General features: G+C 45.4%; 1 protein-coding gene across 1 annotated transcript; it reads right to left on the bottom strand.

Moving 5' to 3' along the window:
- Window positions 1-23,089: 23,089 nt before the first annotated feature.
- On the bottom strand, window positions 23,090-92,973 carry CBX6 (chromobox 6). Its single transcript, XM_069652956.1, has 5 exons — window positions 92,823-92,973; window positions 78,709-78,752; window positions 27,191-27,256; window positions 26,167-26,233; window positions 23,090-24,740 (listed from the first exon to the last, which is right to left on the bottom strand). The coding sequence occupies exons 1-5, from the start codon at window positions 92,889-92,891 to the stop codon at window positions 23,808-23,810; spliced, it is 1,179 nt and encodes a 392-aa protein (XP_069509057.1). The 5' UTR covers window positions 92,892-92,973; the 3' UTR covers window positions 23,090-23,807.
- Between the last annotated feature and the right edge of the window lie 51,206 nt (window positions 92,974-144,179).

The raw sequence follows: 144,179 nt of genomic DNA, 5'->3' as shown, positions 1-144,179 counted from the left end.
AGAATTGCTGCAAAGGTGAACCCAAATGCCAAGCAGTGGCATTACCTTCAGATAGCCGTGCAATCTTCAGGAATTTGAGGAAGTACTGGTGTTCTACTGGTCCCTGAATAACTGGGGCTCTGATGGCATTACTTCAATGCTATGAACAGGTCAATTGCCTGGCGTTCAGAATTCTGTAAGACGGGCTCTGGCGCTCTACTGTGGACACCACACTCATGCAGGCATCAGTGGAGGCCTCCGTGTCTTCATGCGCCGAGCCATGAAGTTATGCACACAGCGAGGAGGCTGACGGAGGTTCAGCAAAAGTCTTTTAACAGACAGGGGGCATAAAGACCTCCACAGGCTGATTCAGGGGGCCATGCACAGAAACTATCGATGCGGGGTGAACCGTACGTTATTGCATCCAACCTAATTCTCATTATTTTCTGGTGGTTTTGCTTCTAGAACGAGAATCTAGTTGACTTCAGGTTTGGAAGCGGATTCTGGGACAGCCATGGAAGCAAAGTGCAGAGTATTTCCACAGGCAGGAGCAAGAATAGAAACAGTGTCTGGAAAATAGAGTAGAGAAGGTGAGGGGCACCCCTCGCCCTCACAGCTTTTAAGTGTTGCCTCCATTTCGCATTCCCTTAGTTCTACTAGTCTACAAATAAAGCACCTCTTGATCACTGCAGGGCATGAAATGGACACCTATTGCACAGAGAAACACACATTGATGTGTTAATGGGGGGGCCATCAATACAATACATATTGACTGCCATAGGTCTGGTTCTCACGAAGTCAATACCTGAACAGTGTGGGCAACAGAGCATGTCGAGTTTTTCTCAAGGAAAAGTGACAAATAATAGGAGTTCTCTAAGCCTGCATGCTTTTCGCAGCACATTCACCTTTAGGTGAGCACCAAACCTTGAAAGGTCATGTGCTGTGCTCTGTTTCCAATCCCAGCAGCTCGTGCTGATGGTGCTGTGTTCACAGTAGTGCTGGGGGATGGGGAGAGACAAAGGGCACTTGTTATCTCTGGTGCAGATAAAGGGCGACAATGTTCCCCCTAGCGAATCCAGCAAAATCCATACCACCGCAGGCAGTGTGAGGGACACATTACAGCTCCTTGAACATGTCTGTTTTAAAAACATGGCTTCTATTTAATACTAATACGAATTTTCTACAATCTTCAGCTTTGGTAATTCAGACAGTAGAAGTATCACCCAAAACTGTGGCCCAAAGCGGCCTCACTATGGCAGGGGTGTTCTACATATGCCCAACATAAATTCAGATAATAAAACTATATAAAGGTGGTAGGAGAAGCAGAACAGAAAACCCTGCACTAAGGCAGGACATTGCAAATGACAAAGCCTCAAACGCAGAAGCGCTTGAAAGTGCATTTAACCCGGAAAGATTCGAAGGGTGCCCTGTTATTCTGCGGCACACCTACGCCATTGCCCACCAGTACGGTTCATTGCCACCCTAGATGCAAGAGTCAAAATGTAGCCAAATTGGGAGACAAAAAAAGGCAACTTGGTACACTCTTGGGCAATAATAGCACCATACATTTATGGAATATGATTTCTTTGTCTGGGTTTGGAGCAAGCATTAAAGAGGAGTGATCTTGGTAGGGAGAAAAGGTGACAAACCTCAGCGGTAAAGGGAGTTGGAATGTTCCCCATTTTTTCTCTCGCTTTCTTAAGCCCATATAAAATATAAAAAAGGCAAAATAACTGTAAAAACGTAGAGAAAAAGATTAGAGAGATTCTTGCAGGTGAAGTTGTTCTTACCAGACTGTCTTTCTCTTGCAGACAAAAAATCTCCTTGAGGCTGTCTGTACTCTAGGAATTGCCTGGAAGAATCCTGTGGAATAACTGTACATTAAAGTAATGACTGTGCTGCATACCAGGGGTATGGCCCAGTATGGCCCAGAGTAAACACTGTGATTAATTGTGGAGTATGTCCTTTTAAAGGCTCATTTTTCGGACCGGAATAGGATCTTCAGGGTGGAAATTGGTTTATCCAAACGGGGTTGGGTCTCCCAACTATTGATCCACCTTGACAGTTACTGGGTACTTGTCATCAAATTCTTCCAAAGTACATAATTTACACAGATAATGCGGGAAATTGGGTTTCTCCATGTGTTTTAATTATTTGATCAGTAAGTACTCGATAGCCTCATAATGAGAAAAGGCCACAGTTGGAGGATCTTTGAAATGTTTAAAGAATTTCTCAGTAGCCATGGAATGGGTAAGACATTCTAGGCTATGACGCATGTGGTCAAGGATAGCTTTCAGGCCTTAGGTGTATTTTCACAAACATATTGCAGATGAATCATCACCATTGCCACCCTGTATTTGGTCTTTCTCAGGTAATTCAGACACTGAAAACTCGATTTTGGCATCCAGTTTTGTGTGGGGGGGTGGAGGGCTGGGGTTCTGAGCCTCAGACACTTTCACCAACGTCCACCACCTGGTTTTCAGACATATATTTAGAAATGGAACGGTGTCTATGACTGTGGTATTTGTTCCTTCTTTTAGATGAAGAAGAAGAGGAACCCCACTAGGATCCGGGTGCATGTTTTCATGTCTCAGCACACGCCCTTCCCCCATGTTTGGCAGCAGCTGCTAGAACAGAAACATTAGAAGCTCATTCTTACTGTCTTTTAATGCAGTCCCCGCCAATCATGCATTCTGTTGCGTATGCTGGCCCCATTGCCTGTATTTGAGTAGCGTGTAAAGCTCCATTTCTGGGATTTTGCCACCATGTATACATTTCACTAGAAGGGGAAGGGTAGGTGAGAACGTTCTGCAGCCACTGAGCTGTCTCTGTAGAACTACACCAGACCTTAACACATGATTTATTACAGTCCACAAAACAACTATGGTTTATGTTTGTGTGTGTGTGTGCGTATATGTAAGAAGCAGCAGGACTGTAACAACACTACGTGCACTCTTACGGAACTCCCACAGTATTCCATGCCCCTATCCCTGAAACAGATCACTGTGGCGTGGGGGTGGGGCATACTCATGCCCCTGGTCTGAATTCTCAAAGGCATCAAACAGATGGGCCACGAAGGCCCACTCCAGCAGAAGACCTGCGTCAGCGCTGCACTGGTTTCCCACAGAAAAAAAATAAAACAGGAAGAGCTCTGTAAAAGGGGTTGGCAGAGATTTTATAGGGAAGTAAGAGACCAGAAAACATTATGTGCTTTAAACATAATGTACATATATTACTGTACTAGTAAACTCTGCCTCTACGGTGGCTGGAAGCCCTTTATATGGTTAGGAGTCATCCCAGACACTTCGGAACTACCTTCAACTCCTGCTCTCCAAGTCACAATTTTGACCCCTGCAGAATGATTATCAACCAGTGTTTAGTTGGTGTGGCCTATAGTAATCAAGAGGGCTTCTCCCGCTATAAGTGTTGAGATGCATGCCCAGATCACAGACCCTCCTAGACAAAATAGATTGCGAAAAATATACTGAAATATGGAGGAAATCTACCAGACACTGAAGGGGTGCTTCATGGATGGGAATACTTGGTGGGAGTGGGAAATCACATAGGGAGGAACTAATTAGTAGCTTCACAATAGAATTGCATACATTACATAAATTACATTATATTATAATAGTTATAACAGGAAGTAGTGCTGTGTTTAAGAGTAGGACTGAACCCTCGCAAGCCGTGTTGGAAGACACAGAACAACGAGGCCTCATCCCTCGCTTGATCATCACATTCCGATACCCAGGCGCGTCAAGGAACACACACATACACTTACAGCAGTTAGGCCTTTGAACAAATCCGGCAGGAATGTCTGCAGCTGAATAAGCCAAGGGCGGCGGCCCAGTGCCAAGGTCATATTCCTGGGAGTTGAGGCAGAGGTCTTGGGTTGCCAAAACACGAACCGAATTGAAGGCAGTAGCGGCCCCCAGAATGACAGTCATTCTATTTGAACTACCAGATGTGCAGGGAAATGGGTTCTAAATCCTTTGCGAACTGGATTGATTAGTGGGACATTAGGTTTATGTTTGGGGACGAGAATTGATAAAGGGGAAAGCGGAGAACAACATGATCTAAGATTTGTGCCAGGGAGAGCTAAGAATGATGCCCATACAGTGGGGAGGGCATGATGGAGGTGCCGACATGTCTGGGATGAGAAAAGGGATGCTTTGTTTGCAAGGAAAATTGACCTTGAAGTTGTCTGCTAAGGTCATGCTGATAACTAGGTGCATATCACGTGGTTAGGATCGAAGGTAGGGGGGCGCCAGTTGAATTTTACAAATTGCTTTGCAGCATTCCAATATGAACGAGGGTGTTACCCACGTGTGGTGAAGATGAAAGAGAAGAAAGTGGTACCAACTGAAGAATAGGCTATATTTAATCCTTAGCATGTACATAGGAGGTAGCCAATGAAGATGGGGGGATTAACACTGTACATTGAGTGCATCATGAGTGGCGATGTTTGTGTTTATAGCCTGAATCTTGTATGAAGGACGAGAGAGAGCGAGCTCCATGGCAGTATATTCCTAATACCATGTCACCTTTCCTTTTTGTATGCAAAACAAAAGCTCTTGTCTTTCTCGTAAAAGGGGCAACCTAGCCTTTTTCCCTAGTGGGTTGTATTTTCTTGGTCTGACCGCCTGGGAGTTGCCCTACATTTATGGTGATCCCGACGTGATACCAGTGAACCCCTGCGAAGATGGAGGATTCCTGGCCGCAAACCAGGAGGGGCCGCCCCCACCTGCAGCGACCAGTCCCCTTTGTGCACAACCTTTGAAAGGTTTACAGAAGCCGTGATACCAGAATTCCCGTCTGTTCTTTGGAGCAAGGTGCGGTCCCCGGATTGTGCAGGCCATTGACGGGACCCTGTGACGGAGGACTTTGGATGAACACGCAGATGTAAGTGCACCCTCTTCAGAGAAACATAAATGAGGTATGAGGGAAAGAGTATGAGTGTTGGGAGGTGTGAAGGAGAGTGGCGATATATGTGTGCTGAGAAGAGATTAGATTGACGAGTTAAAAGACCGCATGGTATTGTATATATTTTTTATGTATTTTATTTTACGGATTGTGGACTAACAGGACCCTTTCCTGAGGTAATAGGGAAGAAGAAAGCGCGGTGTAATGGAAGAAAAAAGATATGAATAGATGCTCTGTATATTTGGTGAGTCTGGGATCTCTCCACCCAGTATAAAGGGGGGCGTGAGAACGATAAACTAGAATTTATTGTGATTTTATTGTTGGTGATTTGTTGTGGTGGTTGGTGGTGGCCAAAGTAAGGCCAGTTGTGTTGTGACGCAGGAAGTGTGTGAGACAGGGGTGTTGATAATATCGTAGGACACCGTCGGGGAGGGGATGCTACAAGGGAGCTGACAACCCCATTGGATTATATGTGTAAAGCTCTTCCGTTGTACTGAGACAAAATTAATTTCTTAAATATCACAAGGAATGATGTACGGAAACAAGTGGGGATGTTTAAGCCCTGGCCAGAGCAGGGGACAAATAATAGAGAGATCCTAAATCATATGTATACGTCCTTGACAGCTAAATATAGAAGAAGAAAACTAAAGCATAGAAAGGAAGTATTAGAACTAAGGAAAATGGTGAAAGATTTGGACGATGGGTCAACAGATTCTCTCAAGGTGATATGTGAAGTGGTTACTCCATGTAGTACAATTACTACTATGGCTACTGTCCCAAGTGCCACAGTGGCTCCCACTGAAATAGACTGGTGCCCTCTGTTAGGGTGTTACCCTACGTGTGCCACATCGGGATACACTAATCCTATGTATGCCCTTTTGCCTGTCACGGCTCCCCTGCCACCCATGTCGGCTCATTATCAGAATCTCCCCAACCCCGTAGCGTCAGTCTCTGTGAGTGGTAAGGGATCAGATGGAGATAATACGAAACCACAAAAAGAGTTGGGAGATGCACTGAGGAAGGTGGAGGGTGAGTTGTCGCGATTAAAAATATAAAGGAGGGATGCACAGTGGACATCTGTAGGGGTGGATGAATGGATATAGAGAAAGAAAGAAGACAGGAGGAGGCAAGAGGGGAATATGGATTATGGCGCGGCAAGGTCAGAAGAAGAAATTCAGTCTATTATTATTCACTACTGTACACAGTTGAAAGAAAAGGAGAAGGAAACTGTGCAGCGAGCGCAAGCAGAGGAAGCAGAACTGGTTCAAAAAAAGTTAGTAAAGGTCGCATTGGAAGGGGCTGTAGCGACAGAGCAGACAGACGGGTCATCTGACTTTAAGGAAATTCAGGCTGACGTGCGTGCAGCACCTGCATGGGGAGGACAAAGCAATTGGGTAGGTGGGCTTCAGCCTCAATTACAAGGAGGGTTTCCAGGGGGGTTTCAACAGGGAAGAGGGGGATTTTCAGGTGTTCAGAGAGGGCAAGGAGGTTTCGGAGAGATGGGACCACAGGGAGAGGAGGAGAAGAAGCTATTTTTTGAGAGAATGTAGGAGTAGACAAAGATATGCTTACCCCCAACAACAGATGTATCCCTACAATCAGGGAGGTCCGGTCTCATACCCTCAGCCATATGGACAATTATCCCCGGCAGCCCCTTATGGTGCGCCAATGCCCACGGCCCCACCTGCTCCCCCACCGGCTTCGCCACAGTTAGCAGCCCCTGGTTCCAGTAATGTGCCGCTGTATGTTGTACACCAAGGACAACAGGGCCCCCACATTCCAAACAATAATACTGTTCAGGGTGGTACTGTGACATAGTATCAGGGGGCCACTGTGGTCAGAGGGAACCCAATCGTTTTGAATGGTATGACCACATATCCAGACTGGGACAGCCCACAGAGAGCCTTAGAGTGTCCAGTCCTATCAGTCAACGCCAACCCAGAAGAACCCTTGGTGGGCATGGAGATAGGAAATAAACCATTCATTTCCATGGTAGATACAGGTGGGACTAAATCATGTGTTATTAGTGAGGGAGGATTTTCCTTATCAGGCGAGGTTATAGAAACACAGGACTTCTATGGGGCAGTTCAATCGGTTCCTTTTACAAATAATTGACCCATTAAGATAGGAGGCAGAGAGGTGTGGGCCCCCTTGTTGTATTCTACCGCAACTCCAATTAATCTGCTGGGACGGGACATCGTGAATAAGTTCAACATGACCATCTAATTCACAGAAAGAGGTGTTGTTTGTTCAACACCTGGCATGTGTGCCGTCAGGGTAATGTTGGTTTTACATGCATTAGGCATTGAATCTGTAGCAAGAGGAATACCAGTGGCCTCTGATTTGTTTCTATATGGCATCACAATATTGGCGAATACCCTCCGAGTTTTTGTTCAGGCCTGCCCAACCTCAGGAGATAGTTTCAGGTGCCATCATTGAACTTGATATAGAAATAGTTCTAGTGGCAGAAGACAGGATTGTGTTGCTAGCAGTTGATTCAAACAAGTGAGACGGGGTGGCGCACAGTTTTGTGTATTGACCACACAATATCAATGAAATATGTCTTGGATGAGGATTTGTTTAAGAATAGAGAAAAGGAGGGAGAAATAATACTGGAAGTGCGTGTCCCTTGTGAGATTATGATACAGTATAGACATGTCACTTGTCCTATGTTACTAGTAGGGAATGCTCCCTCTTTCGCTTCTGCAGATTTGTCTCAGATACCTGATAAGTTGTGGGCGAGTAATCAGCATGATGTAAGACTTATACGCAGTGTTGCGCTGATACGTATTAATTTGAAACCTAGCACTGTGTTGCCTCGAGTGAAGCAGTATCCCTTATCAAAGGCAGCAGAGGAGGGGATTTATGACACTATAATGTCCCTTTTGCATCAGGTCATCATGGTACCATCGAATTCGCCCTGTAACACAGCTATTTATCCAGTGAAGAAATCAAAAGGAGCTAGTTGGAGGATGATTCGGGTTTTACACCTCTCAATGATATTGTACAGGAAGAATTTCCAGTAGTTCAGAATCCTGCTACTATATTGTGCAATATACCTGTTGATGCCACCCATTTTACTGTAATGGATTTAAGAATTCCTTTTTCTCAGCACCCTTGCATCCTGATTCACAGTGTCTCACAGCGTTCATGTTAGCCGGGAGCCAATTTCAACACACTAGACTTCCTCAAGGGTACTGTGAGTCCCTGAGCATCTTAAATAGAGTGTTACATGAGCATTTGGGTAACATTGTTGTTCCTAGTATTATAATTCAATATGTGGATGATGTTTTGGTATGCAGCAACACAGAATACCAGTGCAGGGAGGACTCTATAGTTTTGCTGCAATTGTTGGTTGACAAAGGGTATAAGGTGGATATAACAACATTGCAATACAGTCAGCAAGAGGTGTTGTATTTGGGACAGTTGATTCCAGTGAATGGTAAAAGAGTAACTCCAAAGCGTGCGGCGACAGTGCGTGCTACCCCGAGCCAGTGACGGTCAAGGATATGCAGACATTTCTTGAATTATGTAATTATTGTAGAGCATGGATTTTTGATTACATGTCATACACTAAACCATTGCTCTAGGTGCTTAAAAAAGCGCAACGGACCAAAAGCACTATGGACTGGTGAAATGGTTACTAAATTTCAAGGGGATTTAAAATGTGATTTCTACTGCTCCTGGGTTGGCTACTCCTGCTTACACATAAGAGTTTTATATTTTCTCACATTCTGATGGTCAGATGACTGCTGTGTTGACACAGAAAAGCACAATGGGTCATAAACCTTTGGCCTATTACAGTGGTAGGTTAGACTCATTCATGCAAGGGCAGTTTATGTGCAAACAAGCGTTGGCTGCTGATGTCTTGGCCATTGAGAAGTCTGCGACAATGGTCATGGGGTGCTTGTTAACATTGTATGTGGACATGCTGTTTTTGCGATATTAGAGAGATCTAAATATACCTTGCTTCACAAAGGGCTTCCACATATGAAGAGATACTCTCAAGCCCAACTATCCACATTGTTCATTGTAAAACAGTGAATCTAACTACCTTTTTGACTGAACCCATTACTGACGATGACGAGGTGCATGATTGTGTCACATATGAAGGGCCTGAGGACGACATTACTAAGGCACGTGACTATGCTTTGGATGACAGAGAAGTATATTTTGTTAATTCTTCCTCAACTATCGATCAACAGACAGGTCAGTGACTTACTGGGGCAGCAGTGATCCGTCTAGTTGATGGGGAATACAAGGTTGTTCTACAGCGGAGATTACCAGGACATTATTCAGCACCAGCAGCGGAATTGATTGAAGTGCTTGAGGCAGCACAGGGGTGCCGAGTAACAATATATTCTGACTCAGCGTATGTTACGACAACTGTCCATTCAGGGTTGTCGAGATGAAGGAGACAGGGATTCCGTAGAGCAGATGGGTCCCCGGTGCAGCATGCAGCTTTGTTGAATCGACTGATTCATGCTCTTTCACAGACCACGCGTGTTGCAATAGTGAGGTGCGCCATTCACACAATGGGTGTGGACTTTGTTTCCCTAAAAAATAAGCAGCAGACATTGCGGCGAAACAGACCGCTTATTTGCTCGTGCCAGATATTCCTGTGCATCCAGCATCTGTAAACATGGAGTTACAGTTGCAGGTTCCACATACAGCACTTCCGGTTACAGAAATTATGAAAATACAAGGTCAGGTGCCACAAAGTGAGAAGTTGGTGTGTCAGAAAAGAGGGTGTTCACAAATCTCCAACTGATCTAGTGTGGAGACAGACAAGTACAGGGTAGTTTGTGATGCTTTAGTGGCGTTCAACCAACTTCATTACCCCATCCAAATGTCCAAACAGCACATTGCTGCAGATATTCAGGAGGATTGGTATGTGCCTAGCATCCAGGAATTGATGTCCGTGTTTATGTCCAACTGTGTAGTGTGCCAGACATATAGTACTGGACAGACATTACAAACATTGAAAGGCACTCTGCCATGTCCAATTGACCCGTTTCGTGATTTACATATAGATTTTGCAGATACGGGGGAGAGGTGCAATTCTTTCCGCTATTTAATAGTCGTAGTTTGCCCTTTTTCCTGTTGGATTGAGGATGGTCGGTGTGCACATCCCGATGCTAAATCAGCTGCCAGGTTTTTGCTGAGAGAAGTGTTTCCCCAGTGGGGAGTGTGCAATGCTCTAAAAAGTGACAATGGCAACCACTTCTTCAATTAGTTGTTTAAAGAGATTGCAGCTCTTTTGGGAACAAAGCACAAGCTGTGTTCCATTTATGACCCTCAGGGCAAAGCTGTTGTGGAGAGGATGAATGGGTTGCTTAAAACTAAATTGTCCAAACTTTGTGCTGCATTGAAAAAGAACTGGGTGCATGGTCTACCCTTGGCCTTGTTTAGTGTGAGGACCCAACGCTCTAAGGACCATCACCTCTCCTCTCATGAGATTGTGACGGGGAAACATATGCACACGCCACTAACTCCTGTGCGGAGTGCTTCAGATGCAATTGTGGGGCATCAATTTCACTCATATTTGACTCAGTTAACAAAGTGTATTAAATACCTTTCTCAACAGATTGCTCCACAGCGTTCAGAAGAAGTTGACAACAGTGCTGCACGGAATCTGCGAGCTCACCACCATTGCAATTCTTTCTAAATAATAAGGTATAAGTGAAAAATGTTGTTCGTAGGTGGAGTGAACCTAGATATAATGGTCCTTATACAGTGGTGTATGCTACTCCCCTTGCTGTTGAAGTAAAAGAACTGTGATATTGGGTGCATTTTTATCTGATGTTAAAAAAGCGCCACAAACTTTGCCTCAAACTTTCAGTATTTTGACTATGGGCCTCATTACGTGTCCTGCGGTAACCGTGCTGGTACTACCGGCGGGTTGACGCCAGACCCGTAAATATTTAATGGCACCTGACTTGGCGGTAACACCAGGGGATTACAATCCCGGCGGTCCGGAATGTCAGGCACCAGTAAATTGTAATTCCCATAGAGTCTGATAGGACTCTATGAGAATGGGGAACACGGAAGCACCAGCACCGTTGTTAACAGTGCCAGTGCTTCTGTGACAATCTGCATACCATTGCTGTTGTGTCCAGCAGGGTCCGACTTGTCGGGCACAGCACCTCCTGCATGCAGACCTGTAATATGCCGGTCTGGAAACAACGGTGCTGGTAAGCTTGCCGGCACCGTTGTTTCCGGACCGTCAGTCTCAGAATGAGCCCCAGTGTTTCTAATTGATGATACCGTCTGGCGATTTTGTTTTTAGTGTTCACAGCAAGCACCGTATTTTATAGGCAATTCCATTTAAAAGATGTGTTTCTCTTTTTACATCCCTTTAGAGTGTTTTTTTAATTACAATTTTTATTTGGAAAGGTTTTATTATATTTACAAAGAACCATATTAACAAACAGTGTTAAATGTATGTGCTCTAAACATAGTTGCAGTACAATTCTGCTTCTGCTCATGTGTGGGTTTACTTTTGGTTTGTTTTTATATATGTCTAGTGAGATTATATGGGTAGGTCATATAAAGGGGGGGATGGGAATGTAGTACTTCAAAAAGGGGTGTACATATGTTCAACTTTTTGACACATTTCTTGAAGCCACAACACCAAGTAATGCATACCTAGCCACAGTGGTTAACATTAAGCTAATGAAAATACAGGATACTTTGATACGGAATTTAAAAATGCGAGTGAGAAGGGGTCAGGAGTATGATCAATATAAAAGTGTAGTGTTTGATATAATGGCTATGTGCAGCACTCAGAATTTAATAACATTTGGTATAGTCACATGAACTCTGTGGGGAAACAGGTATAACGGGAGTTGTTATGTCTGCTCCCACATCCCCCACGCGTCAGGAGCACCCAAACTGTTAGTATCTCAGGAAATATTGCACTTGGAGGCCCTGTGTTTGGTACACTTAGCGCTGTGTCGGGTTTGTAGTCTATTCCAAGGGCACAAAGTACAAGTTGTACTAATGGAAAAAGACAGAGAGAAGCGTGCAAAGGACGACAGTACCCCCCATTGCAAGCCACGGCCTATGCTAAAATTGGACGGAGTGTTGTTCGTATCAAACAGATGGGAGAAGGCAGTGGTGAGCTGTGCAGCAGGGGGGTTTGGAGAAGATGTTATATGGAACATTAACAAGAACGGTTTTGTGATATGGACTGTATATATACCTAAACTAACATGGATTGAAGCATGTCAGATTCCAGTAAAAGTGCAAATAGGGGCTGAATGTCAGTCCAATTTTAGCATAGGCTGTGGCTTGCAATGGGGGGGGGGGGGGTACTGTCGTCCTTTGCACACTTCTCTGTCTTTTTCCATTAGTACAACTTGTACTTTGTGCCCTTGGAATAGACTACAAACCCAACACAGTGCTAAGTGTACCAAACACAGGGCCTCCAAGAGCAATATTTCCCGAGGTACTTACGGTTTGGGTGCGCCTGACACGTGGGGGATGAGGGAGCAGACCTACCAACTCCCGTTTTACCTCTGTGTACCCACTGAGTTCATGTGACTATACCACATGTTATTAAATTCTGAGTGCTGCACATAGCCATTATATCAAACACTACACTTTTATATTGATCATAGTCCTCACCCCTTCTCACTCGCATTTTTAAATTCCATATCAAAGTATCCTGTATTTTCATTCATTTAACGTTAACCACTGTGGCTAGGTATTCATTACTTGGTGTTGTGGCTTCAAAAAATGTGTCAAAAAGTTGAACATATGTACACCCCTTTGAAGTACTACATTCCCATCCCCCCCTTATATGACCTACCCATGCAATCTCAGTACACATATATATAAACAAACCAAAAGTAAACCCACACATGAGCAGAAGCAGAATTGTACTGCAACTATGTTTAGAGCACATACATTTAACACTGTTCGTTAATATGGTTCTTTGTAAATACATAATAAAACATTTCAAAATAAAAATTGTAATTAAAAAAACACTCTAAAGTGATGTAAAAAGAGAAACACATCTTTTAAATGGAATTGCCTATAAAATACGATGCTTGCTGTAAACACTAAAAACGAAATCACCAGACGGTAGCATCAATTAGAAACATCACCCCCACCAGATCCTGAAAACTACAATGAGCACTGCGTAGATTTAGCAGGTGACGGGAACTGTATATATCTTACGTGTACCCCAGAGAAATAAGCACGGGATGGGAGTAGTTTGCGTCACGTGTGCAGGGCATGGGTTTCTGAGAATGAAACGGATAGACAAAGGTAGAAGTTAGTTGATGACAAATTAACTAAAGGGGGGGAATGTTGTGATGCATGTACAGATCGTAGCCCCTCCTAGACTATTTAGAATATATTGAAATATGGAGAATAAGTACCGAACAGTGTAGGGGGGGGAGGGTGCTTCATAGATGTGAATAATTGGTGGGAGTGGAAAAATCACATATGGGGAACTAATTAGTAGCTTCACAATATAGTCATGTAGGATACATTATATAGATTACATAATATTATATTAGTTATAACATGAAGTAGTGCTGTTTTTAAGAGTAGACCTGAATCCAGTCAAAGGCCGTGTTTGAAGACACAGAACGAGGCCTCATCCCTTGCTTCCTCATCACATTCCAATTCCCAGGTGCTCCAAGAAACACGCACATACACCCACATCAGTTAGGCCTTTTAACAAACTAGGCAGGAATGAATGCAGCTCAATAGGCGAAGGGCTGCAGCCCAGTACCAAAGCCATACTCCTGGGAGTTTAGGCAGAGGCCTTGGGTAACCAAAATATGAACAAAGATTTAAGGCACTAACACCCCCCCCCCCAGAACTACCAGATGTGCAGGGAAATGTGTACTAAATCCTTCGCAAACTGGACTGATAGTTGGACATTAGGTTTATTCTTGGGGAGAACTGATAAAGAGGAAAGCGGAGAACAACATCATTTATGATTTGTGCCAGGGAGAGCTAAGAGCGATGCCCATACAGTGGGAAGGGCATCATAAGGGCGCCGACGAGTCTGGGATGAGAAACTGGCTGCTTTGTTTGCAAAGGACCAGACTGACCTCGAAGTTGTCTGCTGAGTTCATGTTCATAACCAGGTGCATACCATGTGGTTAGGATCGAACGTAGGGTGGTGCCAGTTGAATTTACCAATTGCTTTGCAGCATTCCAAGATGAACTAGGATGTTAACCATGTGTGGTGAAGATGGAAGAGAATACAGTGGAATCACCTGAAGAATGGGATATATGCAATCATTAGCATGTACATAGGCGGTAGCCAAGGAGGGTGGGTGATTAACACTGTATATTAAGTGCATCATGAGTGAAGATTTTTGTGTTTATAACTTGAATCTTGTACAAAGGACGGGAGAGGGATTCATAATACCCTGTTACCTTTCCTTTTTGTATACAAAATAAAAGCTCCTGGGCCTCATTACGACAATGGAGGTAACAATGCCGCTATTTGCAGCATGGCTACCCCCATACCGGGTCCGGGTTCCCTGAATGGGGAACTACCGGGCCATTCCGACCTTGGAGGGCCCAGTATTTCCCCATTCAGGGAAGACGGACCCAGTACATCCTCATTCCCATTGAGCCCCCATAGGGAATGGCGGGGTGCAAACAACCGGCCCGTTGTTTGGATCCTGGTCTGCTCGCAGGACCCGCTAAGGATGCCTGGTAAAAGGAGACCTCGTAATGAGGCGGTAGGGGGTTAACAGGGCTGGCTGCTCTACCGGCCCCGTTAACCTCCTACCGCCTTCCTCGTAATGAGGCCCCTTGTCTTTCTCGAAAAAGGATGTACCTAGCCTTTTTCCCTAGTGGGTTGTATTTTCTTGCTCGGACCACTGGGGAGTTGCCCTACAACAGGAAACTAGGTGCAAAGACTTCAGTATTCATTAATTCACATACAAGAAATCTTTGGAGAGGCGCAGCAATTCCTCTGTCAATGCGTCTCCCAGGTAGACCAGCAGTTTCTTCCAGCACACTGAGCAACTAACATTACAAGCCATGTTGGGGACAAGCAATACCATAGTACATTGTTTATACGTTTGTGCACATTTCTTTTAGTCGAAAGGAAAATGAAACAACGTTCTTCTAGACAATTACATTTAAAAGAAGTGTAGCAAAACATTTATTCAACCTTGCGGATTAATGCCAATGCCTTTCAGTAACTCTTAGCACATTGTTAGCAAAGGTTGACGCTAAGTGCAAATGATCTTATAACAGCGAAGGCCATTGGGCACAAAAGAATTTGGTTTCTGAGCTCTGACAAAAAAAAGGGGCCTTCAACCTATGACGCTGGTCCCCTTATGGAAACCCAGAAGATGCCGGAGGGTGGATGGAAGCCCCTTAAAAATAAAAAAGAGGATGGTGAATGTTTTCAATTGAAAATATAAGCAGGCATTATTCTTAACCAAATGGCGGCTAAGCATAAAAAGTTTGGAACCCCTGGCTAAATCAACCGAATTATGATTTTCACAAGTAACCACCCACAACAGCTTGTGGTTTCCACAAAATATAAGTAGCCAGTGAACAGACATGTCATGATTGTGGAATGTGAATTTTTATTTAAAATTCATTTTTACCTCCATCTCCACAGCTTGATTCTAGTCGGTGGGTACAACAGAGAGGAGCAGACCGGGAGATACAAGAGAATACAGCTCGAAAAACACACATACACACACAAAATTAAGTACTTAATACCACAGCCCATTCCCAAAAAACCCTCCCCACACAAATCTGAATACAACAGTGCGCTTTGCCCACTCTATCGCTTTGAGCCTTTCTTAAATTAAGCAAAGTACATTTTAGCCAGTCTGGGACTGGATTTCAACACACAATATAGCTTTCTTGTTTCCCCATTAAAGAACACATTTTAAAAAGGAACTAACACAAACACACACACATACAAAGATATTCAATCTGTGTGAATTTTTCATAAACTCTATTGAAGGAAGGGGAGAAGAGAGGAAAGTCAATCTCTATTTTTTATATATATGTATAATATAATGGCAAAAACACATACAAAAACAATTATAAAACAGAAATTCAATGTCTTCATTCTGCAAGGACGGGGCAGAAGGAGAGGAGAAAAGGGATAAAACTGGGACGTGGATTTCAGGACACTTTGGTGCCAACGTGACAGAAACCACAGCGATGTTGGTATGCATGGTTCCAGCGATGAAGGATGGAGGATGAGAGGAGTTGCAAATAAATTGAAAAGGGAGAGGACTTCCTTCACGGAAACAGGTTGCTGATAGGTTATACTAACACACAGCAAATTATTGAGTTTAGAGGGGGGGGGTTCTTTCTTCAAATTTCTTCCATTATTCTTATATAGGTTCTTTCCATCTATAACACATATAGGACATTCCCTCTATGCTCCTGTACACATATATTAAAAGTCTGCTTTGTGATATTACACAAACGCATATACACAATCTCCTCTGTGCTCCTTTACACTTATTACATAACCCCTCAATTCTCCTATAGGCATATATGAGGTAGCTGTGCTACTTTGTACATATATTAGAAGTCTTCACATTGCTCCTACAAAGAACATATATGAGGCCTCCTAAGTGCCTTTATACACACTCTTATTAAATCTCTGCCACAAATATGCAAGCAATTCAAATTTCTATATCCATAAATAAGATCCTCTAAATAACACGATTTGGCACTTTGTCCCAGCTTAGCATTTCAAATCACTTCGAAAAGAAATGCATCCCTGTAGGTTCTCTACAGGGCACCAACGTTATAGAACCACCAGGACAGAATCTCTCATTCCTAAAAGTTAATTACAGGAGAAGAGAAAAAGCCCCTAGCTTAAACAAGAACCAAAATTCCCGTCCTCTGCAGACAGCCTTTAAAATAACTCATCAACTCCTAAAGTGCACTTTATTCACCATGTAAAGCAAACATGTTACAAACAATAACACTCCACAGCATTTCCAAATTAGCCTCAGATGGGCCATGAATTCTTGCACATTGATTCCTGGAATCACACCCCCTCCACAGCATGTCCAAATTAGCCTCAGATGGGCCATGAATTCTTCCACAAAGATTCCTGGAATCACACCCCCTCCACAGCATGTCCAAATTAGCCTCAGATGGGCCATGAATTCTTCCACAAAGATTCCTGGAATCATATCTCCAAAACAGCATTCAGTGCATTTCGATTCAGAAGCGTCTAGCTGTGCCCAGAAAAAGGGTAATCTGTGGTCTCTTCAACCACACTTACCTTGTTGACTTTTAGTTTGGCTCCTGTTGGTTATGAGTTATGTGTATGAGGTGTGAGGAGGTGATGTGCAGGGGGGGTTATGTGGTTGTGGGGCGACCCCCATTTAAAGAAGAAAAGCAGAACCTGTACGACCAACACAAATCAAACTAAATGTCGATGAGGTAAATGTGGTTGATGAAACCACATAGAACCCCAAAATGTTTGACTCCTCCTTCCTTGACAAATATTAACCACTCCTAATTGTGGCCACGGAGGAGTCCCATCCCGAATGGTAGCCATTTTGGAATCCGGTTTCCTTCAGAATGGGAATTCAGCCTCTTTTTATCTTTTTCCTGGTCCATCGTGGGCTTGTGCAGTAAAAGCTGGAGGGTAAAACAAACCCAAAGTGGGGGGTGACTGTTTTCAACAGGATTATACCTCAATAAGGTCTTCCAAAATAGGCACCTTTTTAGTGAAGAAGTCCAATGCAAGCTGTCACCACCAGCCAAAAAAGAAAAAACAACAATCTAATTTGTCATCATTTTATTTTCCTGAGGTAGTGAGTTAACTGATCAGAGTCTCCTCCACCGCCTAACAATCGCCACGTTGAACATATATATTGGGGAAAACCTTTTCTACCACTTTGGTGGTGCAATCGTGAGTTTCATGGCACCTTATCTCTATCATGCTTTTCAAAATACTAATCTTCATTAAAATGTATTAATACTTTGTGCTTAAAAGGAGTTTCCCTTCCCTTTGTCCTAACCAAAATAGTCGCATTGCTTTTTCCCCTTAGAACTCCTCCACAAGTTGCCATACAAAAGTATTCACCTTGCCTGCCCCTCTAGCTACACAGGATTTCCCAACTCAGGCAAAGGCCTTGCTGCTTACTTTCCTCCTGCCTTGTGGACTTCATCCACAAGGCCAGGACTTGTGCATCAACAGAAACAAAAGGTCCCTCGTCACTACTCCTCTTGCAGGAGGCTTGGAGTGAGTGGGGGTGAGGAACAGTTGACAGCAAAATCCTACATAAGAATTCATTCTGGCCGAAATAAAAAGTGTACCTGTGATTGCAATTAACAAGTAATTAATAGCATTTTTATGTTTTTGATTAATCAGTTTGTTTTGGTGTTTTGTGTAGCGCTTTGAGACACTGCAGCTAGATTTGGCTTCCATTTGGTAAATCTGAATTAAAATGTCTGTCTCAGATGATAATGAAATGTTAGCCAAATTTAATATATTTGTAATTCTATGCAACCGTTACCTTTTAGCTCCACGGCAAGGTGGGCAACATCCTGAAACATTTCCACACAATGCCAACGTATTAAGGTCACTGAATTGTGAACCCGATACCGAGACAGGGGTGTGTGTGATGCTCAACAAGAGGCATGCAGTGAAATAAAACGATTTCACGAGTAATCTATGAAAGGGTGCAGTATTCCTGTTAAATTGATTTAAAAAAGGACCATCTGTTTGGCCGTTTTGCCCTCATATTCTAGCTATGGGGTTAGAATAATTACAGTAATACCAGAATATGTGTCAGCTAACAAATTATATACACAGAAAAATAACAAGTTATTGTTATTTTTTTTTTTAATGAAAAACAATAGGAATTTTGGCATAAGTTGAAATGTTTCATGAACATATTAGTGTTTATGTCAGTCTCTTTAAATCGATTTAAAGCATTTAAAAAATGTTATGTTATTCAAAAATAAAATTAGATCTGTTTCACCCAGGGGCCTGCACAGATTTCTCTGTCCAAGGATAAATATCTCCTGAATGCTGTCAGTCACTTGACAGCTGTTGCAATAACATTTAAGTGTCTTTCTATGTGTATTTGAAAGCACCCAGAAAAAGCAGGCTGTCGGTGTGGCAGAGTATCAATCTTACTGAGGAATAGGAAAACACATTAATATCCTACAGGTGGTGGTGGAAGAAAATATAGAACTGGCCCCTACTCCTATAAGGCAAGGTTACATTTGCTGCGGCCAGGTCTGTAGCACAATCACTGAACAAGAGGTGACACCATCATTCTGGCACTGCAGAATGTGCTCCAGATTATGTATTTTGAGGGGCTGGGTGCCCATACTACCCGGAAAGTTAGAGTGGGGGTAGTGGTAGGGTGGTAAGAGACCAAACAACTGCTGTTAACTAGCAAGTGCAGTCCCTCCTAAAAAATAGCCCTGTCATGGATGACAATCCAGTGTGAGCAACCCAGAGCCCATCTCCACTAACACTTTATTTTAATTTATTTTTGTAACATTGTGCTTTATGCCAGATCTCTCCGGCTTTTATGCTCAGTAATAATCACCCAAATGTATGGTACATAATTTATCAAATCAAGGGTCAAGAGTTGAATTGTCTATTCCCTGGCATTGTTACGTTTCTTCAACTTGTCAGCTCAGGCGTTAAGGGTCACACCCCGGAAAGAAAAGTAGGTTTTACACTTCATATAACCTGCTGAAGTATCCAATAGCACAATAAATAAAATGAATTGAGTGCAATAGTATGTGAGCAAAGTGACTGGTCTCTGCTCTTCAACTCGATAAAATACCTTCTCTCTCATTGTAAGAGCATGTGTCTCTCCCTCCCGAAACCTCTTTAAATAGAACACGTTTTTTTGACCAATTTCCATTAAAGTGTGTCTCCGCAGGGCCTGTGGTTTCAGAATATCCTCTAGATCATGAAAGCCACAATTTTCACAAAAGGAACTATATCTTATTGTGTATTAGTATTAATATTGTTAGGGTATTTATTCAGCCTTCAGAAGCAACAGAGCGCTTTACAAGTAAGCAGTAAAGGAAGCACAGATACATGGGAGCGGGGAGCTAGCAACGGGGGAAGAATGAGTGCGGGCAATTTGGCAGGAAGAGATCTACAAGCAACCAGGTGAGGAAATTGAGGGGGATCTGAACATGCAGCTAAGTGGCGAGTGGAGGCTGTGTGAATCTAGGTGTGTTATGTTAAAGTGTGCTAAGGGCAATCCTAAACCACAAGGGAAGAGGGTAGGGTGAGTTTGGTTATGGCTAGGCCCACTTCTGATACTGGAGATGTCCGGCTACATCTGATGGACGGATTTCATAGTGAGCTACAACATGAAGGACGGAAGGGTATGAGGGGCGCTGGGAAGGTAGTGAAAAGGGCAAGAGAGGAGCATATATAGAAGACACCAACCACAGAAGTAGAAGGGTACTTTCTTAGGAGAACAAAGTCTCAGTGGAGCATCAAATAAACAAAACAAATTTAGAGGTATAGTCAAAGGTGAAGACACTATGTTTGCTGCAATCCAATTTCTCCTACTGCAGGCGCGGTTAGGCATTGCAGGCAATACAAGGGCAAGTTGAGAGAATATTAACCATATATAATGTGCGTGTATATGGGTGTGTGTATGTGCATAAACGTACGCACGCACACAAATATACATACCCAGGTAGAAATAAAGAAATTTTTAGCAAGTTCTAGAAGTAGCTGTTGGTGGATCTGTGGGACTATTATATTCTCCCTTTCCAAGCAAGGAGTTCCCGCATCTGGTGCACCGAGAGGAACCAAAAAGATATCCACAAATTGCCATTTGTATATTTTCATCCGTGCACCACTGCCTCACTAAAGCACACATTACCTTGTTCCACATTCCTTCAAGTCTGCTTAAATCGCACTGCATACATTTTGTGAGTGGAAAAGAAATAGTACAAGTTACTCACCATAGTGACTTATATGCTTGTAACCCTTAGAGCACTTTGTTTTCTTCACTCAATGTCCCGGCTGCAGGGCAGTGCATCGAAACAGTTCTGGCATAGAATGATAGCTATTAAAAAGGGAGCCTGGTATGTATGAATATAGCATCTGATGTTGAGCAAACATCCAGGAAATATATTTTTACGAATCTCTCATTTTTAAATGGTTTCTTGTGGAGCATTTTGTAGGTGACTTTTCAGATGTCAATAGAATGATTCCTTAGAAACCAGGAAGCCAAGTCCTGTGAATGACTGCAGCCACTGTTGGTGGGATAGAAGAAGCACTCTTCCCCCCACCAGCAATTTCGCAAAGTTGGTCAAATGAGTAGGGAGCTCCTTGTCAGGCACAACATGTCTGAGAACCAAACGTACTTGCCTAAAAGCCGAAGCATTGTAAATTGTAGGTCACCAAGAGCTCCTCTGGATTTTTCATTATCTTGGGGAGAAGGTTGACAGATCAGGCCAGACGTGCCATGGGTAGGAATTACCTATGGCCAATCCAGCGGAAAAAATCAATGCTTGTCAATTCTGACTAGACACTACTGGAATCACGATGGAGTAGCCACATGTTTGGAAAAGAATTAAGACCAAACTATCGATGACCTGGGTTAGCCTGCTCAGAGGATCTTGCAGGGTGTGCTGAGCTCAGGCCAACAGGAACACAAGCCCATGTTCACTACCAGGAGTTGACAGTGGGTGCCTCCCAGTTTGTTCGTTGCAGTGGAGTTGTCTGGTTGGATGAGGACTCCTGCATTTTTGAATGCCCAATGCCATCAGACACAACCCCATGGAACCACCAAGTTTAAATGGGGATCTGCTGTGGACGCAGCTGTGGGGCTTCTTAAGAGCCTGAACACTTTTTGGAGGAGAGAAGGTGTTCCATATACTTGTATCCATACTTGCCCCAATAAAAAATAGTCACTGGATTGATAAAAAGGACTTTGGGGTGTTCACTGATAGGCCAAGGATGAGCAAATGTTGGAGGGTCTAAGTAAGTACATATGAGGAGGAGGATCTCAGGGTAGAGGAAACAGGAATGCTCGACCAGACACTGCGAGGGGCCATGAGTATCTCCGCACGAGTGCCTCCTTGTTCATCTCTAGGCTTGTAGATAACTGGGCCCTCAGTGAAGCGGCATGCTTCCTGATGAATGGAGGGATACTGGGCTTTGTTGCTTTTTATGGGCAGCAATAATGAAGGAAGGGATTCTTGAATCCTTTACTTGCTTCCTTCTGGAAACCAAAGGCCACTTTTTGGTGGGTTCTCCTCTTTATGAAACTACAAAAATGTTGTACGGTCTTTGAAAGTGTGCCCTGATAGGTCTTGAGAAGAGGTTTAGTTGTGATTAAACCTTGGTGGCTTTGCTGTCAGAGCCCTACAGAGACAATGCATTGGGTAATCAATAGCTAAGCAAGGAACATCCATCAGTAGATGAAAAGGAATAATTAGGGAGCCAGTAGGCACATAAGTGCCAGAACTTGCGACCATACATCTTGGGAGGCAGGAATGTTCCACGTGTGCTGTCCTGCAGCCATGACATCCAAGAGGTCTGCAGCAGACGGGCTAAGGGGCCCAGCAGTACAGATTATTATGATAGATATTGGAGAGGGGAGGTTGATAATAAGTACTACACTCACGAAGCTCAATTTACACCCCTAAACATCGCTATGCACTACTTCCAAGCACTCCCCAATTTACAAATTTACTTAGGAAGGTACAGGCAGAGAACGTGTTTAACGCAGGCACACATGGTATGTTAGAATGGGACCTAAACATAGGTTTTCTGGGTGCAAAGCCATAGACATTAGGCACTAGTACGAAGCCACACGCCCAACCATCATAGCTTCTACTGAGGCCTGTGCATATGCTGCGTACACATGGACCCTCAATGGAGGAGTGAATTGTGTTATTTCTAACGGGAGTAGACGATATCTCTTGCGCAGGAATTCTCCACCTCCTAGAACCAATGGCATGCAAAATCAGTGTCCCAATTCTTTCATTAAATATAAGCAGTTTGATATTTGCAATAATGAAATAACCGTAGGGGTTTGCAGCCTTTGCACAACAGCTCGTAGGCATAGGGTGAATAGACTACTTGTGGGACTTAGCATCTCCTACCAAATTATAGGATTTGGTGGTTTTGCACAAGTCTGGATTCCACCTGCTCTAGACACATTCAGGACTTTTAGCCAAAAACAACATAGACCAAAAGTCAAACTCCTAATGAAATTCTACAAATAATTTATAGTTCACATAATAGCATGCACCGCCCCACCCCCCACCAGCCCTGCAATGACGATGGTTATGGCAAAAGAGATACAGGAACCAATACAAGAAATGTGATATTAATACTCCCATGTTTAGCTATATCTAATGCAGGGCAAATAAAAAGTCAATAGGATTAATCACTATGCAACTATATGGAGTTCGGTGATGGTGTGATATATGGAATGAACAAGATGCAGACACACAGTGTGATGTCATCACATTGCACCCATGTACAGTGTTCTATGATGGCAAGAGACATCCAAATTGAAAGAGTAAAACACATTGTTATGTTATTTTTCGGTTATCATGAATAGATTCCTATCATGACAAGACATTTTTAAAACAATTCATGAAAACACATTGTGAGGCCAACCTGCAACTATACTGAGCATTCTCTGATGGCGGCAAGATTCTAGAAAACACTCGTGACAACACTGTGCAGTCGGATTGCGTTTCCTGTGATGGCGGCTGGCCAGTGCAGTTCGGTCAAGAAAAGTAAACCGCAAAAATAAAGCTTGACACCATTGAGAGGAATGAAGGAACCAGCTTTCCTGTTGTGGAAGGAGGGAGGAAACATGGTGGTTAATCATTGAAATGATTCGGAGAGTTTAGCACCAGTGAAAGCAAACATTCCACCCTCCACCCCACTTCTGTCCCAGTGGGAACAATGCCACCTATTTGGCCACCGTGGCAACTTTCTCAAAGTCTTCAGCAGTGCAGAACTCCTTGATGGTGACAGTCAGAAGGTTGCTGGTTACATCAGTGACAACAACATTGGAGCATGGTGACATATCTGGACGCCAGTCACCACCGGTGTCATCCTCCTCCTCCAGGTCTGAAGATGGCATCTGCCCAACTGGCGGCACTGCAGCCCGTTTCCTGGCAGCTGAGTCATTCGGGAGCGACAGATCCAGTGCTTCAGACTCCCGCCAAGCAGGCAGGGCAGCACTCTGTGCTTCAGGTTGCATCTGGGGGGGTGTAATGCGGGAGCGGGGAGGTACAGTAGAAAGACACTCTGAGGAGCTGGAGCTACTCTCGTCATCATCATCATATGCCAAATCACCAGGGGCACGAAGGCCAATGGAACCACCAGCAGAGCTTATCCCTGGACCACCACTGTCCTGTGCTTTGCTGCGCTCTAGATCCTGGGCAGCAGCTGGCGGCTTGCCATACATCGAGAAGGAGCCAAATTTAAGGTGTTGCAGTTGTGAGCGCAGCATGCTCTCGCTGTACTTTTTGCTCTTGCCAATGACTCGATTACGGGACGGTATTTTAGTGCGTGGGGCACCCATCGGACGCTTAACACCACCCTTATCGATCACTTTCAGATTCAAAATGATGCGGCTACGTTTGGGTTCCCGTGGTTTCACCTTTCGGTTGAGGATTCGGACTGTCTCTGAGAATGGGGAAGGAGGTGGCCGGGGCCCACCACTCGACAGCGGATCTGGGCGAGGCAAGGGCCGACGAGACATGCGGTGGCAGCGGCGGATGTCCTTCTTCAGACGATGGACGGCAGCACTGGAGTGGAGCTTGGGCGAGGTGCTGGGGCCTGGCTTGACGGAAAAGTGGACATCGCTGATGCGCAGGGCGTCTGCCTGGGCACGGGCCTGGGAATGACAGAAGCAAAAGATGCTGTTGTTAAAAAAGATTATGCATGGGAAGGAAGAACCAAAAGGAATTAGAGCGATTGACTGGGCTAGAGGTCGTTTTTCTAGCTCTTTGAAGCATGGAACTTGTCACCTAGCTAAGTGCAGTATATACTCATTTTGTGCAGCTGAGGAACATTTATTTAATTCAAAGTAACATACTATGGAAGCGAATTCCATTTGTGGTGGGACACTAATAAAAGGCCAAAATGACAGGCAGCACAGGCTGAAACGTGGATTTGGAGGTCTAAATCCACTACTGCCTGACAGGTGACTTGGGTTGAGTCAGTCGCATTGTAACAGCAAGGAACACTTTACATCAATATTTGTCATCATTCTTAGAAGTCTGTCAGGGTAAGTTTTCTTGAAAATATGATCAATCCAAAAAAAAGTAAATTGCACAGATTCTAAAAACTCGTCTAGAGCATGCAGGAGCTTGAGTTCACCCGCTTGCTCCCCCTTACAGACTCTCTTTTAAAATACATAAGCGTTATGAGTCGCTGGAGTGAGGAATGAGCACGATCTAAGCATGGCTCTGAGGGAAATCACTGTCTGCGTGGACTAGATGGGGTACCACATTCCAATCTCCATTCAGCTAAACTGTTGCTGTGTTTCACAAAGATGAACAACACAAAGGTTGCACACAACCAGGAAGAGGAGGAACGTCAGACTGCTGGCCACTCGGTTTCTCCTGCCGGGTTGGTAAAATAAAATGGGATAGATAGTGCAGTAGCTGTGCACAGAATCGTGTGAGGGGGCAGGAAGAGAGCCATGCCGACTACGGAAGACAATAAATGAAAAACAAAGGAAGCTCCAAGGAGGATACGGTCCTGATAACCAGCATTTATCTAAGAAGAAGACATATCTTCTCAAATTCTTCGTCTTTGTGCCAAAGGAATACAGAACAGTTAAAGTTACGCATACTCTCAGAAGAAAAGGCCAGCTCGTCCGGAACCATGTGGAGATGGCCAAAGTACACCTTCGGATGGAAAGGAGTACCGATCAAGTCCTTTAGTAATGTATCGAGTCTTCAGGGTGAGCAATTAGGATGAGATTGGAAAATTAACCACAGGCACATTTGGAGAAGGGGAACAAAGTAAAGTCACTTTGTGCATTTAATTTGTACTCTCGATTATTAATTAGTGGCAGCGCAAGGAGGCATAGATATTTGAGAGAAACAACCTACCCAAACATGTGTGCTCCCATTTTATGCATGCCTTAGAAATAACACATAGGATTCTGGGCACCTGCTGTGCATAGAAGAGGGTGACCTCTCTCATGTATTTTCTCTGTAAGGCGCAGAAAGCTGGTATAAGCAAAATAATGCTAAGCGGGAGGGTAGGACAGGCGGAATTCTAAAGCGGTCATTTCTCATTCTCCACGTTACCTTCAGGAGGAAGTTTTTGGGCTTTGGCCCCCGCTTCTTCGGCCCATACATCTCCTGCTCCCTCTCTCTGAAGTGAAAGAAAAATCCAAAACATCCAAGTCAGGTCCCTGCGCATGTTGACATGAAATCACCAAGAAACACATAACACAGAGACAAGCAGCTCAATTTACAAAAGGAGATTACGCAGGAAATTAGGAGCAATGGGCGGGGTCTATGGAAGGAATGCAGGGCCAAGTGGCTCAATCTACCAAAAGAGCTTACACTGGATTAGGTGTGAATGAGGGAGTCTATGCAAGGAATACGGGGCCAAGCTGCGCAATCTACCAAAAGAGCTTACACTGGATTAGGTGTGAATGAGGGAGTCTATGCAAGGAATACGGGGCCAAGCTGCGCAATCTACCAAAAGAGCTTACACTGGATTAGGTGTGAATGAGGGAGTCTATGCGAGGAATACAGGGCATAGCGGCTCAATCAACAAAAGGATTTTACATTGGTTTAGGTGTGAATGAGGGTGTCTACGCAGGGAATACAGGGCATAGCGGCTCAATCAACAAAAGGATTTTACATTGGATTAGGTGTAAATGAGGGGGTCTATGCAAGGAATACAGGGGCAAGTGGCTCAATCTACAAAAAGGATCTTACAAAGGTCATTAGGTGCGAGGGAGAGGGTCTATGCAAGAGATACAGGACCAAGAAACTCAATCCTCAAAAGGACCTTATATCGGACATTAGGTGCGAGGGAGTAGGACTATGCAGCGAGGGAGTGGGACTATGCATGAAATACAGGGGCAAGCACCTCAATCCCAAAATGAATTTATGCTGGACATTAGGTGCAGAGGAGGGAGTCTATGCAAGGGATACAGGGCCAAATGCCTCATGGACAGTGGCTGCAAGAGAGGATATTTAAAGGTAGCACAGGGACAGCGCCAGCAATCTATAGACCAGCCTGACCAGTTGGGGTGGGCAAACAGCTTGACATCAAACACTGATCACAGGCACCAGAAAGTGAATGAACAAAGCTCACTTTTGCTCAAAAGCCACAATGAGTCGAGAGTCCAGAATGTTCTCTTCTGGTTCCCAAGTGCTGTACCTAAAAATAGAAATATACAAATACATTGTTTTTGTAACTAAGGTATAAAAATAGTAATGATTTGACTTTTTTGACATTTCCGTTTCCATATACCGATTACCCGCTCCCGTCCCCAACTCCATTCCCAGAATACATATCGTATCGCTGTCGCTCTGACCAGGCCTCACTCCCCAAATTTCACTGCAACCTCAACAATCTACACCAAGGACAAAGCCCCTTACCCTAATCATAAACTTCACCAGCATACAATCCCTACAGACGACACTGCTGTGCAACGTTCACGAGTCAACACAGTCAATATTACACCTCACTCTACCCCCACCACACCACACAGCAACACCACAATTACCAGTCCCCGAAAAACTCTGCTTAACAATACAAAAGGACAAACAAAAAACTCTGTTAATGACACAATATGCCTTTCTTGTATACAATTTCTAACATCTTGGAGTGGGCTACTCCAAGAACAGCATCTCTAGAACAAATCCAGAGCTTCAATCTCCCAGACCACACACACTGCGACTCCATCAACCAGCCACCTGCAAAGATACCAGCCTGACTGCATGCAGCTTTAGTACCCCAGTGTAGATTGTCCTACGTTTCTCGGTCTGCATTAGCAACACTCTGTTCTGTAATGTGTGTGTTGTCTCCAGCTTTGCACTTCCTGGAAGCCAAGGGCAGAAGCTGGCACTTAACATGCTGCTGTCAGAGAAAGGAGGAGTTGCAGGGTTCCACCTGTGTCAAAAAGGACAGACAGGCCGGATGAAAGGATTAACTATTTTAATTAGGGTATTGTTACGAAATTGTGCACAGAATATTCCCAAACAAAACGAATGCCAGGGTGGTTCTCTCCTTAATGAGGTTGGGTCCCTGCCTCCTCAGGAGCTTACCATTGCCCAATGTCTCCCCCATTGAATGCTGATAACTAAGCCTTCCTAGTCTCAGAGGTAGGTTATCCCAGTTCATAAGGTGCATTAAGGGGATACCTTATCCCGCACCCTTCAGATGTTACAGACATTACAAGGCTCTTCCTCTTGGATTCCTTTTCTTTACCTCTGTAAACCTTTAGTTATCTCCTTGGCCACCGCTTGATTGATCCCACTATCTGGTCCTGTTCGAGGCCAAAAGGACCCTCCAGAACCTGCTTGCTCATACTAGCTAAAGGTTGCTCCTCTCTCTGTACCAACATCCCCTGACGCTCCTTTATCGACTTTCCTCCCTCTTCCTGGTGATATCCCTGCAGCCCTCTCTGCACCACCTTCTGTATCACGTCACCTCCTCCCTGTGCTGTTCTTTCTTCCGTCCCTTCCGTATTAGTCTCTACCATGATGTTACTTCCCCTCTATGTCATTTGATTTTTTGTATGGCGCCTACTGCCATTGTTCAGAGTTCAAAGCATTGTGGGGTGGAAGACTGTAGTCTGTGCAAAAATGGAAATAAAAAGCATTACATTAGGTGACTATTCAATTACCAGTACAGAGGACTAGTTTAAAACGGTTTATAGTCATAATGTCGAAAAAAAAATGTCGACAGACAAAAATGTCGAAAAAAAAATGTCGAAAATAATAATGTCGACATCCTATACTTATAATGTAAAAAGTCATTTTTTTTTTTTGACATTATGACTATAAACCCTTAAAACTATCAACACCTCACCCAACACCCCCCTGCCACCCCCCCCACACACCCCAACCACCCTTTCACCCCTCATACTCAACACATACCAATTATTTATTTATTTATTTATTTATTCAATAAATAAATAACCTAAAAAAGGATCATTTACTATGGGGGGGTCCCCCCCCCAACCCAACACCCCCCTGCCACCCCCCCACACCCCCCCAACCACCCTTTCACCCCTCATACTCAACACATACCAATTATTTATTTAATAATTAAATAAATAATTGTATTTACTATGGGGGGGTTCCCCCCCCAACCCCCCCTCACCCAACACCCCCCTGCCACCCCCCCCACACCCCCCCAACCACCCCTCATACTCAACACATCATATATATATTTATTTATTTATGCATACACTAAATTAAATTTCGAAAAAATATCGAAAAATGTCGACATTTTTGTTTGTCGACATTATTGTTTTTCGACATTAATTTGTCGACATTTTGACTGTCGACATTATTGATGTCGACATTATGACTGCACACCGTTTAAAACATTCGAAAGAATCATGCACAGCATTGTATTTAGGCACAGATATGACTGCTATGTCAGTGACTATGCAGGGATCAAGTCCTATCAAGTGGAAGGCCTCATCAACATATCAAGGTGAAATATGCACATTTCATTAAATTGGCTTTGCATAACCACCCAAATTGCACAGGACGACTCACATTTGCCTTTCATAAAATCAACTCCCACACAAAACCAAGAGGATATTTTCTTCTAATAGTGATTTTGAAAACGTTAAAAAGATGTGCATGTTTTAAACTCCAAGAACCAATACAAATGTTTTTCCTCGGACTTTCAGTACCGGAATGGGATATTTCACCTTTAGCTGTTTGTGATTTTTCATCAGGTTATATAGTGCAGTGGTGAAGTGTCTGGCTTACAAACCTGACCACTGCGGTTTGATCCCCAAGGTCTGCTTTAATTCATAAATTCAAAGATGACATCCAATGCTTCTCTTTTAGCTGTGGGACTGAGTCCACCCTCTGAATAAAGTGGGGGCACTTTGTCCCCCCACATGTACCCTCGACTTGAACCCTGCGACTATGTGACAGCTGGACCACGTTTTTCGTGGGGCTCAGCTGTATTCTGTGAATTGCAGTGCAATAGGGAGAATGGATTATAAATAGTCTATGGCAATCGCTAGGGCTACTGTCTACAGTTGAGGGCTCTCCTATACTTTACATGCAGGAAACGTGCACAGTGAATAACGTGCTGATATTGTCCACCATAAAGGGGGGTGGGCAGTATTGTTCTTGGTAGGAAGTTACAGTGGATAATCATCTGTTGCACAATTCAAATGCAGAATGAACATGTTATTAGATAAAATTAATATGTTACCGTGCGATCTTCAACTGCACATGAAGAAGGCTAAAAAAAAGCTTTTTTTAAATGATTGGGCAGAATGCATAGACCAACTTCACTTATACACTTTATTTACCGAGTATGCAAAATGTATCCATCCTCAAACTCCACGGTTGTCGTATTTGACTATGTCCATGTAAAGAGGTCCGTAGAACATATATGTTATTTAGACTTGATCTTATCTATACAAAAATGGGAACCAAGCACTGGGCAAAGAATCACGATACTCCTCCTGACGATATTTGCAGATTCTGCAGAGAGATACAAGAATCACTTAAACATTTGTTTCTTTATTGTATTCACTTTGAAAACACCCGTGTAAATATGTTGAAAGAATTTGCACTAGCAAACACACCTTTTGCTAGAAACTACATATGGTTGAACTGTATGAGGGGTTCTAACAACACAGTAATTCTTGCTACTGCACGATTAGTAAACTTTATAGCCACTCAGCTAGAAGTTATATCAGTGTAAAGTCTGAAATACTTACAAGTGATGGAACATGTTCTTTTTTTTTTAAAGTTATTGTATAGTTGATCACTAACATTTTTATATATTTGTTGGATGTTGGAACGGATGCGTATTATATTGTATAATTTACTGTTCTGTAATATTTGTTAATTTATTGAAAGGAATGTATTAATTTGTCTTAATTTGTAAAGGTGCTTTCGCACTAAAAACAAATTTTAATTAAAAAAAAAAAAGTGGATAATCTAAATTGGTGTTCGTGGAAGCCCATTATATGGTGCATGTAACCACCAGATTGCATGCCTGGTACCCACACTGTAAATCTTTAAATGTCAATGTTCCGTATTGTGAAAGGTAAGGTAGGTACATCTACAAGATTTTTCTAAGAGCTTTTTAAAAGCGTCTCTGAATCGTTTTAGCCTTGGGAATCCTTCCTATTTTTGTCCTCCTTGCAACACTCGTTCACCAGAATTGACACTTTCAGGAAAAGGTTTTGGCGAATTTGGACAAATTGGAAGCCAATGTCGTCTCCAGACATTCCAATTTGAGCAGGCATAAGTTGTCTTTACTTAAGTGTCTTGGACAAAATATGGACATCATCATCATCAGACAAGCAGATAAGTGTTGCGGTGTAGTCATCCTCGATCACACTGACTATATCAATGAATGTGAACGACTGTTATCTGATGGAGTTAGCTATCAGAAATTACCTGGAGATCCATCTGTCAAACTCACTAAAATCATTGAAGCTAAGGTTGAAGGCGCATTAGCCAACAGATGGATCAGCAAACAGGAAGCCGAATATTTGATAAGGAAGGGTACCCCTGTACCAATCTTCTATATCCTACCGAAGATTCATACAAATTTGCAACACCCTCCAGGTCTACCAATTGTGTCAGGAGTGTCTTCCATTTTGGAACCTTTGTCCAAATTTGCGGACAGATATTTATGTCCATTTGTGTCCAAAATATCCTCTTTTGTCCAAGATACCAGGAGTGTCATTAATCGAATTGAAGGCATAAGGTTTGATTCTACACAACAGCTCCTTATTTGTATGGATATAGAGTCATTGCATACACGCATTCCTTGAACAAGCCACTTTGGAAGTGATTAGTGAGGTTTTGTTAGGTCATGAGGATGACCATCCAGTTCCTAACACCTACAACATTTGGTGCTTGGAAATGGGGTTAACCAAGAAATTGTTCAAATTTCAGGACCAGTTCTATCTACAGGTTGAGTGGATTGCCATGGGTGCAGCCATGTCTCCTAATGCGGCCAATGTATGGGATAGATTACTCACCGTAATTGTATTTCTGATGCTTGTATCTGCTTAGATTCACATGCTGTGCATAGGCTGACATCTAGTGGAAGCTGCGGAGTATTACAGTTGGTTTTTCGAAACTTGAAAATGGGCGTCGACACAGGGCGTGCCAGTAATACTATCCCTAGTGTGACGTCCACTGTACCCAAGATCCCTCACGCGTCTAGGATCCTCAGATTGTATTTTTTCTGACATGAGGTAGCATGAGAAGTAGCGTGAGTACAGATAATCCAAGCAGATAGATAGAAAGGTAAGACTACAAGCAATCATGCGCTTTCTCTCAGAGGGGAGGAAGGGTGGGTCACATGTGAATCTAAGCAGATACAAGCATCAGAAATACTATTACGGTGAGTAATGTATCCCTTCTGAGGCTTGTGGAATCTGCTTAGATCACATGCTGTGTATAGATTAGCGAGCAGTACCTGAAGGAGGTGGGATGTGAGAAGGGTCATGAGCAAATAAGTGTCTTAGAACCGCTTGTCCCACTTGTGTATCTGCCTTGGAATGGGTGTCAATGCAGTAATGCTGAGTAAAAGTGTGAATAGAGCTCCAAGTAGCTGCTTTGCAAATGGTGTCAAGGGGTACATTTGCAATGAAAGCCAGAGTGGCCCCAATGCCTCTAGTAGAGTGGGCTCTTGGCATGAAAGGCAGAGTTCTTTCAGCGAGTGAGTAACACAGCTGGATACAGTTAATAATCCACTTCGAGATGGCACCTTTAGAGACGCGATCCCCCTCTCTGCCTGTAGCTATGGAGACAAACAGTTGATCTGTTTTTCTTAGCGGTCTGGTTTTATTTACATAGTAGAGGACCGCCCTACGCACATCTAGGGTGTGTAGTTTCACCTCAGCCGAGCTTTGCGGGTCCTGGAAGAAAGCCGGAAGCTCGATGGACTGGTTTACATGGAATTTTGATATAAACTTAGGTGAGAACCTAGGGTGTGTGCGTAAAACCAGTTTGTCTTTATGGACAGTAAAGAAGGGATCCTGCACTGACAGAGCCTGAATTTCCCTGACCCTTCTTATAAAAGTAATAGCTACTAAGAAGGCTGTTTTATAAGTCAGGTGTTTGAGACTGCTTTTATGCATGGGTTCGAAAGGGGGTCCCATGAGCTTGGCTAGCACCACATTAAGGTCCCACCCTGGTGGTGGGTTTGAAATAGGAGGGTGAAGTCTCTTTACTCCTTCCATGAAGGCTTTAACTACTGGTACTTTCCACCACAAGATCTTGCTATGGGAAGTGGTGTATGCCGACAGGGCTGCCAGGTGCACTTTCAGTGAGTTAAAAACCAGTCCTGCATCTAGCAGGTGGAGCATGTATGTAACAATAGTGGAAGGAGTGCAATCAACAGGGTTGATTTGTCTACTCTGGCACCAGATAACGAACCTCTTCCACTTGTCAAAGTAACAGTGCCTTGTGTTTGGTTTCCTAGATTCCTTTAGGATGTCCATACACCTCTGAGGCAAATTGAGATGTCCAAACTCTATGACCTCAGGAGCCATGCTGCCAGGTTCATTGAGTTGGGTTGCTGGTGCACTGTTTGACCTTGGTGCTGGGACAGTAGGTTGTACCAGGCTGGAAGTTTGATGGGCTCGTACACCGCCATCCTGCGTAGGTGTGGGAACCACGGTTGTCTTGCCCACATGGGAGCAACTAGGACGAGCGTCATCGACTCTCTGTTCATCTTGTTCACCACTTTCCTGATGAGAGGAGTTGGTGGAAAAGCATACGCAAACATCCATGACCAGTTCATCCACAGGGCGTTCCCCTGGGAGTCTGGTTGGGGGAATCTGGATGCAAATCCTGGGCATTGTCTGTTTTCGCTTGTGGCGAATAAGTCTATAGTGGGGAAACCCCACTGAGAGAAGATATCTTCTACGACCTCTCTGTGTAGAACCCATTCGTGTTCCTCTGGGAGGGAGTCTCTGCTCAGAGCATCCGCTAGGGAATTGAGCTCCCCTGGAACATGTTGTGATGACAGGAAGATGTTCCGTCTGAGTGCCCATATCCATATTTTCTGGGCAAGCTTGGACAGATTTGGCGAACGAGTCCCTCCTTGCTTGTTCAGGTAGAACATGGCTGTTGTGCTGTCCGTCCGGATTTGCACTGACAGGTTTAGTAGGTGGGGCTCGAACGCTTGAAGCGCTCTGAATACTGCCAGATGCTCTAGCAGATTGATGTGGTTCTTGGCCACTGAGGGAGACCAGAGACCCTGAGCTGTGTGGTGGAGATGGTGAGCTCCCCACCCCGTCAGACATGCATCGGTAGTGACTACTGCCTGTACTTCGGGATCGTAAAAGGGTTTCCCCTGTGCAAGATTCTCTCTTGTCCACCAGTGAAGGCTTTGTACTAGTGTTGGCGAAACGACCACTAGATCGACCCACTGACCACTTGCCTGAGACCACTGTTCGCCAACCATTCCTGCATGGGACGCATGCGCAGGCGCGCGTGGGGGACCAGGTAAATACATGACGCCATCATGCCCAGTAAACGCATTGCTTTGCGTACCGTTATTTGTTGACCGGACTGATAATGCGGAATTTGCAGTAGTATGTTCCGAATTCTTTCTTCTGAAGGAAAGGTCAACCCCTCTTGAGTATCTAGGATTGCTCCTAGGAACTGTTTGGAGGTGCTTGGCACTAGGCTCGACTTTTTCTCGTTGATTGAGAAGCCTAACTCGTGGAGGAGGTCGATAGTCCTTTGGATGTTTGTCCTGCAAATTCCTGGGGTTTCCCCCGTTATGAGCCAGTCGTCCAGATAAGGGTACACTGGGATTGCCTCCCTGCGTAGGTGTGCAGCCGCCACCGACAGTACCTTGGTGAATACCCTTGGTGCTGAAGCTATCCCGAAGGGCAGTACCTTGAATTGATAGTGTCGACTATCCACCTTGAAGCGCAAGTACTTTCTGTGCGCTGGGAACATGGAAATATGAAAATAAGCATCTTTCATATCCAAGGTTGCCATGTAATCCCCCTTTTTTAGGAGTGGGATTACCTCTTGTAGCGTAGTCATACAAAACCTTTGGGGCTTGACATATTTGTTGGCAGGCCGTAAATCCAATACTGGGCGCATTGTCAAATCTTTCTTTGGCACAAGGAAGTAAGTTGAATAAATACCCTTGTTTACCTGGTGTCCCGGGACGAGTTCTATCGCGTCCTTTTCTAGCAGAATGGCGATCTCCTCGAGGAGAATATTCTGATGTTCTAAAGAGTGTACTCTTTGTCGTGGAGGATGGTTCCGGGGACGCTGCAGTAGTTCTATACAATATCCTGTGGATACTGTTGACAGCACCCATCTGTCTGATGGGATCCCTTCCCAAGCCTGGGTGAAGTTGGAAATGCGTCCCCCTACTGGGGTTGCGTGAGAAGGGACCCTGAACTGAGCGTCACTGCTTTGGTGGAGGCGTGCCGCCTCCCTTGCTGGGGCTGCCTCTGCCTTTACCACGACCTCTCCTATTACCCCTGCCGTAACCCTGGGTAGACTGTTGGCTGTTGTTCCACTGTGTACCCTGCCCCTGGGAATAGTTGGATCCTCTCTGGGAATTTTGGCCGCGTGGGTGACGAAATTACTATTCCCTCTCTGGTTAGGGGGTTTATTGGTTAACTGGCCAAGGGACTTGAGTGTCTCGTATTCGTCCTTGGCATTCTTCAGTGCGTCTTCGACCGCCTTACCAAACAACAGATCGGCTTCCACCGGTTTGTCCAACAATGATGCCTGGGTTTCTGCCTTAAAACCAGACTGCCGTAACCACGCATGTCTCTTGATAACAGTGCCTTCTGCTATCAATCTGCCTGCGTTGTCTGCGGCGTCAAAGGTTGCTTTCAAAATGCAACCAGACACAGCTCTACCCTCTGCGGAAATCCGAGCTAACTGGCCCTTTAAAGGTTCAGGAGCAGAGGCTATGAGTGCCTGCGACTTCTTCCCACTGATGGCAGTTGTAGCTGACCAACAGGGTGGTGGAGTTTGCAATCCTTGCTTGATAGGCGGACGTTGAGGCTACTTTCCTGCCGAAACCATATAGTTTTTTGCTCTCCTTGTCGGGAGGAGCTTCGGACGATGACAAGGGTGTTCCAGCCCTCTTACGAGTGTTGGTGACAACTAGGGAGTCTGGCTTCAGATGTACTCTTATATAGAGAGGGTCAGACTGGGCTGCCCTGAAGTTTTTCAACCCTGGGATTGACTGCTCTGGTGAGGTTCGGGTTCACCAGGGACGGGTCTATTCTTCGCTGAATGGACTTAAGGATAGGGATGGTCTGGGCAACAGGCCTCCTTTCTCCCACTAACTCCTCTGCGAAGTCCCTCTCCTCCTGGATACCGTGGGTGTCAATATGGAAATGTTCTGCTGCACGTGCGAGAACCTCGTTTAGGAGGGGTTGGTTATCGACAGGGGAGTCGGTAGCCGGGGCTTCGTTTCCTACCGGGGAATCTACTCTGTATGTTTCCGGGTCTTCCTCTTGCTCTTCTTGGTCCTCATCATCCCCAAAGTAGCCCGTCCCGGTTTGCTCTTCTACCATGCCAAATTCTTGGTCCTCACCAAAGGAAGCCTCTCCTTGATACAGTGAGTATGGTCTTGAGTATGGTTGTACCTCGAAGGGGTCTGTAGACCTCATCGGTGTTTCAAACCGGGGCTTCTTACATGGGGGGATAGGATCATTAGAGCCTGAGGGTGTCGCCCCTTGTGGATCATACGAAAGGAAATGTTCTGGGTTTTTATCGTAAAAATCAGCCAAAGAAGACACCCTTGACATGACCCTATCTATGTCTTCACTCGACCATTTTTTGGAACTGGTAATGACTCTCTCAGCAAGTCTCTGGGATTTATCTTGAGTAGATTTGCTGGTTTTAGACATATCAGCAGACCTGGTTTTGTCTGTCTGTTTAGGGGGAGTGGTGTGTTTTACAGGTGTGGAAGAGTGCAAAGGCTGCTTCTTCTGCTGTTTTCCCCCCTCCCCGTGAGTGAAAAAATGTTTTCCCTGTCCTTTTGTGGCTCCGGAGGTTTTCGACGCCTGGCGTCGAGGATCGGGAGTAGGGTCCCTGTCCTTCGAGCGTGGGGCCTTGCTGATTTTGACTGCGGGCTCCGACTCCTGGAGTGCGGCCTGGGGGTGGAAGTCATCTTCGTCTTCCGACGATCGAACCTCTGTTAGCCTAGGGAGCGAGGCACTCTTGGCAAGAGTGGATGATTGCCTGGAGTCATGCGGCGATCTCGATCGAGAGCGCCCAGAGGACACCGAATCGGACCGTTCTGTTAGTGCCTCTTTCTGAGAACTCGACGTCGTCGAGTCTCGGTTGGACTTCGTGTGTTTAGTGTGTGTGGTGTGTGAAGCGCTTGTGTCGCCGGGGGTCTTCGCCATAGCCCCCCTGCCGGACAACCTTCCGAGGTCGGGGACTTGCGCTCGGCTGTCTTTCGACGCCGTAATGCCCTCGCCGTCCGAAAGTACGGCGTCGCTGAAGGCGCCCTCCGCTTCCATGGCCGCCTGCCTGGCGTGGTGGGCCCAACGCTTCGTCGAACGGTCCTTAAGTGTCTTAGGTTTAAACCTACTACACGCTCTGCAGTTCGCTTCGGGAAGGTCCCTCGGCAAGCAGAGATTGCACGTGGCGTGCCTGTCGACCCAAGGGTATTTGCGATTGCACTTGGGGCAGAATTGAAAAGGGGTACCCTCCATACGCACCTTGAGGCAGCGGGCTGTTAAGTGTAGGAAATGTATAAGGTGTACCTATATACCAAGAGTGTAGAGTATGTACAACCCCCCACTCTCCCTACTTGCAGGGCCGAGGCCAGAGGCCTTCCAAGGCCCGGGCCGAGGCCAGAGGCCTTCCGAGGCCCAAATCCGTCGTGCAGCAGCCGACGGTCGATTTCTTCTCCAGCCGGCGTCGAGTGTCGAAGTTCGAAGTTGGGATGGGGAAGGATGTAAATAAATTAATATTTTAGCAAAAGTATGGCTAAGGCCAGGGGACTCTGCAAAATGCTTCCGACCAGTATGGCGGAAAAAAACAATCTGAGGATCCTAGACGCGTGAGGGATCGTGGGTACAGTGGACGTCACACTAGGGATAGTATTACTGGCACGCCCTGGGTCGACGCCCATTTTCGAGTTTCGAAAAACAAACTGTAATACTCCGCAGCTTCCACTAGATGTCGGCCTATGCACAGCATGTGATCTAAGCAGATTCCACAAGCCTCAGAAATGTAGATTCATTTGAAAAGAACACCATCTATCACAACACAAATTGGTACCGTGAGAACGTAAGTAAATGGTTTTGTTACATAAACGACATTCGTATTATCTGGTCTCGTTCTCAGATTGATGCTCTAGAGTGTATCATCTGGCTTAACAATCAAAACAGATATTTGAAATGTAGTCACATTATTAGTTCTGTAGAAATGAATTTCTTGGATACAACCATTTACTCTGCAAATCCTGTGTTATGTGTCAGACCTTTCCACAAACCTACTGATAAGAATGCCCTACTTCAATTTCAGAGCCATCACGCCAAGCACATCAAGAACAATCTGCCATATGACCAATTCCTCCGTCTTTGCAGAAACAGCAGTGCAATAGCAAATTAGACTTCTTCAATAAGTAGTCCCTGCATTTTAGTGAGAAATTGCAAGATAGGGGTTATCCTATGAAATTATTGCGACAATCTGCTAAACGTGCGGCTAACACCAACCACGAGGTTTTATTGGATGAAAATACACACAAAAACTCTTCTTCCAATAAACTCGTATTTGTTAACATCTTTACCAACATTCCATACAAAACCAAATTTGTGATTACCAAAAATTGGCATAAATGTTTCGACAGGGCCTTACAAACTCCTTTGATTACATACAATAAGAGCACCAATATTAGAAATGTAATCATCCACTATGATATCCAACATGGTATTAACAAACCAAAAACTAGAACCGAACTGTGGGGCCTACCCTGGGTTATTATACACAGGAGATGTGGGTCATGCTCGGTATGTGAATTTACCTACGACACATTGAATGTTGATTTGGGTATCGCAAAATGATGGCAACTGAAGGATTTCACCAATTGTAATACCAACAAGTTTGTGTATATGATCAAATACCCGTGTGATTTCATGCACATTGGGAAGACCAATCGTAAATGCAAGACGCACATGTTTGAGCACCAGAGCGGTTTACGCGATCATATTGAGACAGCTCTGATGGTCAAGCATTTCATGGTGAAGGGACATTCCCATACACAGCTGAAATGGGTGATATTAATGAAGATTCGTGGCCCTTGTCAAAATTAGATTAATCATAAATTGCTGCAAACGGAACAGAAATTAATTTTTCTGACGCAGGGTCACATCAGGGGATTGAATTACTTTATTGATTGGAATGCTGCGCAGTAAATATGTTTTCCGGATTCAACACTTATTGTCAATTAGGATGGTGTCATCCACCACTTTGTATGTCATCTGGGTTGATGGACTCTAACTGGGTATTTCTTGAACACTGCCTAACATTCAAACATTTGTTGATATTTTGTGGTTGCTTTTGAAAGTTTGTTAATGTTCACACATTGTTTTACATTGTGACTGATGTTGTTCTGTATACCGGTTATAATTTCTTGGATAGCATTATTGTGTCTCTATTAAATGTGTCCATGGTATATGTTGTACTCACAGGCACATTTCAATGTGTGATTCATAACCTTGTTCCCCCTTGGAAACATGGCATCGGCTTTTGTACTTGGTTTCACTTTTCACGCTCAGTGGTCCGTTTGTTGATTTCCACTATTAACTTGCGTGCCCACGTGATCGTCTGGACGCTTGGTCTCCACTTATGATCATGCATTGGTTCCTTTTGCATTCAAGCATTCACTCATCCAGCCCTTGTGTGCAACTCTCCGATTGGCATAGCACTATCCTTTTAACTCTGTAATATTGGTGAGTGTGGAGGTCGATTCATCCACTTCTATGAATTACTCTTCTGGACGGAGTCATTTTGAGCAGTAAGTTGACTCTGTGACAACTATTTTTTCAGGTGATTCATTCCCCATACGTGGATTGGTGCCGTACTGACCCTTATTCTCCAGAATATTGGTGAGTGTTGTGGCCACTTATTAATTTTATGAATGCCTTTCCACATTATTCCTTTTTGGCTGCAAATTGACGCTTTGCCTGCTATACAATTTGTTCAGGTGATTCATTCCCCGCATGGGGTGGGGTATATATTGCGCTTGTTTTCAACTATTCAGCCGTTAATGAGGTTTAAGTGCTTTTTTGGGATTCATGAATGTCAATAATGCTGTGCTCACTGGGGTGTAGCAGCCTTTACAAGGTGATAGATGGTTGTGTATAACATACATTAGCACAGTGTAAGCTGATCACGGGTGAATACAGTGTATGTAGACCCTGTTTAGAGAGATTGACCACTTAGCAAGTAGTTGGTGTATGGTGTTCGTTTGAGGAGTTTCAGAAGCCAGTCCTGATAAGAACTTTTTGTTTTTGATGTGTTGCACATATTGGTTGCGCAATTGTTTTGAGAAGGTTTGGGATCTGTTTCAAATAGTCACATTCATGGTGTTACCCACGATTTATCGTGAATGAAGTGCTGCCTGATAGACAATTATGACAGGTAGGCATTGTGGACAAGAAGTATAATTTGTGTCATTTCTAGTGTTTTTGTGAGGATTTTGACACACTTGCCAGGGCTCACATGATTATGATTGAGTCTGTTTTTGTTTTTTGTTTTAGTTGGTTGAACTGAGAGAATTGTTTTGGTGCCCACTCAATAAATGAAGACGGTTGTGTCTTTTCTGAGGAGGATACACAACGCAAAGTGTCCATCATACGGATAATAATTGTCATTTTTGTACCCCTGAAGAATGTCGAGCAAATCAACAATACTGACAGAAACATGTTGAGTTTGATGTATAAACCATTTATACATTAGCATTAGGGTTGAACATACAACGTAGCATTTCCTATTGTTTGTTGTGTATGAATTACCCCCTTGGACACTTCTTGTGGCCATTGAATTGATGTGTTGTCTTATTTTGAGTAGTGTGGTTGAATTGTTGATTTGTAAAGAATGTTTGTAATCTCTGTATTCATAATTGAATACATTCTGCAGTTTGACCCCTGGTTGGTGAAATATTATAAACGTTCTTTTGTTTGTCAGAATACCGTATTGTAAAAATCAGCACGAGATCGGAGTTACAAAAGGTATACGGTAAAAAGAGGTATCATACCATTACATCACATACTATTTTGCCTAATTCGATTCTATCGCATTTTCTTTTGCATTTTTCACCACAATGTAGATGGGGGTAGGTTAGGGTATAAAATAAGGTGGTGGATGTGACGGGGCTGCAGATGGGGTCTCCCCTTCAATTAATTTGCAGTGGAAAATGCACCATTAATCGAATTCGGCAAAATAGATTTGATTTAATCACGTAGATTCCGATAAGGACACCTGCTCACACCTCCTAAACTGATGCTTTTAGCTTGCCTTGCATGTTTACGTAATCAAACATATCAGCAGGGTGCAGGTGAGGTACTGGTCTATGGTGTTGTTGCCAAATCCTTTTACTTTGGTTCCACCACCTCCTCCTGCACCCTGGCTCCAACCACCTCCACTCGACTTCCCCACTCTTCATGTTATACTCTTCTCTCACAACCATTCACCTGATGTTATTCACTCCTGTGCTTCTTGCTTTGTTCTCATCAACTCTTCTCCCTCTCTCTCTCTCTCTCTCTCTCTCTCCATTGTTACCATATCCTCTCTGCTTACCACCTCCGAGTATCCACGCGCTCCCCCTGGGCTCACCACCCCCTTCTGGGCGACTACCTCTTCCTGTCCACCCTGACCCACGGATGTTACCACAACCTCCTTCACATTCTTTGCGGTTGCTACCTCTTCTTTTGCTGTACTGCTTCCATCTCTCCCCTCTCATTTATCTCTCCAGTCTCTGCTTCATCCACCACTCTCCAATCTTTACCCTTCTCTGAACACAAGCCTCCTGCTCCTGCAGAGTATACTGCCTGACTGGAGCATGCTGCTTTTATAGGGTGATCCCTTCTTCCCTGGGTCTGCACCTGTGGCTGGGATTGGCTGCTCTCTCTGTGAAGACCTGGGGCTGTTTTGTGCTTAAGGGGCTGAGAAGTCTAAACCTTTCTGGTCGCCTTTGTGGCTTTTAATCCTTCTCCCCTGATCCACCAGAGTGCTCACTGTGCTGAAGTCGCCGATACCTCAAGGGTGTAAATTATTAACTGAGACTACTGAGGGTACGCTTGTGAAATACTTAATTACATTGAGTGTGAAGGGGAAAAGTAACATTATACCCTCGGTCGGAGAATCTCTTGCCGGGGAAGGAGGTCCTTGAAACTGTTCATCCCGTGTGGAACTCTCAGTGTTTGGGGAGGTATAGACTTGCAACACTGTATCTGCAGAACCACAACGTTCACAGTGTTTTTCAAACTCGTTGGGAAAGGTCCTGTGATGCTTATGTGGGAGCAGCTATAACAACCAAACACTCACAACCGTTGTAAAGTGCAGGGGAACCATTCACTTAAAGGGACACTGTGCTTTTACTGTACTGGGCTTTGGGTCTGCTTAGAGGGCAATTTAGGCTCGCTCAGTCAGGGAAAGGCTGCACCGATTGTACCCAGGTTGATTTAACAATGTGTTTGGTCAGTGCCATGTTTTTAGGTCTGGCTTGTATTGGGGAACTGGTGATGTGGAGGGGGGGCGGGAGCTTGACCCTCCCGCCCCCAGGACTGGACTGTTTTGCGACCATGTGACTGTCCACTGCCAGTGACAGGAACCAAAGTGGGATGACTCAGGAATCCTCCCACACCGCCACCGGGCCCAACATATACTGGCTCGGGGTGCCACCTGACCCACTGAGTCACCACCTTACCTTACCAGTCCCTAGAACCAGGGAGTGTACTATATCACAGAGGCAAAATTATGGCTGATCAACAGTCTGAACTGGAGAAGGAGCTGTAGCTGCCAAGTGCACGAGGGTTTGAAATATCTGTGAGATCAGACACATTTTAGGGAGTATGAACACTTGCAGCACCATCTTCCCTTGGGTTAATGCAGACAAAAAACATCTGGAAAAGGTTTCCCCATTTTTGATTATTAGGTGGCACTGTAAGCATTGACTATAAGTCAAAACTATTGACATGGGAAGTGAAGGTAGGAGAGAGATGATGTGTGCAAGAGCACACAGTCTGTGGGTGCGGTTTGGTTATTTATCCACCCATTGACAGCCCACGGTCATGCCAGTACCTATGGCCATCCCCACCCACTACATGCCCCTTCCCACCCACAACACATCCCCCAAAGACTTCAAAGCCTAGCTCTGTGTGTAGTCTCCTGAAAGGTAATAGCTTAATTGCAGCTATATACCAGCTAAACAAGCTTCTAGTGTAAGAAAATTGTTGTAACCAAATTTGCCTTCGGCCACTTGATCTATAATCAATATCTGTATCCTTACACTGAGTTCCTGTTTAAAACAAGCACTGCAAAGACAACAGTGTTTGCTCTTGGAAGGGCATTAGATAGACATTTGCCAGCTGGTACAATTATAACAGCACCTGGAAAATAGAGATCCCATGCCTACACAAAAGCCAAAACTGTTGACAATGCTCGTTTTTCCTGCAACAGCACATTCCTTACTTGCAAGGACATCAGCATTCAATGCTCCTGCAGCACCGGGTACATGCTAGAACACTGTGTGCAGATCTGCATACTGCAAATACTGGCCAATTCCGCTGTGTTCAGAAAACACCAGTTAAGCACAGGGCTTTTGTGAGCGCGTGGACATGGAGTGAGCAGGATGTCGGGGGTTTAGGGGGTGGGTGATGCACTGCATTCACGATATGCTCCCTGTGAACAGGTCTTTTCCATGGAGATTCACGTCCACAGGTCAGGAAATACTCTGGTAATAGGACAATGGCTGGTGCAGTCAAGCTAACCTGTCCCGCAGAGAAATAAGAGACTTATTACCAGATTATTTAAAATCACACAGGAAAAGAAGCCCAAAAATGTGTGCTTTTTTCACTTGTTTGATTTCACAAAATACGCAGATTATCTTATTCACAAAGGTGACCTGTGCCTCATATTGGGCTGTGCACAAGCACAAATGATCCACTGGCCAACCGCCTAGCATACATCAGTGTCTGGAGCACACAACACCAATGTATGACTGGGTAGGACAACATTTTGGCAGTGACACGTTCATTCATATAGGGCCTATCATTGTTAAAGATGGAAATATATTAGTATCCCTGTGTAGTGGAGACAAATGCAAGTGAGGCAGCAGTGGTTCATACCGTTGCTGTTCCACTTGACGGCAATGTCCTCCCCTGAGCCTATTCCAAACAGGCTCTGGGCATGGGCTCAACCACTGGGGGGCTTAAGGATGTCTTGAACCCCTCAAAATATGGAATATGACTTTTGGTTCCCCCGACTCCCAATATTCCACCCCCTTTCTCCCTCTCCAAGTCTGCAGATTTCCATGTATAAGCTGTAAAAAGATGTCAGCTGCTGAAGCAAGACAGCCCAAGCCTCACACACAAAGGGAAACTGCCCAAATGAGTATATATAGCTCATGGTTTGCAAACATTTTTAGTGTTAGCCTGAGTGCTGTTATGTTAAAGGATATTTATACTGCGCACTATAACCACCGCAGTGGTCCTCTGGCGGATCTGAGAAGGGAAGAGGGTGGGATGGGTTACTAAGGTTGAGAGGGAAAAAGAGCAACAGAGCTGTGATGTGCTGTTGGCGGCCTCAGTTCGGTTAACACAGTTCACTGAGCTTAGGTATGCTTTTCGCCTGGTAGCCGTCATGTGTTGTTGTGTGAGGCTAAATGTGTTATGTTTTGTTGTTGCGATGTAGTGAAGTGCGTGTGGTTTGTAGTGCTTTGGAGGTGTGGTTGTGTTTGTGTATAGTGTGAGAGTTGTATGCATAGGGGAGAGATTGTTTAGTGGGGTTTGTTAGTGGGATCGCTATTTAGAGGCAACGCATGCTACTCTTCACAATCCATCTAAATATGAAGCAAGCTGACATTCACAATTCTGTCTAGATGTAACACAAGCTAAACTTTACAATTCTATTTGGATGCGACGCAAGCTAGTATTACAAGTATGTCTAGATGTGACGCAATGCTAATCTTCACAGTTCTGTCTAGATGTGTCGCAAGCTAATCTTTACAATTCTATCTAGATGTGACGCAATGCTAATCTTCACAATTCTGTCTGGATGTGACGCGAGCTAGTATTACAATTCTGTGTAGATGTGAAGCAATGGCAGTCTTCACAAATTCTGTTTGGATGTTACTCAAGCTAATCTTTACAATACAATCTGTCTCGATATGATGCAATCTAGTATTACAATTCTGTCCAGATATAACGCAATGCTAATCTTCACAGTTCTGTCTAGATGTGACGTAATGCTGATCTTCACAATTCTGGATGGATGTGACACAATGCTGATCTTTACAATTCTTTCTAGATGTGACGTGAGTTAATCTTTTCAATTCTGTCTTGATGTGTTGCAATGCTAATCTTCACAGTTCTGTCTAAATGTGATGCAATGCTGATCTTCACAATTCTGTTAGATGTGGCGCAAGCTATTATTATAATTTTCTCTAGATACGACGCAAGCTAATCTTTACAATCCTGTCTACGTGTGGTGCAAGATGACATTCACAATTCTGTCTTAATGTAACGCAAGCTGACATTCATAATTCTGTCTAGGTATGATGCAAACTAGTATTACAGCTCTGTCTAGATATGACGCCAGCTAATCCTCACAATTCTGTCTGCATATGACGCAAACTAGTATTACAGTTCAATCTAGATCTGATTCTAGTTAATCTTCACAATTGGGTCTAGAAATTACGCAAGCTAGTATTACGGTTCTTTCTAGCTATGACGCAAGCTAATCTTCACAATTCAGTCTAGATATGACGCAAGCTAGTATTACAGTTCTGTCTAGGTATGACGTAATGCTAATCTTCACAATTCTGTCTAATTGTGACGCTGGCTCATATATGCAATTTTATGTGGACTAGCTAGCACAGAGTATAGTCTACCTAGTTGTGAGATATTTCTCACTAATAGTTATCTTGATGTGAGAGATCTGGCATAATCACTCTATCTGGCACAAAATGTCTAAATGCGAAATGTCGCTATCTGGCACAGTCAGTCTATCTGGCACAATCAGGCTAAATAGGCCAAATGCGTAATGCTACTATCAGGCACAATCCTGTTAAATGTGAAATACCATTATCTGGCACAACCAGGCTATCTGGCACAATCAGGCCAAATGCGAAATGCTGCTATCTGGCACAGTCAGGCTAGCTGGCACAATCTGGCTAAATCCGAAATTGTGCTATCATGCACAATCAGGCTGTCTGGCCGTTCACTAAGCATGGGTGCGGTTTCCAGATCCATGGGCTCCCATGTGCTGTTGTGTGATAATATGTGTGGTTTGTTTTGTTGTTGCAGTGCAGCGAAGTGCTTGCGGTTTGGGGTGCAGGAGAGTGGTTGTGTTTGTTTAGCATTTGAGAGGCGTGTGCCAAGAGTTGAGGTTTTAGCGGTTGGGTTAGTTAGGTTATCTCGTGCTTTCGGGCATCTGTCTTGTGTTTCTTTCTACAGTCATGCTGTCTTTTAGAGCATTCCCCTGCGGTTTATTCGCCCGGTTCTGCGTGAGGCGGCGGCCTATGTCTGAGGCTGTCTAGTGCTCTGTGCGAGGGACAGGAGGTGAGGGCCTCCCCGACCCAGGTTTGAGATTGCTACGGTTATCAGTTTTTTTTTTGGTCATAGGAGTGCTCTGTCTAGCATGGGCTCCTTTGTTCCTGGGGGGTGGTCCCCTCCCTATGAGTTCTAAGTGCTCCCTCTCCTGTCGCGTGTTAGTTAGTGTTTAATCCTTCTTTGTCCCTAGCAGTGGTCCTGGTCCCTTGGATTTAGCCTGGCGAGGGGGCTTGGCTTTGGAGGTACAGGATTCATTTTGGTTCTGGGGCAAAGAGCCAGGTTTTGAGTAGTTTCCAGAATTGTAGGTGGTCCTTTGCATTTTGAATGTCTTTTTCCGGAGGGTGTTCCAGGTTTTTGCTGCCAGGTGAGAGGAGGATCAACTAGCTTTTTCCTTGTTTAGGATGTCGTTGCATGATCTGAGTGTTCTGGTCGGTTGGTACATCGTTATTTTCTTTTGTTGGAATTATTCTCCATGGCAGTGGATTGCTCTGTGCGTTATGCACATTGTTCTGAACGTGATTTGCTGTTTGACTGGAAGCCAGTGTAACATTTTTAGCGCTGGGGTGATGTGGTCTCTTCGTGATAGTTGGAGGAGGAGTCTGGCCGCTGTGTTTTGGATACGCTGCAGTTTCTTCAGTAAGTGTTCTGGCATTCCAAGGTAGAGGCTGTTGGCATAGTCAATGCTCGACATGATGAGGGCGATGATTGTCAGTGTTTTATGGGTGAATGACAAGAATGGTAGGATTCTTTTTACCAAGTGTAGGAGGAAAAAAATGTCTTGATTATTGCATTTACTTGTGGTTCTAATGTTAGCGCGTTGTCCATTAGGATTCCCAGGGTTTTTTTTACTATTTTTGATTGTATGGGTGTTGTTCCTAGTTCTGTGGGCCATGGGACATAAGTGTTATTTTTGAAGTTTTTGGATACGATCATGATTTCTGTCTTGCCTGAGTTGAAATTTAAGCTGTTTTGTGTTCATCCAGTTGTAGAGTTCTTTGAGACATTCTCCCAGCCTTGTGTTCTCTTCTTGTGTATCTTTGATTTTATAGATGATGCGTGTGTCGTCTGCCTAGTTTTAGCACGTAAGGTTGCGTTTTTTGATGATCTTGATTAGCGGAGCCACGTAGATGTTGAAGAACAGTGGGGGTAGGGATGATCATTTTGGTACTCCACAGTCGGTGTCCCGAGGATTTTATCCAGACAGTTTTCATTCCATTTGTTTGGAATTATTTTATCCGGAGTAGGGCCAAGTCTGATATTCCTATTTCTTCTATTCTCTTGATGAGGATGTCATGGTTAACTGTGATGAAAGCTGAGGAGAGGTTGAGTAGAATCAGGGCAGAGTTTGTGTCAGAGTCTATGTTGGTCTATAGGTCATCCCAGATGGATAGGAGTGCTGTTTCTGTTCCGCTCGAATGTCTAAAGCCGAATTGTGCCCGGTCCAGCAGCTGGTGTTTTTATACATGTTCTTGTGTTCGTTTGTAGAAGTAGGTTTCTAGTAGTTTTGCTGGGTAGGGAATGTTTGAAATCGGTCTGTATTTGGAGAGGTCTTCCGGGTCTCCTGCTGTGTCCTTGAGTAGTGGTTTGATGTGCGCCGATTTGATTGATAGCGGTACTTTCCCTGTTGTGAGTGACAGGTTAAAAGGTTTCTGTAGTGTTCCAGTGGTACCCCCTGTGTGAGGATGGATTTGTATATGTCTGGGGGGCAGGGTGCATGGGTGATCCTGCTTTATTGCTATGTTTTACCAGCTTGATGAATGCCTATACTAGTATTTGTGGGAAGCTTTAGAGTTTATTATACTGTGCTTCCTTGTTTGGCGGGATTGGTTGTGCGTTTGGGTTGACCGGTCTGCTTTGGATCATTTGATGGATTTTTCTGATTTGAAGTGGTCTGCTAGGTTGTTGCATAGTTACTGGGAAGGTACCGGTGTGTTGCTTCATCCCGGTGGGTTTCTCATTTCATTTATGATGTTGAACAGTTCTTTTTGGGTGTTGGCGGCTTTGGTGATTCTGTTGTCATAGTGTTCCTTTTGGCTTTTTGAATTTCTTTTTTGTAAGATCGGATCGTCGTTGGAATTGTGCTCTCTTTGTTTGGTCGTATTCTTTTCTCCATTCCAGTTCAAGTTTCTTGTTGTTCTTTTTCATGGTGCTGAGCATTGGGGTAAACCATTTTGCCATTGCTCTCTTTCGTGACCTGGTGAAAGGTTTTTCAGGGGAGATACTGCCAATTGTTTCAACGATCGATTTATGAAGTAGCTCTGTTTTTCCGTCAAGCTCAGCTTCGTCCAGGTTAGTGGTAGTTGGTTTTGTGAGTTCAAGTTGTTCTATTAAGTTGTTTGCTTTGACAGCTTTCCAGTTTCTTTTTGTGATAGTTGTGAGTTTATCGGGCTGCTTGAGTTGGTAGCATGATCACAAACGGGATGAGGAGGTGGTCGCTCCAGAGTATCTGTATTGGCGATGCAGTGGCGAGAAGAGTTTTGTAGGCGAAGATTGCGTCAAGTGTGTGTTCCGCTGTGTGTGTGACCAATTGTCGTAGTTTCATGGCTTTTAGTTATTTGATTAGCGAGTTTGCGTTTTCTTCTTCCAACCAGATGATGAAGTCCCTGAGGATTATCAGATGTGGTTGAATAGCTATGCTGGTAATGGCTTCTACGAAGTTGTCGACAAATGTTGCGTCGTATGTGTCATGACCCACAGAATGCGCCCCTTTTGGACTTCATGGTCTTCATCACAACGGGGCTTGCACTCCTTGATACTTCCAACATGGCCGTCTAACGTGGAACGCCTTCCTCTGTTTTACATCAGACGTAGCGTATTTTACAAATAGGCTGCGCCCCCACGGCCCTGTGCGTCTCAGTGCTATTGCAAGCAGCGACTAGAGGTGTGCTCCGTAGTTCGCTACTCTGTTATCCTTGTTCCTGGAACTCCTAATTCCATTCCCATACTCCTCCTCCTTCTTCCTTGTTTCCTGGACTCGTGCGCGCACCTTCATCGTTCCTGGATCCCGGACAAGACCAGGTCCGTACGAAAGAAGACACCGCCCAAGAAATCCTGCAAGGATCACTCCCAGGTGAGAAAGGGGGAATTCCATGACAGTTTGAGACGCCAAACGACCAAACTCAAAGTCGACATGGAAGCGGCTGTTCAGGATCTCATGCGGGGCATGCAAGAACTAACAACCGAGGTACAAAATTTAAAAGCGGAAAACGCTGCTCTCAAACAATTAGTTCTATCCCGTGATTCTGACACAAAGGAAAGTGTATTGCTGGGCGGCATTGTTGACAAATACGATGGCTCGGCAAAAACCCTTCGTGGATTCCTTGATTCTTGTTTGGTTCACTTTACTTTTAAGCCCCACTACTTTTCAACTCCCAGGGCTAAGGTGGGCTTCATAATTTCACACCTTTCCGGAAATGCTCTAACCTGGGCTACGCCCTTAGTCAATTCCGGTGATGTACTCCTGGATGATTACGACGGGTTCATACAAGTCCTTAAAACCATGTTTGACCGTCCAGAGCAGGTCTATAGTGCCCAGGACGGCCTCCTAGACTTTCAACAGGGATCCCAGGATGTGCTTACGTATGTAACCCGATTCAAGCAATTGGCCAAGGAAGCTGACTGGTCTCCTGAAGCAAGTATTACTTTGTTCAGAAGGGGACTGAATGAGGAGATCAAAGATGAGTGGGCTAGAGTGGCTCGCCCAAGCTCATTCCAGGCTCTTATGGACCTTGCCATGCAAATAGATTTTCATATCCAGGAAAGAAAGGCAGAGAAGAAGAAATACAAAGTAACCCCCCCGAAGGTATCCTTCGAGACTACCTCCAAAACGGACAATAATCCAGGGTCAGCTACTAAACCAGAACCTATGCAGATAGGAGCCTTCCGTGGACCCATATCCACGCAAGAGAGGATGAGAAGGATTCATACAGGGTTATGCATGTACTGTGCCTCGGATAAACACACAGTTAGCGAATGTCCTCTTGCCCCTCCTCGGCGTTCGGGAAACGCCAGCTCCCGATCCTAGATGGAGCAAGGCTTCGGGAGAGAGATGTTTGCTCCACGTCTATTCCATCCTTGAACTCTCCTGGACAAAACAGCCTATTGATTTTACAGGCCCTCATATCGCCATCCAAGAATCAGACCTACTCCATTTTGGCCTTGGTTGACTGCGGAGCTATGGGAGTATTCATTGATCAAGATTGGGTTTTTAGTCACCACATCCCATACGAGACTCGAAGTACCATGCAACCAGTGAAAGTGATCGATGGAAGACCCCTCACTTTAGGACCCATAAGCTTGGAGACTAAAGAGATCCAGCTTTCAATAAACCATCACCAAGAGCTGATCAGATTTGACATCATTAAGTCTGCTCATTACCCCATGGTCCTGGGTATGCCCTGGTTACAGAAACATAATCCTTATATGAACTGGGCAGCAGGATCCTTATTTCTCGGATCTGAGTTTTGTATGTCTCACTGTCTATTCCTGGAATCCTCCTTGACACCTTCCAAGGAACCATCAATAGATCAGCAAGTACCACTCATGGTTTCCAATATCGTACAGGTTCCAAAGGCCTATCAGAGTTATGCTGATGTCTTTTCAACTGCCATAGTCCAGGCTCTACCCCTCCACAGACCTGAAGACTGCGCCATAGACACAGAACCTTCAGCAGTGATTCCCTTCGGGAGGATGTTCATCCTATCCGAACCTGAAAAAAGAGCCCTGCGAGAATACTTGGATACCAACCTTGAAAATGGCACCATAAGACCATTGAAATCCCCAGCTGGTGCCTTGTTTTTCTTTGTTCCCAAAAAGGACACCAAGGAACTTAGACCTTGCCTCGATTATCGTGGATTAAATCAATGCACCCTCAAGGACCTCTACCCCTTACCTTTGATCTCGGATATCCTGAAAGCGGTGAGAGGAGCTGTAATCTTCACGAAACTGGATCTCACGGGTGCCCATCATCTGATTCGTATCAGGGAAGGAGACAAATGGAAAACAGCTTTTAGAACACCCTTTGGACACTTCGAATATCTGGTCATGCCCTTTGGACTTGCTAATGCCCCTGCCGTCTTTCAACGTTTCATGGATAGGGTTTTCTCTGATATGCTGTTCCTCTTTGTCATCGTCTACCTGGACGATATCCTGATCTACTCCAAGGATCCTCTATTAAAGCAGTATTACAACGACTACGTGAACATAGACTCCTAGCCAAACCCGTGAAATGCCTGTTTCACGTCACCTCTGTTCATTACCTAGGATTTGTCCTTGGTCTAGAAGGAATTGGTATGGATCATTCGAAGGTGAAGGCCATACTATCTTGGCCGGCTCCCACTTCCGTGAAACAAGTTCAATTCTTCCTGGGGCTTGCCAATTTCTACCGGAAGTTCATACCCACCTTTTCTGAGATTGTTCAGCTGATCATTGCACTCTTGAAGAAAGACACTCCCTTTCTCTGGTCTACACCTCAAGACAAGGCATTCCAACGTTTAAAGACAGAGTTTACTCAAGCCCTCATCCTAGCCCAACCCGACATTAATCGGCCATTCCTAGTGGAGACGCATGCCTCTAACTATGCCATAGGAGCAGTTTTGAAGCAAGAATTCGAGGACAAGATGGAACACCCCATTGCTTACCTTTCACAAACCCCGACTCCCAGTGAGACACATTATTCCGTCCTGGAAAAGGAACTGTTAGCCATCCGCCAAGCCTTCACCGAATGGCGACACCTACTCCTGGGAGCGAGACATCCAGACAAGGTCCGCACGGACCATCGGAATCTTCAAGTTCTACAATCCTTGGAGTGGAGGAACAGTCGTCAGGCCCGTTGGGCCTTCTTCTTTGCCCAGTACTAGTTCCACATCAGTCATGTCCCTGGATCACAAAACATAATTGCTCACGCCTTATCTCGATGTCCTGACTACGAAACTATTGAAGATCGGACCTATCCCAAGATGTTTCCCCATACGATTTTTGTAGCTCAAGCAGTCAGTCTCCTGGAAGAAATTCGGATGCAAACCCAATCCTCCGAGCTCTGGAAGGATATTTCAAGGAAGAATCAATGGAATCTCAGACCCAGGGATGGATATTTGTTTAAGGATAATGCTCTAGTAATCCCCACACAGAAATTACAACAAAGGATTATAAACCTCTGCCACGATACCCTTCTCTCCGGACATCGTGGCATCACGAACACCCTCCGTTTTATACAAAGACAATTTTGGTGGCCTAGAATGAAGACTGACGTACAACTGTACATCCAAGCCTGTTCTATTTTTAGTCAGAACAAACACGATAAGAAGAGACCGGCAGGTCTCCTACTGCAACATACACTACCAACAAGACCATGGGAATTCATCGCTACAGACTTCATTGTGGAATTGCCACCTTCCAGGGGATACACGACTATCATGGTTACCATTGACTTGTTCACTCATATGGCTCATTTTACACCCCTGTATAAACTACCATCCTCATCAGAACTCGCTGGAATCTTCCTGGAACACATTTTCTGCCTTCATGGACTCCCTTCCTAGATCATATCAGACCGAGGACCTCAATACGTCTCACAATTCTGGAAACATCTCTCTTGCATTCTAGGAATCCAACGTGCTCTCTCATCAGGTTTTCATCCACAAACCAACAGAGCTACGGAACGTGTAAACCAGACCCTGGAACAATACCTTCGTTGTTTCGCCACCAAGGTTCAGGATGACTGGTCGCTCCTAATACCTGTGGCTGAGTTCGCATACAACAATTCCAATCACTCAGCGATTAAGACCAGCCCCTTTTATTACAGTCAAGGATTCCATCCATCAGTGTTACCCTCTGTTCTTCCACATCCCACACCGGTTCCTACCGTCGATTCCTGGATGGAAACCCTCATCAATGTACACAAGGAAGCCAAAGAACACTTAGAGAAGGCCAGAATACATACTAAGCGATATGCAGATTCTAAAAGAAGACCAGGGCCTTCTTATGCAGTTGGTGATCAAGTCTGGTTGTCCTTGAAGCTACTACCCCGACATTTACGACCAAACAAATTGCTCCCCCGGTACTATGGTCCATTTTCCATCAAGGAAGTCATAAATCCAGTTTCATACCGGCTCAAGCTACCCGACTCCTGGAAGAAAATTCACCCAGTTTTTCACACTTCTTTATTAAAACCCTACATCCGATCCTCCCAGAAATCTTGCAGACCCCCTCCTGTGGTGGTGGACGACCAAGTGGAATATGAAGTGTCCCGAATATGCGGTTCCAGGTATAAACGGGGTCAGCTTCAATACCTGGTTGAATGGAAAGGATATCCTCCAAGTGAAAGAACCTGGGAACCAACTTCTAATCTGAACACCCCTCGATTGTTCAGAAGATACCATCTCATACACCCGGGCAAACCCGGTGGAATGGGTCTCCGGAGGAGGCATGCTGTCATGACCCACAGAATGCGCCCCTTTTGGACTTCATGGTCCTTATCACAATGGGGCTTGCACTACTTGATACTTCCATCATGGCCGTCTAACGTGGAACGCCTTCCTCTGTCTTACGTCAGACGTAGCGTATTTTACAAATAGTCTGCGCCCCCGCAGCCCCGCGTGTCTCAATGCTATTGCAAGCAGCGACTAGACGTGTGCTCCGTAGTTCGCTACACATTCCCATACCCCTCTTCCTTCTTCCTTGTTTCCTGGACTCGTGCGCCGTGTGCGCACATTCATCGTTCCTGGATCCCGGAGTATCTGAATCCCGGAACTCTGAATGCACACTGGAGTCAGAAGAGGCTCGCGCGGGCTTATACAAGACCAGGTCCGTACGAAAGAAACACTGCCCAAGAAATCCTGCAAGGATCGCTCCCAAGTGAGAAAGGGGGGAATTCCGTGACAGTATGTTGGTGGTCTGTAAATCAGTATGCATTTTATGTTTTTTTTTGGGTTTACTTCCAAGTGAAAGACCATGGATTCACAGTTTTTGCTGTTTAGTGGTTTGTCTGTTTTTATTTTCAGGTGTTCCTTGAAAGCTATTGCAAGACCTCCTCTCTTCTTTCCTTTTCTGTTTACCTGTGCGCACTTGAAGTTGTCGGGTAGGTAGCTATGGAGTGTGATTTTGCAGTTGTCATCCAACCATGTTTCTGTGATGACTAGGACCGCGATGCCGTCGTCGCAGAGCAGATCGTATATCTCTGTGGCGTGTTTTGACATTGACCTTGCGTTGATTAGGGTGCAGTGGATTTTTGTGGCTTGGTTTTGTTTGTCTTTTAATATCGGTTTAGTCTTGTGGTTTTTGTGTTGGTTTGCTTGCATCTTGCTCTCAGTGTGTGATGGTGGTTCAGTCGCGTCTGTGTCGTCATTGAGTAGGTCTTCTAGGTTAAGTATGGAGTTCTTGCTTTCTTCCGGTTCCTCTCCTATATTTTGTTGTAGTTGAAGGATGTGTCCTTGTGTTAATGTATTAAATGGGGTGAGGGCCTCGATTTTGTTCCTATTCCTTCTGGGTGTTTAATTTCTTTTTCTGCACAGCTCTGTTTTGATATGATTTTTGATGTTATGATAAATAAATGATGCTTTTGATCTTGTGATAAATAAAATTAGCACCACGCCCAGTCTGCATCACATGTCCAGAAGGGTTTTAGCGAACATCACAATCACAAGCATATTTTTTTAAAACATAAAAACTTAGGGTCATTCTTAAATTCACAAAAATGCGCTTTGACCTTATGCAAAGAATCCAGACTGATGTTTTGCCCTCCCCTTTCTCATTGGTGATTTATTTACAGAAAGAGTAATTAACTCCCCGAAGTCCATTTTTAAAGCTGCAGTTTGGTAAAATAGGTGTAATAAAGGAGATGTACATAGCGGACCGCAGTCTTTACCCTTATTTCGCTGCTTCGGGTTATTTTGAATACATTTCCTCTACCTCAAACCTGTTCCGCCTGCAAACCAATCTGGTTTGGATCTATGAGTGTTTCCTGCTTTTATTTTGCCGAATGCAAGTTTGCTGATTTTTTTTCTATTTTTACCAAAAATGTTAGCATCTTGTTGAATCCCCTTAGCACATGATTTCCACAGATAATAAAGCATATCTAAAAAAAATACATCCTTCCAAAGTAAAGGCAGTTCATACGGAAATCAATCTTTCCTATAGATGTTAGGTTCTTTGGTTCCTTCCTGGAGGCTGCAACCATATTCTCATTGAAGAGCTAATTTACTTTGTAATGGAGACTATGCAGTAATTTTGCAAAGTAATGCTACTAAACCAATCCAATGCTGCAATCCTAAATGCAAATCAAGCAATATTGGCCACAGCGATATTTCAATGGTGGATGCACTCCTGGCGCATGGCAATGTTTGTTTCTGCCCTCTGCAATGTGCAGTAACGCCCCTTTTCTCTGCTCAATTGCGCACACGTAGAAATAGGGCATACTAGAGGTGCACCTTCAGGTGCCGTTTTTGGCCAAGGCGTTCAATGTAAGTCACATGCAAGTACTTGAATTGCAAAAACAATTAGATCTTGCCCCTAGTGAGTAATATTTGCAGGATGTCACTGCCATCTAGCGGTACTCACTAGAAATGCAGTTACACCACAGCACTTTATGACAACGTAAACAAGTGGTAAATGTTTTGTAAGGCAGATTACATTTCCGTTTCAGATTGTATTCATATATTACTTGCATATGTTTATTTCTTGTGCACACAATTGTTTTCTCAGTTTTATCATCATATTCCTCAGTTATACACACTAAAGGGCTCCAATAAGGTGCTGTCCCATAATGTGTAACGTTTACAATCACGGTTTACAATCAAAGCTTCCACTATTATGAGTAATGTCCAATCTGCACCTCTGGCACGCAGGCTGAATTTCAACTGGGTACAGGGGATTGACTACACCTTGGGCCTGACATTGCCAGCTGGGCTTTGGGCATTATAGCAGAATGGAAACTGCCAGCGTGTGTCTGGTGAGGGTGAGATGCCAAAACTTTTTTGTTTTTATTCAATGATAAAATGATGTGGGTAATGGATCTCAGAAAGGATGGTCTGACAATCCGACCTTCACCCCCTTTCATAATAGCTCCAAGCTCAAAGCATAGTGTGTGAGTGTGCACTGCTCTATCAGACTTCTTTAGAACCTGACCTTCAGTTACACAGGGTGGGGTCAAAGGTAACATGCGCCTCCTGGCACCTGTTGGGACACCATAGCCCTGCAGACAGAGGCTGGGCCTCATTACACAGTAGGTGGTAAAGGATTAACGACACCAGTAAGGTCACAGGTGCCGGTAATCCCTTACCACCCTATTCCGAGGTCCCTTAGCAGGTCCCTTCCTCAACGCCTGGTTTTACCAGGTGTTATGGATGGGACCCATTAAGGGACTTCACAGCTAATAACGGTACCGCAAATTGCAGTACCGTTATTAGCTCCATCCCCATTCCCATTCGAGCCCTATGGGGGCTCGAATGGGAATGGGGAATGGTTCCCGGAATGGGCACTTACCCGGTCCTCCAAGGTTGGAATGACCCGGTAAGACCCTATTTCGGGAACCCGGACCCGGAATGCAGTAAGGGGGTAGCCATGGTGCTAACAGCACCATGGCTACCTCCTACCGCGTAATGAGGCCCGCTGTATTTAACTTCTGCACCTCTGATCCAAAAACGTGATAGTGCACACAATTATTAAAGCCACATGAAATTGGTATCATACAAATGGCAACCCTTTGAGCTCAGGTCAACTATGTGGATTCCTGCCTAGGCTGCCTGTCTCTAATTCAGCAAGTGAGACAAAAGGCAGTAATGCGGTCGCCTTTGATTCTGTGGAAGGATGGTTAACACCTCCTCTTAAGCCCAGGTGCTCCCGCGAAGGGTTCCCCTAGGAACCATACTTTAAAGAGGCACACACATACCTAAGGCCTGCCTCACGCTAGGGTACTGCACACCAAAGGGCCTTTGAAGAGGCATGCTTAGGAAGGGGGCAGGGTTAGAGTACCCAAAGAGGACAGAAAAGGGTTTCGCCATCTTACTTTTCTGAGGTGCCCTCTCCAGCCTGTCTGCTCACTTCCTGTGGAACAAGGCTTAAGAAGGCAAAGGTCACTTGTGGCAGGGTTAGGACCACTTACAGCAGGCTTGTTGTTGTCCAATCCCCAGTGCCCTTTTACCTTTGTAAGAAAGTGGTGTATGATTCCCTCTTTTAATTATTTTGGACTTTTTGCAAGAAAGATTGGCTGAGCCCTGTTGGTGAAGACAGGTGTGTCGAGGGGAGAGGAAAGCTTTGTCCGCCAGCCATCCCCAGGGAACACTGGGGGTGACTGCTGGATTTGCACTCTACACTACTGTAACCAGGATCCTCTATGCAGGCGAAGGACTCCTTCAGGTGTAGCCAATCTCCCTGGATGGGGAGTGAAGAGCACCAAGGACACTCGTTGTCCTACAGCCCCTTTAGTGGGACTCAGAGCACCCTGAGAAGCCCAGAGCAGCTGGCCTTCTGCTTCTACTGCTTCGAACTGTACTGGAACCAATTTGACTGTGTTCAGTGCCTTCGAACCACACAGCACCCGAGGTGCTTCCGTTGGCACTCTGATCAAACTGCTCCTTGTATCCAACAAACGGCTCAATGCGGCCTCGCATCAGCTGCACAAATCGCCACTTAATCTTGAACAACACCTCACTGCTCCAAAAGCCTTCAAACTGCTGCGTCTTCCAACAACGGATCGAACCATAAAGCCCTTCACATCAAACCTCGACTCAAACCGCTGCATTGGGGAAGAGTCACTCACTGTCCGGACCTAGCGGTACCTAACGTTTCTAACCAACTAGACAGCTGAACCAACCCTGGCGGACACTACGAACCGCACAGGCACACAGAGCTCTGCTTAGAACCCGACACAACGCTGACTCGCCACCTGGATCGACATGACTCATCACAATCAAACCCAGTTCTACCCGCAAGAGTAACACAGAGAAGGCCAGTTTGATGCAGCTAAACCACCCAGGAACATAATGGGATACTATTGAGAGGCCCAGAACCCCTGGCCCACTTTTGGGACCATAGTGGTGTTATGTAGTAACTTGGTGATTGCATCACCATGTAGAACCCTTGCCAGCTCGGGTTCCAGATGGCGTTGTCTGTGTGGCTCGAGATTCGAGCTACAGCGAGAGAACGACATCGGAGCCGCCGTGGCTACAAGGGAACTCTCCATTATGAAATAAACCTATTGAAATATATAACTGATACCAGTCGTGATTTGTGCTGTGGAATACGTGGGACATGAACATAACAAGTGGCGACGAGGATGGGATTATCGTTCCGTGTTGGGGAGAGTTCCCATAAGAGGAAGACACTGGAACGACAAATAGGATCATCGATTGAGGAACTAAAGTGAGGTACGGTAGCTACACGTATAATTGCCGTACAGCTAACTGCGATGAATTTAGACTTCATGAAACTTAAAAAACGGATGCTGACTTGCCGCATGTTTTGAAGTGAGCGCGAGGTACCGCAGGAGACTACTGCAAGATTTGAAGTGAGCGCGCGGTACCACAGTAGACAGTGGAGCGGCCATGAAGAGCAGCGTGATGACATGTGTCACGCTCTTCGAGTAAAGCACCCAAAATAACGTGTTTTGCGTGCCACCATATTGAAAAAAAACCAAAAAAAAAAACACGGTTGTTTACGGAACGGGTGTTTCGTACTACGAACAGCGAACATAAACATTACGAAAGGAGCGCTGTTGAAGTAATCGTCACAGTGAAACTGACAAAACTGTTACACCAGTAGCATAGTGTTACCAAACAGCAGCAACTACAGTGCAACCTGCACGAGAGGTTTATAAGCCCAGAACTGAAACAATCCAAGTAGACATAAACTGTAAACTGCAGAATTATAAGTATAACACAAGTCAGCTGAGTGAATAAAATCAACAGATGCAATAAAGAATAAAGGGAGAGCACAGACACAAGAGAGCAAGAACAAAAAAAAAAAAAAAAAAAAAACATAAGACAATGCAGAGTATACCGGCTACGGAAAAGTTTTTATCTCATCCAGGAAATCCTGTGTTGTCGTGGGAACAATGGTTGGATAATTTTCAAGTCTATATGAGAGCTGTAGGTGGTGCAAAGTTCAGTGATGACTTGAAGGAAGCTACATTGTTGAACTGCATAGGTACAGAAGCATTGAGGATTTTCAGGACATTACCTGGGGATGCTGACTCTGGTGGTAGTTCAAGTGATGCCACGACCAGTTCCAGGAAGTATGAGGTGGCATTAAATAAATTGAACAAACACTTTGGAAATAAGACTAATGTTGTTCTAGAAAGATATCGATTTTTTTCCAGGAAACAACTCAAAAATGAGTCGATTGATGTGTATGTGGCAGCATTGAGAGGTCTCATTGCGACATGTGATTTTTCTGGTATAGCTAATGAGTATCTAAGAGATCAGATAGTTCTGCATGTGGCTGATCCAAAGATACAGCAGAGACTGTGGCAGGCGAAAAATCCAACGTTGGAGCAAACATTGGAGATAGCAAGATCCATTGAACTGGGAGATAAATGCATGCGTGAAGTGCAAAATAAACAAGAGTCATTTGATAAGTGTACTGTTCAAACTGTGCAGTCTGAGAACTCAGAGAAAAATGAGGAGTCATTGATTGCTATGGTAAAGAAAATAGTGAGATTGGATAAGGGTACGGGCTCATGGCAAAATAGAGGTAACTTTTCAAGATATCAAGCAAACTGTGATAAGTGTGGATGGTTTAAACATGTTAATTCAGAAAAGGACTGTCCGGCTGTGGGTGCAGAATGTTTTAAGTGTGGTCAAGTGGGACACTACGGAAAGATGTGCAGAAGCATCAGAGCAAGGGGAAGGTATTTCATGCGTGGGAGTAATTATAGAGGTCAAAGATTTAACAGTAGGAAAACTACCTCTGGAGTGAGAACGGTGGAAGAGAATCAGCAGCAAGACGGAGTGGTTGCAATTTCTGATGAATTTGGAGAAGCAATGCAAATTTTGGCTCTTTCGTCCAGTGGAAGAGTGGTGGGTCCGTGGGTACCAATGAAAGTGGATGGAGTGACCATACAAATTATGGTCGATACAGGATCTCCGTACACCATAATTGACAAGGACACGTTTGAGGGAATTTTGAATAAGAAGATGGAAGATCTACATAAGACAAGCGTCAAGGCGACAGGGTATGGCAAATCCCCTATTGACATTGTTGGCTATGTTTGGGTACAGTTATCCTTTGAAGGGAGACATACCTATTGCAAGTTGTATGTGGCACTGAAAGGCTTTGCAATAGTTAGTTGGTGGGAACAAGCAGCACTAAGGATTAGGATTCACCCGGGAGAAATTAAGCCTATTTTGAGCGTTTTGGATAAATGCTGTGATTCCCCCGATGGTTTAGTTCAGAGATTTCCAGAGGTATTCAATGAGAAGATTGGGATCCTCCGAGGATTTAAACATCGTATTATTTTGAAAAGAGGAGCAAAACCTGTAGTGCATAAATTGAGGAACATACCATTTGGAACACGGGATTCTTTGAGGAGAGAATTAGAAAAATTGTGTTCTCAAGATATCATTGAACCGATTGAAAGCTCAGAGTGGTTGTCGCCCATCGTGATTGTAAGAAAACAAGGGGGGGACATTAGGATGTGTGTAGATTTAAGAGATTTGAACAACAATATATGGATAGATCGACATCCCCTGCCAAATATTGGAGAAATGCTCACCACTATGGAGCCAGCCAAATATTTTTCCACACTTGATTTATCATCAGCATACCATCAGGTTGAACTAGATGAGAACTCCAGACATCTCACGTCATTTATAACACCGTTAGGGGCGTTTCGTTTTAAAAGGATGCCATTTGGCCTAGCGTCGGCGGCTGCTGTTTTTCAGAGATTAATGCAACATCTATTTGAAGGTTTACCAGGAGTGTACTATTTTCAAGATGACATTTTAATATCAGCCATGACCGAAGAGGATCATGATGCTAAACTTCTTGGAGTTCTGCAAATACTACAACAGAGAGGTCTTACATTGAAGATTGAGAATTGTAAAGTAAAAAAAAATGAAGTGACTTATTTGGGACATTGTATTGATGCTGATGGGATTAAACCTAAAGAAGCTTTGGTGGATACCATACTGAGAATTCCTGAGCCGTCCAACAAAGATCAATTGAGGAGTTTGTTGGGCTTAACAGAGTATTATGCGAAGTTCATTGATCACTATACAGACAAAACGATACATATGAGGAACCTGATGAAGAAGAATATGAAGTTTGGATGGTCTATGGAGTGTGCGAAAGAATTAGAAACAATCAAAGAACTGATTAACAGAGCACCTGCTCTGAAAATGTTTGATTTTAGTGCCAAAACTGTTATATCTGTAGACGCGAGCAATTCAGGCCTGGGAGGTGTACTTGAACAGGTTCAAAATGAGGAAATGGTTCCTATTGCCTTTGCTTCTAGGACACTTAAAGATGCTGAGAAACATTATTCTACTATAGAAAAAGAAGCTTTGGCTATTATGTGGATTTTAGAACATTTTAAGGGGTTGATATGGGGTATTCCCATTGAAGTTAGGACTGACCATAAGCCGTTGATTCATATCCTGAATCCAAGAAACCCACATTTAACATCTCCCCGTATAAGAAGGTGGATTCTCGTCATAATGCAGTACAATTTTTTTATCAAATATACTCCAGGTAGGAGTAATGTGGTTGCAGATTGCTTGTCCCGTTTGCCATGCTCCTCAAGTGATGAAAGTAATGATAAAAATGAGGTAGAAATGGACAGTGTCATTGCACAAATACATCCTGGTTTCACTAGGGATGATTGGATGGAAGCTGTCAAGGTAGATGAGGAACAGGAACAATTGAGGTTAGCAATAGCGAGTGGCTGGAAGGAGGTTCCTGAACGGATAGTGCCATGGGAAGGTAAAAAGGAGGAAATGTCATGCAATGAGGCCTGCATATATCGGGGTGATCGCATTGTACCACCCACGAGTTTGAGAGAGAGGATCATGCAAATAGCACATGAAGGACATATAGGGAGAAATCTCACTAAAAGAAGAGTGAGAGAGGTGTATTGGTGGCCCAGGATGTGGAATGAGTTAGAAAACATGGTGAAGGAATGCTCCGCATGTGCGGTGAGTGACAAAGGAAAAGTTGTCAGAGCCACACCTTTGCAACCCATAGAAATACCAGTATCGGTATGGACAAAGTTAGCCATCGATATTTCAGGACCATTTGAAATATTGGAGCCACATAAGATTTACATCATAGTGTTGGTTGACTATACCTCTAAGTGGGTTGAATGTGGCATTGTAGAGGAGTCTATGTCGGCAATAAAAGTCAAGAGATTTCTGGAAGAAATATTTGACAGGGAAGGAGAGCCTCAGGAGTTGGTATCAGATAATGGAGCACAATTCATGGCAAATGATGTACAAGATTTTCTCAAGGAAAGAGCAATTAGACATAGAACTACTTCTTTATACCACCCTATGGCTAATGGTCTGGTTGAGAGAATGAATAGATTTATCAAAGACACGATTCAATTAGCAGTTGCAAACAACATTCCCTGGAGAGAGACTCTTAAAGAAGCATTGCTCACATATAAAGTCACGCCACATTCCACAACAGAAGTAGAACCATTCACAATGATGAGGGGAAGAGTGGCTACCAACAGACTGAGACCAGCTTGGTTAACAAGAAGAAACAACAGAGTTGTGGACATGGAAGCTGTGGTGGAGAGAGTAAAAGACAAACAAGCAAAGTATAAGAAATATTATGACAGACAGAAGAGTGTGAAAGAAAATACCATAAAAGAAGGTGATTGGGTGAGAGTGAAAGAACCCAGAAAAGTCGTGAAGGGAGAATCCAAATATCGTGACCCACAGATGGTAGTGAGTTGTTCCGGGAAATCCGTAATATTAGAAGATGGAAATCGGTGGTCATGTGATGATGTGGTCAAAATCGATGGAGAGGTAAAGCGAACTCTAGACAATGTTAAAAGAGTGGTGTGGCGTGATGTCAACAAAAGTGAAGAAGAGTTGACAAACAAACACGCCAACAAGAGTGAAGAGGAGTTGACAAACAAACACGCCAATGGTACAGAAGTGAGGAAGGACTATACATGTTTGGCGAAAACCAGGAGCAGAGCACCATATTTTAAAAAAGATTTCATGTATTATTAATAACCTTTTACAAGAGGCCAGCGTGTACCCAGGAAAGCAGAGATGATGTGTATAACCAGGAAAGCAGAGACGATGTGTATCCTTTTATCTTGAATGGTGCAGCCTGATGTTTTGAATGTTTTGTTAATAGTTTTTTTTTCCTTTTCTCTTTTTCTTTTTCCTTTGTTATATAAGAATGGTTAGTTACTGTGTTAATTATAAGGGGGGAGATGTTATGTAGTAACTTGGTGATTGCATCACCATGTAGAACCCTTGCCAGCTCGGGTTCCAGATGGCGTTGTCTGTGTGGCTCGAGATTCGAGCGAGAGAATGACATCGGAGCCGCCGTGGCTACAAGGGAACTCTCCATTATGAAATAAACCTATTGAAATATATAACTGATACCAGTCGTGATTTGTGCTGTGGAATACGTGGGACATGAACATAACAAGTGGCTGATAGTCCACCCTGCCTGACCTTTTTTCTAAAGACATATCTTTTTTCAAGTGGCAGTGTTGCAATTTGTTCCCTTTTCACCCCTGCTCTAGTAACCAGAGAGCTATCACATGTATGTTCTGAATTTTGTGTGTTCTTTCCACAGGAGTGTTTTTTTCTTGGCATTTTTCTAGAGAGTTAATTGCATATTGCTTTGGTCAATTAAAGTATGTATATATTTTTAGAACTTCCATTGGACCTTCAACTCTATTTCTGTTTGGGTTGCATATTTCTTCGTTCAATTAAAGTATGTATATATTTTTAGAACTTCCATTGGACCTTCTTTTAGTTTGGAGTCTTTGATAATAGTAGCAACCCAAACAGAAATAATTCGGTCACATCCCTTTTAAGGGTAATGTCTGTTGTGACGATTTGCAAGGTATCATCACTTCTCCCCAAAGGGGAGTCCTTTTCCATGAAGCTAGGGAGGTGTGTCACTACCCAATAGTCCCCCTAGGGGTGGTTTAATGCAGGTGGACCTCATGGGAAGGGACTCCCCCTCTGGGGTCATGGACAGGTCACATCACTCCCCACCATTCCCTAGCTCCCCCTTCCATACAGAGCTATGTCATTGAGAGTAAGCCCAGGTATTTTTGGAACACATTCCCAGAACAGGACATACCGAGACGAGGAAGAACACAGCAACCATAAAGAATATCTCACCGGAGGCATGAGGAATGCCAGAAAGACATAATCTGCAGGTGTTGACGCTGCGCCAGGACAGTGTCCCGAAGATAAAAATGAAAGAGAAGAGGGACTCTGGGAAGTCCAATTGCGGGGAAGCCAGGAGGCCGCTGGTACCCGGGTGTTTAGAACTCCGAGTTAGGGCTGGAAGAAAGGCTGTGGGTCTGAGAGAAGCAGACCCAACTGCGAGACCGAAGGGAAGAAGCGGTGGGTTGATCGCAACATGACCATTGGGTCCCAGAGCGGACGTAAGGAGCAGCGGACTGCGAAGGTGCACCGGGATCACCGAAGCAGACAAGTAGAGCAGTGAAAGCAGCTCACGAGAAACCCCATTCCAGGGAGGACTGGTGACGGGCTGCATCTCATAAGAAGGTCAAGGGAGACATGAGATACCTGGTAGAGATACAGGGGGAGGCAGAGAGACGGGCACAACGTAATGTTCATCACCCTAGTGACAGCTGTAGGGCTATTGAGGAACAAAACTGTGTATTAACAAAACAACTACTGGACACTGGAAGAGTGAACCAAGCATCCGAGGAGAACGTACTCATCGCAGTGGCAGCAATAAGCCCACCGACCACCAGAGAAGGGTCTGGGGGCCTAACCAAATTGAAGAAGGCATCCGAGGAGAACCTTCTTGTTGCAGTGGCTGTAAGAAGTCCACTGACCACCAGAGAAGGATCTGGGACCCCCCCAAAAAAGGAACCGAGCATTCGAGGAGAACTTCCTCATTGCAGTGGCAACCACAGGTCCACTGAGCACCAGAGAAGAGTCTGGGACCCCAATACCAGGGATCAGAGAACCTCCTCAGTGGAGTGGCAAAGATAAGTCCAGGAGAGAAGGGTTTGGGACTTTGCTGGTACAGAGAGACAGTGAATAAACATACAGCAAGTTGAAAGGCACAAAGAATAACTTTTCAAATACCAGGCAAGGGAGTAATTCTCCTGGTGACGACACAAAACCCCTTGGAACATATTCAAAAGACGCCAGGTGAAGGGACTCTTTCCCCATGGATTTATTGTGAACTGTATAAACCAGTACCAGGAGTAGTGAGTCATTCTCCTGGTCCAGAACGTGGAGTTGATCAAAGATTGTGTGGAACCCGCAAGTCAGGGGAAGGCTGGCAAACCTTTTTCAAGAGAACATTATTTTGAAGATCACCCAAATACCAGGAAAAGGGAGTCATTCTCCTTTCTGTTGGATTTCATTAGTCTTTATAACAGAAGCAGGTTGTGTCACAGGACTTTATGTTGACATCATGTAATTATTTGACAAAAGAGTACCATATCCAGAGAGCTAATCCAAGGTACCACAATCCTGGCCTACAGGACCCAAAGGTATTCAACAACTAGGATCACCACATCTGCTGAACTACGTCCCCTCAATCCGTTCATTCAACTGTTCTTGTCTTCATACAAATAAGAGCACTTTAGTATTATAATTGGTTATTTATAATGTGCTTAATACTCAGAGGTTTCTAAGCGTGGACCTGAGGATCGAACATGTGTTGCTCCACGTCGTATTGCTTCCAAGACGAGCGCGTTGCCCCTGAGCTATCCTCCTGAGACAAGTGCACTTATAGCTTAGACAAGTTACACCAGATTTACATTTGTAACTTCCCCTGCTATTACACCAACAGGTACACCACGTCCCAGTCTCATTCAAAATCTGTCTGCAATCTTTATATTGGCAATAAAGTGACAATTTACATATTTTGGCCATCGGTGGGTGGCTCAAAACCTTTCTTTTTATTTTTCCTATTCACCTTTCACTTACATCAGTCCTTATTATTGCAAAAAAACACTTTAAAACCATTACTATTGTGCTAATGAAGACCTATCGATGCCTTAGCACCAATATAATGACTTCACCCCCGTGCCCATTCAGCAATCACAACTGAATAGGCAGGCCCGTGAACAACAATGCCGTCCCTTTCGAATATGGCCAAATTACCCCCCCCCCTTTCGGATATTTAACACCTCCAACTCCATAATCTTCCTGTAACTCACCCATTCTCGGGTAACAAAGCCCTCCGAAGTTCTGGAAGAGGGAGGGCAGAACGCAAGGATTATAGCAAGGAAGCGTGAGAGTAGTAGTGATAGAGATTACCGGAGGGTAATCCAGGCATTACCTCTGTGTCCACCATGCTTCCTCATCCCAGACCTTAAAAATGGAAGCAGGTCTCAAAGGAATTCTACCAGTTTTTCCATTCCATATGCTCTGAATCCTCTGGAAATATTTCCAAGCGTAAGTCAATTCATCAGTAGAGCTTAAGTGGCACATGTGCTTGTCCTGAGACAGAGGTGGGAGCCAGGAAATGCTTTTGTCCACCGCATCTGTTTGGATCAGATCTTCTGTGGACAGTGATGGTCTGCCTGACCAGCTGGATAAAAGGCAATCAATACATTCTGCATTTTGCATTGCCTCTTCTCATGCCAGAGGGTATAGCTTCCACATGAAGCAGGGCAGGTTGACCTTCTCGGGTTTCGTTCCATTTCATGAGAACCACTTTGACATGGATTACAGTGGCAGAAATCCCATTTTGGAAGGCTGATTAAAATGTCTCAAAAAGATTTTGCTCATGTGTTCTTCTGTTGCCTCCAGAGGAGGGAAGCTCATGCTTTTGTTAAATCAAGTCAACACCTTAGACAGATCTTCTTTCAGCAGGTATAGCCTCTCCCTCAATCACATCCCCTCCACAACAGGCAATGTTTGATACATTGCTAAGGAAGAAGATGAAAAAGAAAAGACTGAGGGTCTCTGAGGGTGTTGGAAAGAATTGGCTTACGTTGCTTCTGTCCAAGCCTGCTGCCGAGCATGCTTCACAATATTCTCTACCACTATCTCTAGTAGGTCGTGGATCTTGGACTTCTCGATCGCTGTGCCTATTTGGTCATCCTGTGTCAGAGATGGAAAAGGAATAAGGAAGAAGGAGATATGGTTTCCACTTTCTCTCACTTAGCGGCAGGGTCCTCAACCTGCAGCTCTGCAAACGTTTTAGACTCTGACCCTCTGATCCTGAACAATTGAATGTGCTGGCTAGGGATAATCAGAGTAGTCCAAACCAACTCTCAAGCTAAAGGCTGTAAAACCCATGTTTTAGCAGATCTCATCTTAGTAGAAAGACTGTGCACACCAACAAATGTTCCACGAAAAAAAACACAGATACCAGCATGGGCGCTAAAACGCAGAGCACGTGCCCTCACCCTTCATTTGCACAAACGTAGACCTGCCGAGCATCATCAAGCACTGTCACCCGCTGCACCTCAACGCGCTGGACGTCTTAGCCTGCAGTAAGCCCTTTGCATGCACATATCCCCTGTGTGAGCAACCTGGGACTCTCACACAGCAGGGTCTTACTAAGCCCGAAACGTCCTACCCTGACCACACTTCTCACTCTCCAGGCAAGGGGATGGTCGAAGACTGTCTACAGAGTTCCCAAAGGGAAGACCTTATCCCGCGCTCTGTCTCTCAAGAGACAGCAGGATTATGGGGCAAGGTGAACATATATACCTAGAAGAGGCTGAAATATTGACCTTACTGAAAAGGGTTATTTTGTGGAAGAGGGCTCACCTCAATTTTGATAGCTGGGATGTTTGTATGTACATTTGTATGTATGGTATTTTTAAAGGGAAAACCTAGCTGTGAAGCAATGGAGTACGGTTTATAGAGGACACACCCAGGAATTACAAGTAAAGGTGTAGTGGTAGGAGGAGAGCAGAGATGGATAGGGGAGCCGAGGTGGAAAATGAGGGTTGAGTGGGCCGATCAGGAATTGGCAAGATGTTTTTTTTTTAAACAAATTTAAGCACAGGGTTTTCAGGTCCTTTTTGAAGTGCGTGATGGAGGGGGCAACTGTTATACGCGTTGGTAACTTGTTTCAGGGTCAGGGCGATCATCAAGAAAAAGCTTGTTTCCTGGTTTTTCCCTTTCGTAGTTTTTTGTTTCCAGCCTGGTGATGTTGTGGTTTCTTGTGGTGTGCTGGTTTCCGGAGATGGTGAGTTTCTCAGTCAAATATAGGACTGTTTTGCTTGTGACTGATTTGTAGGTGATGCAGACAGTCTTGAACTTGATCCGTGCTTGAAAGTTTAGCAAGTGCAGCACCTTGAGGAAGGAGGAGCGGATAGGGGTGATGTTGTTGAATACTCTCAGTCTTGTGAAGAGATGTGAAGCAGCAAACAGCTTTCAGGGGGGCCAAAGTGGCATCTAGGGCGCCTGCGAGTAGAGTGTTGCCAGTGCCCAGGTGGGAGATAACCTGGGTCTGAACAACCGTTCTGAAATGTGACGAAGAAGAGGAACATGGAGATGATGCAGTACTATACCAGGGAGAGATCTGTGAACAGAGCACAAATACAGCAGAAGAACTACAATCTTCTTTTATCAACATTCAGCAGTCAATATTTGAGTAACTCGAGCAGAACACAAGTAAATTGATGTTATTTGTAATTCATATGAAACTCAAAGCAAGAGAAATTTCTGAGGAGAGGGGGCTGAATATGAAGATATAGCAATATAGAAAATACATTTTTGACGCTATTGAATACATTATGAAGCCACACAATATTAAGAAATGCTAATCACAAAAACATTAATATAATTACAATATTTTTTTTAATTGACATAGCCAAGCCAAAAAAGAAACGGCGAGCGAAAGAGAGAAAGATTCAAAGAGAAAGTCAGCTGTATGGCACAGCGTACAGTGAGCAGATTCTCCAGGAACCCAGCTCAATATATAACTATCTGGTTTAGGCAAACGCTGAGCCAGGCTCCAATACACTTGGTCCAGCCAATCTGTGAACCTGCCTCCCCCACCCACCAGGCAGCGCAGCTCTGTTGCTCGCTTTCCTCCCTTCGTCCGGGGTGTTTGTTAAGTGTTTCTCCTAAAACCCTTCCAAGAAATAGCAAGCTCTTCACCTGAACCTTCGAAGACTGCTCAAAATCAGAAGACTCCTCACCAACAATCGTGGGTAAAACATCCAAATTATGCTGAGGTAGCTTCAGACTCGTAGACAAACTTCAGTGCTGAGTAAGCTTCAGACTTTGCAAGAGGAGACAGACTTGGTCCATCTACTCCTACAGAGTCTGAAGCTTACTCAGCATAATTTGATACTTGTTGAAAGAAAATAACTTGCCCTGGCCAAGATAATCCAACGGATTTTGGGGAGGGTACGAGGACACCTCGTTCTGTAGACTTTCATGGATTTTATTTTAGGTATAAAGAAGGATTGGCCAGTGTTTTGCCAAAGGAACAATCTCAGTAGGTTTATTAATAGCTAGATGAACATGATCATGATATGATAGGTTATTTATAACGCGCTTAATACCCAGGGGTTTCTAAGCGCGGACCGAACCCGTGTTGCTCCGTGTCGTCTTGCATCCAAGGCGAACACGTTGCCCCTGAGCTATCCTCCCGAGACATGGACAAACAAAGTGTTTACCTTCAATGTAGCTTTTTTATTTTTATTTTTTTTTAACACAGGAAAAGGGCCACTTGGATTGAGCTTCTGCAAACTGGGTGGCTTCTGTAGAGTGGCGCCACCATTTACATTTTTTTCAAAAGACGTGTATAAGATGTTTTCATTCAGTGGAGTACCAAGGGTTAAATGATTTCTTCTGTAAGGATGTGATTGGGTGAGCAACTTGGTCGACCATTTTCTGAAGCATGGCATTTACAGGTACAAATTTCAAGTTGCAAGACACTAGTGATAGAAAAGGTCAATAGCCTCCTCAATTCTAACAAACAACACAACATTTCTTACTCACCAAGAGTCAATTACTACTTGCCAACTGCTAGTGGCGAGTGCTAATTTTGCACCCGGATGGCACTGATTTCAAACCACTTGCAAGGAGTGTTCAATTTACAGAGTTGGGAAAAAAAATAAGTTAATCCAGAGAAATATCAAATAATGCTCTCTTTAAGCAAAATTCTTCTGAGGAGGAAATGCAGTGCAAATTATAGGTTTAGCCGTCATAATAAAAAAACTCCTAAAGATGTGGTCACTCCAGAAAATTTACTGGTTATGCTAGGAGAGATATCTTGTGGTCTGGGATAAGAAACAGACGTTCCATAAGACTTTAATGCATGGCAATAAAGCAAGTCTAATAGTCAGGATCTGCGAGAACAGGTCAGTCAAGCCAAATGTCGAAATCGGCATAATTAATTAATCTTTTGTAACGCGCTAATTACTGGACACCAGCATCTAAGCGGGGGATGGGGGGGAGCATTCGAGCCTGTGTTGCTCTGCCTTGTATTGCTTCCAAGATAAACGCGTTGCCCCTGAGCTAAAGGTTTATCACTAGACGAAACCAAATAGGATAAAATGTCCTCAAATCCGGCTATACAGCTATTTGTGGAACAAGGAGGATGATAGAAAAGAATATTCTAAAATAGATTGTAACATAGTTTAAAATTAAAAAGAACAAACTCAAGAAACGTCGTCCCAGGCAAGAGGTTTTAAAATAAGAACAGAAATGAAGGATTTAAAGAGGACTGCATTTCCACCAGCATCACAACCACGATTATTCCTATTAGCCTCTCTGGAAACAAGCAAGTGGAGCCTGGCATGACAATCCTCAAACAGGCAGGTTTCAACGACAAACAGGCAGTGCCTCGAGGGAAGAGAAGCATCAGGCTATCGGTTTGATGAATCTCTGCCCTCGAGATGCAGCCTCCTCAGAAGTTTCATTCTGTTCTGTCCAGTCCATTATAGAGCTTGCTACTTGTTCCAGGCATCAAGACCTCGTGACTCCATGGTGGTTGAGGAAGAACAGAGTCAAAATAATGTCTGTCTGATTGAGAACAGCTGGACCCCAAAGCCTAAAGCCAATTCCAAGAGAGCCATGTACACATCAGAGAACTCTCTACTGTTTGGAGAATCTGGGGCTTCTTCCATAGACCAACGCCCCTGAACAGATTCCTGGTCTAGGATTGCAAGAGAGTGAGGCCCTGAACCCGGGTGATGGCACCTGTAGTCAGGCCCACAGTGGCAGGGGGGTCAAGAGGAAAGGCAGCCAACAGGTTGTCCTCCTGGAGGCACCACTGAAGTGTTGAAGGGATTGGAACCAGAGTCATGTGTGACTGAGGGTAGGGCTCCCAGTGGTCTAAGCGATACTTCACAATGTCAGGTGGCCTCTGGCGCAAGACACAACAAAATTACAGGCAGACATGTCACCCTGGCTCTGTAGAAACTGACAAGCTTGGACAGACTGTGTCTGGTGGGCACGATGTTCATTCATCCCCCGTTTTGTTTTCTGCTGCGCATTTTGCAGAAAATCTTTTGCTGAAAAAACATCAAAAAATATAAGGGGTAGGGTCGGGTGGTGTATAGGGATAAATACCAGGGGAGGGGGATTCTAAAAAATGTAATGATTTTTTTCAGCGATTTCTTTCGGCAAAAAGTGCAGCGGGAAAAAAAAACGGTCGAAGAATGAACATAGAACCATCTGGAGAAGGGCCAGTTTTCACAAAATGATTTGTGGCTTTGTATTAGGATCCTACTCACCTGCCACACAGCACTGCTAGTTGAGCACATTCAGAGACTCTGCGCCTCGAAAGACTTGTGTATAGGCTCATTACAAATGACCAAATTAATAAATAAATACTGTTTATGGCATAATTGTGATGTTAAAACCTACAAACTGCCTCTGCTTTCATTTACTTGTTTTACCCCTACAGTTTTGGAACAATCTAATTTCATGTTCCGTTTTGGGTTAAACCAGCAGAAGCATTCTGGTACATGTATGGTGGTGTCCAAGAGCAGGGGGCTGGAGGAGGCATACTAAGTACATTTGTTTGCAGCAAGTTACTAAGAGCTGGAGATGCCCTTGTTGCGTTGACCTGTTCCAAGCTACTGCAGGCTAGGCGGCTTAGAGCTAAAGAGACTTTAATTACAATCCACTGCTGCAGGCTACTGAATCCGGGGCTGGGCTTGATTGAACACAGCTGCCTGAGACTGCAAATGGCTCCACCCTGTTGGTCTCTGGGCTGGGACGACTTTTATAAGCTCACTTTGAACAGATGGAGCTCTTCAGACAACTGCTTCCACTGGAAGTCGCACTTCTGTGCTCCTGTGACCAGTTTTTGAACCTTTCCTGAATATCCAGCTTTTGACTTCTGAAACCTGATCCTGTTTTGCTGTTAAAGACATTTCTGTTCCTCCCTAGCTTTCTCTCTGCAATCCTAGTCTCTTGAGGGTTTCCTGTTTGTTCCTTGCCTGTGATATTACCAGACATCAGTCCATAGTTCTAGTGCCTGTTCTTAAGTACTATTGAGTTTCCTGAACCCCTTGTATTTGCTGTGTTGGCAGCAACCTATCTTTGTGAGTCCTTTGCTTTGTGTGTCCTGATATTCCATTCTCTGCTTTGTACTTTCTTTCTCTGTCCTGTCCTGTACCTGGTTATTTCTTGAAATGCTGCTTTCCGCCTGAATTACATCTTGGTCCAATGGTGTGCCTCCACTCTGTATCCGTTTACAGTGTAACCCTAGGTTGGTCTTTGTTCAGATCAGATAAGGAAAAGACTTCCGCTTCCTTCGTCTAGTCCGTTGGAGTCTTACCCGACTCAGTATACGGTCCCCAGTTTTACCCTTACACTGAGTACAACAGTCTCTTAGGCACGCCTAACTCATGACGCTGCTGTATAACAGTTAAGAGTAATCTGCTTGTAGCGATCCAAAGGGCTTTCTCTAATCCACTGGCGACCCCTTATCATATTCCAATACGCCCTTTATTCTGATCAATCCATGTTGCCCTGTATATTCGCATGTCTTTGCTGTCTCTCTGTCTCTTTACTTACTGCCAGTTCCTGTGAATACCGGTCTCAACTCAGATCACCTTGGTATGTACCCTGCTTCTGTAATATGCTAGCATTGCCTCAGCAATCTCCCCTAACCCACAGTGCATACCTTGAGATATAGCTTTTAGACTGTGTTCTCCGGCCAGACTCCTGGAACTTTGGCAGGATTTAGGTACTTTAAACACGTTAAAGTGCTCAAATCGTCGCCCCACTTAAGTCTAACTTATGAGCTTATTGCGGCTCTTGACTATGTATGCCTCCACCCAAATCTTACCATTACTGTGCACATGATCTACAAGTCTAGCCTGGCCTGCTAGAGTTACAGTGTGTGGAACAGCAAGATATCAGGTTAGGAGAGCAGAAGGCTTTGGAAGCTTCCAACCAATGGAACCAACACTTTCAAGAAAACCTGAGGTGCAGAGGACAGCCTGAAGGTAAGCAACCTGAACTGAAAAGGGGACCCTTGCACCACAAACCTGAGATAGCCTTGCAATGATTCTGTGATTAAAATATAGAGGTAGGTATTCTAAAGGATGAGTGAGTTAGTGAAATCCCCTGGGGAGATCATTGGAATTATATCTTACAGAGTCTCCATCTTGAAGGGGACAGTGCTAATGCACTAATTTACCACTTTCAAGTCAATGATCAGAAGGGGGTCTCCAGATACCTGGGTAATAAATATATAAATCAAGTACACAACTATTCCCCACTGAGACGTCTACTGTGGTTTTTTCTCCAGGAGAAAATCCCTTCATCAGACCCAGTTTCGTTACAGGATCTTTAGGCCACAGAGCCCACTTTGGCCCTGAGGTGGGTGGGCTGGAAGCAAAACTAATTGCATGCCAATTCCCAGACCACATGCCCATCTCACACGATGCGAATGACACAATGCCTAGTAACATCATTTGTCTTGTCCTCCCTCCCTTGTCTTGTCGCGCCTAGAAACACTTGTGTACAGGCGTGTTATAAGTGTCTTATCATATCACATTGCCCTGCTGCCTGAAACCTACTGCGATCCGATCAAAGTGTCAAGATGCTTTGTCTACCCTCCACCAGAACCTTCAGGAATGAGCTGACAGGGGTCAGTTCTGATCAGGATTGTAGACCAATAGGTGTAGTAGGGGGTGGGCCTTAAACTTGGGAGCACTATCCCTTCCATGGAACCTGCCCCGACAACACCTGCCAAAGAAATGAGGTAGACAGAATGCAAGGACTGATAGTGACGGGGAATCCTTCTGGGAGTAGAAGCTTAAGGGTTTGATTGCAATGGCAAAGTGTTGCACCTTAAATCAGTGTAGCTTCTGTGCACAATGGGAGCATGAGATGGAATGGTGTGATGTATGGGACCCTTGGCTTGTGTCCTGAGCAAATGCTGCATGAGTGCCAGTTACCCACTGAGCGAGAGGAAGAACCTGTGGGTGCAGAGCCCTACTATCTACTACATGCAAACTGATGACCTTAAGAAGTATGAAGTATAAAGCCTACTAATTATTTGTTGCTGGGCTCCAGAATCACATTTGCATGTAGTAATGTATCATAGAACAGGGGAGGACTCTTCAGCAGCCTCCCTGACTAGTTTGCCCTTTATGCGTTCCTGGAGCTTCTGTCTCAAAAAAGGCAGGTGACGAGTAATGCCTTTCTGGGGTGCCTCACCCTTCCTTGCTCTCAGTCAGAAGTGGCATCTCTCTCCCACCAATGAAACGTCCTCAATGGCACTGGCTCTTAAGATGTTACATGCAATGACCAACGTGAACATGAACTCTTTATCAAGAAGCTCATTCATGAGTGTGCAGTCTGCTCTTTCTTCCAGGGCTGACATATAGCAGAAAGAGGCTGACATATTGACCTTACTGGAAATGGTTATTTTCTGGACGGTTCACCTCAATTTTTGATGACTGGGATGGGTGTTTGTTTATATGTATGGTATGATCTCAGGACCTGGGAGTCCTTTGGCACAGATCTATAGGCATATGCAGCATAAATTACTGCTTGTATGGCAAAGGATGATGCCACGTGGTCCTGCTACGTGGTCCTTCTACAGAGTGCGCTGTGACTCTCATTGCCCTGGTCTGAGGGAAAGGCGTCTGCAGAGGATACACAAGTTTAAGATGTGAAGAAAGTAGCAAGTCTGTTGTGAGGCAATCCACATTACTAGTGTCAATGCCATGAATAAGGTACGGACGTTAGTTGCATATTCAGATATGGCATATGGAGTACAGAATAAAATCGCTGAGGAAGAGTGGGACTAAATAACTGTTTCATAGGTTGAAACATGTTGGACAGATAGATAAAATGGAGGCTTTATATAATTGTTTACTAGGATATAAAGACATAAAAGCGTACAGAGCTCTATTCTCTATGCAGTTGCAAATAGACTATTCTTAAGGAATTTGAAATCTGGATTGAGATGTTCTTCCATGATGTTGATTGTTATTTTATGTGGTGTGTATGTGTTTGTAACTACAAATGTGAAACGGGGGTGTGAACGCAGAGTCTTGTGTCTACTAAGGTAGTTTGTTGTATAGTTGTATAATTACGTTGGTGCAACGTATTCTGAGATTTAGTTGAAATATCTGCACTAGTTTGACATGAATGTATGAAGAGCACATGAGTTTAAGTAACAGGTGATGGATGTTTATGAAATGTGGGTAATAGGAGCTTCCTTTGAATACATATAAATCGCTAAATTGTATACATGTTCAGCATTGGTGGGGTATTTTTGCTTTTTCTGGATCCTTCCATTACTTCTGGATGATGCTTGTGATACACTGAATGATGTTGAGCTCTGTGAGTGGGCTAGAAAGCTACCTTCTGTAGACATCCTCTAGTTCAGGAGATTAAACAGAAGAGGGTGCGCAAACATCACACAGACCAAGTTTGATGAGAAGATGCGCGATCACCTACTCAAATTCCTCCCTTCAAAGATACTTCCCCATGGAATCCCAATCCCCTTCCTGTTCCTCAGAGGAGTTCTCCACAGGTTGTGCGGGCTGCATTCCAATAGGGGTGGTTGCGTTGGTAGGGAGAGTTAAGGTAACAGGACCCTCAAACAGGGAGGGGGGGGGGAAGTATTTTATTCAGGGCTGTATTTGTCCTCCGAGATGTTTCAGGTCCTCTGCTGCAATGGTAACTGATGGAACAGTGGGCCCTGTGAGACCTCTGGGGTTAGAGAAATCCCTGCTCCTTGATACTAGCGATCCTGAGAGTGAAATCTCTCTTTCCTGCTCTCAGATCGATTTGCCTTGGTCGTGCGTTTATCCCCCATCACACCGTAACTAGAAGACAACAAATAGAATCTTCTGAGTTCTGTTAGCATGCAGCATCTTTCCCTTCACTTACAGAAAAGCCTGGCGCTTATGTTGGTCTGCCTGACATGTGTGACGTTCTGCCTGTGCGGATCACTTCCGGATCAACCCATGTGGCAGCATGCCTTCTAGCACTTTTTTTATTTTTGCTGTGGAGCCAATGTAAATGACCAAAACAGGGGGTCGCGGGGGGGGGTGCAGAACTAACAATGCACCCGCAAGACTGGTGACTGACACTGCATGTCGAACCGGTAGGTGGGTCATCCCTAAGGGAATTAGCCAAGGGCACCATTGATGAACCCTCTCAGGTCAATCTAATAAAACGAAAAACAGGAGATCCATTCATCAGAAATCTATGTGCAGGATCCCACCAATACAGAACCCCTCCAGAGGCATGAGCAATATGTGAGCTTGTGATAAGTGCCGTCTTTTATCGCCTCTGGTGGAGCAACAGTATATCCTGTCTCAGAGGTGTGGGGTGGCAACTCTTCTTTGAGGAATGGAGCCAGGAAGACGAAGGAAGGGGAAATGTACGGCATACCAAACTCTTCTATGCAGGGTGCAACTTCCAATTTTCCATTTGATCATCCTTTAAAAGGAACATCTACTTTTATTGTTACGGTTTTCATTGGGTTATTATCATAAAGTATATGATTCCCACCACAAACCTTGAGCAGTGGGGTGTAACCACCCTGAAACCCACCTGAACTGCTTTTTTCTTGGGAGCACTGCAGTGATTAAAAGAAAACGAATGGGCCAGTGCTCTTATAATTTGGCACCCTGAAAGAACCGGAGTATAGCAGGAAATACTGAGATGACCGGAACAGTAGTAGGAGGTACTAAAGGTACTAGGGTGGTGGAAAGAATACCACAATACTGCAAGGCATTGAAGAACCACCCACTATTATAGAAGAGAGCACGTGATGAAAAACAGGTAACATGTCAATTTGTTGTGGGCTGGTAATGAGCAGAGGGGCGAAGAGGCGTCTGCTTGGCAGGAGCTGAGGCGAGGGGGAGAGGTGCATGCTTCCTAGGACCTAAGGAAGGGGCATTTATTTGGCAGCAGACGTAAAGAGGCATGTGCTTGGCTGGAGCTGTGGGAGGCCAAGGAGGAATTGATTGGTAGATCTGGGGAGGATGGACCTTGCTTAGTAGGTGGGAGTGGTGGGACTTGGGTAGGAGGTTTTCAAGGGAAGGGATCAACTTGATTTCTAAGAGTTTGGTTCTGTTAAATTTCCAAGGTCTGGCGAAATGAGCGGGTTACTTGTTTCCAGTTTGCTGATCTGGGAGACTGGAGTTCATGCAAGGCTTGCATGTGAACTGGGGGGTAATCTGTTGTGTGGGCTCTGGTATGGGGTGCTGAGTTATTGCAGTGGGTTTTAGTTTTGCTGTATGTAGTTGGAGCACAGGCTTTTCCAGGGGCCAGGAGCACAGGGGATTTGGAGTACTCACTTGATCGCCCATCCTTTCCATTTAACCAGGTACTCAATGCGGCCCTGCAGGGAGATAAAAAATGAGAGATCAGTGGTCAACTCAAACCTCTTTAATTTTAGAACCTAGTCCATGCCACAGCTTTGCGAAGCACACATACACAAAGCTCCACCCATATGTAAATCTATGTTTCAATCTACTGCAGGCAGTAATTCACTCTATGGATTGCAGTAGACATTACATGGAACCGTTTTTTTTTTAATAATGTCCCCGCAAAAATGTCTCCTGACAAAAAAGTAGCTGTCTTTTTGGTTGTATACAAATTGTTCATTTTACAACTGTTCGAATTACAATTGACCTTTTCACAATTGACCGAATTGTGAAGGTCAATTGTAACATATATGCGGGGGAACCCCCCACAACCCCCACCCAACCCCCCAAAACCCATATATATATATATATGGTCAATTGTGAAAAGGTCAATTGTGACCCTTTAAATTTGGGTAATACCATCTTTTTACAGAGACATTATTACACTGAACATGAGGAGGACAGCCCTGCAAACCCCGATTTTCTTTTTTTTACAGGGGTAGCAGGGGACATCCCTGCAACCCGTCCCCATACACAATGTCACCATATATAATGTCGCCAATGGCTTTTCCCGGAGACATTATGTATGGGGACATTAATACAAAAAAAAACGCTGCCAAAACCATGCCACTGCAAACAGAGGTCTGTGTCGAGGGAGTTCATTACACGCATCAGGGAGTGCACTGCGCACAAAAAACACCCTCTACGCAATATATTTCAGTCATAGGCCTATGGCACGCCATGCACTGGCAGCAATCCGCGGACTGTCTACATCTTACCCCTGCCAGCCTGTGCACTGTCCCTATGCTCTGCATCACTTAAACCTCAGGGGCCTGCACTTCCACCCCCAAGATGAGAACTAAATTAGACCCTGTACTGTCACCACCTAGTCAGCCTGCACAGTCCTCACTACCCTAGGCCCTGAATGGACCTCTACCCACGCAATGAAATCTTCCTCAGGCTTCCATCCAATGCTGTCCTCCTGCAACCCTGCTCTGGCACCTACACAAACCATACACTGCGCACTCTGCCCACCCTCAAGTATCGTCTCTTCAGATGGACAACCTTGGGTGCTGTAAAGATGGAAAGCATGACATTTCTGAGAGTCCTATTAGAAAGAGTGCATTTATAGAGATGTGTGCATGTTCTGTTTACTAATTACCTAACATGGAGGTTCCATTTATCTCAACTTTCCTTTTGTAAAAGGCAAATGGTGGTATTTTAACGTTTGAGACTCATTTTGGGTGGACGAGGGGTGTGGGGGGAGGCAGTTGAGGCACTTGTGAAAGTATATATCACAAAATCAAAGACCACTGCCCAAGCTGGCATACAGTACAGATACAAGGATCCTACTAAGCTGTAGATAAATGAAAAACGCTTTCTTCTGAAAATATTGTGTCTGCACGGTTAAAGTTATCTCAGACAATGTTTGGGGTCTCAAAATGGCTAAACACAGAGGCTTCCCTAAACTATTAATGATATTGTTCATGGTCTTCTAGTTTCAAGAATCTATTGGTTTAGATATGTTAATGCTGTGCTCAGAAAACAGGTAGGAATCATAGTTCACTGCAGCTGAACTACTGGAGACAGGCAGAAAAAGAACTGTACAATAGATTCGTTGCTAATGCTTTGGATGAGGGAAAGAATGCCATTGACTAAGAACCCCTACACACGTACCTGCAGCTAAAAAGCAATGGATAGAAAAAGGGTCAAGAAAAGGAATGGAGAGGCTGTATTGCACATCTCAACACAACTGTTGGATTCAGCAGGGTCACTGGCTAAGATCATGGGTCTAACAGAGGGACAAGGATAGCAGAGTTTGGTGGATGCTATGACGATAGCGAATTGGGTGCAGTATGTTTCTTAGAAAATGCAAACTGAGCCATTTTGTCAAAGCACAGGAGGAGTCTGTTACTCAAGAATGACTCCAAGCTGTGGGGAATAAAGGGCCTGTGAGAATTGACCGGCAGCACATGGACTGCTGAATGGTGAGACTTTACCTAAAAAAATTGAGAAGTTGGTGGACACCTCTGCCACCCTAGATGATGCGCAGTCCTCCATTGGAAAAAATATCCCACTAGAGATTTTGGTGGGGATGGCCATTTGGCTGGTTGCTTCCGGATGCAAAGAAGAGCCCAATAAGGTACCGCAGCAGCCAAATACTGGGCGTACTATCAGCTTGGATGGGGAACCACAGTGCATCAATGGAGAAGAGCAGCAAATCAGCCAGCTAGGTGATAAACCATATCAAGGTGTACCCTCCAATAGGGTGCAGGGCAGGATTATTGTTAAAAGACCTGGCAACAGTTCTCAGGAGTTGCCTGACTGTTATAAATCCCAGTAGGGTTTCAAGTTAAGAGTTTTGGGAAACACCAGTTCGAGTGAGACTCCCCAACCCTATCAGAATATCCTCAGAGGCACAGCAACTACTGAGCGCCGAGATAAAGTGTTTAGATCACAGGGGTGCAGTAGAGACCGCGGCTCTGTGTGAGGACCACTTCTTGAGCAACATGTTTTTAGTACACTCAAAAGGCAAAGTCCAGCCGATCATAAACCTATAGGGGCTAATCAAGTGGCTGGATTATCGTTATTTGGAGATGGAAGGTATCCATCTGCCCAGCGATATTCTGAGGAAGCATGACTGGCTGGTGAGGTTAGAGCTAAAGGACGTGGCACCTTGCAGTGCTGATATTTCACCCTCACAGGACATTCATTCCTTCATTTGAAATGGAGCTGTCAGCTTTGGGAATTCTAATTGTTGCTCTTTGGGCTCTCTTCTGTGCCTTCTTGGGTGTTTCACCAAACTGCTGAAACGAGTATTGGAGGCAATCAGTGAGAACGGCGTTAAAATTACAATTTATTTGGATGACTTGATTCTTGTGGTGCAAGAAGTGCAAAAGGAACAAGTGAACTGGGTAATACGTGTACCGCAAGGATTAGGTCTCCTCCTAAATTGGCACAAGGTGGAGCTGGTTCTGGGGGGGTGGAGTGAATATCTAGATGATACAAGCAGATCCTTCCTGGAAAGAGTTGAGTAGTGATCGGACACAAGTGAAAATCACTCCTGGGAGCTAGCGAGGGTAGTAGGATTGTTAGCAGCATCGATTCATCGTTCCCAGGCAACTGCATTACAGGGCCCTTCAGAAATTCAAGATCTGAAACCTGCAGAAGGGTCTTGCCTATCAGCATATGCTGGTATTTATTTTTAATTACGGGCAATATTTTTAAACCATAACATTTTTGAGGGAAGTTCCCATTGAAGGAACCATGTAGCTTATATTTAATTATCTTACAGTTAATTTCCTTGACATGTAGAATGCATTGCTATTTGTCAAATGTAATATGTACATTTGATCTGCATATGCTTTTTACAACTTATACTATTTTAAAAATTGTATCATATTTGTTAAATGTGTAATAGTGCTATCGATTTGTTACAATTACATTATGATTATTTGGCATTCATCTTAATATGAAATTTGCCCCATCAAATTAAATCCAATTACATTATTGTCCTCAGAGCCGTATTCTCCAATGCAATTTGAGGCTTTGCCATGGGCTAGAGACGTCCTACAGATTCAATCAGAACTTGGTAGAAAGGCCCACACAGCTAAGCAGAACATGGGTCCTCGAAATGCAATAACTCAATTTATTCACACGAGAGGCAACATATTACAATACTAATTCAGGTCAAATCTTCTTTGCCAGGACACAGAAGCCAGGCGCAGCTGCGGCTTGAAAAGAATTATGCACTTCGCCGGAAGTGGGTGGCTACAAAGGGGTGACGTGTCACACACTTCGAATGTGCTGCTGACGACGAAAAGACCACACAAAGAAAAATGGAGGAGGCAGCATGGTAACCGCTGCAGGGTCCTCATCTCACCTTTCCCCCTCCCCCTGGGTAAGGGGAGGGAGGGTCGTGGGGGCGGAATGGCACCAAAAACACCCCGAAGCCCGCGAAGGGTGAACAAAGGAAAGGGGCGGGGTGAGCCCCTTTATAACAACGAGCAGGGTCCTAGAGCAGGGAGCATCTAGCACCTGCAGTAGGACCCTGCACAGCCGCCGCGAAGAAAGGATTTCGTTTCGGAGGAAGGATTTCGTTTTGCCCAGCAGTTGAGGATCCCGGGACGACCAACTTGGTAACTGCAGCGCCCGGCCAAGTCTCGCTGTGTGCAGATCTTCGGCGTCTCGGCAGACCCGGAAGCGGCTGAAGGAGGGGCTGGAGCCCAGGAGCACCGCGGCCACGACGGAGGTGGTGCGAACATAGTAGCGGAGCAGACCCGGAAGAGGCTGAAGGAGGGGCTGGAGCCTATGAACGCCACTGAAGCAGACCCGGAAGACCGACGAGGGAGCTGCAGCAGCTGCAACGCCGAGCCAGAAGAAGCCCAGCAGAGGCAGGCGCATGGCGGAGGACGGGAGAAGATCCTGTGGGAAGGTGAGGAGCTGCAAGGCTACAGAAGCCGCGGTTCTTACCTTGGCTACCTGGGCTGGGGTGAGAGCAGAGGGCACCGGTCAGATGCCCAGAAGCGCGCTCCACCTCAAACCCTTACCCCTCCCCCTGCTTCCACGAACAAGCCGTACCTCTGAAGGGGGAGGAGAATCGAGGGAGCCCTCGCCGGACTGCCGGGGGAATCTTCTCCCCAGAGCTTTGCGCGGCCAGCAAGGCGCGCGGAAGGGAACATAAACTCTGGGGAAGACATTCCCAGGCTAAAGAGTGGAGAGGCACGCGTGTGTGGGGCAAGAACTGGTAGGAGACACGTGTGGAACAAGGAAGCAAGAACAAGCTGAGCAGCTGGAAGCTGATTGAATAGCAGAGGCAAAGTCTATTCGAGTATGGAGTTGGAGGCCTTTTTGGAGATGGCCAGGCCGAGCTGCAGCCACCCATGGGCCCGATTGGATGTCTACAATGGTGGCCCAGACAGGACATGAGCTCCCAGGGCCCAGTCAGGGGGTGAACAGCTCGCCCCTCATGTTTCAGGACAGCCCCTCTGAGGGGACGCTGGTAGAGGTGGAAATTCACGGCGTAGAGGAAGAAGATGAGGAGGAAGAGGTCCAGGAGAAGAAAAGAAAGAGGACAATGACGGCAAAGGCCAAGGCAAGCAAGGAGCAAGCCAACGCCACAAGAAAATACGAGGGAAAGGGAGGGCGCAGGAGGATGAAGCCTTACCGGCTCCTGCATCTGCTGAGGCTCCAGGGAACCGTGGGGGCCCACCCAGCAATCCTGCAACCAGTCCGGTGGATGTAGCTGTGGGAGGAACCACATCCCTGGAGATGGTCAAAGGTATGTTCATGGAATGCATGCAAGTGTGGGGGAAAAATGGGCAAGTGCCAAATGTAGCTACTAATGCAAGTATGTTGGATGTTGTGGGGAACAGTAGCGGATCAGTGTCGCTACAGGGGATGACTCAGGGCTCTGGGGGGCCTATGGGTGGAACGTATCAGGCTTGGTCCCCACCGTGGTCCCCAGTGGGGGGGGGACAAGTCAATTGCCGCAAAGAAGCGGGATCCCACCAGGGGGGTTTTGTCAGTCGGTTTGCCAAGCACAGGCCCAACTGGGGGGGAAGGGGGAGTGGGGGGGGGGGGTCAGCCAGCAGTCTCAGGTGGCGGCTTCAGCGGGGACTCAGAATGGTCAACCATGGTGGGGTCAAGGGCCCGGGCCTCTCAATAGCAGTGGGGAGGCCCAGCAGCCTGCACCAATGGCCCCAGCTGGGCCACAGGTGTGCCAAACTTGGAGGGGGCAGGGGCCCGGGGCTATCAGCATAGGAGGGGAGAGCCAGCCACAACCCTCAGCGGCAGGTCTAAATAACTCAGGGGCAGAGGGAGCTTGGGAGCAGGTAACCCAGTATGGGAGGCCAATGCCTGGGTTCGCACCAGTGAGGGCGGCAGTCAATTCTTTGGTGCGGCACATTCCGTGGGCCACCAAGGAGAGATTGTGGACATCTTTGATTTATTGGGGATGGTACCATTGGGAGGTGGCTTGAAAGAACTGTCAGAAAAAAAGAAAGAGAAAAGGGACAGTGAGAGTGCTAAAGTAGAGCACACCATTTTTAACTGGCTCAAAGTGTTTAGAATGTACATGTCCGTGATGCTGGAAAAACACCCACAAGATGCCTTGTCAATGATAGCTTATGAGCAGTATATTCAGGACCTATTCCTGAAATATGGGGGTGATGATCAGGGTATCAGACTAAAAATGCAGGTGTTGCCGGCAATGGCTTGGGATGAGGTTGTTGTCGGAGGGTACATTGACAAAATGAGGCCCGCCAGGGAGCCTGAGGACAAGCAGCAAGGGGAGAAGTCCCGGGCCTGGAGAGGCAGAGGAGGCAACGCGCAGCGAGGTAGGGGGTCCTTTCGCGGGCCCTCCTCCTGGGTGTATCGGGCAGCAACCCACCAGGGGGAGCGGGAAGATTGCTGGAGATTTGCAGCAGGGGAGTGTTCTTATGGCAAGGCATGCAAATTCAGACACCCAAGGGGAGGGAGCGCTGGGTCTTGCAACTCCACCTCAGGGGAGGTTAAGCATAGAAACAGCACTAGTAAACCCAAAGAGAAAGAAAAGAGAGATTGAGGTACCAGCAATAGGAGACAATGTTAACAAACCCGTGATAAAGCAGAGAGAGATTGAGGTACCAAAGCAAAGACAATGTTAACAAACCTGTGAATGACAAGATTGTGATTAAAGGGAGCTTACCCACGCCAGTTAACCTCCTAACCATGACTCCTTTTCTTAATGCATATCATAACAAGGTTGATGCAAAGCTGTTGTGGCAAGGTTTCAGGTGGGGTTTTCAGATCCCAGGGGCAGGAGGGCAAGGTTGGAAGGAGGCGACCAACTTGCGGTCAGCTCTGGAGAGGCCGGAGGTGGTGGAGCAGAAAGTGAGGAAAGAAGTGGGGCTAGGTAGGGTGGCAGGCCCGTTCTCTTCACCGCCGATAGACAATTTAGTGGTGTCACCTCTAGGGTCGGTGCCCAAAAAGTAAGAGGGCCAGTTCCGCTTGATCCACCACCTCTCCTTCCCAGAGGGGCAATCGGTGAATGACGGCATACCAGAGGAGTTGTGTAGGGTTCAGTATGCCTCCTTGGAAGATGCTGTGCAAATGATAAAAACAGCAGGGAGAGGGGCCCTGCTGGGGAAATCGGACATAGAGTCAGCTTTTAGACTATAGCCCATCCATAAGGACAGCCATCATTTGCTGGGTTTCAAAGTGGGCGAAAAATATTTCTATGACAAGTGTCTGCCAATGGGCTGTGCCATTTCATGCGCATATTTTGAGGCATTCAGTACCTTCTTGGAATTCACTGAGAGGAAAAATGAAAGGGGGAGGAATTTTGCATTATCTGGATGATTTTCTCTTCATTGGGAAGAAAGGGACCGATGAGTGCAGGGCGCTCCTGGAGGTATTTCAGGAATTGATGGAGCACTTGGGGGTCCCACTGGCACCGGGGAAAACAGCGGGTCCAGCCACCACTCTAACTTTTTTGGGGGTTGAGATCAATTCTGTAAAGGGTGAATGCAGGCTCCCGCAGGACAAAGTGCAAAAGCTGAAAGTCATGATACGAGGCTTATTGGGGAAACCCAAAGCAACCCCGAGGGAGCTGCAATCTCTGGCGGGTCACCTCAATTTCGCAGGGAAAGTCATACCGACGGGCAAAGTGTTTGTCAGAAGTGTTGAACTAAAAACAGTGGGGTTGCTGCATGCCGCCCAGCACGTACGGTTGGGATCAGAGGTAAAAGAAGATCTCCAGATGTGGGAAAACGTTTTGTCAGAGTCAAATGGGGTTGCAATCTGGAGGGAGGACTGGGCAAGCAGCGAGAGGCTTAAGCCATTTACTGTTTCATCAGGGTCGCTTGGTTTCGGGGCAATCCTGGGGAGCAGGTGGTGTGGCAAGGCATGGCCGGTAGAGTGGCACAGAAAAGGAATCACGAAGGACATCACACTGTTGGAATTGTTCCCCATTGTACTAGCATTTAAGTTGTGGGGAGAAATCCTCGAGAACAAGAGAGTTTCCTTATGGTCAGACAATTTGGCAGTGGTGCAGATTATTAATCTGGGGTCATCAAGCAATTTGAGAGTGCTGAAGTTGCTCAGGGAACTCACCAAATGTCTGCTAGCATTGAACATCAAGGTCAGGGCACGGTACATTCCCGGTATTAAAAATACAGCCGCTGATTCTCTGTCTCGTTAACAGTGGGAGAAGTTCCGAGAAAGCCGTCCAGAAGCAAGGAAGGTGATGGCTCCATTCAAGGAACAATGGTGGGGAATTGTTGGGGTGATCTGAGCTCTTTGATAGACACAGCACTGGCGCCAGGCACAGCAAAGAGGTACAGGGCATGTTGGGAGCGTTTTACCATATTACAAAGAGAGGTGCTACCAGAGGTTCAGGGAGATGCTGCGGTACAGGCCTTTGTGGGCTGGTGCTGGAAGACGGGAAAAACCAGAGCATGGGTAGTGTATCATCTGCCGACCATAGCACACCATGCCAAGCTAAGGGGTGAGAAGGACCCAACCAAGGAGCATTACATCGCACTGGCCATGAGAGGCTGGGCCAAGCAAGCGGTAATAAAACCCGACGAGAGGCGGCCCATTGATATTGTAAAACTGCATGGTTTGATCAAATGCCTTAACACGGTATGTGGTTTATAGTCATAATGTCGACAAAAAAATGTCGACAGACAAAAATGTCGAAAAAATAATGTCGAAAATAATAATGTCGACATTCTATACTTTTAATGTAAAAAGTCATAATGTCGAAAAAAAAATGTCGACATTTTTTTTTCGACAATATGACTATAAACCCTTAACACTATCAACACCTCACCCAACACCCTCCTGCAACCCCCCCACACCCCACACCACCACCCTCCCACCCCTCATATGCAACACATTCTAATTATTTATATATTTATTTATTTATTTTTTCAATAAATAAATAACCAACAAAAAGTATCATTTACTATGGGGGGGTCCCCCCCCAACCCCCCCTCACCCAACACCCCCCTGCCACCCCACCACACCCCCTAACCACCCTCTCACCCCTCATACTCAACACAATCTAATTATTTATTTATTTATTTATTTATTTTTTCAATAAATAAATAACCAAAAAGAGTCTAATTTACTATGGGGGGGTCCCCCCCCCAACCCCCCCTCACCCAACACCCCCCTGACACCCCCCCACACCCCCCCAACCACCCTCTCACCCTCATTCCCAACACATAGTAATTATATATTTATTTATTTATTTATTATTCAATAAATAAATAAACAAATAAATAAAAAGAATATCATTTACTATGGGGATGTCCCCCCCAACCCCTCTCACCCAATACCCCCTGCCACCCCCCACCCCTCATACTCAACACATACAACACAACAATAAATATATATTTATTTATTTATACAACATTTCGAAAAAATGTCGACATTAATGTAAAATGTCGACATTTTTGTATGTCGACATTATTGATTTTCGACATTAATTTGTCGACATTTTGACTGTCGACATTATTGATGTCGACATTATGACTGCACACCACGGTATGTAACGGCAAGGCAGAAAGGGCGTTATTTACAGCAGCATTTTTTGGGGCACTCAGGGTCAGCGAGCTGGTGCCGGAGAACAAAGAGGGCAAAGGGAACGGGTTTTTACATTTAATGGATGTGCAAGTGAGCAGCACTCAGGTAGTCATTTATGTGCGGAGGTCAAAGCCCGACCAAAAGGGGAAGGGGCTGGCTTTGATGCTTCATGCCATCCAAACAAGCCGGGTGTGCCCGGTAGCAGCAGTGGCCAACTTTCTCCAACAACGGCAGCCGTCGGAGGTGGGGGCACCATTGCTCATACATATGGACGTCTCCGCCTTGAGCCGCTTCCAGTTCAAAAAAGTGATGGAGCTAGCTCTGGCAAAAATGGGTTTAACAGAAGGGCGGTTCGGGACCCACTCGTTCCGGATAGGGGCCGCCACCTCCGCAGCGGCCGGGGGCTTGAGGGCGGATTACATTATGAAATTGGGGAGATGGTCTTCAGGGTGTTTCAAAAGGTATATCGGACTAGAAAAACGTGATTTAACATGCCATCTCCTCTACTTCTCAGTACCACCATTGCAAAGGACGAAGAAGCGCACCGTTTGGGTGGTGGGCCTCTCATTTATTCCAAGGGCCAAGGCGGGCTGGACAACGCAGCAGGAGGAGCTGACGGCCAGCGAGTTCCAAGTTCAGTGGCATGGGGTGCCAGGGATGAAATGGGCACAGCTACAGGGGCTCCTGAAAAAATTGCTGGGTAAGCAGCAAAAACCAGACGTGCTGGTAATCCACTTGGGCGGGAACAATTTGAGCTACTTAGGTAGGGGGGTCTTGCTGAGGGATATAATGGTCTCTTTGCAGGAGATATCGGCACAACTGGGTGAAACAGAGATCGTGTGGTCAGAGTTGATTCCCAGGGCAGAATGGAGGGGGGCCGAGAACCACGCAGCAGTGGAAAAATCGAGGAAAAAGCTGAATGGAGCCATGGCAAAGTTCTGCAGGGGCAGGGGCTTCCAACAAGTCAGACATGGCCTGATCAACCTAAAAACCCCAGAGTCTTTTTTAAAGGATGGGGTGCATCTTTCAACAGCGGGGATGGAGCTCTTTTACTGGAACATATGTACTAAATTGTTGGAGCTATAAGAGGAAACAGGAAAGAGGGGGAGCCACGGTGGGCGGTAACCCTCCTAGTGGCGTGGCAGTGTTTGGGCGACCAAGCACAAAAGACAGACTCCGGATGAGCCATAAGGAAACTGGAATGGGTCTTCGATCTTCCGGACCAGTGCCTCTTGGGAGCCTAACGGCAGGGGCGTCTGGTGGAAACAACAAAGGCTCAGCTTCCCCCAAAGGAGAAACAGCGCTCTCCCCACCCACGGACACCTGCATGGGCAGGATAGGCTCAGGAACAAAGAGTTTGGAGAGTGGGGCCTACTAAGGAAACTATACAATGGTATAGGGGGTAGCAAGTGAGGTCTGACATGGAGCAAGCGCCACACTTACAGACTGGAGTTCACAAAATGTTTGCAATAATTATTTTGTTGTGTAAATAAAACTGTGGCCAAGTTTGCCATTTGAAACCACTGTCTCATGCCAATTCATTGCTTGTAAGGAAACAAGGTACAGCGAATGAGTGAGCTAAGGATGGCTAATTGGCGAGGAGTGCAAATGGACAAATGCAGGGTTTATGAGGATGAACCTGAGTGCAACTGGCTGGCCGTGATTCAAGGATATTTGTCTGCAAAATGCCCATTTTGCTGTGAGTAAAGCAGCTTTAGAGTCAGTTCTTGGAGTGTTGTAACCAAACCAGAGCGGGACCGTGTGAAGTGCCCCATCACTGGCAAGAAGAGCCTACTCACCCTTAACGAGACTGCAGCAGAAAAGTCCACCTGACAAGCAGTGCCGGCCCCAGCTCTGCCAGCGCCCTGTGCGATATGCGTGCCCCCCACCCGCCCACCCCAAATGCAGAACAGCCCCCTGCTGTTCTTGTAAAGTGTGTTTTACAAGGCGCCTTGCCTCCTACTCTCTGTCATGTAAACAGCACCTACTAAAGAATACGCTGTGATTCTTTAATAGGCACTGTTTACCTGACATTGAGCTGGAGGCTATGCTCCCTTATTTATTTTACCCCTAGGGGCGACCTTGTGCGACCGCAGCCTCTGAGCGCACCTTTAGCCGGCGCTGCTGACAACCCTGGTGTTTACTGAAAAATCCTGTAGATAGCAGGGGTTTGCCCTATCAGTCCATCCACATCTATGTTCTCTTCTGCTCTCCTGACCCCTGTCTTCTCACCCTTCGATGACCGTCACCAAGCCTCCCTCCTACACCAATACCTCTATCTGGGGCTGCACCGCTGGGGAGCTGAAGCTATACTAAAGCCTACTAAAGAGCTGCCAACGAATCTACCCATTGCTTCTGGGCTAGTAGGACCACCTGGATCGAAGTATTTTGTATTTATTGAATTTATAAAGCGCTTTCACCAAAGCACTATACATAACAAAAAGTAGTACAATAATGAAGAAACATGACAATTGAAAAATAACCAACAGAGAAAGAAATTATGAGGAGAGGCGAGCTTTCTAGAAGGAGCAGAAATGACAGAATGAGGAGAAAGAGCGTATAGGAAGAATTAGACCATTCCAGTATCCGGGAGCCAGTAAGGCAAAGGAGAAGTAACGAGATGGAACACACAAGGGGTCATCAGGAGTTGGGCGCTATCCCAGCAGCAAATGCGCCAGGATAACTCCCAACGCCAGTAGCGTTTAAAACAACTCAGTACGGCGCTATTAGCGTCAGATCCCAACTTGCCAGGGTGCGGGGGGTAAATCCCCTTTGAGTCCATTGGACCCAATGGGGCATAGTGGGCACTATTACCGCCAGCGCGAAGAGGGCCCCAAATGGGCGGGAAGTGGCAATATTTACCTCCAGCTCAAAGATGGAGGTAAATCTGCAACTTTCCCCCCAGACTTGGGATTGGGCAAAGCGGTAATGCAGCGGTAATATCGATAGCGCTGCATTTTTGACTGCTCCGCCCAACCCGTGATGAGATCCACAGAGACTTAGGAACTGTCCGCAGAAAGCAAAACTGTGAGCGTAAGGAACGAGTAGGAATGTAAAAAGAGATGAAGGAAACTAGATAAGGGGGGTGAGGGGCAGACCGTGAAGGTATTTAAAGACAATGCACAGGAAATGAAAGAGGAAGCAAGATTAAAAGGTAATAAGAAGCAGTTAAGATAACCCCCCAGAGCTACTTCTAAGCTCCTCTGGACCCTGTGTAAGAACAATCATAGCAGTCTATGGGCCTCATCACGGGTTGGGCAGAGTGGTAAAAAAAGCAGCAGTAACGCTATTACCAATCCGCCCAATCCCGATGGGCGGAAAGTTGCAGATTTACCTCCAGCTTACAGACGGAGGTAAATCTTTCCACTTTCCACCCATTTACAGCGCTTAGCACCAGTGGTACTAGCGCCCATTATGCCCCATTGCAATGAAGCCAATGGGAATGGTGATTTACAACCCCCTCCCCCTCGCGCAGCTCGGGATCCGGCGCTAATAGCGCTGGACCAAGTTGCAGTAACACTATTAGCGTTGGGCGGTAACCAAGCGCATTTACTGCCTTGATACCTCCTAACTCCTGATGACCCCCCATTTCAAGAGATCGCTGCAGAGCACCAGTGTTCTCATGGAATGCTGCACCCAAGGTTCTTCAAACCGCATCCCTCGGTATGGATGTAGCCATGAGAACTGCCAGAACAAAAATGTTCAGCACCATGGACAGAACCATACCCAATCGGCAATACCAAGACAATGGAGAAGCATGCTTGGGCGAGAGTTGTCAGCACCCTGGCCAGATAAAAAAAGGGTTCAGGTGCTGAGGGGATGGCACACGCAAAGGATGACACATACACAATGTGTATATTTTTAGGCCATTAAAGGAGCAGTTAATTTCCTCGACTGGACCTTAGACTGACTGGTAATTCATTCCGGCTTAACTCCAAACCACGCCAGCTATGGATTTGGCCTTGATTCTCTGCTACCCTAGGTAAATCAATGAAAGAAATATGTCTAGTGTTGTCCATTGGTTAATAGACATTTGGGTTGGCATGGAGTTCACGCAGTTCCACCTTTGAAACTTACTGGCGCTTTTGACTCCTTACAAAGTAGGGGAACTGTCGGCCCCCTCGCCTCCTTTAGGACCATGCTACTCCACTGACCCTAACCCCAACGGAAGGTTTTGCACTGCAACGGGCCCTGCCACAGACGTTCCGCCAAAAGCCGCTGCCCTCACAGATCCCAATCTGATCATTTTGCTGACCAAGCAACCTATTCGTCCCTTTTGCTCTGCGCCCTAATAAACCCTTCCTTCTCCGCACAGGATCGCTACACTGTCAAAACACTGCACAGACCTCTAGACCCCGCCCACTTCTTTCAGGCCCTGAGCCGCCCCTCTACCTGCACGGCCTCCCTCCCCAAGCCGTGTTATGACCAGATCCCTCACCGGGTGCATAGCAACCCCTTTACCGAGTGCTCACCTTGCGCACGCGCCGTTTGATGATAGACTCGGCGGCGAACACCCGTTCTCCCACGGCAGAAAGCTCCATTGCTACAGAAAAGCAGCCAGGAATAGTGCGCGTGCGTGAAGATGACAGCCCGTCCGTGAACCTAGGTCGCTCTCATCACGCATGCGCCGCCTGTCAGCCTGTGTGGGCGAGGGAAAAGATGACTCCTCTAACTACGCATGCGCACTAAGTATTTTCCTACTGTTCTCTCTTAGGGACATCGCCCGCTTACTGCGCAGAAGCACAACTGTCAATTTTGTGAACGCGCAACTTAAATGCTTCTCCCTACTGTGTTCCGCATAGACACGGAAGAAGGACAAGCGAGAATGATAATACTCCATACATAATTACATAACGAAGAGGCACAACAGGCGCCATGTTAATGAAATAGAAACTGTCCAATTCCCTACATTTCCTACGTAGAGGGTTGCCAGAAACTGTAAATGAAATTAGCCGATGGATATCGCACACCCACTCGCCACCTCCCTGTCAGTACATTCCTGTTAAACCAGTGTTGCAGACCCTGCTAGTATCAGTTGTGACGGTTCTGGGATTTTAGGGCAGGCAGCCTGTACCTCTATAATAATGGGTGCAACACCATTGGGATGATTGGGCTCCCGCCCCTTCCCCTGCACTTCCCCGAAAATCTGGGCCGTTCCTATGGTATTTACTCAATGTCCACAACAAAGTGTTCATGGTGCAAATGGCTAACATTTCATGTAGGGTATCTTTTTGCACGTTAGGGCATGTCACGTTGACGCCTCCAAGGGAACGGGGCGGGATAAGAGAGGGAAGTGACGAATGGAGGGAAGTGATGCGGGAGCGGGCGAGGATATAGTTAGTTCCAGTTGTATGTTAATAAAGGAGGACGCATGTTTGCAGAGCTTTGTGTCCGAGTGTTTCATTTCCTGCGCCACAGCTGCAAAGGCCTAGTCAGGCCATCACAATGGCGACGAGGGGGGCAGAATATTGAGCGGAGCAGCTCTCAGAGGTGAGCGCTGCTGTCCGCACACCACGAACGCACAGAGGAGGAGCGGAGCGTCTGAGGACGCAGGCCCGCTCAGCTCGAGCAGCTCACGGCACGCAGCCCGGGCAGCAGCGGTGAACACCCGCGAGGGGCCGTGAAACCCTGCCTGCAGCCGCCACGTGCCCACGACGAAGGGGTGGGTCGCCGCCCGGCCCACAACGCTCACAGCACACGTGGTCCCCAACGGAAGAGAGAGCCTCCGTGTGGCAGTAGGCCCACACCGAGAGGGAGAGGCGCACGGCACGTGCACACCGCAGGAAAGAGGAAACCTTCAGTGGATGCACACAAGCACTTAGGCACAAGCACAAGCTCCAACCTGCTGATATGGTGAAGGCCCCACAAGGGGCAGGATAAACTGATGGTGCTCGTGCCACAGGTGGCGGCCATCCAACGGTGGTGACACGAGAAGCCACTCCCCGTGAGGAAGGGCGAGAGTATAGAGGACCCTTGCTCAAGCACTCAACACACCCCCACGGATGGTGCTCGTGCCCCAGCGGCGGCCATCAAGAAGAGGGTGCAGCTAGTAACGCGCACATCCAGTAACTAACCCCCTCCAGAGAAAATGTTGGGACAAGATGATGGACAGGGAGCACAGGCTCAAGGGAATGGGCCCGTTGAACAAAAAGAGGCTGCCCTGGAGCGGGGAGGACTGGAGGGCTGGAGAGGCTATAACAAGGGGGTTGTCCTCTCCTCTATAAATCTAGGAGGTGTACAGAGAAAATTCAGTGTACACTGGTTATTTGGACCCTAGTGGGAACATATATCATTCTGAGCAACCACTAAGAAAAACAACATACTTGCTGATGCTGAACACATGACTCAAAAAATAAATGTAAAATGAATTTTAATTTATCATTTGACTTTCTATTATGAGCTTTTTAAATAAACTTTATATTTTCAAGAAATTTCAGTTGTTTCATTTCATAACGGTCCACGATGTCCATTCATGGAAAAACATACATAGATAAAAATTCACTGTATAAAGGAAACTGTACTCGGTGACATAAGAAGTAGGTTCATCATTTTTGTGTCTAACCAACAACTTGAAAATCAAAATGTCCTATGTCGTTGAGAATGGAGAACACACTGTGAGAATGTAAGATGGGGAGACGATTGGATATATGTCTCCTATGCCCGGCTAAAGTCTGACCTTGTATTAGGTCTGTATTCGGTCAAGGGAATGGGCCCCCAGCGCCAGCGGCACCAACACCAGATCACGTGCGTATCAACTACCAGACACACTGGCAGCCCAGATGCCAGGAGCATTCGATGTGACAGACACTAGCAACATGGGTCCCAGGTGGACCAAGCGGATCAGAGACTTTGACCTGTACATGGGAGCCACAGGGCCAGTCGCTGACGCCAGGCAAGTGTGCCTCCTAAAGTTGGCCGTTGGATCTGCCACACGTGATATAATCGATGAAATGCCCCCTGACTCCATATACTCGATCGGTTATAGGTCAAAGGTTTGAATCAAAAGGATCGAAATACAATAGGGTTGAATCAAAAGGACCGAAAACAAAAGGGTCGATTTTTTTTTTGTTTTTTTGGGGGGGGTCCCCCAACCCCTTTTTTTGTGGTAAAAACCACTTTTTTTCCTATACGGAAATCCCCCAAAAATATATATAAAAAAAAAAATCGACCCTTTTGTTTTAGGTCCTATTGACTCGACCCTATGGCATTCGATCCTTTTGGATTCAAACCTTTGACCGGACACCGACTCGATCCAGGACCTCAAAATTGCGCTAGCAGCCTATTTTGCACCGCATACCAACGTGGATTATGAAAGACACTTATTTCACAGCACCAAGCAGGCGAAAGGGGAAACCATGGACGCATATGTAATGAGACTACGCACCAAGCTTAAACACTGCGACTTTGCAAACTATTCAAACACTGAAGCACTGAGGTCGCAGATCATCTCTGGATGCGAGTCCCAAGCCTTCCGCAGGAAGCTACATCAAAAATCCTGCACGCTAGAGGAAATACTAGCGTTAGCAAGAGTTGAAAGGGCCATTGACTCCCAAGTGGAGAGTTTTGGCAACACCAACGCAGGGGAAAACATAAACAGGCTACAATTAGAGAGGAAAACTGAAGAGCTTTTCCGCTACAAATGCGGGTTTGAATACCCGCACGACGGAACATACCCCGCGATCGGACAATGCTGCACCTCTTGTGGCGAAGAAGGGCACTTTAAAGCCGTATGCAGACTATTTCGAGACCGAGGGAGAGACCGACCCAAAGACAACCCTCCCGGCTCGAGAGGCCAATACAGGGGATCGTCAAACAACAACCCAGCCCTGAACGCTCAAACTACCCCGAGTCAACCCACAGGCGACCAGAGAGACAGAGATTCAGGTGAGGACCAGCAGAAGAGGAGAGAAAGAAGAAGGTTCATAATGCACGCGAGACCCGAGCATAGGTCAAGACGCCACGTCAGATACTTGGTGGAACAATCCCCCACAGACTCTGACCCTAGCTCATCCGGGAGCGGCCAGAAGAAAAAGGCCTATGTGTATGCCATGGGCTACCCGACGGCAACAGCGCACAGCCCAACACTCATCATCAAACTTTATGAGAGACCAACAGAGTTTCTCATAGACACAGAAGCCACGGTAAACGTGGTAAGTGAGAAAGTCTACACCGACCTCCCTCAGAAACCCAAGCTACATCCTGCAAATGTTGACATATATGCATATGGGGCCAAGACACCACTAAAGTGTCTGGGACAATTCAGCGGGCTCGGTCGCTATAAAGGACACGGAATGAGGATACCGATACACGTCCTGGCCACAGAGACAGACAGTTGCTGCGTCCTAAGCTTTAAGGCGGCCACCGACATGGGTTTGATACATATTTTATACAACATTATGGCCCACAAGTACATAGACCCGGTTGAAATGATCAACAATCTATACCCCAAAATTTTCAAGGGAATTGGCAAACTTAAAAATAGGCAAGTCAAACTCCATGTGGACAACTCCATACACCATGTAGCCCAACCATACCGCGGAATTCCGGTCAACATTAAAAAAAAGGTCGAGGATGAGCTCCAGAAACTACTTGAACAGGACATTATTGAACGGGCCACAGGACCCACTACGTGGGTGTCTCCAAATGTCCCGGTCCCCAAAAAGGGATCTGAGGCCATAAGACTGTGAGTAGACTTGCGGCGCCCGAATCAAGCCATCTGAAGGGAGAGATATCCAGCGCCCCGAATCAAAGACATGATTCATCTATTGAATGGCGCAAAGGTCTTCTCCAAACTCGACCTGCAAAATGGGTACCACCAGCTAGTTCATTTGTCACTCATGTCGGCCTCTTAAGGTACAAAAGACTGAGTTTCGGAGTGTCCCCGGCGGCAGAAACATTTCAGGCCGAGGTACATAACATTATTAAGCATATCCCCAACTGCCTCAACTACTCGGACGATATACTGGTGTTTGCAACAGACATAAACAAACACAATGAGACTCTGATGAAAGTATGCAAGGCCCTGCACAATGCCAACCTCCCTTTGAATAGGGACAAATGTGAATTCCACAAAAACACATTAAAGTTCTTCAGGCACGTCTTCTCGGAGTCCGGAATGACCCCCGACCCAGACAAGGTAGCGGCATTAAATGATACCTCTGCCCCAGCTAATGTGTCAGAACTTCGGTCCTTTCTGGGCCTGGCCAGTTATCGCAATTGTTACATCCGGGACTTCGCTTCCGTCAGCGAGCCGCTGAGGCAATTAACACATCAGGACGTGAAGTTCGAGTGGACCAATGACTGTCAAAAGGCATTCGAGACAATAAGAGAAAGTGCCGCAAAAGCAGAAAACATGGCCTACTATGACCCCAACAGGAAGACCGAGCTGACTGTCGACGGTAGTCCCGTAGGTCTGGGAGCCATCCTGGCTCAACTCGACCCCAAGGCCCCCTCTCAGAAACACATTGTGGGCAATGCCAGCCACAGCCTGTCCACCACCAAACAGGCGTACTCTCAGGCAGAGAAGGAGGGGCTGACCGTCGTATGGGATTGTGAGCACTTTCACCTGTTCCTGTAAGGGAAACGTTCCAGGCAGTCACAGACCATCAGGCCCTACTCTCCGCGAATCGCCCGATGGGGCTTGAGGCTACAGGACTATGCATTTGACATCACACACAGGCCGGGAAAAGGTGAAAACCCAGCAGACTTCCTGTCCAGGAGACCACGGGAGGAGTCTGCACCCGAAACCTCAGTAGCCGACAGATATCTGAGAGATCTCATCCACCAGACCACGCCAGAGGAAGTCAACATGGAAACGCTCACCCGGGAGACCGAGAGCGACCTGGCATGTTGCATCATCCGCGAAGGACTGGAATCTGGACTGTGGCGAAAGGCCAAGGAAAGGGGGAGAGCCACGGGAGGCAAGGTGCAAGAGGACGTGGAACGCCTGCTACAAGTGAAAGACTGCAATCTGGTAATCCCGGAAGCTATGAGAGCGAAGTTCATTGACCTAGCCCACGAGACCCATAGGGGCACGGTATCCACCAAACGCATGCTCCGCCAAAAGTTATGGTTTCCCCACATGGACAGCATGGTAGAGGCAGCACTGAAAGCGTGTCCCACATGCTGCCTCATCACACCCAATCGTCATCCCGAACCACTGGTCATGTCTGAGCTCCCGCACAGAATCTGGGAGGCAGTCGCAGCCGATTTCTTTGGACCCATCGAAGGAGGAAAACATCTCTTGGCCATGATGGACGAGTACTCACGGTACCCTGACGTTCGGCTAATATCATCGACCGCAGCCCACCATGTCATCCCAGCTTTGGACCACATGTTCTCAGCCTATGGAGTACCAAAAATACTCAAGACGGACAATGGACCCCCGTTTTGTGGGCATCAGTCGCTCAATTTGCCGAGTACCTTGGGTTTCACCATAGGAAGATCACTGCCTTGCGGCCCCAAGCCAATGGGATGATTGAACGCTTTATGGCAAATCTCAAGAGAGCCTTACAGATTGCCCAGCTGACAGGACAGCCCTACGAGCAGGTACTGAAACAACTCATGAGAGACTACAGGGGGACACCCCACAGCACCACAGGAAAGACACCGGCCGAACTCATGTTTGGACGAAACACCCAAATGCGCATTCCCCAGGCCGAGACGATCAGCCCACCTCCGGCCATAGATCAGGAAGTGCGGGAGTGGGACGAATCAGCAAAAGCCCGCATGAAGGAATATGCGGTTACCCGCCGGCGGGCACAGGCAACTCAAATAGGGGTAGGAGATGTGGTGGCGGTTAGACAACCCATGACCCACAAGCACACGTCAGTGTTTCGAGAAGAACCCCTGCTTGTCACCCAGAAGAATGGATCCATGATCACAGCTCAAGGGTCAGAAGGGTCTGTCATGAGGAACTCATCCCACTTCAAAGAACTTCCCCAAACGGGGACCAGGCGTCCAAGTGGGTGAGTGCAAGCTCATCTGGATTATGAATCAGATGGTCCCTATCAAGGAGATCAGTGGGACTCTGACGAGTCAGAGCCAGAGGTGGAGCAAGAAAATGCCGAAAGTGGACCGTTGCCAGGGAGGAGTCAGGCACGCCCACAGAGGGCTCGAAACAGACGTCGCCGAGGGATTGAGGAAATGGACTAGAAGCCCACCAGACCGTCGCCCGTTGCGAAGAATCTGGTAACTGTTTAAAAAGGGGGGAGATGTCACGTTGACGTCTCCAAGGGAATGGGGGCGGGAGAAGAGAGGGAAGTGACGAAGGGAGGGAAGTGATGCAGGAGGGGGCGGGGATATAGTTAGTTCCAGTTGTATGTTAATAAATGAGGACGCATGTTTGCAGAGCTCCGTGTCCAAGTGTTTCATTTCCTGCGCCACAGCTGCAAAGGCCTAGTCAGGCCATCACAGGGCAAACGTGGCAAGTCCCCTCCATGTAATTTTCATTTTTAAGTAAAAGCACCCCCTGCATCTTTTGATGTGCCGAAAGCGTACCAATGTGCATTCCTATGGGAATGTGGCTACATTCAGGTAAATTTGCCCTGCCCACACTAAGGGCCTCATTACGACTTTGGAGGTAGCCATGCCCTTATTAAGGGCATGGCTCCCTCCACAATCGTGTCCGGGTTCCCTGAATGGGGAAATACCGGGCCATTCCGAGTATGGAGGGCCCGGTATTTCCTCCTTCAGGGAACCCGGGCCCGGTCCTTCCCCATTCCCATTCAAGCCCTCATAGGGCTCAATGGGAATGGGGAGGGAGCTAACAACAGGCCCATTATCAACAGGCCCGTTGTTAGCTCCCTGGTGCCCTCGCGGGACCCGCTATGGACATCTGGAAAAACCAGACGTTCAGAGCAGGTCCCGCGAAGGGGACCTCGTAATAGTGCAGAGTGGGTTTAACGGCGCCGGCACCATTACCGGTGCCGTTAAACCCATTCCGCACAAGTTATAATGAGGCCCTAAGTCTCTGAAAGTAGCCCCTCCTACCATGTGACACATGAGCCCCTCTAAAGTTATGTTTTCTTTGCACCCCGATTATAGGCATAGCCATCCATAAGATTGCACTACTCTCATCCCACTGTCATTTGGCGGTTGTCACCCTTCGTGGATTCAGTTCACCATACATGCCAACCCTCCCGATTTAGGCAGGAGACTCCCGATTTTTCACTGAAAAATTTTGCTATTTTCCACATCCTCCCGCCTAAAATAATTCAAGTCCCAATTAATTCCTAAGGGAAATAGCTCTCAATCTTTCATTGGTCCTGGGCGGGTGAAAACATCAGATTTTATATTTGGTGGGTGAAAGCCCATTGATTCCTATGGGCGTGTGGGAAGCTTGGCGGGTAAGAGAGCAGCCTAAGTGGCGGTTGACACCCGCCAAAAGCGTGTGAGTTGAGAGGTATGCTTTATGTCTCCCGATTTCTCAGATGAAATCTCCATCCCAGGTCACTCAAAATGTTGGCATGTATGGCTCACCTCCATTGCAAACTCCATACCTCCCATAGACTTCAATAGCCTCACGTCCCAGGACAGTCTTCATCACCAGCCATACAAATGTAAAACATACCTCTTAACTGACATATTTTGGCAGGTGTCACCCACCCTGCAATCAGTTTACTTATCCGCCAAGCCCCTTACACTGACATACTTCAATGTGCTCTCACCACCAAAAATAAAATTTGGTGTTTCCGCCAGCCCTGGAGGGCAAACAAAGGTTGAAAGCTATGTATTAATTCTCATTGACTCCAATGGCATAACATGTCAAAAGCCTCTGATTGAAGTGGCAGGAGTTCAAGTGAGATATCACAACTGCTAAACGTGAACCACTTTGTGTGAAATGCTCCTTTTGGGTTTTCCTTGCTATACACAGATCGGAAGCTTTGTGATAAGGCAATCTCCTCTACTGTCTCTGAGAGACTGCATGAGAGGCAGTAGAGTGCATGAATTTGCTCTGGGAAAAAGGCAAAAGTGTGTTTCTTCTCAAAAGTGCACTCAGGCCATAGGTGCCAACCAACCCTATTTAAAATATCGCTTGTCAAAATGCAAGTCAATCGGCAAATTCAATTCTCCTACTTTACATCTCAAAATCCCGCTCCTAAGCAATCTAAAAGGTTGGCATATCTGACATAACCAATCACAGCTGTTCTGCGCTACTGGAGCACATTACTGGAATAAATTGCAACAGAGCCCACCCTCTAGCAGAGCCAATTTCAAAAGTAGGCCATTCAAAACTTAAGACAAACAGAGTGGCACAAGAAAAAATCAATACTTTTGAAAAGAGAAGCTCGCTTTCAATGAAAACGCCTGTGGCAGTGTGCCTGATCCCAATCCCCCTTAAAGTGTGGTGTCCACCTGTCCGAATTCATTACAGGGAGTGCCGAATTCAGGGTTTCTATTGGCTATCAGTGTAAATGTACTTTGTGGACACTAATTGTCTATTATTTTAGGAAAGCAGGCTTACACGCCAAAGGAGCCTTGATTTAACAACTGAGAGGTCGTCACCTCAAATGTCAGCACCCACAAGCAGCCTAACTGCTTCCTATTAGTTGTAGGGTTGACAGGTAAGTGCAGAAAGGTCATATTCACCTTCTCTCTTTCCCATCCATTGAAACTTGTGCATTGCCAGAGGCGGAAACTGTTGGGGCTCGCCACAATGCTTTTGTGGCATTAGAAGTTATGAACTAGAAAAAGCAGAGAATGAAGACTACTCTCTTGGCAGGCCCCAATCATACACTGAGTGACAGGCATGGCAGTAATGCTGCTTTCCTGTTCTGGATATACTCATTCTGTGAGCTAAAATCAGAGAAGCACTGAGGAGCATGTTGTGATGAATTGATTTCTGCCCTGCAACAGTACAAAGATGAGTAAAGGCTAAACCTCCCTCTCAGCCCTCACACTTCTACAAACCAAGAGCCGACACAATCATAAAGGTAAAACAGGCACAGTCACAGTTGGGTCTTGGAAGGGATTTTATGTATCAGAAATGTGGTGCGTGATGGTCGTATATTATCATTCGAGGAGTTGCAGAGGATGTTTCATTTGGCAGGGAGAGAGCTGAATAGGTTTGTGAGATTGAAAGCTCTATTGAGTGAAAGATTGGCAATGCTGTCTGGTCCCTTGGAGGAGGCATCGGCGGGTGATCAGATTCTTATGTCATCACCGCGAATGGTATGCACTTATACCAGCTTGATGCCGATATGTTCTAAGGATGTTGATGCTGGCAGGAAAGCATTGGAGAGATGGAAACAGGAGTTGGGCTGTGATATTACGGAAAAGGAGTGGGAATTTATGTGGAATGCAGGTTAGATCTCAGGTTGAGATTGATTCATTAGAAAGTGTTAGGGCATCTGTATTGGACCCCATTGCATATGTATAAGTTAGGATTGATTGCTGATGACCTGTGTTGGGGGTGTGGGAAGGAAAAGAGAACGTTGATCCATTTGTTATGGTACTGTCCTCGGGTGTTAGAATTTTGGGTGGAAGTGTTAGATAGGCTGGAGGCGATCTTGTTCATACGTTTTCCCAGGATGCCTATGCAAGTGCAGCTGCTGTCGGGTAGGGGGCGTTGTGTGGTTGCACGTCATTATGGACAATTAGTGGATAAAGCACTTGTGGTTGCAGTGAAACAAATACTGATGGTGTGGAAGACGAGCAAGAAGCCCAGAGTGGAGGATTGGATTAATGATTTGTTGGTATTGTCAAACTTTGAGCGGGTGATGTTTGTGAGACAAGGTAAGGAAAATAAGTATCAAGATCTTTGGACACCATTTACAGATCTATATGGTGATTGTGTATCTGAGGATTAGTTGATTCTATTGGATCCGACTATCCGATATTATTTATGTGCAGCAGTTGAGGATTCTCCCCTGTTTTGTTTTTGTTCTGTTTTATGTAGTCTGTGTGCGGTCTTTATGTTTTTGTAATGTTCTATGTTGCGTTTTTTCTTTTCTAGTTTCTAGTAAATTCTTTTGAGATTAGATATTTTATTTTGAGAATGGTACAAAATGTGTCTTGTATTATTTGAAGGGTTTCAATTTTTATCCATGATTTAGACTTTTATTGCTTCTGTACCTATGAACCACTGAGTGTTATGGTTAATATTCTGTTTGAACATTTGGTGATATATGTTTTGTTTTTTTGAAAATCTTGAAAATAAATTTATTTTAAAAAAAAATTTAAAAAAAGACTACATATGCTCCTCAGCTATAAAGGGGTACAACACACTATTTAATTGAATACAATTACAAAGTCCTTGTTCATTTAAAAAATAAAAATAAAAAAAAATAAAGATATACCTCATTTGCCTTTTTTGGTAACGTGGGCGAGGGAAGGCTATACTCTTATGAGGGGGCGTGATTGTGGTTCAGTAGCAACCCAAATAGCAAAGAATAACAGTCCAAAATAAAGGAATGTCCAATCATGTTTCTATACAAATTTATACACTTTACGCACACCATGTACAATAATAACTAATTGGAAAAACATTACACAAAACCCACACCTGAGGAATGAACACAGAATAAGATAAGATAGTAGATGTAGCACTCTGTGTAATGAATCAGAGGTGAAAGGCAAGAAAAAGCAACAATGTTCTTTAAAAAGGATATGTACCTGTGAGAAAAAAGGATACAAGTGACCCAACCAGTATCTAGGGCCCAAAAAATGACTAAAGGGGCAGTTAGCAGTCAATGGTACCTTCTTTGCAGTTCTTGCTGTTTTGACAGCGCCAAATCAGAATTCATGGCGCTGTGTGAAGATCGGGAGATAGCAAAAGGTAGCAACAGCGGGTCCTGCTGGTTCCTATGTTTGAACAGTTCATGAAACACGCTGCACGCAGTTCAACATTAGGATCCTGGCTGTCTTCGCTCTCAGGGTGCTGTGACTCCTAATGCAAGGGCTCAGAGACAAGCCAAGTTCTTTTCTCATGCTTCCAAACATGGGGAGGCTGGCACACAACTGCAGGGGTCCTCCAACACAGTGAGGTCCTAAGTACCACTCTGGCTGGCAGAGAGGCAGGTCCAGTTCCAGCAGCAGATCACACCCATTGGTCCCTGAGGATGGTTAGGGAGCAAAGCTGGTCTCTCCCTTGGAACACCTGTCTCTGCCTCACAACTGTAGGACTTTAGAGAGGACTGCTCTCTAAGAAGCGCCCAACAAAATCTTCAGGATGGGTCAAGATGATTCAAAGAAGTGGTGGGAGACCCCTTCTTTTATAGGCAAAAGTGCCCAGGTGATTAGACTAAGGCTAGCCTGCTTTAGGGGTCCAATCCCTGCCCTTGAAATTAGTGGACTTTGCCCTTCTGATGTCACACCCAAAGTGCTTTGCTCCAGTGGAAATGGAGTAGACAGCAAAAAGAAAGAGAGGAAGAGAGACTGAAGATGGCATGGCCCTCTCAAAACTGTGCAGACCCATCTCTGGCTCACCCCAACTCCGCCACTCCCCTTTCAATATGAGTATATAACTTTAGAAATTCAGCCCCCTGGTGTGAGGCCTGGCTCTCTGTGAATGGGTGTGCCGCTTGGTTTCTGTTTTCATGTCAGCTTCCTGTGGCGTGGCTGTCCTGTAGGGGAAAGGGTGTTACCTTCCCTTACAAAGGAACGAAGAGAAGCAATCCGTCAGTGCTAGTCTGGTCAGTGGACAGGGGTGGGACTTGTCTGGGAGGAATACACATAATCCTTCCATAGTAAACTGGGCACACAGAGCTAACACGTGTGTGAAATCAATTTAATGTGACTGGTATATCTCGTAAGGATGGGGACATCATACCCTAAATCAAGTATGGCATATATTTACAGTTTTATGTGCCACCAGGACAACATCTTCAGAGTTATGTCCTTTTTGGAACAGGAGTGCATATTTTAAATGCAAGTACTGTGCGGCAGAGACTTGGTGCGACTGCAGCTGTCAAGAGGGTACCTGTGCTCTCTGAACCTGCTCTTTGCCATTGGCATAGGAGGTGCTGCGAATCAGGATGCACATGCAGCAAGGCACAAGTACACACTATGCTTTTGGCATGGAGTTTATGAAAGGGGAATCTGATTAGAAGAGCAATAGACATGGAGGGTGTGGTTCAAGGGAACACACAAGAACATCTCGCAGACTGACGGATGTTGGCCATGGAGAAAGCAGAAACAAAGAAGGAAATAGACATCCTGCATGGAGGCAGGACCCTGAACGATATACAACTGAAAGCTGGTGGCCAGTGGGTGAGACACACGCCAAACAATAGAAGGCATGTCATAATGCCATGGTTCACCAGAAGTACATTGTTCATAAGACGGGGGGGAAAGCGTCATATCAGTCAGCTGGTAGTCAGTCGGCTGATAGTCGACCCTTCAGAAAGATGAAGATTGTGTAATGGTAGCGTGACCTGTAGTGGGTGGACCAGGCGGTCCAACAACAGCGCCAAAACCGTTAACCTTATCTGTTCACCTAGCAGGCTACCCCAACCTGAGCAGTATCCAGAGAGGAATGGCTGGGTGTTCTCCACAGGGAAGGAAGGTTGGATTCCTCGGTCCCTTCCCAACAGCCAACTGTACAGGGCCCAAGAAGCAAACTCTGATGAGAGTGGGAGAAGGAAATCCACCGTCGTCTGAAATCCTACCAACCCAGTGAAGAATCCCGACCTCAATACAGATAACAGAAGTTATCAAACGTCCAGGAGGGAGCAGACAAGCTGTTTAAAAAGACTCTTTAGGCATTCCATAAAACTTAAAGCAACCAGGGAAAACAGTGAATTTCATAACTGAAAACACCTACCTCAGAAATTGAGAAGATATGTTGTCCAAGAACCTTGAGAAGATACGTTGAAACCCCAACTCCCTGAAACACCATAGAATGGGGTTATTTATTGACCCCGGAGAGTACAACAGAGGGGCCTAAAAAGGTTGGAGGCCCAGGCATCATTTATGCTCGCCTTCTCTATCCAAATATCAAAGTGCTAAGGGGTAGAGGGGAACAAAGGAGAGAATGAATTACTATACATGCCCTAGAATCCTCTAGGGCTGGTCCATCAGGGCACCTCATCTTCTGTCGACACCACTGTTACCTCCTGCTGATTGGTCAACACAAGATTCTGCCAATAGTTCCCTCTTTTTAGCTCATTAACTTCTTAGCCTTGCCTTCCTCAAAGATAAAAAGAAAACCTTTAACTGTGTCATTTTTCACTTCGAGTTTAAGAAGACAGGAAAATAGGAAAACTCATTTGATACTGTAAATTAGAAAGAAACAGAGAAAAGTGTGAACCGGTTTATGATACATTTCCCAATCTAGTGCCACAGAAGCGTGGAATAGGAGAGTCAGAAGTGACAGCTTCATCGTCCCAGTGGGGCGGATCGAGAATTGTGCAAAACTGAGAGATTATTGAAGCCTCCCTAAGACATTGGGGAACGAACTAGGAGAAGGGAGTAATTCTCCTACCCCAGCGAGAACTTTATTCAACTGCTTGTTTTCTGTTGGATCACGGAGAACGCAGAACATTTGTTGAACCTTTGCTTTAAACAAACCTGAGAGGCTTTCAGATGCCCTACATCCAGGAGGCGGGAGTAATTTCCCTGGATTACAAACAATATCTGGACTTTATGGTGTTCTGTTTTAGTGACAGTGAAAGAATAGGAGCCTTTGTGACCGGGACAGTGAATTTTTGTTTTGACTCACACAGACTTTCTAACAAGCACCTGAGTTTCTTTAATTTAGGTAGGGAAACCCCATTAGAGTTAGGGATAGATAGGTTTGGTTTTCATTTAATAAAGGTCTATAGCAACCACTATTGCACCACTTAGTCAGTCTCGTCATTCCTTGTCACCACAGAAGTAAATGCATTTATTATGCAATTAATATTTAAAGGGGCCTCACTGAAATGATTTTGAAGTAAGGCATTCGCATGTTTACTGTACAATACTCATAGACGATTGCTTCAGAGGACACTGATGAAATAAATAGGGCGTAGAAGGTATTGGTACTTACAAGCTACATAAAACCCTGGTAGAAGTTCTAAGGAAATATGGAGTGGTCTTACCATACCTCAAAAAATGCCCTGACCCGGTTATTAGAGCGCTATCTATGCAGATCTGCTTTAATCTATGTAAGATCATGGAAATGACTTTGCAACGAACTCAGATGGGAATTGAAAAACCGGAGAAATCGGGCAGATTATGTGGAAAAAAAGATGTATGTGAAGCTATTGCTCATCTATACACGACATGTACAGCCCTAGCATAGGAATAGTCATTGTACTTTGATAGCTTCCTGGCGAAATTATGTGTTATGACCCCGGAAGGATGGTGTTTGTACCTACTGAATGGATCCCAAACTAGTCTGATAATAGCCGTGGTGAAATTTTACAAAAACCGGCCTGAACTATCAGGTTATGACTGATGGGTGGTTAATGATGAATCTGATAAAGCAGTATTTTTAGAAGTTGTTGCTGAAAGGTTTATGTGTAAACTAATGCAGCAAATAAAAATTAAATTAAATAAATAAATAGGGCGTACACCATCATAAAACGAGCTAATGCAAACACAGGATATTGCACTTACCTGAAGGAAGCACTGCTCGGTCATTTCTAGGCCTTTTGTATTGTAACTCTCCATATGCCAATTTAGTGCCAGGCACCTATGGGTGTAGAAAAACAACACGCTCCTGCACACACCCACCCTCTCAGAACAGTCAGGATGGATGGAAGAACCCCCCCCCTCGGACTCCCCCAAAGGACTGTATTAACAATTGATGAGTCACAGAAGACTGGACCTGATTCTGATGAAGGTGTGGCATACTGAATCTGATCTTAAGAGGAAGTGTGACAGTTTTAGTGTTTCACACCTATTTCGGTCATTACAGACCATTTCCGTTACAGTCTGGAAACTGTCATGACAACCACCAGATTCAGAAATGTATTGGAACCCCGTGTATCCTCATGCAGTTCCTGCACATTTATCATATAACAGGTTTAGAAATGCGGTAACTTCGGGCAATGGTGGTGATCTAGATCGCTCTGTTTTCATCCCAATAGGAACACTTAAGTACATCTACTATATCACTTCCCTCCTTCAGCAAACATTCCATACCACAACTAAGTACAACACAACTGACATTGAGGACATGCAGCACCATTTTTGGTATTTGGAGTGAAATACCTACTGTGGTGCCGACATTAGGTCTGATCCTGAGCACCATGTAAAATAAGAAAAGTGTGATTCCATGGTGATAAGACACTCTTAGCATTTGCTTCATATTCTGTGCCTAATTTAAACGTGCCAAGGCTGGTGGGACTAGTTTCCCAGTCATTGCAGCTAAACTTTGGAACTCCCTCCCTCTTGCAATCAGAATCCTATTGGGCCTTCCGCAGAGACTTTAAAACTTGCCTGTTTGTCTAAACCTGCTCAACATGTAGTTCCTACTGAATATTGCCCATCCTGTATGTAATCACTTAGTAAGTAGCTGCGTGCCTATCTTGCATGTAATCACTATGTATGCAGCTGTGCGGTACGTGAATAATCTCCGCACGGAACTACCTATTCTGTATGTAATCACTATGTATGTAACCTCATTGTACCTGAAAACTCATCGTATTGGTCACCGCTTCTGGGCTACATGTAACTGCCTCATTCTCTCCAGCGCCCAGATGCCTTAGGGTTTGTGCGCACAATACAAATGTAAAAAATAAAATAAATAAATACATATATTTATGGAGCCATAGAATATGGACTAAATAAGTAGATATTGATTTCTATTACTTCTGTAATTACATCCATTACCATTGTTATGCTGTTTTTACCAGGTCTCAGATCATCTTCATATTTTGTTCTTCATCCTGATGAAGGCCGGGCCTCTGAACACTTGGTTGGCCATTTTGCAGAAACTCAACTAGGCGGCCATCATAGCATCATGCATAATTAATCATTGCTTCCTTCCTCTTATGATGCACTCAGGGATAAGGGTGGAATTCTTTAAGCCCTATCCGTACAACTTGAGGAGCATTTTGAAACTGGTCCACACCCTTCAGGACTGACAGTTGAATGCAGTCCCAAGTGTAAAACCCTCTATGGGGTTTAGGTTGTTGTTGCCCTGCTTTGCGCATTAAGTGACTGGTTAAGGTTGTCACAATTTTCTTTGGTGGTGGTAGCATATTTGGTGTTGTGTTTGAGATGGACATTCGTTCTACTGTCCATCGTGGGGTTGCAGACATAGGTGAAACCAAGCGGTTAATACTCTAAGGTATTTGTGGAGGTGCTGTCGCTAAGAGATAACCCAAAATATTGTGGTTGCCCAATATCAAGATGAATTGTTTGGATTAAGGGGTATTGCTTCTGCGCTCTGCTGTGCTCAATACAAAATATTAATATGATAGTTGCAAAACACTGGAAGTACTGAAGGGTGTTTAAGACTTGTGTTTTTATTAATATTGATTCTGATTTTTAGTATTTATAATTACAATGAAGTCCAGATATGACAACTTATAAATTACAAAGTGTTTATCTTCACACTTGCTCTTTATATTTCAAATTCAAAATGTTTGTGTTTGCACCAGAGTCCGATTTTATATCGTTTTCGTATTCAAAGTGTTTATCTTCACACTTTATAAAAGATATCTTACTTCATGGGAGGAAACATCCTCGTTAGGGTCCATATGATACAGGTTTCTTGATTCAGTCTGTTTATTTTCTCATTTGCAATTAGTTTCAAAATTACTTGTATTTATTTCTTGGTTCAAAGTATCTTTGACCTCTTGCAATAAGATCCACAATTGCTTTTATTTGTTTCTTGGTTCAAAATACATTTGACCTCAACAAACGTGTTTTCACCACAGTCACTCTTGTGGGTCATCGGGAGGTTACATAATGTATTTATCTAGTATTATTGTAAATGCACATGGATCTATAACAAAACAAAAAAGTTTGTGTGTCAAAAGAAAATGGTAATTAAGTGCAAAACGAGATAGCTTTGTGTACTAAAATGACAGATTGTATTATGTTATGTGTCAATTGATAAAATGTTTTACTATTTACTCACCTTTCTGTTCACTGTGTAGATAAACTGTTAATGTTAGCCTTCTTTATTTTTCAAATTCAGCATACTATTTAAAACATATATTTTTGCATATCATAAGTATCCTATCTTGGTTGGTTTTTGGTGAAGGGATCCATAGATTCGCTACAATAGAATGCAGTACCTTAATTGGAGGTGTGCACTCTATATAGCTGTCAAGAGGAGTCCAATTGTTGGATAACTCATTTGGTATCTTTAATGAAGGACGCGAAACTTGAAGTCAGTGGGCGAGAATGTATGTCAATGTATTGTGATATTCTCACTGTTAAAGATCCAATCCAATAATAATCGGTATGCATGGTGGGAATTTTTGACAACATTTGGAACAAAATAAATAGTCGCCGTTATAGGGAATTGAACGTTCATGTAGTTGTGTTCATCTTCAGTGAGTAAGCCTAGGTCATACCAGTTTTTTCTGGTTGATTGACATTCTGAGGCCAACTCTGGGAAGGGATTAGTTGGTAGTTTGTGCAGCACTTGGTGTCATTCAGTTGTTGGTGTGCTTCTCGTTCATAGTCTTCGCTGTTCATAATGACTACTTTACTTCCCTTGTCTGCCGATTTAGTGATAATGTCCGGAATATTTTTCAATGAGTGGTCGTTTTTCCTTATTGGTGATATTTTGTTGGATTTTTGTTTTTTTATTAATTAGATACACTTTTCTGAGATCTTCTGTTATAGTTCTACTGAAGAGATCGATACCGTTATCTGATGGTAGCATAGGGGTAACTTTCGAATGTGAATTCAAAGTGGTTTCTTCTGACAATACATGGGAATATCTTGTTCACTTGTGAATTGTTCAATGGTGTATTCATCTTCCACAGCTTCTAAATTGAGCAGAGTGACTGAGTGTGTTTTCAGTGATTTCCGTAGTTAGGTTGTACAGTATTGGTTATGGTTCCTCAGTTCATCTACTCTGCGGTGCTGTCTCAAAGTATTTTTCGAGTTTAAGACATCTACAGAATTTGTAGATGCATAGATTTGTTTGATAAAAATCTAAGGTGGTCGAGGGGCTAAATGATAAGCCATTATTTAATACGGATGAAAGGTCTGAGCTAATAGTCAGTTTTGACAGATTCATCACTAAATCTATTTGTTGGGATATCTTTGGTTCTGCAGTAGAGAATGTTACTTTATGGTTTTGCCACTGATGTTAATGTGTTGTCAAATGTATTACAACTGTGTATGTTTGTTTCTCATATTTTGACATAAATAAAATCTTTTCATGACAATGTTCTGACTTATTCTAATTTGATTGTGATTTAATCATAAACTACACAAGGACCTTTCCTCTTTGCTATAGATGGCTGACCCCTCCCTTGATACCCTGTTTAAATTCAATTTGGGTTTTCCTCTTCTCTGTTGTGTATTGACTAAATAAGAACAGCCTCTATCCATCTCAGAATGACACTTTTCTTATTTTACATGGATCTCAGAATCAGGCTCCCTGTCAGTAAGAAAGAACGCATTCAAATAACACCCACACCGTTTGGAGCACAACATCATGCATACCGTTTGGAGCACAACATCATGCACTGACCTGTGTCCTAGATCCAGATTCAAAGGTTTGTGTAAAAATGGAAATGTGTTGTTCCGAACAACACATGTCTTAAGCACACTATACGCTGACAAAGAAAGAATGTGGTGTACGGACATGAACGCAGGTTTTGCATGTGCATGATTTCGGCCTGATAACCATCAGGAATGCAAGGCAGGCACTGCAAGGAGATTATTTTCCATGTCAAAATAAAGGAGTTGAAATACGGCACCTGTGAGGTGCCATTAACATCTACTGCACACACTTATCCCCTTATTATAGCATTATAATAATTATAGCATTCCCCAGGCTGCACCACCACTTTTCTAATTAATTGAATGTTAAATGTTAGAGGGATTTGTACCGCGCACCGTCACCAACAGAGTTGGTGCCCAGGCGCTCTGGCGGATCTGCAAACAAGAAGGCGGGATGGGTTAGTAAGACAAGGAGCAAGTAGGATAGTGAGAGGGGTGGTGTGCTGTTGGCAGCTTGAACTCAGTCTACACCCTGTGCTGGGGTTTGGTACGAGTTTCGGATCAATGTCAGTCCTCATGTGCGGTTAGTGCAGCTTATGTGTTGTTGCAGTGTGTTGAAGTGCATGCGGCTTGCGGTGCGAGAGGTGGTTGTGTGAGTTTTTTAAGTGAGTTAAGAATGCAGAGAGTCGGAGCTTTGTTTTTGGTTAGTGGGTTATATGGTTAAGAAGTAATCTTCACAGTATGCTTGAGTTCGATGATTTCACAGGTCCTTCATGGAGAGGCCCTGCTCTCACAGTAGCCTCTGTTTCAGCATACAATGGACAGGTGTGTATAACACACCTAGGTTTGAGTGCCCCGCCATTTTGTCTGGACTTCACGATAAACTAAGACTCGCCATACAGCATGCAAAGACGAAGGCTATCCCTAGATACAAAATTCCTGCATAGTGGGAGAAAGGTCTGGGCTCCACAGTGGGTGGGCTTCAGCATATAATGGACAGAGACGGGGCACATCCAAACTTGGGAGTCCTGCCTAATCGGGAGAGGGACATTCAACATTCCATCCAGTGCTGCACATGTCATCATTCATAATTCTAGATGTGTCACTTGTCAACCCTTACAACTCCAAGCAGGCATGGCACCTGCCTAACCTCCAACATTCAATTGAGATGCGTCGCATGCCAACATCCCCAATCCCATCCAGGCACGGTAGATGCCACCATTCATATTTCCAAGTGTGTCACTTGGGAGTTTCACCGGCTCCGACCAGGTCTGAAAGGGGCCCTTAGGGGTCCCTCACGATATGGAAACAAGGCAATAACCATACACGAAAGGATGCGCCAGACACGAGGTTCAAATTCCCAATGCTAGGGTTTATTGCAAGAAAAATAGTCCCAATTGGCCAACTGTGGTCTCACGCCCCGCGACGTGTATTCTCTAGACCTCGAGGGACGCAAGAGAGCGAATTACGTACATCAGTTAGATTTATACAAAATGCATATCATACAATCAGCTATGTCATGTTTCCCCCTTTTATAGAGTTTCTTTGAACTTGGGATGATGATGGACATTTCCGACGAGTATGACAATTATGACACTTTCGATGTCTGTTCTAGTAACAATGTGCAATTTAGAAAGTGCGGAGGCATCAATAGTTGTTGAACAGAACACGATGCTTCTGTTCTTGGAAGCAAGCTGCACACGGGGGAAGAGTCACATTCCAAACTTTGCTATCTATGAGGTGCTATTCATGTCCTGGGAGCCGACACGCTCTAAAGGGTTTTGTGAAGGGCGGCCGTAAGAAGAGCATAATTCAAGCCTTTAGCTGATTTATTCTAACATATTCTACCACAGTACGAGACTGGCTGGCAGCTGTGAAATGATTAAATGCCCTGCAGCTCTCCCTCAAGGCTACAGAGAGGGAGCGTGAGCATTCCTTTCTGGGCGGCTCATGAGGAGTTTCAACAAACTCCTCAGTCCCGCGGCCTTGCCCTTTCATATTCAGACAACAATGTTAACAGTTGAGCAGAGTAAGCAGAATTCGCGAGAATTGCAAGCTGCAAAGCAGTTTAGATAGAAAGCAATGAGCAATGGTTAACAAGCAAAATAGCGATTCTTGCCACGTTTAAAATGGCCGCTTGTTGGTCAAGCATAGTAGTCTGTATTTCTATAATTCTGTGCATAAGACGGTTGGCCTTCGGCCATCAAGATACGTCTATCATCCAAATGAAGGGTATTCATTTTTCCAGATTGACAACCCCTCCTTTTGGCCGTATGCCAAACGTCTTATTCATTCATTGTATCCACCTCTGATGAGGATAAGTCTGGGGTATCTATGTCTGAACCTTTCATGCTATCACAAGCATCATCTTCATCATTAATGTCTATAGCCATGAATTGTTTTATTGTTTTTGTTTCATCAGTGTCTCTGTTATTTCGGCCATGCGTTTGTTTTCCTCTCGACACCATGTGCATACATCCCTTAGTACATCCCTCAGTTATCTCAGTGCAAACCATTGGTAGGCATTGTATGCAACAGCAACATGTTATGAATATACCAAGTACCACCACTAGTATCGAAATTAGCTTCCATCCCCAGGACCGCAATAGTCCCCAAAACCAGGATCCTATCCCCCAACCCCCTTCCTCAGTAGAGAGTGTGGAACTTAGGACATGTAATTTCCGGATTGCTTTAAATATCGTAGGGGAGTAATCATCTATAAACACACAGCATGCAGTTTTTACGAGTTTGCAAACTCCCCCACGATCAACTAATATTATATCAAGAGCCATTCTGTTTTGTAGTGCCATTAGCCCAATTCCTTTTTCTTCCAACGTCATGTTGTATAAGATATCCGTTGTTGTATCTATTGTATTTTTTAGTATTCTGGACAGTTTCCTTATGTTATAGGAATTTTCTATTTGGGCCAAGAATGGTATAAATGATTTGGCTACATCCATTGCTATCATTCCATCTTCACTACTCCTTCGGGTTCTACCTTTTAATCGCCTCACTACTTCTGCAGTTTCTAAGAGGAACACTCGTGGGAATAGTAGACCCAAGTAACACGTACCTCCCCAGTTCCTAGGTAACCATGGATATGCTTTTTCCCCACATATAAAGTAAACAGGGTCCCCTACGTACACAGGTTCTATTTCGTGCTTTAAAACCACTGTGTTCAGGCAGCTGCTAAACGTTCCTACTTTATAGGAACCTTTTTTCTTTAAACCTAGGTGAGCAGTTTTGGGGCTATAATCCACTGTATAGGCAGGGGGCACAGCATCTTTACTCCATTCATCCCTTATTCGAAATGTCATTACTGATGTTTCTTCTGCTGGCGGGGCCGGTCTATTCTGCCTATGTAATCTATCTAGTCTTGTTGTCTTTCGTGTATTTTTCCTCATGGGATCTGGTGATAACACACAAGCTTTGTGGAATATGGAACAACCCACAGGTCTCATAATCACTTCCTCAAATTCATTCATATTGGTCTCGTCTAGCTGACCCGTATTACTCTTGTTCCATTTCCCAAAGAACATTGCACTCAACGATACTTCACATGAATAAACCAATGATAACGGTTGTACATACCAGCCCATCCCTTTCCCACCGTGCTGTGGTAAATGGGCACAAACCCAGCAATCTTTTTTCTTTAAAACCGCATGGGTCATGTTCATGATGAGCAACAATGTATTGTTGTCATATCCTTCTCTATGTCTTTCTTACATTGGGGACAAAGACCAGTGATTACATGAACCGGGCTCTCAGTAGCTGCTTTTAGCAAAAGTGTTTCTAATGGGTGCGCGGACTCCAGGAACCATATTGTAATAGCTATTATTGTTGGTACTACCATACTTAGAGAACACAGGACCAATGTCCAAATCAGTACCTTATTCCTTTTACCATGCTTTTTCCCTAAATGTACAGTCTTTAAAACTATTATCTTTTCAGCAGGGGTGCAGGAGGAGGCTGAAACCGGTCTTGATTTGTTCTTCATCGTCCTTCTTCTTGCTGGCAAAGTTCGTCGCAAATGTCTCTCGTTCTTGATGCAAAAAGTTCAATGAAAATGTCACAGTTCAATTCTGCCAACCCTTTCACAGCCTAGATCACTGATCCCCTCCGAGCAAGATTAGTTGTTCTTTCTCCCACTGCTCAGATGATTTCTGAACAGTTCTTTATTGACAGAGTACTATGTGCATCCAGCTTGTCTCGCTCTGGCGTAGGACACATGTACTCTATCATAAGCGCACCGAGGAGCCGTGAGTCTTGAATTGTCCGACTTGCACAACTCTCACACTTCTCTCCTCTACGCCCCTGGTTCCTACTCCATCCGTGAGTGGACCCAAAGGCAAAAGAAAAGCACCAAAGATCTGTGGATCACTTTGCCTGTCGAGGCCGCAAATTATACCGTTTCACTCCTGGTATTGTATGATCCGTGAATAGTGCCGTTGCACTTCCAGTATCAGGCTCAGTGTCAGCCTGCGGCACAATGATGGGTAGCGATGAGCGCCGTGGCAATAATGTAGTTTCTTTCTCTGGCTTTGGTGCGTTTGCAGAAGCTGGTGGGGGCCAAAGGGGTACACGCGTTGTTTCTGCTCGTGTTTGCAATGCAGAGTTTGTGTCACTCGGCAGTGATGTTGTTTCTGCTGAGCAACGTTGGGGCACTTTTCGCCCTTTCCCCTTCCTGGCAGCCTCCTCAGGCTCTGTTTCGAGTTTCACTTCTCGCTTAGGCTTTGTTTCAACTTCACTTCTCGCTCAGGCTGATGCTGTGGCAGTGGACTGGCAACAGTTTCTTTCTTTTTCAGGACCTTTGTCTCTTTCTGGTCGTCTGGATCAGGCAAAGTTTTCAGTGAAACTGGGAACCTTTTGGCATGGGTAGCATGGATCCATGCCTTGCGGCCGTCCACCCGTATGGCCGTCTGCGTCGCCAGCAACACTTGACAGGGGCCGCGCCACCTGGGTGCTAATGCTGTCTTCCGGGTTCATAGTGATAATACCGAATCAAAAAATCTCGAAAACAAAAATCTCGAATACAAAAGGCCGAAAAAAAAAATATCGAATTTTTTTTTCAATGTGTTTTTTTCCAAAATGGGGGGGTTCCCCCCCAACCCCCCTTTTTTTCATTTTTTTTTTATTTTACCCCTTTTTTTACTTACCTGACCCCAAAAACATATATAAATAAATAAATAAAACATTCGATATTTTTTTTTCGAGATTTTTGTTTCGGGCTTTTTGTCATTCGAGATTTTGTTTTCGAGATTTTGACTGACCACCGTCTTCCGCTCAAAGTTCTTAATCAGGACCCAGCTTCCAGGTTCCAGCGCGTGCCCCGGTCCGGTGTATCGCACTGGTAACGCCTCCTGCACCTGCTGATGAATCAAACGCAACTTCTGCATTAAAAGGACACAGTACGTGCTTAACACAGGATGCTCAACCTCACATAATCTTTTGGGCTGCGGTGCGCACCATACATTTGCTGGTCTTCCCATTATAATTTCATAGGGGGAGAGCCCAGTTTTAGCCTCCACAGACGTGCGCATGCACAATAGCGCTAGGGGTAATGCATCCAGCACAGATCTTAGCTATCTTTGACTTTAAGATACCGTTATGTCTCTCAACAAGTCCGGCAGAACTCGGATGCCTGGAACTGTGGAATCGTTTCTCTATCTGTAGACCTGCACAGATCTGTAGTACTACTGCCCCCACAAAATGTGGGCCGTTATCTGACCACAGGACAAGGGGCAGCCTGAACCGGGAGAAATACTCCTTCAACGTTACTTTTGCCGTTGACATGGCAGTACAGTCTTTTAAAGGATATGCCTCCACCCACTTGCTAAATGAACAAATCACCACTAACACATATTTGTAGTTCTGGCACCTTTCCATTTCTATGAAATCAAAATGGATCACCTCGAAAGGCATAGTGGGTAGGCCAAAACTACCTACTGCAGTCACGGTTCCCTTCCCTACATTGTGTTGCAGGCACGTAATACAACTCTGCACTAGCCTTTCTGCATTCTTTTTTATGTGCTCATTTTTCCATACTGTGGATAAATGCTTACCATTTTCTTCGCACAAATGTGGGTAGGGCTATGCGCCATTGTAACCATTGCGGTTACGTAACAATTTGGCAACATCCAGTTCTTGGTCTCTTTGTCCACCCAACATCCTTCCAAATCTAACTCAGCAGAGACCTCAGCCCACCCCTGAATCTCTTTGGTCGTGGCCTCAGCCTGCATTTCTTTGACAGTGGCAACTCCATTCTCTATCATACAAGGTACTTCCTCTGTTTGTACTGTCATCATTCTAGTACTCAAATCAGTGGCTGTTTGTTTCGCAATCCTGTCTGCAAATGCGTTTCCCTCTCCCACTTTGCATGTTACTTTTTTATGCGCCTCGCATTTTACTATAGCTAAGCGCTTTGGAAACGTGAGTGCAGACAACAATCGTACAATCAAAGGGCCATGCTGAATCCTGGCCCCATGTGATGTTAAGAAGCCCCTCTCAGCCCAGAGTCGGACAAAGTTATGAACCACGCCAAAGGCGTACTGGCTGTCAGTATAAATATTCACGTTTAAATTCTCAGAGAGTTCACATGCTCGGGTCAGTGCTATTATTTCCGCGGCTTGTGCCGAATTGTAGGGGATTCTTCTGCTTTCTACAACACTCTCTAGGGTAGTAATTGCATATGCGGCCGTTGATGTGCCATCAGGTAATTTAAAACAAGAGCCGTCACAAAACAACTCCCCATCTGGCTCTTTCTGTGGGATGTCGCTCAAGTCAACTCTTCCCTTTGTTTCTTCTTCAGTGACCATTAAACAATCATGGGGTGGTGATTCGTTGTCACCAATTTTTGCTATGGGCAGTGGCATTAATTCTGCAGGATTCAATGCGCTACACCTCATAATTTGGTTGTGGGGTGCAAACAAGATGAGGTCATATCTTGTTAGTCTAGCAGAGCTGAGGTGTTGCGTCTGTGTTCTGTTTAATAGAATGTCTATGGCATGTGGCACTATCAGAATTAAAGTATGCCCCAATACCATTCCTTCCGTTTGTTTCACTGACGCAGCAGCCGCTGCAACAGATCACAAACATCGTGGTAGTGCGCACGCTACAGGGTCCAGCGCGGAAGAATAATAGCCGCACGACCTATTTCTTCCACCTTGTTCCTGTGTCACAACCGCCAATGCACATCCTTCACTCTCGCTCACAAATAGTCTAAAGATCTTTTTATAGTTAGGAGTGCCTAAAACTGGCGCAGCACACAATGCAGCTTTCAATTGCTCAAACGCTTTCTGACATTCCTCATCCCACTGTAAATGCATCACTGCATCCTTTTTAGTTAATTTTATCATCGGCTTCACAATCAACGCAAAATTACTGATCCACTGCCGACAATAAGAGGCCATGCCTATTACAGCTCTCACTCCCTTTTGAGTTTTTGGAATAGGCATACTAGAAATACTTTCTATGCGTTCTGGTGTTAATCTTCTCCCTTCTTTCGAAAATAGGTAACCCAAATAAGACACCTCCTTTTGATTATACTGGAATTTCTTCAAACTTGCCTTGTGACCATGGGTCGCTAGGTGTGTCAATAGTAATATAGTACTTTCTTTGCAGATCTCTTTTGTGTCAGCAGCTAGTAACAAGTCATCTATGTACTGCAAGAGTACGCAACCTTCAGGACATTCTAGCATGTCTAGCTGCTCTTTTAGCACTCTGCTGTAAATACTCGGGCTTTCTGTGTATCCTTGTGGAATGCATGTGAATGATCGACCTCCTAGAGTGAACGCGAACAGATATCTACTGCTTTTATCCACTGGAATGCTAAAGAACGCGTTCTTCAAATCAACTACACTAAAGTATTCTGCAGTGGCCGGTATCATTGTCAGTATTGTTGTGACATCTGGGACCAAAGGGAATTGTGGGTCTACCACTTTGTTCAATGCGCGCAGATCAATTATGAAACGACGATATGGTACTTCATTGCCTCCTTTCTTGTAAACTGGAAGAATCGGGCTGTTGCACGTCCTACCTGCAATTTCTTCAACCACCCCCAATCTCACCAGATCAGTAACAATACTCTTTAATCCCTTCTCACCTTCAACAGAAATTTTATACTGGGGAATTCGTGGTAATGTAACACCTTCTTTCAAAGTTATTTTTGCTGGCTCTATTTTCAAGCATCCTACATCGTTATCATGCATTGCCCATAGACAGGTTGGTACTCTACTTAGCTCTTCTGGTAACGCTTTTGACATAAATTCCGTCACCGGTGCATCGTGAGGAACACCCCATCTGCCGTACAATGTATAACTGCCCCCAATTTTCTCAACAAGTTTAATCCTAGCAAGTTCTCCCCACAATTTTCTGTCAGAAGAAATGGACACTGTTCCGTAAATGGTCCTATTGATCTCCGGAACCAAGTGGTGGTCAATCGAACACTTCTGTGCCCCTGTATCTACAAGGAAACGGTGCTCCTTATTCCCGACTCTCATTTCTACGTAGGGTCCTCTCTGATTCACGGGAATAGACACTGGTTCCCACCCCTGCCGTGGGCTGTCCTATTGCGAAAATAACACATCGTCCGATGTGTAGTCACCGCTGCTACTATAATACGTGTTTGGCTGTGTATCAAAAATATTCCCATTTCCCCCTTGGTGTCCTCCACTCTGATCGTTTCTCTGTTGGCCCTGCCCGCCCTGATTTTGGTTGGGAACACTTTGGTTCAATGCCTGGTTCTGTTGAGCCTGGTTTTGACCATAGGATTGGTTTTGATTACCTCCATTGGTATATCCCTGCTGCTGCTGAATGCTATTTCTGCTTGGGCCATTTGACCCCTGATGTCCTCTATGAGGCCTTCTCTGGCCAAACCCACCTCTATTCTGTAGGTGCGGGCATTGCGCTCGCCAGTGTCCTTCCTCTTTACAGTACGCACATTGATTTAATCCCATCCCAATGACACCCCGTGCATATCATTCAAATTTCCCCTGCCTTGTGCATTACCTTTACCTCTATTGTATCCAATTACCTGCTGCAGTAACACCCTCGTTTTTAAATGTACTCTATCCTTCATCTCTCTTTCTTTCGCCACATTTACCCTGCTCTCGTAATATTGGGCTATGTGTAATATCTCACTCACCGGTTTTGCTGCCCAGGCACTTTCAGACGCCATTAACATATCTTGAATTGGTAATATTAGTCCCCTCACATATTTATCAACAAATAGCCTTTTCCCTGACTCTGTGCTCACATCCTGCCCACTGAAGTCTGAATACTCCTTCAAATCTATTGAAATAATATGTTAATGGCTCATCCTTGCCCTGTACACATGTAGTTAATTTGTCCCACTGAATCCTTTTTTCTGGAATTATTTCCCTCAATCTCCGCATTATCCGTTCTGGTAGATCGGCCATGCGGGTTCCCGGATTTTCCCCTACTTTTTTATTTTTGTCCTCCAATAGTAACTCTGCCCATGTGGCGCCAAAAGCCCCCACGTCATCTACCGTCCTTATCTGTTTCCAAATATCTGCTGGCAAAATGACTGGGAAAATCAAATCTATATCGCTCATAGTAAGCACTGCTGATCTCAGGGTTGACTCTACTTCCTTGTAGAAACCTGCTGGATTCTTTCTTATATCGGGAATCGTCTGTTTTATAGTATTCACCTCTTGCCTGGAAAAGGGGACATGCACATACTGGGCGGTGAAATGGGCTGGTATTACCTGCGCTCCTACTGTTCCCATCTCGGGGACCTCTTCTTTTGGTACAAACGTGGGCGGAACCTCTCTCATTGGAAATGCCCCACTCACGATCCCTCCCCCTTCTCTCAGGTTCAATAGTATTCCTAAGTCCAGTGATAGGCCCGTTTCTCCCGTACTTCGCACGAATGCTCTCTTGTATACCGCTAGTATCTCAGGTGGGCTAGCCTTATTGTTTTTTATATCCTTGTCTATTAAATGTTCAGCCATCGATTGCAGTGCCTTTCTTTTCATTGGCATGGAATATTCATCAAATATGTCATGTATGACCATTTCTGGGATACTAGGATTCGACATCCACTTTATCGCTTCCCCTATACATACTTTCAGCTTGTCGCCCCTCTGTACAGATGACGTTGAATGTCTCCGCTGTATGTATGGTTCTACCGTCCCTCTCCCATCTCTTCTAATATCCCAACCCCTGTATCCAGGTGCAGCAAACATTTCAGCATACTCATTATCCAACTCATTTTTAAGATCAAAAAGTCCATTCACATGTTCCTTTACTTCTTCATCTTTTATCCTACAACATGCTAATTGGTTCAAATCTAACAATCGTTGTGGCGGTAATTTCTCAAGTAACTTTTCCCATTCTCCCACCAAAGATGTCCCCATGTATTCCAATACTACCTGTCTCTCGTTGCTTCTTCGGTACCCATATAATGAGGCCAATGCTGCCGTCCCATCATTTCCTTCTATGTACATTTCTGCCTCTTGCTGTAATTCAATCTTTCTTTCCTGATCGCGCTGCGAGTTACCCGTCCAAATCCTGTTCCTTCAGCCCCGCCTCTCGCCTCTCCGGTCTCAATTTCAACTTCAGGAGGGGCGGATGGTGATGAATCTGTCTCTGGAGCAGGAGGTGCGGATGGAACAAGTGACACAGGTGGTATCTGTGAAGGGCCTTCCTGAGTGCTGGGAAATTGCGCGTCTGCGGTCTGCGCTTGTGGGATGGCTCGAGCTGTGGGTGGGGCGTGGGTTAATGCTTGCGTGAGGGGAAGAGCTTGGGCTGCGGGAGGGGGTATGAGAGCTACTGGTTGGGCCTGCGCAGTCACTACTGGCGTGTTTGGTTTCGATCCTGGTTTTGGGCCTTGACCCGTATGGGTTAACAAATGTTCCATTAATTTGTCTGCTATGTGTAGTTCCCGCTGTGGGTATATTCCTTCTATGTTTGTTTGCTCACGTCTCCCTTCCCGTCTTAGACTTGCCGTCCACTCCTACTCCTCCTTTTCTTCTGCTAACTCAAGCTTTGATTTGTGCCTATGCACATGCTTCTCTCTACTCCTAAATCGGAGCATTGCGTCCCTCCTCCAATCTTTGATAGTCTCAAAAGCTGCGGGTCACGCTTTTTCCCTTATCAACACCCTTTCTAGGGTATCTGTCCTCGCAATCTCAAAGCTACCATTAATCGGCCACTGATGGTCCTGTTGCTTTCTAGTTTGCCTATGCCAAATTTCACAAAACATTATCGCACCCACACCATATTTTGCATACATGTCATAAGCCGGCGTTCCCCCAGGCAGTGCACTTTGGCCATTTTCCAAGGACTGTCTACCGCAGCGGAAAAGCCCCGCTAAAATGGACAGTACTCGAGGCATGTTTTTAACCTTCCCCTTGGTTAATCAACCCAAAGCCAAATGTAACTCCTGGTATGACTCGGATCTCGTCACCCTTAAGCGCAAGTGCAGGGTGGCAGAGAGGAAATGGCGTGCTTCATGTTCATCCTCTGACAAACTGGCCTGTCGCCTGCTCCAAAGGCAATACCGGCTCGCCGTTCTCACCAAGAAGAGAGCCCTTATCCAAGCCCGCATCTCTGCGGCATCTAACAATTCGGCCGAACTCTTTAAAATCTGCAAGGAGCTGGCCAACCCTGCTGCAGTCTCTACCTCTCCTGTCCCCTCCCAGGCCCTCTGCACGGCACTGGCCTCTCACTTCATTTCAAAAACTCAGGACATCCTGTCCTCACTCTCCTCCTATAGCCTCCCCCCCTCTATTCCCTGCCCTTCCTCTGGCTCTTCTGCAGCCACCCCTCCTCTCTCCTTCTCTTCCTTTCCCCTTTTTTCTGCTGACGAGGTTTCAAGACAAGTCCGATCTATGAAAGTCTCATCAAAACAGGTCATCCCCTGTTCCTCCAAAACTATCAAGGACCACATTGACTCCTTGGCTCCTGCCCTTGCTGACTTCTGCAATCACTCCTTCGCCTCTGGAGTCTTCACAACCCCTCTCAAGCACTCCCTTGTGCACCCCATTCTTAAGAAACCCTCTTCCGACCCTTCCTGCCCAGCTAACTATCGCCCAATCTCTATCACTCCCTTCCTGGGCAAGCTCCTGGAGAAACTGGCCATCTCCCAGCTTAATCTCCATGCTGAATGTGTTGGTAGTCTTCATGACCATCAGTCTGGCTTCAGAGCTGCCAGAAGCACGGAAACTGCTCTCCTGAACATCCGTGAGGACCTGCTCTCGAACCTTGACTCTAACATTCCATGTGTTCTCATTTTGCTTGATCTCTCTTCTGCCTTTGATACTGTCAACCATACCATCCTGCTCAACCGTCTCCGTGATAACCTCGGTATCACTGGTCAGGCTCTGGCGTGGCTGACCTCTTTCCTCTCAAATCGACCCTCCCAGGTCCAACTGAGGTCTTTCCTCTCTGTCATCTTCTTCTCTACCTGTGGTGTCCCCCAGGGATCTAACCTCTCTCCCTGGCTGTTCAACCAGTATCTGGCACTTCTCGCCCACCACATCGCCGCTCTCTGCCCCTACTTTCAGTGCTATGCGGATGATACCCAACTCATTTTCAGGCTACCCTCGGCCTCCTCTTCTCCTTCCCTCATCTCTGACTGTCTTTCTGCTATCCAGGAATGGTGTGCCGCCAACGACCTCTGCCTTAATGCCAGTAAGACTGAGATTCTACTCATCGGCACTCCCACTCCCTCCTTCCCTGCTGCTCTGTGGCCGGCCTCTCTGGGCCCTCTTCCTACTCCTACCTGCAAGGCAAAAAACCTTGGGGTCATCTTCGACTCCACACTCTCCTTCTCTCCTCACATATCCGACGTATGTAAGAAGTCACACTACCAGCTACACCTCCTCAGAGGTATCCTTCCTTTCCTCTCCTTCCCCCAGAAGCTCACTGTCTCTAGAGCCCTGGTTCTCTCTAAGCTGGACTACTGTAACAGCCTCTATCTTAATCTGCCCGCCTCTACTCTCCGCCCTTTGCAACTCATCCAGAACAGGACTGCAAGACTTGTCCTTGGCCTCAAGCCCAGGGACCGTATCTCTCCAGGACTGAAATCACTACACTGGCTCCCAGTGACTGCGAGGATCAAGTTCAAAACCCTCTGCATTGTCCACAAGGCCGTCTGGGGCCTTGGGCCAAAATACCTTCAACTCTCTCTTCCTAAATATCTTCCTTCTCGAGCTCTTCGCTCATCCGCCTCCAACTCCCTCAGGGTCAGCCGCTTCTCCAAACAACGAGTTGGGGGCAGATCTCTTTCCACTGCAGGGGCCTCCCTCTGGAACAGCCTTCCTACCTCCCTGAAACTTGAGGAGAACCACCTCCGGTTCCGGAAGCACCTCAAAACCTTCCTCTTTGCCTCCGCTTTCTCTCCCCCTCTCCCCTGCTAATACTACTGAAACTGCACTGAATCTGCAACTGGGCCATTCACCGTTCTCGGCCCAGCCACTCTCCCCTGCACTGCCTCCACGGCAACCCCTGCACTACGGGACTGTGTCTGTATCCATACAGCCCCCCTTCCCAGCACTTGTTTGCACTTACCTCGCACTTGCCACCAGCTGGCCCTTGTTATTTATCCTGTATGCTGTATGCTTATAACCCTGTACTGCACTTTCCCCTCTCCCTTTCCCCCATGCACTTTTCCCTTCCCCTCTACCCTTGCACTTGCGCGATCTGAATGACACCTGGCCTAGTAAGATCGTTGTCTGTCTCCCCTTGTTCCCCCCCTGCCTCGTCGCGCCTTGAAACACTTGTGTATAGGCGCGTTACAAATGCCATATCATATCATATCATTACTCTGGATGTTTGAATTTGCAAAATCAACCCTCTACCAATAATCAGGGTTTCGTTTGAATCGGGGAATGACTCACCTGATAAAACAAGTCGCCTGTTTCCTGACGCAACCTCTCCCAACGTCGTGTCTGCGCTTCTCTGGCTTCTGCCTCGTTTTGGGACCCTCGCCTCCTTTGCCCTCTGGTCCGGTACGTCGATCAGGGATCAGATGTGTGCAGATCTGCAGAAGGAATCTCTCCTCACTTCTACAGGGCGCCACGTACACTTCTTGATCCCGGCTCAATCGTCCCGTCCTCGCCGTTCTCTGCCTTTACTCCGTTACAACGTATACGATGGGGCAAGTGGGGGAGGGTCCCTATTCGGGCGCCATCTTGAAAGGGGCCTTTAGGGGTCCCTCGCGATATGGAAACAAGGCAATAACCATACACGAAAGGATGCGCCAGACACGAGGTTCAAATTCCCAATGCTAGGGTTTATTGCAAGCAAAATAGTCCCAATTGGCCAACTGTGGTCTCACGCCCCGCAACGTGTATTCTCTAGACCTCGAGGGACGCAAGAGAGCGAATTACGTACATCAGTTACATATATACAAAATGCATATCATACAATCAGCTATGTCATGTTTAACACCCCCCTTTTATTGATTTTCTTTGAACTTGGGATGATGATGGAAATTTCCGACGAGTATGACAATTATGACACTTTCGATGTCTGTTCTAGTAACAATGTGCAATTTAGAAAGTGCGGAGGCATCAATAGTTGTTGAACAGAACACAGTGCTTCTGTTCTTGGAAGCAAGCTGCACACGGGGGAAGAGTCACATTCCAAGCTTTGCTTTCTATGAGGTGCTATTCGTGTCCTGGGAGCCGACACACTCTAAAGGGTTTTGTGAAGGGGGGCCGTAAGAAGAGCATAATTCAAGCCTTTAGCTGCTTTATTCTAACATATTCTACCACAGTACGAGACTGGCTGGCAGCTGTGAAATGATTAAATGCCCTGCAGCTCTCCCTCAAGGCTACAGAGAGGGAGCGTGGGCATTCCTTTCTGGACGGCTCATGAGGAGTTTCAACGAACTCCTCAGTCCCGCGGCCTTGCCCTTTCATATTCAGACAACAATGTTAAAAGTTGAGCAGAGTAAGCAGAATTCTCAAGAATTGCAAGCTGCAAAGCAGTTTAGACAGAAAGCAATGAGCAATGGTTAACAAGCAAAATGGCGATTCTTGCTACGTTTAAAATGGCCGCTTGTTGGTCAAGCATAGTAGTCTGTATTTCTATAATTCTGTGCATAAGACGGTTGGCCTTCGGCCATCAAGATACATCTATCATCCAAATGAAGGGTATTAATTTGTCCAGATTGACAGGTCTTCAGTCTTGACTGTCCTCCTCTTCATATGTATCTCTCATTGTGCCGTGTGATGAGTCATGGAATGCGTTCCCTAAAGTCTGTTTGTATTCGATTGGTTGCTGAGAGCCAGGATTGGTTTCTAAATTCATCGTTGTTTTAGCAGTGTGTGTGTTCTTGTGGGTGGTCTTTGGTTACACATTGAAGAGCCAGGATTTGAGCAGTTTGGTAGTTTGAAAGTTAAAGGACACTGTCGTAAGTCATTTTCTAAAAATTATGATAACATGAAGCTGCATCCTTTAAATAAGAGTCATTTCAACACTCTGATAGGTTGTTCCTTCGCCCTCAGAGGCATCCCTACTGCACTCCAGGTTTATTATATCCCTATATTCATGCATCCACAAGATAATTAAAAGGTTGAGACATTTGGAGACTGAAGACCCTTTCTGAACACCTATTCAACCCTGTGCTAGTTGTCTCTTTAGCCCCTATTGAGGTTCAGGCTCTTGCCTCCCTAACTTCTGCCATATGTTATGTGTAGTCCCAAAATTCCCAATCATTATCTTCCATCCACCTCAGGACCTTACCCTCTTCCTTCTTGATCTCCTTAATCACTACCCCCACCCCCTCCTTTCTGCCCCTACCAGGGCAAAATGTTCCTCCAAAAGAAGAGGAAAGCCCAGATGTTACCCCTCTCCCTGGCAGCCACAGCGCCACAGTCCCTGAACTATACAACCTGTTGGTTGAATGGGTGGCAGCTGCATCATGTAAGGGTGCTCCATTACACACTGTGTAATGCAGGCAGGCCGGGGGTGCTGGGTAATTAATGAACTCCTGAAACAGGTTTTAATAGGCTTCAGCGCTCAGATCATTTCTTTATGTTCTGTGGGTCACCGACGCGATGCTGAAGTTTCCATGCTGATAGTAAATGTGTGCAGGGCATTCCTTCCACACACTCCACTTCCGTGCAATCTAATGTAAATCTGTATTCCAATGGATAAAGAGCTCAAATGCACATTTAAGAAGTGACAGGAACAACCCTTGGGGTATTTCTGAACGTGCTGTGATGTCAGTAAATAGAAATGCAGACTGGCCGCTGCCTGTGCTACGAATGTTTCTCTAAACAACTATATTATATCCACTCTAATTTCAAATATGTTTCTTTGAAATGATTACACGTTATTTTAATCTCAAACTATACATTTCTTTGAAGTGCTAATAAGTCATACAAAAACGGTTTTGGCATGAACGGCATAGACTCAAAGATTCTTATACCAACAATATCCATATAGTGAGGGGGAGGGGGAGAGGGAGAGGGATTGAGATTCATAATGTTATTTACTCACAGACCATTCCGTACTATTGGGTCTTCTGTGCTGTGTGAGAAACATCTCATTATTCACTGTCTATAGCACAGGCACTTTTTCGTGAATCATGCTGCTAGGCACTAAGCACTGTATATCTGTACCTTCTGATAGACTCCAAGCTATTTGTACAATACTCATCAGGCTAGGAGTGACCCATGCTATTAAGCACTAGTCGGCACTTTACAATGCTACATCCTAGGAGACCATTCCATGATGTTCGGTCTTTTATGCAGTGTGAGATTTTTCTCATTTTTGCTCATCGATAGCATCAAGCACTTTTCCTTGATATATGCTGCTAGGCGCTCAGCACTTTACATCCGGACTACTTGAGAGATCGATCGCACCAAGCACTTTTCCTTGATACATGATGCTAGGCACTAAGCACTCTACATCTGAACTACTTTATAGATTTCAAGTAGCTCGCACTGCATGTTGCCAGGCAAGGAGGGATGAAAGCGAATTAGCAGGATAAGCATTACCATGCTACTGGTTTGCAGACTCTAAACAGCCCGCGTGGTCTTTTATAGTGCCAGCTACGAGTGTCAGTAGCTTGGTCAGCATATGTAATAATCTATACACTCATACTGCATCCCGAATTTCATGTCTCCATCTATGAGACCCGAATGCAAACGAGTGGTATTTTTACATATTAGCAGTTTGGTGATAGAGACTTGTATTTTTAAACATTAATACTACGATACCTGCTAGAAATGTATCCGGTCACGTATTGATATTTATTCATCACGTGCAAGGAGGGTGTGGTATTTCACATGCCTATATGGTAAATAGAACACCATGGTCTGTGCCACACACAAGTATGGGAAAACATCACTGTCTACTAAATAAGGAATTGCAGAACAACATACACGGATAAGACGTTCCAGCCTCTGTATCATGCAACATGGGAGGAAGGGGGGGTTGGAGAGAGAGAGAGGGAGAGGGGCAGAGGGGGAGAGGGGGAGAGGGAGAGAGGGAGAGAGGGGGAGGGAGTCTGAGAGGGAGAGGGCGAGGGAGAGGGAGATTGATTCTGTATTTTGGGCATCCCTCCCCACTGGTACAATATATTTGTGCGAGTACTCCCTAGAGGGGTATAATCAAAAAAGAGAATCCTTTTATAGGGGGTTGGCCCTCTGATGAGTTCCATCTTTTCATTACTTTCTTACTTAATAAATAACTAAGGTGTGATTTTGCGAGGTATACATATTGCTGTCTTATTAACTCTTCTCTTTTTCAGACATCATTTGCGTATAACACAGAGCAGTAAATGTAATCCTAAAGATTTCCCATCATACTGTTTGGAGTGCATCCGTGTTTTCAGACTCCAATGCATGTGAGATGTCTTTTTGAGAGTATGTGCATTATGTTCCACGCTGCACAAGCTGGGAGGTGCAGGCCTCTGCTGAATGCTCCACAAGCCCCATGGCCTCCTTGTCCTTGGCAGTAAACCTATCCTCCTTCTTGTAAGACAAGGTAATTCTGACTCTAGGCTGCTTTGTGGGGTCTCTGTGATTTTATCAAAAAGAATTTATCGATGGAGAATTCATCAAATTCTTTTTTTTATTGATCGGTTTTGCCATAATTATATGCGGGGCGCGGGGGGGGAGGGCCTGCAACCCATCCCTGTAAACCTGCTACATTTTTTATTCGTCTAAACCCACCGCCCACATATATTTGGGCCAAAATTCGAACAAAAAAATGTACATGAATTCTCCTTCTATGAATTCTACTGTGTCAAAAACTGCTGTTACCCTTTGCGTAACGCCCTGTCCTCCACTGTGTTTCTCTTCCTTCAAGATGGTTATCCCAATCGTAGTGACTAAAGCTGTTAAAAAGATGTAGGCCTCCTCAGAACAGATCTTCCCTTGCCTACAGAGGACCATCAAGGACAACATCTCTACCATTCGCTCAAAAAGATAGTGTTGGTGCAGCTCCAGCACTTATGTGAATCTAACCACTTTCTCCATGACTGCCAGGGGTACTGAATCAGCACTCCTCTACTTGTGAGATGAGCATCTCTATGTGGTTGACATTAACTGCCCATCGGTCCTCATTCTTCCTGACCCGTTCGGTATACCTTTGACGCTGGTAATCATGACATCTTGTGGGCCGTCCAGAGAACACCTTCAGCATTTCCAACAGTGTATTGATGTCCATTGCTTCCTCGCTCCATGGCAGAGGTGTCCAAACAAGGTAGGGTCCTTTTCTCATAAACCTAAAATCTACCACCACAGGCTCTGGCAAGGCTCCATGCTCTCCCTGTGGACATTCAATACTTACATTCAACTCTTGGCTGAGCTCATTGCCCCTTTCCCTTGCTCTTTCCAGACCTACGCGGATGAAATGCCGATTGCTGTCATACAGGGTGGAGATCCATGCCTAGCCTCCAGCAGGATTGCAGTTTGCCTTACCTGCGCCCAGACAAAAGATGTCTGCCAAAGACTTGTGCCGCAACCTAGAAAAACTGAAATGATCTAGATGGGCGCTTCCAATCTCTCTTGCCCATCCTTTCTTCAGAACCCCTTTGCCTTCCCTACTCTCTGGTGCTAGAATCTTGGGGGTGGGGGTATATTTAGCAGCTCTCTCAGACCCAGGCTCTTTCTAAAATAAAATCACACCACCAGCTGCATGTCCTAAGGAGAATCCTTTTCTTGACTTCCCCCAAAGGTTGGAAGTTCCCAAGGCTCTGGTCATCTCGAGGATTGATTACTGTACAAGTCTTTACCTGGGCCTCTCCAAATCTCTGCTACGCATGCTGCAGAGCATTCAAAGCAAGGCAGGCATAAAGCACACTGGCATGCATGGACTGGAGGAACCCCACATTACTGCCCAGAGAATACTGTCAAGACTCTGGACAAGAAAGATGTCTGCACTTCCCATTAGGGGTACTATTCTTTTAATGGAAGAGCCCTGACAGTTCTGGGCAGAGTTGGCATACTTTATTTGGGTTAATACCAGTGTGCCGACTACCTTTTAATGGGACTGCACTAGCACTTCAGAGCAGGGCTTCCCTAATCCTAATCCTAATGCCACATTTCCAGGAATTCTCGGTAGGTTTGCTACAGTTGTCATGCTTTGGTAATAGAACCTTTGGGCAAATGCTGCAACTTAACCGTACAATATAGATTTGATGGCCAACAATGGGACTTCTCAGCAGGGCAGCTATACTTTTAATAGGGAAGTAAAATGCTTTCATCAGCTCTGTTACATTTGTATTCAGACAGCACCGGAATTTGAAAGCAGGACTGCTATCCTTTGAAGGCTACGGTACCTGCACTTCCCTGGAGCTCATTTAAGAACAAAGTGCCAGCACTTCTTCGTTGCGCTGTCGTCATATTAGCTTGGCCAAGCGCTGGAATCAGGGCCATGCAGCCGCAAAATGTGAAGACAGGGATAGAACTCAGAGTAGAGCAATCTTACCCCACTCAGTACAGGAGAACACGCGGCAGTGGTTTTAATGTGCTGAAGCCGCACTTCTCCAAATCGCTGCCAATACTGGTGCTTCTCAGAGGCACTTATTTTCTCGGAGTGCAACAGTGCAGGCACTTCGTAACAGAGCTGCTTTGCATTTGCTGGTGCAGCTTCAGGCATAATCAGTGGGGTGTTGTCTGTCTGGGCATTTTTCACCACCAAGGTGACATTGTGGCCTTACTCCAATACCTAAAAGGCAGAACTGGCCAGACTGCTCTAAACTGTACTAGATGTTTGTAGCGCCTTTTTTTCACACAAGAAATCCAACGTTTCTTAGTTGTCACATCAAATGATTATTGTTATTAATCACATATCGTCATTTTGAATCAATTCGGAAAACCATCTTACTATCCTGAATCATTTTTTTGTTGGACACAAGTAGATTTAGGTAATTATGTTTTGGTACATAATCAACATTTAGATTTTCCACCCATTACCAATGTATAGTGTAATAAATTCAAATTTTGATTAATTGTCCTTGATTTTAGTGCCACTTTCCACCACCACCAACGTTGCCCCACGGAATGTCTGAATACGTCAGGGGAACTGGTCCAAATATCTATTGAAAAATTTAGCATTGCGTTTCTCAAGAATTGCATCTCGCTGTGTTTACATGTGTATATTTTCATATATTTTTCTTTAGATATTTTGAGTATTGCGAATTGTTTACGATTGTTCTTGTAATGTGATTGTGTACATTGTTTTTTTAGATTAAGTGGATATTAGCAGCAGAAGGTGGTATCAATAACTTTACATAATCATTTCAATTCATGAATACTGTCTAGATGATCAAATAACATTTCAAATTCTGTTTTAAAACAGCACACAACCTTGATCAATAAAAAACACCCCTGCATTGGTAACAGACGAAAGGTCCCTCTTGTTATTTAAATGTCAGTCCCCGGTAATCCGGGTCCGCATCTAATGTAGTGGCAGATCAAATTGGGAACCGCCATATCTTGAGCTGCCTGCACAATGCAAGCTGCACGTCAAATTACTACATAGATATTGTATGTCCCAACAGTGGCAAATGCCACGAACAAGCATTTGATGCCAGTTTTGGACACATGGAATTGAGGCTGAGGTGGTTTACCTGTGAAGATCTTAGTTGCCTGCTAGGAGAAGAAAACTTGAAACTGTCAGTAAGAAGTGGCGGCGGTATGGCATGTCATAGTACGGGTATACCTTTAATAGTACAAAACTGGCATGCCTCAGAAAGGTGCGATTAGCAGGTCCTTGTGAAATATACACATCGCCTCCAACGAACTTTGCCTTAATGCCAGTAAGACGGAAATCCTTCTCATTGGGACCCCTGCTCTCCCTCTCTCACTCTGGCCACCCTCCCTGGGCCCTCTAACTTCACCTTCCTATGAGGCAAAAAACCTTGGTGTCATCTCTGACTCCACTCGCTCCTTCTCTCCTCACATCACGCACCTTGCCACCTTCTCTCCTCACACCACAGGCCCACTTCCAGCTGCACCTCCTCAGAGGCATTCTTTCGCTTCTCACTTTCCGCCAGAAGCTCATTGTCTCCAGAGCCCTGGTTCTCTCCAGGCTGGACTACTGCAACAGCCTCTTGCTCAATCTGCCTTCCTCTACTCTTTGCCCCCTGCAACTAATCCAGAACAGGACTGCAAGATTTATCCTTGGCCTCAAGCCCTGTATCTTTCCCATCCTGAAATCTCTCCACTGGTTCCCTGTGGCTGCAAGGTTCAAGTTCAAGACCCTCTGCATTGTCCACAAGGCTTTCTGAGGCCACGACCTGCACTACATCCAACTCTCTCTTCCGAAATACCTTCCCTATAGAACCCTTCTTTCAGCTACCTCCAACTCTCTGAGGGTCAGACCCTTCTTCAGGTAGAGAGTGGGGGTAGACCTTGCTCCTCTGCAGGTGCCTCCCTCTGGAACGGCCTCCCTGCCCCTCTCAGACTTGAGCTGGACCACCTGAAGTTCTGCAAACAGATCAAGACCCTATTTTTCTCCTCTGCCTTCTCTCTCTCGATCCCTTGCTAACCTAGCTGTCTGCTGCGCCGACTGGTTGTTTGGTTCCCTCAGAGTCTCACTGGGTACCAGTCTCTTCCACGGCCAGTCTTCCTTTGCACTGCCTCCTGGCCTACCTAGCACTTAGGGGTTGTAACTGTAACCACTACACTCCCACTGCCTCCTCGTACTTACCCGGAGCCGCGTTGCCTTGGCTGCACTCACTCAGAGCCATGCTGCCCTGATCACACTTCCCCCTCTCCTCTCCTTTACACTAACCCGCTCCTTCCCCTTGCACTTCTCGTTGTCGCACTTGCACGTTCCGAATGACACAATGCATGGTAGGATCGTTTGTCTTGTCCCCCCTCTTTCTACCCTCCCTTGTCTTTTTGCGCCTAGAAACACTTGTGTACAGGTGCGTTATAAATGCCATATCATATAATTGTGCAGCGAGTCAAATGTTTCTGCTGCAATGAATGGGGGTTGGTAGGTTGCGGCCCTCTCCTTCCAAAGAGAATTCTCAACGCCGATAAACAAAAGTTTGGCGCCCATCTGATAAACCGATTAAAAGGATTAGGGTTCTGAAGATCAGAAAGCCCACAGACATGCTTGACCAGATATTAATGTCTTAGCAGAAATATTTCGTGAGACAGACCACATTAATTTAAGGAGGGTCCCTGAGACTGACCAAGAGAGTAATATATTATTCTGAAGTGTAAGTGCCCCATCCCAGGAGTGAGACTGTGCACCTAGGTTTTGTCTCACAACAAATGAGGTAGACTGTTTGAAGGTGTGAGACAATCAATGAGTGTTCCTATAAGTAATAGTAACACCTGAACACTGACACATGACCAAAGATGTGTGGTTTGCAGTGAATGCACAAGACTGTGCTCCAAGGTACATGCATACCCAAAGAGTGAACCTGTACTCACCCCCATTTGGGAGACATTGACTGAAAGATGGACCTGCACTCACTCCCATGTGTGAGACATTGACTGAAGGAGCGGACCTGCACTCACTCCCATGTGGGAGACATTGACTGAAGGAGCGGACCTGCACTCACTCCCATGTGTGAGACATTCGCTGAAGGAGACTCCCATGTGTGAGACATTGACCTGTACTCACCCCCATTTGGGAGACATGAGCGGACCTACACTCACTCCCATGTGGGAGACATTGACTGAAGGAGCGGATGTGTACTCACTCCCATGTGTGAGACATTGACTGAAGGAGCAGATGTGTACTCACTCCCATGTGTGATACATTCGCTGAAGAAGCAGACCTATACTCACTCCCATGTGGTAGAAATCTACCCTCACTTAACCTATTCAAACACAAAGCCAAGCTCTGTTTAGCTACCACACATGAACAACTATCCTCTTGAATATGTGTACAACATGACTCTCTGCATGCCTGCTCGGACTCTGTACTGTTCCCGCACGCCACTATTCTTGCTGATGCATATGATGTTTGTAACGTTCACTGTAACTCTGCCACGATTGTAATTACTATTTTGAATATGTCCTTCCTGTAATTACTGTTGAAGATATGTGCCCGGTCCCTTCTGGCCTGGCTGCGCTATACAAATAAAACAAATACAAATACAAATACATTGACTGAAGGAGTGGACCTGTACTCATTCCCATGTGTGAGACATTGACTGAAGGAGCAGATGTGTACTCACTCCCATGTGTGATACATTCGCTGAAGGAGTGGACCTGTACTCACTCCCATGTGTGAGACATTGACTGAAGGAGTGGATGCGTACTCACTCCCATGTGTGAGACATTGACTCATGGAGCGGGCCTGCACTCACTCCCATGTGTGAGCCATTGACTGAAGGAGCGGACCTGCACTCACTCCCATGTGGGAGACATTGACTGAAGGAGCGGACCTGCACTCACTCCCATGTGTGAGACATTGGGCCTCATTACGAGGTTGGAGGTAGCCATGGAGCTATTAGCTCCATGGCTGCCTCCAAAACCCTACCGACTCCGCCCTGGTGAATAGAGCAATTACGGGTCCATTCCAAGGATGGCGGGACCGGTAATTCCCCATTCACCAGGGCCCTTCCCCATTCCCATTTGAGCCCCCATAGGGCTCAATGGGAATGGGGAAGGTGCTAATAACGGTACCGCAAATTGCGGTACCGTTATTAGCTCCAGAGTCCCTTTGTGGGTCCCGTCCTTAACGTGTGGAAAAACAAGGCGTTAAGGGAGGACCCGCAAAGGGAACTCTTAGTAGGGTGGTAAGGGATTACAGGCACCGGTGCCCTTACCGGTTCCAGTAATCCCTTACCTCCCACCTTGTAATGAGGCCCATTGACTGAAGGAGCGAACCTGTACTCACTCCTATGTGTGAGACATTCGTTGAAGGAGCGGACCTGTACTCACTCCCATGTATGAGACATTGGGCCTCATTACGTTTTACCAGGCGTTAAGGACGGGACCCGCAAAGGGACTTTGGTGCTAATAACGGTACCGCAATTTGCTGTACCGTTATTAGCGCCTTGCCCATTCCCTATGAGCCCTATGGGGGCTCAAATGGGAATGGGGAAGGGTCCTGGTGAATGGGGAATTACCGTCCCGCCAACCTTGGAATGGGGCGGTAATAGCTCCATTCACCAGGGCAGAGTCGGTAAGGATTTGGAGGCAGCCATGGCGCTAATAGCGCCATGGTTACCTCCAAACTCCTAATGAGGCCCATTGACTGAAGGAGTGGATGTGTACTCAATTCCATGTGTGAGACATTCACTGAAGGAGTGAACCTGTACTCACTCCCTGAGACATTGGGCCTCATTACGACCCTGGCGTTAACCAATGGCGCTATTAGCGCCATGGTTAACGCCGGTAATTTACCGGATCTGCCATGGTGACATGGGGAATTACCGCCCCATTCCAAGGTTGGCGGGCGGTAATTCCCCATTTACCATTGGCCCTTGCCCATTCCCATTACCATTTTTGCCCCATAGGGCAAAATGCGGTACCGTAATCACCTTCAAGGTCCCTTTGCAGGTCTTTACCTTAACGGCTGGTACAGACTAGCCGTTAAGGTCGGGACCCGCAAAGGCACCTCGGATCAGGCGTTAAGGGATTATCGGTACCGGTACCCTTACCAGTACCGGTAATCCCTTAACGCCAGGGTCGTAATGAGGGCCATTGACTGAAGGAGTGGACCTGCACTCCCATGTGTGAGGGAGTGCCACTGTATCCGAAAGTGTGAGTTGCATTTATACTTATTGAGACCTGTTTACGAGTGTGAGAACCCAACACTTAATGAGCAAGTTTTTGGTCCGAGGCACCAGATTTCGACCCAGTGAAAGGGACAACATTCACATGTGTGACAGTCACACCCAATGACTACGTCTGTCCTGCAAATCTGGCCTTTGCAGAAAACCAGGTGAGGGGCTCACGCCCAGTTACTGAGACTGTGATAAGGTATACGAATCCTTCAAGCATGAATAAGATTGTGCTTCAGAGTGTGAAACCTACCCCAGAGAGTGTGATTGGGTCGCCTGGAGTGAGACACACATACACAGCTTTGGAGACTGTAGTCTGAGGTGAGACTTACACCGAATGAGAGTGCAAGCGAGTCTGTGCCCAACGGTGTGAGACTTGCATCCAAGTAGAAAGACTGTAGTGCAGTGTGTGATACTCGGCCACAAAGTTTGAATCTGCAGTGCGAGTCTCTTACCCAGTCAGTGAGACAGTGCTCTACGCGTGAGGCTCACAGACACAGTGTGAAACCATGCTTTGCGAAACTCACACCAGAGCAAGACTGTACTAAGGTTTGATTTAAGACTCAGGGGTCGATATGATGCTGACCTGTATGTGAATTAGCCTTGCTTTAATAAGAGGTTCAATTGACAGTCAATTAATCTCATAACTGAGGCACAAACCACAACTGTAGTGATCCTGCAACTCCATAGAAAACATATTAGGTCATCATTACTTCCCGGACACAGCAGGGTTTCAAAGATGGGCCTGGAGAACAGGCCTGGGCTTTTAATTAGCAGACACATTCTTAGCAGTGAGAGCAGAGATATTGAGTTTTCCCAATTGAAGTTTTCCCTGCCAAACAATATTTAATCAGATAATGACCTAGAACATGCAGGACAACGTTTGCGTGTGTGGCTGAAAGCTTTTCTGCTTGAGAGGTTTTGTGTACATAACTTCTGTTTCCTGTAACTATTACAAAACATGTCTGGGCATATATTTACAATAGGACGGGATAGTCGCACAGTGAGGTATGGCATTTAGAGGAATTTCAGTCTGTTTTAATTGGTTGGGAAGGTCCTGTGCTTGTTTTTATTGACCTTGTATTGTGTTATAACGCTGTATTAGCTGATGCAATTACCATTTATTAGCATGTTGATTAATTGTATTTATAACGCAACAACACATAAACAACACATACGCTGCCCCAACAGCACACAAGGCCTGTCAAAGCTCAGCGCACGGTGTAAGCCGAACTGAAACTGCCAACAAGACCCCACTTCTGTCACCTTCCTACTCCCTCTTCACCGTGTTAACCCACCCCGCCTTCTCGTTTGCAGATCCGCGTGAGCGCCTGGGGACCAACTCCGTTGGTGAGGGTGCGCGGTACAAATACCTTTAACACCGTCCTAGCCATCAAACACAATCACCTGATAGTCCTCGGAGACTTCAACATCTGGTTCGAAGGAGAAACCACGACCACACAAAAATTGCTAACCATCCAACTAGCAGCAATGAACCTACAACAACTAGTCAAAGGAGCAACCCACTCGGCAGGGCATACACTTGACGTAATCGTCGCCCACAAACTACTCCTTACCACGGCACCCCCAATTCAAATACCCTGGAGCGACCACCTCATCATCCCCTTCGTAATCAAAATGACCACCCCAACAAACAGTCAACCGGAAAAAACTATTAATATCATGAAAAGAAATTGGAGTACCATCAAAAACTCCAACCTGAATGAACTCCTGGAGCTAAGCAAACCACACCCAACATTCATGGAAGAAGATGACCTGGACAAAAAGGTAACCCTGCTACATTCCTGGATTATAACTAATATAGACAACATCGCCAAAGAAAAACCCTTTGCTTCGTCTAATAAACGGTCAATGGCAAAATGCTTCTCCCCACTACTTAGCACCAGGAAAGGGAAAAACCAAAGATTAGAACTTGATTGGAGAAAACGAAACGACGTGACAAACAAACTGAAATTCCTACAACACAACCGGGCATACAAAAAGGAAATACAAAAAGCAAAGAGGAAACACTACGACAAACGAATCTTCGAAGCACCAAACACCCAAAAAGAACTCTTCAAAATCATAAACGAAATCAAAAACCCTCTGGGATGTAACACACCAACTCCGTCCACAAAACTTTGCAATTACCTTGCAGACCACTTCAAAAACAAAATCACCAACATTCAACAAACCATACAAAGTAGACCGTCTGATCTGACCACAACCCCCACCTACACCTAGGAGGAGCACCCAAACAAACTACAAAGCTTTCCAGAAATATCAGTGGAGACATTCGTCAAACTGGTGAATGAAAGCAATAACTCAGGGTCCCCCTGAAGACCTCTGCCCACCAGACATATACAAATCGATTCTTAAACAAGGAACGCCAATGGACTATCACAGGAACGTCCTCAACCATTCCATCACAACTGGGAAAGTGCCACAAGCCTTCAAAACTGCATACATCAGGCCACTACTCAAAGATACAACGGGAAACGTAGAGGACCTCTCCAACTACAGACCCATCTCCAACATCCCGTATACAGCCAAGCTGCTCGAAACGTACATATACAAAACAACCCAAGAGTTATAGAAGAGCACGGCCTACTAGACCAGGCACAAGTTGGCTTCAGACCACTGAGAGGAACAAAATCAGCTGTAATCTCAACATGGGATGATCTAAAAATCAACACAGACTCGGACAACAGCACTGCCTTGATACTCCTAGACCTATCGGCAGCATTCAACACAGTCGACCATGACACCCTCATAACGAGATTAGAAGGATTCGGAATAACAGACACCGCCCTACTATGGATCAAATCTTTCCTAATAAACAGAACGGAAACCATATGGATGAAACCCTTCAAATCCAGCCCGTGAGATTCCACCTGTGGAGTACCACAAGGATCATTCTTCTTCCTGCTACTATTCAACATCTACCTGTATCTACTTATCAGAATCATCAAAAGCCACGGCCTCACCTGCTACAACTATGCTGACGATATACAAATCTTCAAAATACAAGACAACCCGGAAATAAACTCAACACTAGAAAACTGCCTCTGTGATGTATTCTTCTGGATAAACTCCAACTCCCTCAAAATCAACCCAGGCAAAACGGAAATAATGATCATCACAAAAAAATGGAGGAGAAAACCAATTCATGCTTTGGCCAAGGGAACTCGGGACAACCCCAGCAACCTCGCTGATTGTAAACAACCTGGGGGTTCTGATGGACAATAATCTCACGCCAGAGCCATAAGTAAACAATCTCCTCAAGAAATGCTTCAACAAAACAACCACCATCATCGCCCTAGTCATGTTCAAAGTAGACAACGCCAATAGCCTATACCTAGGCATGCCTGAAAGACTCTTAAAATAACTACAATGCATTCAAAACGCGGCTGCCAGACTACTTCTGAAACTTCCCCGAAGAGAACACACCGCACCAGCGCTGAAAACACTACATTGGCTACCAATAAAACAACAAATAAAATTCAAAATAATGTGCATTACGCACAGAGCAGTACACAACGAAGGCACTGAGTTCCTAAGAGACAAACTGTGCCTACATCAACCAACAAGAATACTCAGATCAGGCAGGGACATCCGCCTGAAACCAAAGCCCTACAACAAAAGAAAACTTGGAGGATCCTTCTCTCACCAAGCCCCGAAAACCTGGAACGACCTTCCAAAGTACATACGTAACACAAGAAACCACCTATTATTCAGGAAATTACTCCAAACCTGGCTCTTCACGTCATAACCAGAAAGACCGGCCACAGGGGCACACACACAATTTAAACAACAATGAACGTAGAGAGACCCTGAAACACACCAATCAATCAATGAGAAAAGCCAAGGTAAATATCCCACACCATACTAAACGACCAAACGGGAGACAGCCGCAATACAACCAAAGACCATAAACCTAGCAAGACAAAGACAGAAACACTAGGACGAATCATCAAGAGGACCATGACCTTACATTATAACCATCCCCAACAGCCCTAAGGACAAAATATAGAGAGGGAAAGGAAGCACTGCACCACGTGCCCCAATCCAGTTAGTGAGAAACAGAATGTTTCATCACTACATACTGTCCACCAATACACAGCAGGAAGCACAATGCCCCACCACACAAAAACTACAGCTAAACAATAGCCCCAAGGATGTTCACCCCACGGAAACCAAAGAACCAGTCAAGACAGAAGGAAACGAACAACTGAATACACAGGCTCACCAGGACGGATGCAACAGGACACCACAGCAACACGATTCCAACCCTGAAGCATTCAAAGCCTCAACCGACCAGTGTCACACTAGATAACCTCAGAATAGATATTACTTACCCAGTACCACACTTGAAGATTAGGTTCAGACGCACTTACCAATCCAAACAATACTCAGTATGATACAGCTGGATCAGCGCAGCACCACCAAAGCAAGTCGGCCCACGAGGAACCAGCAACAACCCAACCCACAGGTATACAACTCTAACGGAACCATAAGTACATGAATCAGGATACAGACCCCACTAACCCAACCCTAAATCTTCTGCATACTTAAACCCACACAAAGCCACACAACCATCTCTCTCCCAGCAATCTGCACGCACTTTACCACATTGCATCAACAACACATAAACTTCACCCACAGCAGTCGAGGCCTCGACCGATCCGATACTAGCACACAAGCCCAGCACTCGGTGTATACTGAGCAGAACATGCCAACAGCACACCACTTCTCCCGCTCTCCTTCTCCCCTCCTCCTGACTAACCCTACCCGTCCTTCCTGTTTACAGTTCCGCCAGAGCGCCTGGGGATCAATTCCGTTGGTGACGGTGCGCTATACAAGTACCTTTAAAATAACATAACATAACATTTAACATGCATACCTGGTTGCTTACAAACTGAATGCATCAACGCAGCAGTAGATTATCCCAACCCAGCCCCCACCTGTTCGGATCCCCCCCGAGCACCACACGGCCATGCAAATGGCGGAGTGCCTGGGATAAACCCAACACCATAACATGGAAGTGCAGTGACATATGTTGCCTGTTAAGTCAAATGGCCTACTCCTCCCTCACATTATTTGCTGGAAGTGGTTTTTCCTTAAAGTGTTTATCCCACCATAATATTAAGGATGTTTGTTATTGCCCCAATCAAACATGAGTCACCTACAGCACACTGATTATCCCCAATGATGGTGAAAGACATTTATGTTTTTTTCAACCTTGAGTGCTGGGGGTTTTGGGCTGATAAAATGATGCATAGAATACTGCTGCCCTGTGATACAGTGAAATAAATCTCACATGGAGCAAACATGCAAGCTTTTATTTCAATGGTGGAACTCCCATCACGCGTTACTCTCTGGCTCTGAACTGGAAGTAAACCTCCGGGTACTACTGGGTAGCGTTCAAGTGCGGCTTGTCAACTTAAATTGGCAATTCTACTTCTGCATTGTCTCAGATTGCATGAGAGAAGGGGGGAGGGGTGTTCTCTTGCATGTGTTAAACTCATCATAAGTTTGATGGCGTTTGGTTGCATCAACAAAGGTCTTTTAGTCGCCATTGTTGTGTCGGACTCGGAGACCTAATGTTGGGTAGCAATCTTATGTGCAGCATGGAACTTCAAAATATTATTATTATTGTTATTATTAAAATGGGATTTATTCCAATGGGTGCACAGGGCACGACCATACAGCATATGCTGGTGCTTATCCTGGGGTAGGTACAGTGCTTTAAGTGGGGTAAGAAATTGAGGGGGGCGGGGCTCGTCTGGGGCGTGGCTTCCATTGTGGGCGTGGCCTAAAAGTGCACAAATCATAGCAAGGTGCGCAAACAAATATATAAATGTATTTGAGCATTTATATATTTGTATGCGTACTACTATGGTTTGTGTACGTTTCAAGCCTTCTTTTATAAACATAGCAATGTTACATATTTCTATGTTTATAAAAGGTGGCTTGAAAGTACACAAATCATAGTAAGTTACGCACACTTGTGTGCTTACCTTACTATGGTTTGTGTAGTTTTCAAGCCACCTTTTATAAATATAGACATTTGTAACATATTTCTATGTTGATAAAAGATGGCTTGAAACGTGCACAATTGAAGCCATCTTTTTGAAAGCGTTGAGGACGGACAAGACCCAAGTTGGCTTTGTCCATCAACAAAGCTTTATAAAAGATGCCTTGAATTGTGTACGTTTCAAGCCCTCTGTTATAAACATATAAATAGTTCTACGTTTATAAAAGATGGCTTGAAACGTACACAATTCAAGGCATCTTTTATAAAGATTTGCCAACCGAGAAAGGCACCTCGGGCTCAGTGATCTCTGCTCAGAGAAGATAGATCAACGAGCCTGAGGCGCCTTTCATCCTCTGCGAACCCGCAGGCTCTGTGATCTAATCTGCATATTAGATCACAGAGCCCGCGAGGGTCAGTGGCCTGGGGAGGGCAAACAAGGGGACTCTAGCTTCCTCTGATGACCCCTCAAATGTAGGGTCACCAGAGGAAGTTCCAGTGACTGACAGAAGTGCCAGCCAACCTCAGCAACGCTGTGCCTGGCTGGCACTTCTGTCAGCTTGCCTAAAGTTAAACTGGCGGGCGCATCTCCCGTGGCAGCTGCGGCCGTGGCAGGATAATGCATCCTGCGATGGCGTGGTGGGACCGGGGTCCCCGGCAGGGCCCCGGCTCAGCCGCACTTTTTGGAGACTGCCGGGGCCGGGCCAGGCAGGCCCCGGCCCACTTAAAGCACTGGGTAGGTACAAGCAAACAATTGATATATATATGTATATATATATATTCACCAAAAATAACTTTGTTAAGGGGACGTTATGGTTAAGTTGCCCTACTAAAAACCTGTGTAATTCACTAAAAAAACTTTACAAACGTGACATTATGGTTCAAACTAAAACCAAAAAACCCCTGAAATTCATCAGTTATAGTAGGCTAAGCAATGACATTTGTGATGCCATCTTTCATGTCCTGGGTGTTAGTGTTAGCAGTGCACAGTGATGCGGGCAGGTATGGTTGCTTAGCCTACCATAACTGGTGAATTTCAGGGGTTTTTTGGTT

Source organism: Ambystoma mexicanum, chromosome 3q (genome assembly GCF_040938575.1).
Source record: "Ambystoma mexicanum isolate Mex_15411 chromosome 3q, UKY_AmexF1_1, whole genome shotgun sequence".
In the NCBI taxonomy this organism is placed as follows: domain Eukaryota; kingdom Metazoa; phylum Chordata; class Amphibia; order Caudata; family Ambystomatidae; genus Ambystoma; species Ambystoma mexicanum.
This window is presented reverse-complemented; position numbering and strand designations above follow the sequence as displayed.

Coding starts and splice junctions, on each gene's coding strand:
- CBX6 (XM_069652956.1), bottom strand. CDS start 92,891: ATGGAGCTTTCTGCCGTGGGAGAACGGGTGTTCGCCGCCGAGTCTATC. Junction 27,257..78,708: donor TGGAAAGGATGGGCGATCAA/GTGAGTACTCCA, acceptor TTCTATTTTTAG/GTACAGCACTTGGGAACCAG. Junction 24,741..26,166: donor CCAAAAACTTCCTCCTGAAG/GTAACGTGGAGA, acceptor TGTCATTCCCAG/GCCCGTGCCCAGGCAGACGC.